The sequence below is a fragment of the Panicum virgatum genome, chromosome 6K, assembly GCF_016808335.1.
Source record: "Panicum virgatum strain AP13 chromosome 6K, P.virgatum_v5, whole genome shotgun sequence".
Classification (NCBI taxonomy): domain Eukaryota; kingdom Viridiplantae; phylum Streptophyta; class Magnoliopsida; order Poales; family Poaceae; genus Panicum; species Panicum virgatum.
Window position 1 is genome coordinate 44,920,808 of NC_053141.1, and position 137,431 is coordinate 45,058,238.

The 137,431-nt window shown below is 48.6% G+C and overlaps 13 protein-coding genes, 1 long non-coding RNA gene and 1 pseudogene across 42 annotated transcripts; 11 read left to right on the forward strand and 4 right to left on the reverse strand.

Annotated features, from left to right (window-relative positions):
- Window positions 1-5,155: 5,155 nt before the first annotated feature.
- Window positions 5,156-6,520, forward strand: LOC120639262 (F-box protein At5g07610-like). The gene has a single exon (XM_039915235.1). It carries the CDS (start codon window positions 5,219-5,221, stop codon window positions 6,356-6,358), a length of 1,140 nt encoding a protein of 379 aa, XP_039771169.1. The 5' UTR covers window positions 5,156-5,218; the 3' UTR covers window positions 6,359-6,520.
- A 13,773-nt stretch (window positions 6,521-20,293) lies between these two features.
- Window positions 20,294-23,022, reverse strand: LOC120712953 (triacylglycerol lipase 2-like). The gene is made up of 8 exons (XM_039998899.1): window positions 22,709-23,022; window positions 22,433-22,543; window positions 22,009-22,149; window positions 21,799-21,909; window positions 21,556-21,699; window positions 21,387-21,430; window positions 21,081-21,256; window positions 20,294-20,966 (listed from the first exon to the last, which is right to left on the reverse strand). The coding sequence occupies exons 1-8, from the start codon at window positions 22,892-22,894 to the stop codon at window positions 20,644-20,646; spliced, it is 1,236 nt and encodes a 411-aa protein (XP_039854833.1). The 5' UTR covers window positions 22,895-23,022; the 3' UTR covers window positions 20,294-20,643.
- Window positions 23,023-30,134: 7,112 nt separating this feature from the next.
- On the forward strand, window positions 30,135-35,946 carry LOC120712954 (dapper homolog 3-like). Of its 3 annotated transcripts, XR_005691096.1 has the most exons (4): window positions 30,135-31,013; window positions 31,145-31,356; window positions 35,595-35,691; window positions 35,776-35,946. XR_005691096.1 is itself a non-coding variant. In XM_039998902.1 (3 exons), exons 1-3 carry the CDS (start codon window positions 30,513-30,515, stop codon window positions 35,614-35,616), a joined length of 735 nt encoding a protein of 244 aa, XP_039854836.1. In that variant the 5' UTR covers window positions 30,135-30,512; the 3' UTR covers window positions 35,617-35,946. The 3 variants fall into 3 exon arrangements, 2 of the variants coding, with proteins under 2 accessions (XP_039854836.1, XP_039854834.1); XM_039998902.1 differs by having other exon boundaries at window positions 35,595-35,946; XM_039998900.1 differs by lacking the exons at window positions 35,595-35,691; window positions 35,776-35,946 and having other exon boundaries at window positions 30,138-31,013; window positions 31,145-31,699.
- Window positions 35,947-44,528: 8,582 nt separating this feature from the next.
- Window positions 44,529-51,113, forward strand: LOC120712955 (uridine kinase-like protein 2, chloroplastic). Of its 2 annotated transcripts, none has more exons than XM_039998904.1 (14): window positions 44,529-44,945; window positions 45,087-45,178; window positions 46,690-46,759; window positions 46,856-46,974; window positions 47,534-47,630; window positions 47,798-47,877; window positions 48,042-48,236; window positions 48,321-48,404; window positions 48,525-48,585; window positions 49,527-49,587; window positions 50,031-50,124; window positions 50,223-50,295; window positions 50,400-50,482; window positions 50,573-51,113. In XM_039998904.1, exons 1-14 carry the CDS (start codon window positions 44,774-44,776, stop codon window positions 50,714-50,716), a joined length of 1,425 nt encoding a protein of 474 aa, XP_039854838.1. In that variant the 5' UTR covers window positions 44,529-44,773; the 3' UTR covers window positions 50,717-51,113. The 2 variants fall into 2 exon arrangements, with proteins under 2 accessions (XP_039854838.1, XP_039854837.1); XM_039998903.1 differs by having other exon boundaries at window positions 44,823-44,945; window positions 45,059-45,178.
- Window positions 51,114-52,139: 1,026 nt separating this feature from the next.
- LOC120712956 (uncharacterized protein At1g28695-like) lies at window positions 52,140-54,892 on the forward strand. Its single transcript, XM_039998905.1, has 3 exons — window positions 52,140-52,768; window positions 53,658-54,035; window positions 54,131-54,892. Exons 1-3 carry the CDS (start codon window positions 52,541-52,543, stop codon window positions 54,617-54,619), a joined length of 1,095 nt encoding a protein of 364 aa, XP_039854839.1. The 5' UTR covers window positions 52,140-52,540; the 3' UTR covers window positions 54,620-54,892.
- Window positions 54,893-54,981: 89 nt separating this feature from the next.
- Window positions 54,982-57,633, reverse strand: LOC120712957 (60S ribosomal protein L17-like). Its single transcript, XM_039998906.1, has 7 exons — window positions 57,489-57,633; window positions 57,357-57,393; window positions 57,210-57,250; window positions 55,971-56,201; window positions 55,776-55,878; window positions 55,637-55,704; window positions 54,982-55,279 (listed from the first exon to the last, which is right to left on the reverse strand). The coding sequence occupies exons 1-7, from the start codon at window positions 57,489-57,491 to the stop codon at window positions 55,247-55,249; spliced, it is 516 nt and encodes a 171-aa protein (XP_039854840.1). The 5' UTR covers window positions 57,492-57,633; the 3' UTR covers window positions 54,982-55,246.
- Window positions 57,634-61,900: 4,267 nt separating this feature from the next.
- LOC120712958 (exocyst complex component EXO70B1-like) lies at window positions 61,901-64,097 on the forward strand. The gene has a single exon (XM_039998907.1). It carries the CDS (start codon window positions 62,026-62,028, stop codon window positions 63,847-63,849), a length of 1,824 nt encoding a protein of 607 aa, XP_039854841.1. The 5' UTR covers window positions 61,901-62,025; the 3' UTR covers window positions 63,850-64,097.
- Window positions 64,098-65,000: 903 nt separating this feature from the next.
- LOC120712959 lies at window positions 65,001-68,182 on the forward strand (annotated as a pseudogene). The gene is made up of 12 exons (XR_005691097.1): window positions 65,001-65,175; window positions 65,769-65,884; window positions 65,965-66,027; window positions 66,110-66,146; window positions 66,255-66,336; window positions 66,498-66,616; window positions 66,701-66,796; window positions 66,986-67,096; window positions 67,174-67,275; window positions 67,361-67,408; window positions 67,514-67,729; window positions 67,819-68,182. The product of XR_005691097.1 is annotated as a sulfite oxidase-like (transcript).
- A 180-nt stretch (window positions 68,183-68,362) lies between these two features.
- On the reverse strand, window positions 68,363-69,916 carry LOC120712960. 2 transcript variants are annotated; one of them, XM_039998909.1, is made up of 3 exons: window positions 69,249-69,887; window positions 68,936-69,106; window positions 68,363-68,836 (listed from the first exon to the last, which is right to left on the reverse strand). In XM_039998909.1, the coding sequence occupies exons 1-3, from the start codon at window positions 69,453-69,455 to the stop codon at window positions 68,684-68,686; spliced, it is 531 nt and encodes a 176-aa protein (XP_039854843.1). In that variant the 5' UTR covers window positions 69,456-69,887; the 3' UTR covers window positions 68,363-68,683. The 2 variants fall into 2 exon arrangements, with proteins under 2 accessions (XP_039854843.1, XP_039854844.1); XM_039998910.1 differs by having other exon boundaries at window positions 68,749-68,836; window positions 68,936-69,077; window positions 69,249-69,916.
- Window positions 69,892-75,265, forward strand: LOC120712961 (nucleotide pyrophosphatase/phosphodiesterase-like). The gene is made up of 10 exons (XM_039998911.1): window positions 69,892-70,164; window positions 71,975-72,066; window positions 72,197-72,257; window positions 72,434-72,553; window positions 72,772-73,091; window positions 73,251-73,383; window positions 73,457-73,553; window positions 73,823-73,940; window positions 74,040-74,475; window positions 74,655-75,265. Exons 1-10 carry the CDS (start codon window positions 69,970-69,972, stop codon window positions 74,958-74,960), a joined length of 1,878 nt encoding a protein of 625 aa, XP_039854845.1. The 5' UTR covers window positions 69,892-69,969; the 3' UTR covers window positions 74,961-75,265.
- A 1,209-nt stretch (window positions 75,266-76,474) lies between these two features.
- Window positions 76,475-80,248, forward strand: LOC120712962. Its single transcript, XR_005691098.1, has 5 exons — window positions 76,475-77,228; window positions 77,352-77,400; window positions 77,502-77,592; window positions 78,781-78,972; window positions 79,251-80,248. It is a non-coding gene; the product is annotated as an uncharacterized LOC120712962 (long non-coding RNA).
- An 8,600-nt stretch (window positions 80,249-88,848) lies between these two features.
- LOC120712964 (65-kDa microtubule-associated protein 8-like) lies at window positions 88,849-94,138 on the forward strand. Of its 2 annotated transcripts, none has more exons than XM_039998915.1 (11): window positions 88,849-89,133; window positions 89,221-89,424; window positions 89,511-89,756; window positions 89,838-90,056; window positions 90,369-90,524; window positions 90,630-90,789; window positions 90,868-91,019; window positions 91,103-91,190; window positions 91,268-91,341; window positions 93,163-93,237; window positions 93,449-93,923. In XM_039998915.1, exons 1-11 carry the CDS (start codon window positions 89,050-89,052, stop codon window positions 93,764-93,766), a joined length of 1,776 nt encoding a protein of 591 aa, XP_039854849.1. In that variant the 5' UTR covers window positions 88,849-89,049; the 3' UTR covers window positions 93,767-93,923. The 2 variants fall into 2 exon arrangements, with proteins under 2 accessions (XP_039854849.1, XP_039854850.1); XM_039998916.1 differs by lacking the exon at window positions 93,449-93,923 and adding an exon at window positions 93,925-94,138 and having other exon boundaries at window positions 88,930-89,133.
- On the reverse strand, window positions 89,253-104,059 carry LOC120712963. Of its 23 annotated transcripts, none has more exons than XR_005691115.1 (27): window positions 103,622-103,999; window positions 102,775-103,023; window positions 102,555-102,660; window positions 102,350-102,482; window positions 101,982-102,271; window positions 101,215-101,436; window positions 100,972-101,099; window positions 99,740-99,814; window positions 99,454-99,525; window positions 98,987-99,052; window positions 98,787-98,898; window positions 98,129-98,225; window positions 96,827-96,986; window positions 96,704-96,752; window positions 96,535-96,617; window positions 96,124-96,332; window positions 94,815-94,901; window positions 94,644-94,719; window positions 94,499-94,555; window positions 93,987-94,099; window positions 93,496-93,629; window positions 92,379-92,443; window positions 92,004-92,099; window positions 91,610-91,685; window positions 90,422-90,543; window positions 89,492-89,848; window positions 89,253-89,397 (listed from the first exon to the last, which is right to left on the reverse strand). XR_005691115.1 is itself a non-coding variant. In XM_039998913.1 (21 exons), the coding sequence occupies exons 1-20, from the start codon at window positions 103,997-103,999 to the stop codon at window positions 94,025-94,027; spliced, it is 2,724 nt and encodes a 907-aa protein (XP_039854847.1). In that variant the 3' UTR covers window positions 93,239-93,629; window positions 93,987-94,024. The 23 variants fall into 23 exon arrangements, 2 of the variants coding, with proteins under 2 accessions (XP_039854847.1, XP_039854848.1); XR_005691117.1 differs by lacking the exon at window positions 90,422-90,543 and adding an exon at window positions 90,613-90,689; XR_005691107.1 differs by having other exon boundaries at window positions 90,613-91,724.
- Window positions 104,060-107,313: 3,254 nt separating this feature from the next.
- Window positions 107,314-110,538, forward strand: LOC120712965 (uncharacterized protein YciO-like). Its single transcript, XM_039998918.1, has 9 exons — window positions 107,314-107,587; window positions 107,697-107,818; window positions 108,146-108,199; window positions 108,324-108,348; window positions 108,474-108,596; window positions 108,689-108,852; window positions 109,310-109,379; window positions 109,869-109,967; window positions 110,167-110,538. Exons 1-9 carry the CDS (start codon window positions 107,408-107,410, stop codon window positions 110,242-110,244), a joined length of 915 nt encoding a protein of 304 aa, XP_039854852.1. The 5' UTR covers window positions 107,314-107,407; the 3' UTR covers window positions 110,245-110,538.
- A 12,265-nt stretch (window positions 110,539-122,803) lies between these two features.
- LOC120712966 (uncharacterized protein YciO-like) lies at window positions 122,804-128,120 on the forward strand. The gene is made up of 9 exons (XM_039998919.1): window positions 122,804-123,046; window positions 123,156-123,277; window positions 123,622-123,675; window positions 123,804-123,828; window positions 123,954-124,076; window positions 124,161-124,324; window positions 126,886-126,955; window positions 127,466-127,564; window positions 127,764-128,120. The coding sequence occupies exons 1-9, from the start codon at window positions 122,861-122,863 to the stop codon at window positions 127,836-127,838; spliced, it is 918 nt and encodes a 305-aa protein (XP_039854853.1). The 5' UTR covers window positions 122,804-122,860; the 3' UTR covers window positions 127,839-128,120.
- The last annotated feature ends 9,311 nt before the right edge of the window (window positions 128,121-137,431 follow it).

A 137,431-nucleotide genomic window follows, 5' to 3' on the forward strand; every position in this document is an offset into this window, starting at 1 on the left:
TAAGCCCATTAATATATACTACCTGGTCTGCTGAGGTGCAACGTGTGGGTTACTGGTATGAGCTACCGTTGTGGCCCAAAACTGCATCTCAGTTTTTCTTTTTGTTTTCTTGAGGATTGACAAACATAAATTAAATAATTATGCCTATACACATGCATGCACCATATTGCTGTCATCACTGACACGTTGGCTTGTAAACAAGATAATTCCTTGTACTTGCTAGCCGATTGCATGCTGTACGGGGCTATACCTTCTTATTTTTGTTTTTTCTCTTTTCCTTTTTCTTTCTTATTTTATTCCTTGTTCATTTTTTGGTAATTCCAATATTAGATTTTTTTTACCATATGGCATCTTTAGTGTAATTCATCTCTTTTTTATAATTATTAGTACCATTCATTATTATCACTTTAATTTGGCTCTTAGCAAACGCGTGCTCTATTATATTGTGCTGATAGTGAAATTCTTTTTTTGTCGTAATGTGAATTTATTAGTTCATGATGTACAATTATCTATTCACTTGGCTAATTTAATTACTATGTAGACTCAATAGTTTGGATGTCAACAGATCTATACTTACCTATCAAATTGCTTATTCATATTTATAAGCAAGCCATGCTTAATGTATACTAATTTATATGTAAAGTAGATTCATTAGTTGGTCTGTGAAATAATTTATTTATTTAATATACTGTCAGTTTAGCACGTGTATATATGCTTATAAGAATATTTTTTCAACATAATTGTTTTTTCTTCATGTAAACTTATATGTCTAGGTGTACATAATTTGTTCTCAATGCTAGACTATTTGTTCTCTTTTTACACTAAGTTGTTCGATAATGCTGACCCATTTGTTTGTGATATTCATTTCTATTATTTAGTCTATATAATCAAATGTTCGTGATATTTAATATTTTGTTCGCTGTACATTATTATTTGTTCATTATGTTTAATTTTTTGTTCATAAAAATAAACATTTGTTCGTGTTGTTAAAATATTTGTTCCCAGTAGCCAAAACTAATTATTTAATATTAAAAAAATATTTTTTAAAAATATTATGTAAACATAGGCAATTGTGGTCTTGTTTTGAAGATCTTGTCATAAGAAAGATAATGGTGCAACTCAAATTTAATTTGGATGCTCGCCTCATTATTTATAACTTTTTTTAGTTTGAAATATGCACATTGGTGACATCATCATTATCTGTCATTTTCTGCATGCATTCTCAATATTTTTTCTATTTTGTCTCTTCAGCAGTCAACATGCACAACATTGTTTTATTAAATGGGCCGGCCCAAATTACAATCTTTCCCTTCGGGTGATGGTTTGCGTAACCATCACCTTAAGTGATGTATAGCTGCACCCCCTACAGGACCTGTTGATCCTTTTCTGGAAATAGCTGCAGCAACATTCAATTGCAAACCTAGTTCAGGGGAATCCATTTATGAGTTCTCCATCCTATGTCACTTTTACCAGAGTTTCATCCCTGAAACTCATTTGAAATTTGCATTTTGTTAATTAGCCGGTTAACTGTTCCCATAGTTGCTAATGGGTTCTGAAATGTTCCTTCATGTGTAGCTTTCTTTCTTGCATGCCATATTGCCCAACAAGTAATTAGAATTCTACTAATACCATCTTCTTCCGGTATATTGGTACACATATGAAAAACCCATTGTTTCGGGTCAGAGATGCTTAATGATGATAATAATTCTGTAACACCTTCATCCATCAAAACCCAAACACACCTCGACATGGTACATCGTAGCTAGTCCTGCTAATGGGTTGGAACCCGCACCATACCCAATCCCACCCAAAATTAGCATATTTAGATAACCAACCCCACCCAACCCAATTAGTTAATTTCTCAACTCTAACCAACCCGCCCCATTATAAACAGGTAACTCATAAAAACCCATGGGTTCTACTATGCAGGGGAATTTAGTGGTTCTACACTTAATGTGGGGACCACATATATGTCTAGCCACACTACTTTGCACAGAGTATCTGTCAGTCATATTGACTCATCTCTAAAAATTTCAGTCAATTTCGATAAAATTTTATAGTGTGAACGCGAGATTTTAATTCTAGGGTCCGGCTCTTGATGTGGAGCCCACGTGTAGTTCTAGCCACGCTGCTTTGCACAGAGTAGCTACCAGTCGTACTGAGTCATCTCCAACAAATTTCAGTCAATTTCGATAAAATTTTATAGTGTGAACGCGATGTTTTAATTCCCGGGTCCGACTCTTCATGTAGGGCCCACAGGTAGTTCTAGCCACACTGTTTTGCACAAAATAGCTGCCAGTCGTACTGAGTCATCTCCAACAAAATTCAGTCAATTTCGATAAAATTTTCTGATATAAACACGTGGTTTTAATTTTAGAGTCCAGCTCTCACGTGGGACCCACATTTATATATAGTTATACTATTTTGTAAAAAGTATCCATTTCAACCAACCCCAACCCGCCTCAACCCGCATTTATATAGAACCCGCCCCGACCCACCCCATTAACTAATACAACCCATTTTAATTCATCCAAACACACTCCATTTCAAAACCCACCCCATAAAACCCATTTCAATCCAACCCATTAGCAGGTCTAATCGTAGCAATGCATTCTCCCATGTATCTTCATCAACAACACAAATTTTACATTCAGATGAGTCTGACGTATTTCTTCCCTTGAGAACACTTGCAGTGGGCAAAACACCTTGATCTTTGATGGCACCTTTAAATCCCACAAACTTTTCCATTCCTTTTGTCTAAACAGCTCGTTTGAATGCGCAGCCCTCCCCTGGAAGTAAATCTTCTCTTTGTTTCTTTGGCAACAAAACTGACATCCTGTAACTGTAAGCTGAACGGACTGAAAATCCCCCACTTTTTTTAGCCTCTTGGATCGATCGAACGCTCATGGGCCAGCGTGGTATGGCCCGGCCCATCTGCCGTTTCTCTAGTTGCGTCAGGCCTATTACCCCCCGCGGCCTTCACGGATTCGCGCCGCCTCTGTCGCCGATCCGCACATCCCGAGCGGGGGAGGAGGTCGGAAATCGTATAGATCTTCCATAATATTTTTTTTCTTCTTTACCTTCCTATTTGAGATTCGTGCAAATTATCTCACCTGTTAGATATTCTCAATCCTATTCTTCTTCCTCCTTCCTTCTTCCTCACCGTCCGCCGCCGCCCCGCCTGCCGCACGCGGCCGCCGCCGGTCCACGTGCCGCATGCTGCCGAGGCGCGCTTGCTGCGCCTGCTGCTGCTGTGCGCATGGCTACTGTGATGCCGCTGCGCGCATGCTGTGCCTGCCGCTGCCCGCATGCTGCGGCGTGCCTCGACTGGGTGTGTGGCCGCTGCTCCGCCGCGCCTGCCCGCCTGCGCGGGAGCGCCACCACCGGCGCCGGAGAGGAAGGGGGCGACCGGCAATTTTTTCTCAAAAAATGTTGATGCAAGTTGATAAATGTTGAATCTACTATATTCAAATGTTGAAATAGTTTGTAAAAGATGTTGAATCTAGTACTTCAAAATGTTGAAGTATTCTTTAGAAAATGTTGAATCTAATTTGGACGTAATGGACTTTATAGATACATTGATTATTCATCTTCTGGAAGTTATATAGGGATCCCCGAGGAGATCGGTGCGCTTGCTGGTGCCTCACCAGTCACCACCGCTCGACCTCCTTGGCAAGCTCGACGCCGGCGAGGTCGTCCGTCCACTGATCATGCCCCGGCTGGTACTCCGCCTCGCCCCAATCATCGCTCAGTTCTTTCTGGCCCCGGTGATTGCACATGCTAGCTTTGCCTTTGCTATCGTTGCCTGCACGACGCAGCTTGGCCTCAGGAGAGCGAGTGCGGGCCGTTGCTGACAAAATTTGTCTGGAAAATGCCGGGGGTCTGAAACGCTGAATTTCTTATTCAAAAAAAAGAAACGCTGAATGTCTGAATAAAAACTCATGAAGATGCACCCCGAGTCAGCGCGCGATTCGTGGACCATAGCACATGGCCTCGCCTCTTTTAATCTGCAGAAACCTTCCCGCGTTCTGTGTTCATCAGTTGACGCTGGCGCCTAATTATACTCGATTCCGTTACGGGCTAATGCGTAAGCTTGTGGACTTCAGCTGAGCTAGACGTGCACGCATGGCACCGCCAGCCACTCCCCTGATTACTGTCAAAGCGTAATCCTATTTTCTGTATGTATCGTGGTGCCTACTCATCATTTCCATTTTTTTTAGTAAAAACGAGTAGGATATATGGATGGTGCATGGACGTATCTGGCTGTGCCATTTAATTTCACGAACTTTGTTTAGATTCTCCAGATTTTAAAACGCGTTTCGTTCTGCGCGCGAAATGGACATCCCCTCGTCTTGTTGCTTGAACCAGGAGAAAGCAGATCAGAACATGCGTCGTTTCGGGCGTTCGGCCGGCCACCACCCGCCGGCAGTTCAGCTTCAACTGGGCGCGGCGGTGCCGGCGCACAACCACCCGCAACGAACGATGCGTGCCGCCCCGTACGCCGCGTCGCCACGCACTCACCGGACGCGCCCGGGCGGCGCACCGCGCCACCACTGCCCCCCCTGGGCCCTGGGTGTTCTTTTTCCTTTTTTGGACTCGCGCGCGGTGGAAGAGCCGAATAGGTGAGACGGTGGAGGAGAAACCGGAACAAACTGGAACAGAGACACTCCAACATTTCGGCGCTAGCACGTGTCACGGCGACCCGGCCTCTGACGGCCATGGACTCGGCTCCAACAGACACGTGGCGTACACGCACCCTTCAAGTCCCGGACAGCACCCAAGCACGTGGCGGCTTTAAGGACGTGTTTAGATGTTTTGCAAAAAAAAATTGCGATGAAATCTTGCGATGGTTACTGTAGCACCACTGTTGCAAATCATGGATTAAATAGGCTCATTAGATTCATCTCGCGATTTACAGCTCATTTATATAAAAAGTTTTGTAAATAAACTTCATTTAGTACTCCATATATATGTCGAAACATTCAATGTGATGTTTTTTTTTGTGTTTACGGGGTTTATGGAGCGGGAACTAAACAGAGCCTGAGAGTAGAGATCTCTTAACAGTAACACTTGACACCCTTCCGTGTGCATGTAAACTCTGACCCGACGCTACCTATTAAAGCCCCAAGGCATCTAAGCTTGGATCATTGCGTCTGGGTCGCGCCAATCTTCCATGCAAATCGCCAACTCCTCTGTCCTCTAACCGTGAGCTGAAGCAATGGCGATCCTGAAGAGGCATCCTTCCATCGAGACGGCCAGGAGCCTGGGCGACGACATGCTGGCCGAGATCATTCTCCGGCTGCCCGTCAAGGCCGTGGCGCGGTCCAGGTGCGTGTCCAAGGGCTGGTGCGCCACCATCTCCGACGGCTACCTCCGCCGCAGGCTGCCGCTGCAGCTGTCCGTGGTCTACTTCCCCGGCGGCAGAGCGCCGCGCTTCGCGTGCGCGGACGCCGCCAGCGGTGGCGGCCTGCTCGAGGACCGGGACCTCGGTTTCTTCCCGTTCCTCGACGGCGCCGTCGTCGGCGACGCCTGCAACGGCCTGCTCCTGTTCCGCACCGCCGGCACGGCGCGGTTCTACGTCGTGGACCCGGTGACCAGGCGGTGGGCGGCGCTCCCGCCGCCGTCGAGGGACGCGCGGCTGTCCATGCTCGCCTTCGACCCGTCGCCGTCCGGTGATCCCTCTCCCTCCCCCGCGCGCCGCGGCTACCACGTCGTCAACTTCACCGGCCGGTGGCGCGAGCGCGGTGGCGAGGTGGAGGTGTTCTCGTCGGAGGCGTGGGCGTGGGCCGCGCGCGACGTGGAGTTCGGCGTGCCCCCCGGCGCGCTCTCCGGTTCGATGCACTTCCACGGCGGCGCCGTGTACGCCCTGGCCTCCGACCCGGACTGCGTCGTGCGCATGGACGTCGACGACCCGGAGCTCGCGTGCGCGGTCGCCGAGCTCCCCGCCGAGCCGGAGGACGGCGACGGCCGCCTCGCGCACTCCGGCGGGCGATTACACTACGTGGCCCGCGGCGGCGCGCAGCTCAAGGTCTGGGTGCTCGACGACGACGACTCGTCACCCGCTGCGCTCCGGTGGCGCCTGAAGCACGCCGTCAAGCTCGACGCCGTCGCGGAGGGAGGGCACGGTGGGGACGATGATGTCCGGTTCCTGGCGCTTCACCCGGAGAAGGACGCGGCGTACATTTGGTCGGCGTGGAGGCTCGTGGAGTACGACCTGACGAGGAAGGAGGTCACCGGAGCCTGGGAGTTCGGCGAGGGCGAGAAGAACCGCGTCGTCAAGTCATGGCTCGTCCCTTCGTCGCTGTACCTATCGGATTGCCCACTGGCTGATGCTCACACAGCTCACGTGCAGTGCTAACTCTGACGCTGACAGCCTGCAGAATTTGTTAAGAGTCGTTTTCTGTTGTGTTTCTTGTAAGAGATGGCTACTACTGTACTCTTTTACCTTAGCCGATGCTTACTCGGAATGCTGAGTTTCCGGATGACCGCATGCAAGAAAAATTACGGTCGACATGGCCTACCACGTGATCCCCCCTCCCCCACCTGCTCCCTTCCTCCTCTATCCTTTTTTTTCTCTTTTCTCATTCTGGATCTGGATCCAGGCGAGGTGCCCGGCGCCCACCTCCCGGCTCCCATCCAGGCGAGCGGCGCGGCCGGCGCCAGGGAGCTCCGCGCCCCCAGAGTCCATCGCGGGGGAGGCCGTCGCCGACGACGTCTCCGCCGTCATCAACCGCCGCGACGTGCCAAGGAGGGAGACCCCGCTCCACCTCGCCGCTCCACCTCGCCGTGCGCCTCCGCGACCCGTCGCCGCCGCCTAATCCGCGCGCCGCCGCCGCCGCGCGCTCCACCGACTTCGCCGCCGCCGGATCCGCCTCCCCTGGGTGCGGCGGCCTCAAGCCTCCCTGGCCGCGCGCTCCCCCGTCGGCGGGGAGGACGACGGGGCAGCGCGGATCCGCCACCGCCTCGTGCCTCTAGTTTTTTTTTGCAAAAATATTTCAACATTTTTTTCTTGAATTCCTTTTGATTTTTTTCGGATGAATATTTTTTTAATGACGCAAAAAAAATTCTTGAATTTTTTGTGCTCTCCAATTTTTTTTTCTTGAATTTTTTTTTGGTCTCCAATTTTTTTTCTTGAATTTTTTTCTGCTCTAATATTTTGCTTGAAATGTTTTTTGGTCTCCAAAATTTTTCTTGTATTTTTTTTAAATTTTTTTAATCAGAAAACGACAAAAAAATTTCTATAAATGGAAAAAAATAACGGTCGGAAAATCGACCGTACGGGAGCCTCCCGTACGGTTGACCGTAAACTATCAATACCTGTCGGTACCCTGTAACAGGGATACCCACTCTTACTGCAGCAAGGCAGGACCCGCGTAGTTATCCGTAGCTGCGCGGGAAAGACGGAGTAGCCAGGCCCCACAGGCCAGGTTTTTCCCTCACCAGGCCAACGGCCCCGGACCGTTCCCCGCCTGAGGATGGGTCCGGTGACGCCACGTGTCTCCACGAAAGGGAAGCTCCGAGCTGACCGCCGAGGCCTCGGACCCCCAGAGGGGTCCGGGACCTCCTGCGCCCGTCCGGACTCCCCTCGCCGTGTAGGGGTCCGGAGCCGCCACGTGTCCCGGAGACGTGGGATCGTGCGCGAGTCTTCCGCAGGAAGACTCGCCCACCTACCGCATTTAATGCGATGGACAAGGCGTGCTCTGCCGCCGCGGTACACAAGACAGCCTTTTGTCAGGCCCCGCTGCGCGCCGCGTATTACCAAGGAGCACAGTGCAGCCGCCTGAGCCGCGCCCGCGAAGAGCCCGTCTGCCGCGTTAAATGGATACGACGGCACGACACTTTTCCATCATGCCACCTACGCCGCTCCCTACACAGCCGCTCAGCTACGTGGCAGGCGATGCTACTAGCTACGTCAGGCTCCGACTCGACAAGACAGCGCCAAGACATGATGGACGGAGGGCTCCGGGAGCAGGCGAGGGAATCCAAGAGAGAGATCTCCTTTGCCTGCAACGCCATAATGTATGAACACTCTGTTATTTTATATTGCATCGTTGGACCCACCTGTCGGGGATCCAACAGCCGTGTACGCACCCCCTTGAGATATAAAAGGGAGGTGCCCGCTGTGCACAGGACAATCTCCACAATCCAGACAGACTCAAGCTCTCGCACCTTCTCACTCTCGTGGGAAGGCAATACAACACACAGTGGACGTAGGGTATTACGCTCCGGCGGCCCGAACCACTCTAAATCTTGCTGTGTTCATCGTGTTCTTGAGTGAGATCGATCTAAGACTAGCTAACCCCCGAGTACACACCCTCTGGGCTAGGGCGGGTGCCTTCCGCCACCCGGCTGTGGTTTGCAGCACCACGACATTTGGCGCGCCAGGTAGGGGGCTAGCTGGTCGCATTTCATCATCTTCTTCGTCCCCATGGTTCACGTGGACGACGTGGAGATGACGGAGGGGGTGGCGTCCTCCACGCCACATGCCTCTCGCGTTCCTGCTCCAGGGGCAACTGTGCCTGTGGAGCAGGCACCGTTGGCGGTGGCGCGCGCCACCCGCCGGCAAGAGTCAGGGCGCCCGTCAAGGGTCCCCTCACAGGCTGCGAGCGGCGGAGCGCTGGCAGCGGCTAGGGAGTTGCTTCGCAACCCCCCGGCTGAGGCAGCCTCGCCAGACGCCCTGAGGCAGTGGCGGGACGACGTCGATCGTCTCCTCCATCTGGCTCAGGCCTCCCCCAGTTCTGCAAAGACTGGGCAACGACCTCCGCCTGGCAACGCGGTGGTACCTTACCACCAGCGTCAGGGCGGTGCGTCGGCATCTGTGCGCTCCCCTACCGTGAGGGGTGCACGAACAGAAGACTTGCGGGCGGAGCTCAACCGCCGGCGCGCGGGGGAGGATGCCCGCATCGCTGTCGAGAGGGTGCGAGAGCGCCGTCTCAACTTTGAGGGACGCAACATCAATGTTGATCTGGACGCGGCGGCACCCAGGCCTCCGGTGAACGCCCGGATTCAGTCAGGCGCACCGGTGGCGGGGGTGGGCTGTGCTGCGCTTGCGGAGCACCTCCGCACCATGGCGTGGCCACCCAAGTTCCGCCCCCACCTGCCGGAAAAGTACGACGGTACTACTAACCCGTCGGAATTCCTGCAGGTGTACGTTACCGCCATCACAGCGGCTGGTGGCAACGGCGCCGTCATGGCAAGCTACTTTCATGTAGCCTTGTCTGGGCCAGCCCGGACCTGGCTCATGAATCTCACACCCGGGACGATCCAGTCCTGGGAAGAGCTCTGTGCGAGGTTCACAGCGAACTTCGCCAGCGCCTACCAGCAGCATGGTGTGGAGGCACATCTTCACGCCGTGAGGCAAAAACCCGGGGAAACGCTTCGGGCTTTCATCTCGCGCTTCACCAAGGTACGGGGTACCATTCCTCGTATCTCAGATGCATCTATTATTACTGCTTTCCGTCAGGGGGTGCGTGATGAGAAGATGCTCGAGAAGCTGGCGACGCACGAGGTGGAAAGCGTCACTACGCTTTTCTCCCTGGCAGACAAGTGTGCCAGGGCCGCTGAGGGCCGTGCATGGCACTCAGCCCCCCAAGATGGAGACACCAAAGCTGGTGGCTCCAGTGCTACCGCTCAGGGCAGTGGCAAGAAGAAGAAGAAGAACCGGGGTCGCGGGGAGCCGCAATCTGGCAGACCAGTCGTTGCAGCAGTAGCGCCAGCAGCGGCGCCGGCAGCGGCGACAGCGGCTGGGGGCCAGAATACACACGGCAAACGCCCTCGCCCGCAAGGTGGAAGCGGAGGTTCATGCCCAGTGCATCCCACCGCTCGCCACAGCGCCGCTGACTGCCGCGAGATCCAAAAGCTCGCGAAACGGGTCAGTGGGCGGCGTGAGCAGTCCTCTAAGGATGGCTCACCCCTCCTCGCCAGCGGGCCGGCAAGGAGAAGGCCTCTGACAGCGGGGCCGCAGCCGGGGAGAAGGAGCTGGGGTACCAATCCCCCGCCCGAGAGCTGAAGGGCGTCTATCACAATGACGACTCCGATTCCGACAACGGCGACCGCCGCAAGAAGCTGTACGTAATGTATGGCGGGAGCTGGGAGCTTGTCTCCCGGCGGGACGTGAAGACCCTTCGCCGGGAGGTCATTTCGGTGAAGCCGGGGGTCCCGAGGGCGGCGCCGCACCAGAGGTGGATGAACACCACCATCTCTTTCGGGCCATCCGACTGCCCGGAGAATATGGCCGGAGCTGGTGTGCTACCTTTAGTCACCGCTCCTGTCATATCCAACGTGAGGCTCTACCACGTGCTGATTGACGGTGGGGCTGGCCTCAACGTCATCAGTTATGCAGCATTTAAGCAGCTGCAGATCCCAGAGTCCAAGCTGACTCCCTCTCGCCCATTCTCCGGAGTGGGCCCACAACCGGTGTTCCCCCTGGGGAGCATCACATTGCCGGTCACGTTCGGGACCGAGGAGAACTTCCGCACAGAGAGCGTCATGTTCGATGTTGCGGAGGTGAACCTCCCATTCAACGCCATCATTGGCCGACCGGCACTCTACCGCTTCATGGCCATTGCCCACTATGGGTATTTGGTCCTGAAGATGCCTTCCCCTGCCGGAGTCCTCACCGTGCAGGGCGACCGCACCGCTGCCGTCGCTGCAGTTGAGAGACTGCATACTCTGGCGGCAGAGGCTGCACGCTTCGAGGAGGATCCGTCCACCTCGCAACCCAGGGCGCCTGCAAAGGCTCCCAAGGTCCAACCATCTGACCCGGACCAAGTTCCCGTGAAGTCGGTACAGATTGGAACAGACTCCACCAGGACCACCCGCATCGCGGGGAACCTGGAGGAGAAATAGGAAGACGCGCTCATCGCTTTCCTCCGGGCAAATGACGATGTGTTCGCCTGGGAACCGTCACAGATGCCCGGGATCCCCAGGAAAGTGATCGAGCACAATCTGAGGATCTACCCCGACGCCACGCCGGTGCGCCAGAAGCCTCGGAAGCAGTCCGTGGAGCGGCAGAACTTCATCCACGAAGAAGTCCATAAGCTCCTACACGCCGGCTTCATCGAGGAGGTCCACCATCCCGAGTGGTTGGCCAATCCGGTCGTCGTCCCAAAGGCCAACGGGAAGCTCCGGATGTGCATCGACTACACCAGCCTCAACAAGGCATGTCCAAGAGACCCCTATCCTCTTCCGCGTATCGATCAGATCGTGGACTCCACCTCCGGGTGTGAACTTTTGTCTTTCCTAGATGCATACTCTGGTTTCCACCAGATTCAGATGTCTAGAGAGGATAGGAAGCATAGCTCGAGAAGGACTTCGACGCCTTGGAACTGCAACACGTTCCCCGCGAGCACAACTCAGCAGCAGATGATCTCTCTGCGAGAGCATCTACCTGGGCATCTGTACCCGAGGGTGTCTTTGAAAGACGGCTGCTGAAACCTACGGCCCAGCCTGCCGAGCCGGGTGAGGGGGATCAAGCTGGCACCCCGAAGCTAGCGGTCCCGGCAACATTCCACCTATGGTGCCTAACTGGGGCTGTGTGTTCTGTTGAGGAACCTGGTGTCCTCACGGAGCCACCCCTACCTGCTTTGGGAGCTCCCGATGCATGGATCTCCGAGATCCGGGACTACCTGAAGGATAACATCCTCCCTGATGACGATGTGTCCGTTGAGCGCATAGTCCGATTGGCTAAACGCTACGCGGTGGTAGAAGGGGATCTCTACCGCCGTGGCGCCAACGGAATCCTCATGCGATGCATTTCCCAGGGAGAGGGCCGCGAACTGCTCGCGGAGATCCATGGAGGCGAGTGCGGAAGTCATTCCTCCTCTCGCACGCTTGTTGGCAAGGCCTTTCGGCATGGCTTCTACTGGCCAACAGCACTCCAGGATGCGGCTGAGCTGGTAAGGTCCTGCAAAGCGTGCCAGTTCCATGCAAAGCAAATACACACCCCAGCTCAAGCCCTGCAGATGATTCCACCCTCATGGCCATTCGCTGTGTGGGGTGTGGATATCCTGGGGCCTTTCCCCCGGGCTGTCGGCGGATACCGGTTCCTCTATGTCGCCATCGACAAGTTCACCAAGTGGCCGGAAGTTACTCCTGTGGTGAATATTACTAAGAAATCAGCAGTCGCTTTCCTCAGGTCCATTGTGTGCAGATTTGGCGTCCCAAACCGCATCATCGCGGACAACGGGACCCAATTCAAAAGCAGACTCTTCCAAGAGTACTGTGAGGACATTGGCATCCAGCTATGCTTTGCGTCCGTGGCACATCCCCGCAGCAATGGACAGGTTGAGAGAGCGAATGCAGAGATCCTCAGGGGACTCAAGACCCGCACATACAACTGCTTGAAAAAGCATGGTGCCAAATGGGTTGACGAGCTTCCGTGTGTACTATGGGGCAACCGGACCACACCCAGCCGAGCTACCGGGGAGACTCCGTTCTTCCTGGTCTACGGGGCCGAAGCATGCCTTCCCCCAGAAATTCACCTGGGCTCACCACGGGTCCAGGCCTTTGACGAATCCATGCAGGAGCAGCTGCGGTGCGATGACGTGGACTTCGTTGACGAGCGAAGGTGGCGAGCAGCAATCCGAAATGCACGTTACAACCAGGCGCTCCGGCGCTATCATCAACGGTTCGTGCACAGTAGGGAGCTCCGGGCTGGCGACCTCGTCCTCAGGCGGATCCTGAACCGAGCGAGGCTCCACAAACTCTCCCCCAGCTGGGAGGGGCCTTTCAAGGTTACAGAGGTATGCCGGCCCGGATGCGTTCGCCTCGCCACAGAAGACGGAGTGCCGCTGCCCAACCCGTGGAACATAGAGCATCTGCGTAAGTTTTACACCTAGGCAGAGCAGGGAAATAACTTTTCCTTTGTAATAAGATAGAGTCAGCGTGCGGCCCAGAGCGGTTGAGGGCCACCCTCGTAAACCCGACCTCTGGCATCCATCGCACCGTCGGCTAACGCGCGGCTCAGAGCGGTAGAGGTCCGACCTCATAAACCCGGCCTCTGACATCCATCGTGCAAGCCATGTACATCGAGATTGCAAAGGAAAGAATTTCTCCTAGTTCTATCTTTGTGTCAAAGTTAAATTACGCATTTCGATTCTCGGAATTTTCGCTTTTTTCTAACCCCCGCGGGACCTCCACTCTTGTTGCTGCAACTAAGATCTGCATTGAGCTGCTGGACTACCGTACAGGTCCGGACCCTCTTGCTGCTGGAGAGGGGTCCGGACCCCTAGAGACCTACTCTGGGGAGCGGGTACTTGTTTCCTGGGGTGGTTCGGAGCCCAGTGTAGCCGCTTAGCTGGTTCCGTACCCAAAAGCCTGCACTCTCCACCACCCTGTAACGAGTGCTCTAGTACCTGGAGCCGGGTAATTGGGGGCCCGGACCTCGCCCCAGCTCAAGAGCTGGCTTCCTAAGTCCAACACGGCATGTCCAGCACTATATCTCAAAGGATCGAGCACAGCAAAGTGACCTCACCCACTGCTGCGAAGGGTCTGGGACGGTGAAGCCAGGTCCGGAAAGATCGTGCTGTTTCCTGGAATGGTCCGGAGCCCTGCGTAGCGCCTTAGCCTGGTTCCGACCCTAAGCCTACGCACTCCACCACTCTGTAACAAGCACTGACCAACCTGGACCTGCGCATCTTGAGCCCCGGACCCTGTACCAGCCTGGCACTGGTCAGGGATGAGTCCCGCGGGCCTGCTACTAAGCTGTGAATTTGAAGTGGTATACAGGTTAAGCCTCCTCTAGGGTGGTAGCCAGCCTCAAACCATTGAGCCTACCTACCAGGGGGTCCTGGCATCCGCTTCAAAGCCTTCATGCAGACCAAGGTCCGGTTTCAATGGTAGACAGACTCAAAACAACTGAGTCTATCTCCCAGGGGGCCCGAGCATCCACCTTGTCCCAGACACCATGAATGGATTCTGCATGCGCCAAACAGCTAAGTTGCAGTATCATCGCTACCATATAAGCAAATTTGACTCTTCTCTCTGTAGTTCTGTATGCTACGCAGGGAACAAGACGCTTGCTCGTCTTACAAACTATGTGACACCAATGCCCAAGGAGGTCCGGAGTATCTTCTACGGCTCACGTGGCAGACAGGTCCAAACAACTGAACCTATCCGCCAGGGGGCCAGGGCGCCGGGGTGCCGCATACCGCAAATCAACAACCGACAAACAGCTAAGTTGAAGCTTCTTCTATTTCAAAAACTTTCAACTAATACAATGTTTGTTACATAATGCAAAAGGAAAAAAGATACAATCCCCAGCCTAAGGGTCCGCAGGCTCTCGCTTGAAGTAGGCGGCGACGAAGTCAACGACCTCCCGCACGCTATCCCGAGCGGCGGCCTCCGTCTCTGCTCCAGGGCCATCGACCACGGGCGCCAGCGAGATGGCCGGGTCATGGCTCCGGAGGCAGGTCAGGATGTGCTCCGCCACCATCCGGATCAGCTCGCGGCCCTCGGTTTCAAGCTGTCCAGTAAGGACCGGCCCCAGGCGCTGGAGCCTATCCGAAGCAGAGCTCAACACTGGGAGGGCGTCAGCTATCGAAGCTGGCGGCTCCGCCACCTGGATTGGGCTCATTCCAAATGGCACCAGTGCGAGGCTCGCTTCGGCCGCCCAGTCAGCGATCCGCTGGGCTCCAGCGCGCTGGTCTTCCTGGTGCCTCTGGACCGCCTCCTGGACCGCTTCTTGCACCCGGGTGTCCAGGGCCGCCTTGGCCACCTCCACCTCGCGGGACCTCCCCTCGAGTTCGCGGGACCTCTCCTCCAGCTTGGTCTCCCTCTGCTCAGCCCATGCCTTCAGCTTCTTGAGCGACTCTCGCTGGCGCTCGAGCTCCTTCTCTATGCCGGTGGCGTGGGCCTCCCGCTTGGCGAGGGACTTCCGGCCCTCCTCCAGATCCGCCTCGTCGGCAGCCAGCTGGCTGGCTCTCTCCTGCAGTTGCTCGCGCCATCCCTGCAGAGTCGCAGAGAAGACGTCGAGCTCCTGCCTCCGGAACTCGAGGTCCTCGCTGCGAGTCTCCAGCTCGGACTGTTGAACTGCGAGGTGAGCCTCGAGGTCGGACCGCTGAGCAGCGAAGCCAACAACCTCCAAGGTGAAGTCCTGCTCCCGCTGCGCCAAGGATTTCTCCCGGTTCGACACTGCGAGCTCTCGGTCAAACACCTTCTTAAGGCTGGCTCGGTAGGCCTCTTGGTCCGACTTGAGCTTTGACCGAGCTTCCGCAGCGCGGGAGGCTTCTGCCTTCGTGTGCGCTTCTAGGCGGGTGTGCCAGTCGGAGAGACGCTGGCGCTCGCTCTCCAGTGCAGACCACTCCCGCCGGAAGGCCGCCTCGGCGGAGGAGGTTGCCTCCTCGATCGACCGCCGAACTCGCAACAGCACCTGAGGAAGCGGAGTCGCCTCCTCCTCCGGGGATTGGAGCTGCAGGAGCCGTCTGCCAAACACCACCTCCAACTCTTCCTCCGCAACAGGACCGGAGCTGGAGGTAGGGGCTTCCGCTGCGGCACTTGTCTCCGGCGCCTCCGCCACCGCCGAGTCGGGCGCGGCCGGACCCAGTTCCGGCGCCCCCGCTGCTGCCGAGTCGGGCGCGGCCGGGCTCAGCTCCGGCGCCCCCGCTGCCGCCGAGTCGGGAGCGGCCGAGCTCAGCTCCGGCGCCCCCGCTGCTGCCGAGTCGGGCGCGGCCGGACCCAGCTCCGGCGCCCCCGCTGCCGCCGAGTCGGGCGCAGCCGGACCCAGCTCCGGCGCCCCCGCTGCCGCCGAGTCGGGCGCAGCCGGACCCAGCTCTGGCGCCCCCGCTGCCGCCGAGTCGGGCGCGGCTGGGCCCAGCTCCGGCACCCCCGCTGCCGCCGAGTCGGGCGCGGCCGAGCCTAACTCCGGCACTCCCGCTGCCGCCGTGGTGGACGCGGCTGCATCGGGTGCCCCCTCCACCGATGCGTCTGGAGCGGCTGCGCCCTGCACTGGCACCTCCACCACCGTGTCGGGTGCGGCTGCACCCAGCACCGGCGCCACCGCCGCCGCCGCTGCTGCACTGAGCACTGTAGAGTCTGGAAATGGCATGACAGTCAGCATCGCATCATGTGCCACGGAGTGAGCAGCAGGACGCCGTACCTGAGGGTCCCGCACCAGCTGCCACCGTCGCTGTCGATGCCGAGGTCGCCGCCGCCCGGGCACCTGCTGATGTGCCAACGGTGGTAGAAGAACCGCTGGGGCGGGAAGCCCTGGTAGCAAAGCAGAAAAGCCATCAACAAAAAACAAACAGAACACTGGCGCAAGCAAGGAGAGCAGGATGACACTAACCCAGCAGTACCGGGTACCCAGCGTCCCCAGAGCTCGGGCCTCTTCTCTTGTGGCTGCTGCTGTTGCTGCTGCTGTTGTTGCCCGTGCAGCTGCGATGCAGGCGCAACCCGGGCCTGCACCCGTTGCTGCTGTTCCTGTGGCTGCGGCATGGGCGCAACCCGGGGTCGCACCTGTTGTTGCTGCTGCCGTCCGCGTGCCTGCTGCTGCTGCTCTTGCGGCTGCTCCTGCTGCTGCTGTTCTTGCTGCCGGCGCGATGAATTCCTCGGCGGCGATGGTGGTGGTCCAGTTGCGCCAGAGGACCCGTGGGGGCCGGCAGCCCGGGAGCTACCTTGGCCTGCGCCCTCAGAAGACCTCTGGCGCTTCGCGGCGGGCTCCGAGACCAGGGTCCCGTCGCCCCGGAGTAGCCTCCGCCGGCCTGCGTCCCCCGACGACGCACCGGAGCTGCTCTGAGCCCGGCTGGAGCCGGCCGCGGCCGCGCTGCTAGCCGCGGCCTGTTTCCCCTTCGTAGTGGCGCCGGACCCCGCAGCGCTCAGCATAGCCTGATCCCCGGACGTGCCAGGGATCCGGAGCCCGCGGTTCGCGTCGCCTCCGGTCTGGCGTGGGGCCAGTCCCCCGTCGTCCAGAGTCGGCAGGGTTGCCAGCACCGCCACCCTCGCGGAGTCCTCGCAGAGGGGGACTATGCCCTGCGGGAGGATCAGGTTCTCCGGGATGAAGGTGTCTCCCGTCACGTTCCGCACCAGGACCTCCAAGGCCTCCTGGGTCAGGTCGCTTCCCTCCCCGCGGTGGGTCCTGCTGCAATCGTTGAGGCCGGTGAAGCTCCACGCCGGTCGTGGCCGCTGCTTCAGGGGGGCGATCCGCCGCTTCACGAAGTCGCCGAGCACGTGCCATGAGGAGAGGCCGCTCTCCGCCAGCGACCTGATCTTGTCCAGCACGGAGTCGAACTCCGGTTGCAGCGACGGCTTGGCCCTCCAGGATGCTTTGTCGGAGGCGGGCCCCGCGGTCGGCAGGGCAAGGCGCTCGTTGGCTTCGGTGGTGGCGATCACCCAATCCCTGCGCCACTCCTCCCACCTTCCGCCAGCAAGGCCGGGAATGTAAGGAGTCGGCAGGTCGCTCCTTATCTGGAAGTAGTACCCTCCCACTTCATCCCTGCTCCTTCCGGACCTCACCAGAATGAAGAAGTAGCGGAAGAGGATGACGCAGGGACGCACTCCCACGAACATCTCGCATAAATGCACGAAGATGGACGCCAGGAGGAGGGAGTGGGGCGTCAGATGCTGAAGCTGGAGGCCGAAGTCTTCCAGCAGCAGCAGCAAGAATGAAGAAATCGGCAGTCCCACGCCGGCGGAGACGTGCGAGGTGAATAGCACGAACTCCCCGGCGCGGAGGTTGCCAAGGGGAACCGAGCCTGCTCGCACCCCCCAGCCGGTCTCCTGAGCACTCCACCCAAGCAGGCGACGCACTGTGTTCAGCTCTCCCTCGGTCTGGAAGCGACGGGGATGAACAAGGGATGCCATCTCTTGGTGGGTGAAGAAGGAGCCTGTGTAAGGGGGAGAGAAGGGCGAGGAAAGCTCGGAGGCAAAGGGGCGCAAAGGCTGGAGGAAGAAGACGAATGCGGAAAAGCAACCGTGGAATGCGGTATGCCCCATTATAAAGCCTGACTCAACCGGCGCGCCCCGGAACCGTCGCCGGAACTCAAGCGACGCCCGCACCCGGAGTTAGCCGCCCAGTCCATGACGTGGGGGCCCAGGCCCACCTGTCAGGGAGGGTGGGTAATCAACGAGGGTGCGAGAAGGCGGGATCCGAACCGTCGCCCGCGCGCGTGATGCAAGGCGAAAGCCGAGCTGACGTGCGCGCATTAATCGCAGGCGTGGCCGAGCTTTTCGGGAGCTGCGCCGGTGGTAAATGATCCGTTTACTCCGGCCGCAACAATGCCGAACGTCGCGCGTGTGACTAGGTGAACCACTGATCGTGGGTCCCATAGTCAGTAATCCGTTGCGACGTGATGAAGCAGCAACCAACCCAATGGGTGGTCAAAGCCGGTCAAGACCCCTGCGGAAAGGAGCTTCAAGCTATATAGAGCCAAATCGCAGAAGTGGCCCCACCTGTGGGTTCGTACCTCCCCCAAGGTGGGCCCGGGGGCCACTGTCGGTACCCTGTAACAGGGATACCCACTCTTACTGCAGCAAGGCAGGACCCGCGTAGTTATCCGTAGCTGCGCGGGAAAGACGGAGTAGCCAGGCCCCACAGGCTAGGTTTTTCCCTCACCAGGCCAACGGCCCCGGACCGTTCCCCGCCTGAGGATGGGTCCGGTGACGCCACGTGTCTCCACGAAAGGGAAGCTCCGAGCTGACCGCCGAGGCCTCGGACCCCCAGAGGGGTCCGGGACCTCCTGCGCCCGTCCGGACTCCCCTCGCCGTGTAGGGGTCCGGAGCCGCCACGTGTCCCGGAGACGTGGGATCGTGCGCGAGTCTTCCGCAGGAAGACTCGCCCACCTACCGCATTTAATGCGATGGACAAGGCGTGCTCTGCCGCCGCGGTACACAAGACAGCCTTTTGTCAGGCCCCGCTGCGCGCCGCGTATTACCAAGGAGCACAGTGCAGCCGCCTGAGCCGCGCCCGCGAAGAGCCCGTCTGCCGCGTTAAATGGATACGACGGCACGACACTTTTCCATCATGCCACCTACGCCGCTCCCTACACAGCCGCTCAGCTACGTGGCAGGCGATGCTACTAGCTACGTCAGGCTCCGACTCGACAAGACAGCGCCAAGACATGATGGACGGAGGGCTCCGGGAGCAGGCGAGGGAATCCAAGAGAGAGATCTCCTTTGCCTGCAACGCCATAATGTATGAACACTCCGTTATTTTATATTGCATCGTTGGACCCACCTGTCGGGGATCCAACAGCCGTGTACGCACCCCCTTGAGATATAAAAGGGAGGTGCCCGCTGTGCACAGGACAATCTCCACAATCCAGACAGACTCAAGCTCTTGCACCTTCTCACTCTCGTGGGAAGGCAATACAACACACAGTGGACGTAGGGTATTACGCTCCGGCGGCCCGAACCACTCTAAATCTTGCTGTGTTCATCGTGTTCTTGAGTGAGATCGATCTAAGACTAGCTAACCCCCGAGTACACACCCTCTGGGCTAGGGCGGGTGCCTTCCGCCACCCGGCTGTGGTTTGCAGCACCACGACAATACCCATGCTTACTTTGTCAAATGTGTAGTTTGTATATACGTTGTCGCTGTATAGGAGGATCGATTTGCTAAAGAAGGAAATTTGAAACACAGGCAAGGAGGTAGTTGTATACTTGAGTAGAAGAGAAACTGTACTGAACGTAGCACACTGCATTCTCTTCTGGTGGCCATGAGCGATGTCATGCCAAGTTTGTCGAGATGGAAATGTTCAGAAACACAAGTAGGGGGGACCTGAAGGTTATTGATATTTCTGACATGCCGACACTAAAGGTTTTTGCTGACATATAGGAAGATACCTTATTCTTAGCTTAAGTGGTTGTAGGTCACTATATATGACTAATATTCCAGAAACAGCAGCTTCTTTTCTTTGTCACTGTCAAGAAAGTCAGCTGATTTATCTGCTAAACAAATCATAACACATGCAGCACCATAGCGACCTGTGTTTTCTTTTTAGTTTTTCAGGCCCATAGAACATATATAAGTATACATAAAAATGAACAATTTTCAAACTCATGTACGGTCGTTCTTTCTTTTATGAAGACGTATTGCGAGTTGTTAAGGTATATAATAAATCTCGCTGTCTATGCTGTCAGATGCTTGATCTGATCTTATCCTCTTCAAGTCTATCAGTCATCTCATCTCCAGCCGTTTCCAAACAAATAAAAGAAAAAGGCCCCAGTGCCTATACATTTGTGGCAGAGGTACAACTGAAATTTCCAGAATAAATTGTTGCAGATGTGGACTGGATAAAGAAAAACTTTCTAATTTTGAAAATTTCTTCCTGCACGTAGATGTAGACTGAATGTCATATAATAATAAAATGCTTTTCCTAAATTCATTTGTTGCAAACAGACAAGGAAAGGCATACATAAGCAAAGCATACGGCTATATGTGAGCTACTACGATCTTTCTTTATCTGCAAATTTGCAATACTGTGACCCGTCTGCTGACCACTGTTCCAGTGCTCAGCAACCTTCCCGTTTCACATCTACTCATTTAATTTCTCTCTCAACTAAATATCTAGTATTTAATTACTTGATACTATATTATAACCTCTGATACGTGAACGAACAATCTTTATATAGTTCTTTAGTGCAGTGGCCCTCCTTCCTTTCCTCTCGAGTGTCTCGAGACTGGATTGAATTCACTCACTGAGCTAGCTAGTTGAAGCGATCGAAGAAGGCGATCATGTCCTTGTAGACGTAGTCCCTGGCGCAGACGCCGATGACGAAGTCGAGGTGCGCGAACTGGTCGAGGTACTGCACGGTGAGCTTGTCGCGGTCGTGGCCCCGGAGGTCGTCGAGGAGGAGGCGCACGTCGGCGGGGTCGGCCAGCGAGTCCCGGCCGCCGTAGGTGAGGAAGAGCGGGAAGCTCGCCGGGATGCTGGACATCTCGTACACCGGCGGCTCCGCCTGCCCGTAGCTGGCGATGTTCCGCTCCGGCACCACGTAGTCGTACTTGGTCAGCACGCCGTCGCGCACGGCTGCCGCCGGTGGCCAAAAAAATAAAAAAAAAGCAACGGATTTACTTTATTACCACTCCGTTCAGTAATTAATTAGCGTTGACTGGCCGGACAGCGGTTAGAGAAGGCTCGTACTCTGCGCGAAGTGGACCATGGTCTTGGTGGACGTCGGCTGGGGCTCGTACTTGAGGAAGACGTCGGCGGCCGAGCTGTTGAGGCAGTAGTTCTTGCCGGTGATGGAGCCGACGAGGTCGTAGCAGTTCATCCCTGGCCTGCGGCAGAACGCCCTGATCAGGTTCGTCACCGGAGGCCTGCACTCATCGACATATAGCAGAAACGGCCATCATCATTCAGCGCCACAATGAATCGATCTGAACCCGTGTGTTTCCAACACGGAGAAATCTGAATCTGAATCTGCAGGCACGAGGACGCCGTACGTACGCTAGCGGGTTGAACTCGGCCACGCCCAGGAAGTCCGAGATGATCTGCGTTTCGAAGACGGCGAATCACTTGGTTGGTCAGAACTCAGAACAGGGTTTTGCCTCGGAGCAGAGAATGATGTGATGTCATGGCGGCTATTTTTGTTCAATGTCGTCGGTTAATTAGCTACCTCTCCGACGAACGCTTTGGCGAGCAGGATGCCGATGGGCGTGGTGATGTGGGCGAGGTAGGCGACCGGCGTCAGCAGCGCCGCCGACTTGAGCTGGTCCACCACCCGGCCCTCCGAGAAGGCCGCGAGCGCCACCAGCGTCCCCTGAAACCGGAAGGCAGCAGAGAGGAGAAGAATTCAGGCCTGAGCTTCGCCGTCGGCTCTGCACGGCTGCAGCTAGCGGATCGTTGGGGCCGTACGTACCATGGAGTGCCCAACGTAGTGGGGCTTCTGCCCGGTCTGCCCGTAGACGAAGTCGACCATGGCCGGCAGGTCGTTGACCACCAGGTCGTCCCAGGACCAGTTCCAGTAGAGCTGTGAGGAACACAAGGGATCGAAATCGATTAGCATTTTTATTAGCAAGCAGTAAGTACTCGGCCGGCGTACACGTCGCAGCTCGTCGTCGTTAATTACCCGGCTTGACGGGTCGAGCGAGACGTGGCGGCGGCTCCAGCGCGTGCCCCTGTTGTTGGCGATCCAGACGTCGAAGCCGCGGTCAGCGAGGATGAACGGCAGCGACTCCTCCGGCGACGCCAGCAGCCACGACATGCCGTCCTGCCAGCACAGCCACGCGACACGAGTGACAACCACCACGCACATAAGGAGCGCGGCAGGATCGTCACGTTCGTAAATGTTCACCCAACTGTGCGTGTGTGCTGATACACGCAAGGCCAGATGCATCCTATGAAAAGGCAAGTACTAGCACTCTAGCAGCAGCAGCAGCATCACCGGCCATCACGTATTCTATTCCTTGTTTCCATTTGATAGGGTGCTGGGCACATGAAACTGACAGGAAAGGGGGGGAAAAAGAATGCAGGAGCCAAGCACGCGAGCGTACCACAAGGACCCCATGCTGCAGGAGCACCGGCTGCCCCCCGCGCGCGCCGGCGCCGCCGTGGCCCCTCGGGATCCTTTGGAGGCTCAAGATGTACCCGTCCGCCGTCGTCACCTGCGTGTACATGTATCCAGGAAATTAGAGCCAATCAGGGCACGCGCAAAAAGCTTTCTTTCCTTTTTGTTCTTCCGATCCTGCCTCCGGATGGATGCCGGGATCCGCTGCACGAAACGGATCCACGATCGTGCCAAGGTCGAGTGGAAGGAGCAGATAGAGAACCTGGTGCTCCTCGCAGGGGTAGCCGAGCGGCGCCACGGCCAGCGCGCAGGGGCCGCCGCTGCCGGCAATGTCGCGGCCGCGGAAGGACGGCTGCTGGCCGGCGGCGACGGCGAGGTGCAAGGACGACACCACCACGAGCGCGACGGCGACCGCCGCGGAGGAGGAGAGGCCGGCAGGGACGATCATGCTGGCGGTGCCGGCGCGGCGGCCGTGCGCGCGGTAGCTGCTGCGCCCCCACTAGCGGTCGTGGTGTGCGCGTATCGTGGTGTGATCGAGACGAGCAGATCGACGCGCGCGCGCGCGGGTATTTAAAGTGCGCGGCTGCCGGGGATGGCAATGGATGGATGGATGGATCAGGAGCATTATTAACAGAATGGGGTGGTGCAAGCAGAGCGAGAGTGTCATGCGTGTGAACGCGAGAACCCTGGTGCATCGCTTTCGTCTAGGTGACACCTTTTCAGGCTCGGCATTGCAGCGCCAGTGATAGCACGAGGCATCCAATCCACTTTGGGGTGTTTTTGGTTCAAGGAGACGGGGTGGTCGTTCATCATGAGTTCGTCTCATAAACTTTGATGGGATGATTTACAGTAAAGATTAGCTCGTGAGAGAGATGATTCACACTAAAACAGAAAGAAGTGAGGAGATGATGGACTTACCTCATTTCTCAAACCAAACGCCTCACTTACTCTTTTTCATTGGCGAGTTCATTATTAGGCATAACGTACTATGCGTCTACACAAATTTGGTTCGTAAATTCTCGCTTTGTTTTGAATTCTTGAGTGATAAAGGTAGCAACTGCAGTGTTCTCCCGAAAGATGAAAGGAATAGCTGCAACTGAGAAACAGAATATTGATGTCCAGGGCCTTGTTTAGTTGCTCTCGTAAAAATTTTAAAATAGAATCTTTTTTATATTTGAAGTATTAAATATAGACTAATCACAAAACTAATTACAGAACTCGTCTGTAAACTACGAGATGAATCTAACAAGCCTAATTAATCTGTCATTTGTGCATGGTTACTGTAGCAATTTTAGCGCCTAATTATGACCTAATTAGACTCATTAATTTACAAGAAAACTATGTAATTAATTTTTTATTTCATTTAGATTTAATACTCCATGCATGTAAATTTCCATTCGATGTGATAGATTTGGAATTTTGAATTTTTGCAACTAAACAAGGCCCAGGTAAAACTCAGAACAGAAATAGATATTCAATGCTCTGTTCTCCTTGCATTGGGCAAAATTTTCTAGCATGCAGGCGTTCGCGCAGAGGATAGACGGTTAAGAATTTTCCTAGCAGTGCCCTGCCGCGACAATGACGCCAGCGGTTCCAGTCCATCCATGCCACAGTCAGGTCAACCACTGAATTCTGGTCTAACAGTGACGGCAGTAAATGTCAGTAGTATAAAATTAGAGTACCATATTCATCACTCAATTAAACCAAGCTGCTGCAGTAGTGCATTTCATTTTTGTGGCATAAATGACTTTTAGTAATTTACCATGGCTGCAAAAAATACTATTATTTTATTTTGTTAAAGAGCCAATCAACTTGTGCAAACTAGTGATTTTAATCGATACAAGTCTAAGAAATTCGTGGTTTTATTTTAGGCTTATAACTAATAACTTTCTTTTTATCTTCGTCCTCCCTCATTTCTTCACATTTCAGCAGAATGCTCAATATAAATACTTCGTAGTCGTTTATCAGGTTGTGAAACTTTAGCTACTACCAATTACTCTCTACATTTTCCATCCTTGGTCGTACTTCTCCCTAGTTCGTAATGGTAAGATATCTCAATATGATGAGAGGCAAAAGGGCATGTACCACTACTAGTCCACCATTTGGAGTTGGTGAGAGGCAAAAGGGCATGTACCACTACTAGTCCACAGGGGTTTTTTTACCGACCGGTGAGGTCAAACCGTCGCCGCCCGGTTCTGGTTTACCGGTCTGGTTTGACGGAAACTGGTAAAAACTGGTCAAATTCAAATTTCAAACTATAGACACTAGTTCTATCGGTTTCCACCGGTTAGCCGACCGGTTTGACCGATAAACCGGTCCGGTTTGAGTGGAAACCGGTCCGTTGAACAAAAAAATCGACTTTAGTTCAAAATTTAAATTTTTGTATAACATGTTTTTAGCCTAAATGAACCCTTCAATCCTCTTTTATACTACTTTTACATTAATACAATGTATAGCATGTTTTACATTGTATTTGTATACTTTTGTATGCACGTTTTTTTATTTAAATTCAAATGCCCGCAAAGTATACTAAATGAACGAATATTTGAAAAAATTTGACACCATTAAATTTGTCGCAACTTGAAGTATTTTTAGAAATTTTTTGAGATTTTTTCATTTTTTGAATTCAAATTTGAATTTTAAATTTGGACTGGTTTGAAACTGGCCGGAACCGGAACCGGTCCGAACCGGTTTGACCGGTAACCGCAGTTTCCGGACCGGTTCCGGTCGGTTTTTTTAACCCCGCTAGTCCACCATTTGGAGTTGGTGAGAGGCAAAAGGGCATGTACCCACTTGCATCCCTAGTCGGTACATCCAGAATGTTGGAGCAAAAAGACACAAAATGTTGGCCCAAAAGAACACATCCATTAACTAGTGGCGCATGCAATTGTGGAGCAATACGCTTATCTCTTCATGCAAAAACATAGCACACCTGCCTTCCTAGAAACTGAGCTAGAGCCTAGAGGTGCAAGAAAATCGCACCGTGCACTGTCGGCAACAAGAAACTACGGAGTTGCTTCAGAATTCAACAAGATAAGTAGACAACAGTATTCGCCTGCTGCAAACATTTTGCCGCTCCCAGCTGATGGGCAAAAAAAGAAAAAAAAATCAAGTTCAGTCAAGCAACATGTCGTCGCACGGGATGACATGATCAACTTCGTTTGGACTTCACACACCAGTGTGGGCTCTGCTCGTCAGCATCCAGTACTCCGTCTCGCGCACGTCTCCTCGAACATGCAGAGCCCGTTCTTACTGGGTTCAGACGCCCGCCGGTGATGGCGCGAAGGCCCCAGCTCGAAGACACAAGTGAGAAACGGACACGCCACATGCCCCCTCGCCGCCGTCGACCTGATAGCTTCATTTCATTGGGCTCCGAGAGGCAGAGGCTCATCCGCTCGCGTCTTTTCTTGCGGGAACAAGGCTTCGAGTAGCGTTCGTGCCTTCTCGGTAACCCAAGGCGCGGCATGGCGCGTGCGAGGCGGCGGCATGGGGGCCTGCAGGCAATCATCTGGCTGGCTCCTTAATAAGAACTGAACTTTCCAGTCCTCTGAACAAAAGGAGACTGTGGACGTGAGCTCGAGCGTTCACATCTCCAGCCTGCTTTGGTGCGTAGGATAGTGGTGGAGTCACTCAACAAGCGATTCAGTGCCCTGTTGTGCTGGCAACTGGTGCCGCTGGTGGTGGTGTTTTTTTTCTTTTTCTTTTTTGTTGCTGCTGCAGCACTAGTTCGGTGCCTCGGATTGTAGAGTAGAACGTGTGATCCATTTTGCCATTGGTGAGTGCACTCAAATCGTTAATAGATAGGCCACTACACATCCTGCCTCCAACAAAAAATGGTAGGGATCGGAACTTTAAAATTAGGGGTGCAAATAGGTGCCCCTAAGGGCTAAGGGTATCCACAGCCCCTCTTTAACTCAAAAGTTTATACTAATTTTTTAAAAAATAAAAGCTAATTTTGAAAAACTAGTATAATTTTTTAAACTAAAGAGGGCAATGGATACCCTAAGGCCAGTCTCAGTACACAATTTCATGACATAACTATCAAAACTGGAAACTAGATAACCATGCTAGATGAGTTTCATAGGGATGAAACTACTCTCTCGTCCTATAAAACTCCCTTCATAGGCATATCAGCAAAATTGAGACTGGCCTAACCATTTGCACCTCTATTGAAAATAGCCAAACCATCTTCTTGTAAATCGAACAGCCACCATATAACTGAAAGGACTACATTAATTATTCATGCCTGCCGCGGTGCCGCCTAAAGCTAAAACTTTAAAATAGCTAGCAAACTAGCAAGGTGGCCCGCACAAATAGCGCAGGTGGCTAATTTTTATTTTTATTCTTCCATCTGCAATTCCTTAAAATTTATGCATATATGCATTTATTTTATTTTATGGTCGCGGTATATTTTGTCTATTACGTGCCGTTTACAGGCTCTACAAATTTATTATTATAGCCGGCAAGGTACAATCTCATTCTTTATGTTCACCATCCTCTATGGTCGTCATCACTCTCTCAAAGTCTCACTCGTATTCACTTTTTCTACTCATAGTTTTTTTAAACAATGTTATTAAATTATACTTCTCCATGACCATGCCAATGGTTTTTTAGTTGCTAACATGCTTCCTAGATCGCACACTAACAATTTATTTGGTTGGACCTCATCTCCTCCTAAAACTTCTTTAGTTTTGACTTTAATGGTGAAACCACATTTTTTTCATGGTGGCCCGTGCTAATAGCACGGGTAGCTATTTTTTATTTATTTTCTTAAATTTTTTATCTTAACAGAATAGCCTATTTGGTATTTTATTTACTGTATCTCTCGTTTGCTCTTGTTGAATACTACTTGCAGCTTCCTATGGGTTTGTATTAAATCATCAGATTTTAAATTGCTTTATTATATATCACATTTCTATATTTATAATATTTTAACTTGCAAAATCTAAATATGATGATTCAATAATATTAGGTAACCTTGAATATGGACCCATATTGTAGCACATAATATTTAAGTTCGATGATTCGCAAGATGGGATCAACTTGGATACATGTTTATCTTTTTACAATGTTTTTATATGTAGGTACTAAATATATTTATATGTATGTGTTAGTGATGTTGAAGCCAACAACTTGTAACTTAGATGTTGAATTTTGATTTGTGCAATATTTTGAATAATATTAAGTGAAAGAAAGTCTAGCCTAGTTGTTAGAGCACCTAAGTAACATCTAGTCGATCTCGATCGGTCATATCCTATTTTTTTATTCTAAAATTAGATATTTATTAATTATATTTGATATAGACTTTTTGGATTAATTTTAACTGTTAGATATTCATTAAATCCAACGGTGTATAATCTTTTTTAGATTAATGTGTGAATTTATAGACCCTCTCGATGAATGTATTTAATATGGACTTTTTGGACTAGTTTTAAACATGGCCTCTTTAGGCTAGTTTAGACCGTTCGATCTTCATGACATACGTTGTCTCTGTTTAAAATTAACATGGGAATTTCTAGATGCTCTTGGCGAATGTAGTGGCTTCTTTTACCGCTCCCTTGCTTGTTCTTTCAACGGTAATAGGATGAGTGCCACACCCTTTTTGTCCCTCTTGATGGTTATGCTATTGGTGACATGCATCTCATTGCCTTGGATTTATGATGTATCGATCTAAATCTATCTAGTTCAACTTTGGCTCCTCGAACCAATCTCACCAAGAACGCTTTCACAATAAAGAATCAAGCAAATATATTGAAGACCGCGAGGCGAATAGGGATGATGATTCACTAAAAAATCCTCAAATATGTGATAATCAATATCCACATGTCTAGTTTGACTTTGGCTCCTTGAGCCATTCTCACCAAGGACGCTTTGTAATTAAAAATCAAGCAAACAGACCGAAGATCGACATGCGAGGCAAAGGGAGATGATGATGATCCAAAACAAATTTTAGAGCGCTGCATGGTTGGCTTGATTGACACATGTATATGTAATTGTCCTCATTTTTTTTCAAAACTAATATACTGCCCAGTAGAGTTTGTTGTCATTTATGTCATATTTGTGAGATCGATTGCACACTCCAAGAAACATGATTTTGTATTGATGTCCAAATTAAACCTAATGCATGAAATTAGATAGCCTTAACCTCTCTCCCTTCCCTTCTATTTTTTATGATTTGCACCCTCTATAAATTTGTTGTAGTTTTGATCTGGTCAATTCGGCCAATTGAATTAGTTAAAGGTGGGACATTTTCCTCTCTACTATTTCCTTATAAAAAGAAAAAAATGAAGCCCTGATTTTCTATTTTTATTAGTACGACTGGTTGTTGTTGTTTCTCTTTTTTTTGAAAAGAACAGATGAGAAATTAGTAAAGAGATATATTGATCATATTACGCTTATATTATTTTAATTTTCTATATTTAATATATGCATACTATTTTTTTTACAATAATTTAATATCTTTGATCGTCTTCAGCGTTGATTCTTTGAATTAATCTTAATTTATTTTCTTTTTCTATATTTAATATATGCATACTCTTTTTTACAATAACTAAATATCTTTGATCATATTTGGCATGGACTCTTTGTATTAATCTTACATTCTTTTCTTTTCTATATTTAATATATGCATACTCTTTTTTACAATAACTAAATATCTTTGATTGTATTTGGCATGGACTCTTTGATTAATCTAAGTCGTTAGATCTTCATAAAATCCAAATGTCCAAATTCTTCTCTTTTTTAGATTAATATGAGAATTTCTAGCCTCTCTCGACGAATGTGGTGGCTTCTTCTAACACTCAAATATTTATATAATAGATAGAAGATAGATTCTGCCGCAATGCATACACCTCTGGTCTTCCGTCAACAGGTGGTCCTTCACATGTCTGCCATCGCTTTAATCTGTTCGTCTTTCCCCATGGAGATCAAGATCATTGCCAGTTTTTTTCTGAAGCTGACTGAACTTCTGTTCAGAGTTCAGACTTCCATTGGAGGAAGCAAGCTATCGTCAGTATGGAATGGCAGCCATTAGCCCATTACCAACCGTAGGACATGGGAGCAGAGCTGAGAGGTCATACTCATATCGTGCAGCAGCGCCAAGCAGTTGAGTGCAAGCAACGTGGCTGATCCCTTGGAAGCCTGACACACTGAATCGTTCGAGGCCATCAATTCTAATTCCCAAGCCGGCAGGGGAATGAACGAATGAAAAGAATGATGCTCCATTTGACGGCTTATCCCGAACGATCACGTAGGAGCCTGCTGGTTGCTCTTCTGAAGCAAGCTGGAAAAGGCAAAGATTCTTGACATCTTGCAGATGACAAACGTCGATGTGCTCGATGGCCTCCTTTTGACATTGGAGTAGCAACTGTCAGCTGCTAGAGTGCTACTCTTTTAAAGAGCTCTGATCTTGGAAACGGTTCCTCTAACGTCCGTTCCCTCGCATTTGGTCACTAACTGGTGATTCGGCAGTCTGTTTTTTTTAGCTGAGATAGGCTTTGCTTCTGAGTTCTCTGACGTTGAAGCGGAGAGTGTTTTTTTTTTGAGAAGGTGTAGTAGTTTTTTTTTTTAAGGGAGCAGAAAGTGTAGTAGTATCTTAAACCTACATCGCTGAACCAAAAGGAGGTCTTCCGAGGCCTCTCAGCTGTTGCCCGCTCATACTGCACCGCGTGTGACTCATGTAAAAAAATTGTACCGCACGGAGGCACGGATGTGTCGCCATGAAACCGAGACAGTTCGCGTTCGCTTTACGCGCAGGACAGGTCAAGCGGCCGCCGCTTCCTCGCAATGAGTCCAAGGGTGACGTCCTTGCCTCTTCACCAAATCGAAGACACCAGGCGCTGGCACTCCCCGACCATCTCGAGCGCGTCGGTCGGCGCTGCGCCTCCCTCCCTCCATCACCGGCGCACCTCCTCCCTCCCCTCCCTCGCCGGCGACCACAGCGGCGACCGGATCCCTCATCGGCGACAGCTTGCGGCGCCCGCCCCTGCCCCCCCCCCCCCCCGCGGCTCGCCTCCTAGGTGTATCTCGCGGCTCGCTTTCCAGGTGGATCTCGCGGCGCCGCGCCCATGCCCCCCGGCGGCGGAGCTTCCTGCCTCGGTGGCGGCCTCGCCACCCGAGCGCTCCGCCTCCGGGCTTCGCCGCGCCACGCTCGGTGCTTCCTAGCGCTGCTCCGCGCGCCTCTCCATCGCGGCGGCCTGCGCGGCGGCGCGGCGCGGCCTGCGCGGCGGCGCGGCCTGCGTCGGCGAGACCGGCAGCGGAGATGGCATGCGAGCCCGCGGCGGGGCGGACCGGCGGCCGCGGCGGCTCCTCCTCGCCGTCTTCCTCGGCTCCCTCGACCCCGGCACCTCGCCGTCCTCCCCACTCCCTCCCTCCCTCCCGAGCTCCCTCCGGCGGTGGTTGGCCGGATCCGTGCCCTCCCGCACGGGGCCACGGCGGCGGCGGCCGTGGAGGCCCCCTCCCGCAGGGCGCGGCGATGGCGGGTGGCCTCCGGTCAGCCGTCACCTGGTGGCCCTCATCCCCATCGCGACCAGTGGCTGCAGTACAACCTAATCACCTTGCTGCATCAGGTTCTTGCTTGGGGTCCCATCCGATCTTTGATGTCTGGATCAATCGAGCTGGAGCTCCATCCCCATCCACATCTGCTGATGTGATTATTTTATCATTGCTGCATTAGATTTTGATTCTTCTCGATGCACAGGAAGCTGAAGAGCGTAAAAACGTCATGAAGGATCCAAATTCAGTTGTGCCAGCAGCATTTGTTTCATTTCGCTCCCGTTGGGGTGCATCAGTCTGTGCTCAGACCAAACATACTAGCAATCCAACAGTCTGGTTGACTGAATGGGCTCCAGAACCTCGTGATGTTTACTGGAATAATCTATCAATCCCATTTATTTCCCTCACCATCAGGAGGTTGATAATTGATGTGCATTCTTCTTCCTTAACTTCTTTTATGTCATTCCAATAGCATTCGTACAGTCTCTTGCAAACCTTGAAGGAATAGAGAAGGCCCTTCCATTTGCCTATTATTTCCATTCTGTCACTTTATGTCTACTTTTCTTCCTGCTATGACACTAAATGATATTTGCCCATTATTTGTGTGTACTTATGTTAGCGATGGTAGTTTATTCAAAAATAGATAAAGTTGTTAGTACAAATATGTAGCTCTTGAACATTTTATTCACCTTCCTGTATTTATTAAGTTGCATACCTGTACCTTATGTTTTATCAAATTGCATTGATGATTCTACTCTCTTTTTTCTATGTCACAAAGAGTAAATGTGATGTGCATACCTGAAGGAAGTGCATACAATTTTGTGAGATACCAAATATGACCAGTTTTGATCTAGATGTAACCGCTTTTGGCGCAAATAGCCTATCATAACATTGAGTTTAAGACCCACCATATCTTGCTTTAGTCACATGAGAGGTCTATGAAAGTTTCTGTTTTGGCAAATTATAATTTCTTGGAATATCATCTTGAACATAAATAAGCTTTTATTTCGTCTTATTTGTCTTAACCTAGGCTTTAATGCTTGCAAAGATGTGGTCACATCTTCAATGTCTTTTCACATGAGAGGAGCTATGTTTAATGATTATAATGGAATTTGTCGTGGGCTTTTGGGGTACCCACAGCCGGGTGGCGGAACGCACCCGCCTAATCCCCGAGGGAGAGTACTCGGAAAGTGCCAAGCTATTAGGTTGATCTAGCTCAGGGGCAAGAACGCAAGAACACACGGATTTAGAGTGGTTCGGGCCGCCGGAGAGTAATACCCTACATATATTGTGTGGTGTACTTAGTATGAATGAGTCTATCCTCTGCCCAGCCCGGCTTGAGTCATTCTCTAGCAGGCGTCCCCCTTTTATAGTGCAAGGAGGACACGTACACAGGTGTTGGACCCCGACAGATGGGCTCAACAAGGAGGTATATTTTACTATAAAAAAGACACTAATGGTGCTACAGTGGTCGAGAATCTCTTTCCGGATACGCTTCATTGCACTGTAGACTCTCTGACCGAAGGGAGTCTTCACTTGTCCCATCGGCGAGGCGCCCGTTGAGGCAGTGTAGGTTGCGACGTAGACTGTTGGGTCTACCGCGTAGGCGTTATGATACTCCGTTGCCGAGCTGTCGTGTCTAACTGGCGTAACAGACTAACGCGCGTGGCGTGGGCGGCGCCAGCGACTGCTCTGCGCGCCTTGGTAACACGCGACCAATAGTGCAACCTAGCAAAAGCCGCCTCGGGCTCTGCTGTGGCAGAGCGCACTTCCTCCTACTGCACTGAATGCGGTAGGTAGGCGAATCTTCCAGTGGAAGACACGCGGCCCGCGCGCGTGCCCGTACCTATGGACACGTGGCGGCTCCGGACCAGCCCCAGGCAGGGTGTCGGTTCCTCCCTGCTGAGGGGTCAGGATAGTATATGGGGGTACCGGACCCGGCGGGGGTCATCGGTACTCCCTGGGAGGTCCGGGGCCCCCAGCTGTTTTAGCTGAGGGCTACCTCCTCCGGGACACGTGGCGTCACCGGACCCTCCCCAAGCGGGGAGCGGGTCCGGGGCCGTTTGCCGAGAGAGTAGGGCTCCGGTCCACAGGGGTCTGGCTGCTCGGCCGTCAGGGCGTAGTTAAGGATAACTACGAGACTCTTGCCTAGACACAGCAAGAGGGGGTACCCCAGTCCTGGGGTACCGACAGTGGCCCCCGGGCCCACCTCGGGAGAGGTACAAACCCGCGGGTGGGGCCACTATCGTGATGTGTTTCCACGTAACTTGGCTGTGTCGGCGTGCTCATGTCGAGAGCAGGTGCTCCGGACCCCTTGGAGGCAGGAATACCTGTTGCCAGTTTCAGGTACTAGAGCACTTTCCTTAGGGCGGCGAAGATGTAGGCTTGGGGTATGGAACCAAGCCAAGCGGCTACACGGACCTCGGACCGCTCAGGGAGCGAGAATCACTTCCCTGGACCTGTCAGTGGCGATCGTGGCGGGCGGTCTCCGCCAGAGCGGGCTGCCGGAGTGGACTTGAGTCGACTGTGGCGAGCGGTCTCCGCCGGAGCGGGCCACCGGAGTGGACTTTTGTCGACCGTGGCGAGCGGTCTCTGCCGGAGCGGGCCACCGGAATGGACTTGAGTCGACAGTGGCGAGCGGTCTCCGCCGGAGTGGGCCACCGGAGTGGACTTTTGTCGACCGTGGCGAGCGGTCTCCGCCGGAGCGGGCCACCGGAGTGGACTTGAGTCGACCGTGGCGAGCGGTCTCCGCCGGAGTGGGCCACCGGAGTGGACTTTTGTCGACCGTGGCGAACGGTCTCCGCCAGAGCGGGCCACCGGAGTGAACTTTTGAGCGACCGTGGCGGGCGGTCTCCGCCGGAGCGGACCACCGGAGTGGACTTGAGTCGTTGCTGACAATCCCATGAATTACGCCACCGGACCTTGCAGCAAGGTGTAGGAAACCAGGACTTATACTAGAAAGGAACTCGGGACCTCTAGGGACAGCAGCCTCAGATACCAGGGGACTCGTAACAGGGCAGTGAAGTACGTAGGCATAGGGTACATTACCAGGCTAAGCTACGCGGAGCTTCTCTACCCCAGGATACAAGCACCACTTCTCCTGAGCAGGTCCCTAGGGGTTCGAACTGCCTTCTAGCTAGAAGGGGTGTCCCCATCTGACCATAAGCCAGCAGCTCAACTTGGATCGTTAGTAACTAAAGAAAAGACTCCATTTGGGAGTAAGACACAGTTAAACCAAAACGGATAAGTGTAATCAAGGTAAAGTTCAGATAAGACTGAGAAAGCAATTCTCCTTTATTGTGGTTATTGTGGTGTACATCAGAGCTCGGGATTACGAGGGCGGACCTCTACCGCTCTGGACCACTTGCTGGTGTCGCCTGTTTGTGCGATGAAGCCAGAGGTCGGGTTTACAAGGACGGACCTCTACCGCTCTGGACCACACATAGGCACCACATTATTACAAAGGAGAAACTCTCTCTACCCTATCTAGGAGTAACCTACAGCTGTCATTCGTAAGGCATGCACTTCCCGGCCGAAGTGGAACATCCACCTTGGGGGTTCTTCATGATCGTCGGAGGCGAAGGCGTCCTGGGTGTGCTTGTACACCATCATCCAGCATCACCTCGGGAGCTCGCAGGGCTCTTCCCAGCACAAGAATTGTCCCATTCTCAGATAACATGGGGACAAATTCTTTGGCTTTGAATTGGAGTGGCCCAGCCGTCTCCGTCTGTCGTCGGAAGCCAGCCCGATGACCGTTCGTCACGAGCTGGGTGCTCGTTTGGATGAGCACAGAGCGTGGAGAAGGGCGGTCGTTCGCTGGCTCGACCTTGGTGCTGGCGTTAGGCCCCCGCGCCTGGTGGCGGGGTCCTGTCTGCAGCAGCACCGAGAGAGACTCGGTCCTGGCGAGAGAGGAGACGACGGTCAACTTCCCCAGGGCCACAGCGGTCGGCTCCAGGCTTCATATTGAGAGAAAGCCTTGAGCCAATGCCATGCTGCCGCAGGGGAACCCTGGTGGTTGCTTGAGAGAAAACCTTGAGCCGACGCAGAGGTATTGTAGGGTAACGCACAATGTTTGTTTCCACTGCGCGCCGCCACGCCGGCTCTGAGGTGTCGCAGTGGCAACGCACAGCAGGCGCCGCTGCCGTGCGCCGCCGCACCGAGGGCATCGTCGTCTCGGTGCTGTGGCATGCGGCGTAGGTGCCGCCATGCCTCTCTTCATCTTCTCGTCGCCGTTGCAGAGGATGAGCTCAGCCTCAGAAGCCTGGAGATCTAGCCAACGCTTGCACCCTCCCCACGGACGGCGCCAAATGTCGTGTGCTTTTGGGGGTACCCACAGCCAGGTGGCGGAACGCACCCGCCTATTCCCCGAGGGGGAGTACTCGGGAAAGTGCCAAGCTATTAGGCTGATCTAGCTCAGGGGCAAGAACGCAAGAACACACGGATTTAGAGTGGTTCGGGCCGCCGGAGCGTAATACCCTACATCCACTGTGTGGTGTACTTAGTATGAATGAGTCTATCCTCTGCCCAGCCCGGCTTGAGTCATTCTCTAGCATACTACTGAAAAGTTCATCTAACAATAGTTTGATCCTTGCTTATTTATTTGACTCAGTTCCATTAGTTTTGTATATTACAAGTTTGCATGTGCATTGTTGCAGGTTCATCAAAGGTAATTCATGATTCGATGTATCACTTGGACAAAATTAAATGACTATCATTTTTTGGAGTGTGATATATTTCCAGAATATGTTTGTGGTTAGTTTAATTGATTTTGTTGTTATTACAAAGTGTTATAATTCCTACTTAGGATATCTCAGAAAAATCTCACATTTGCTGCAGGCTTTTTTCTTTATATGTTGTGTTTTGCTAATCGGAGGCATAGAGTTCTTGCTTCAAGATAATTTGCTGCATATACCTTTTTTCTTGCTTTAGATCAAGAATGTACGAAAACGATCATTTGCAGTATTTATTTATGTTAAATGTCACCATCTATTAAGTTTGACGAGGTCACCTGCTATAACGAACAAAGAACTACCACATTTATTTTCCATAGTACAAATTAGAGTTGTCCATCATGGCAGTCTACTTACTGTCAGTCTACTTACTGCTATGTCCGGCACATTCTATGTTATAGCAAATGAGCCCTCACATGCTACACAACCATATACACGCACTTTAACTGCAGGCGCGGCGTTAGGCGTTTTTTTTATATTTTTTAAAAATTAAAATTTCAAAAATATATGTCCGTTTTGAAATATTTCAAATATATACCCCGGTCGCCCCCCCATAGGGCGACAGGCCTTAAGTGTAATTTTTTTTTCAAATTCGCAATGAGGTCCCTGAAAAAAAAGGCCCTGTCGCCCGTTGGGGGGCGACAGGGGCCTGTCGCCCAGCCCACGGGCGACCGTCGCTGGGCCCGGCCCACAGGCGCGGCAGGGGGCCTGTCGCCCCCCCCCCCCCCCCCCGCGGGTGACCGGGGGTGTCCCCCCTATAAAAGGGCCAGCCCTCTCCTTCTCTCCTCATTTGAGCCCGAAAATTCCACCAAAAATCCAGAAAAAAAGAGAGAAGTGAGGAGAAGGAAAGCGGCGAAGCCCTGCCGGATTCAGCACTTGTGATCTGCATGTTAGTGTATTTAGTTTAAATATTGTTATATTTAAGTACTACGTATTTAAATATGAGTAATTTAAGTAGGGGTGAGTAATTTAATTTAATTAGTGCTATAGTAGAACTATTTAAGTAGGAGTTTAATGATATTTTAGTTTGTAGTTACGTAGTAGTAAATTAGTTTAGAAAATTTGTTCTATGCATTTATTATTAGAATTGCAGTACTATTAGAGACGTGTTTATAAATTAATTTTGATTTAGAATAGAATTTGGCATATGCAGTATAGAATTTGAGTGTCATCACGTAGTTATGAATACTTATACGTTGTAGTTGAATTTCATACTTAGTTTTTACGGATTATTGAATAAGGTAGTGAAGTAAAGAGTATAACTCGATAAGTATTATGTGATATACAGATATGTCGAGCAAGATGCAGTTTCAAATATTTTATGGTGAATACAATGTTATGTATGGGCCAAATGGAGTAGATCTTTCTATCTTTAAGCGCACATCTAGCGGCATAGATAAACCTCTGGAAAGGAGTTTTGGTTCCATATGTAAGTGGCTGCAGCGTGGGTTCCATGTTGATCCGTTGACACATGTGATCACTGTCCAGTCTCTTGTTAATTGGGAGGTAGAAAGTGAATTATGGAAATTAATGATGATACACAGCACTGATGACTGACAGAAGTACATGCAAGCAGCTCTAGAGCGTGGGTGGCCTCTGGCCATTCTTGTTCAAATCCGGGAGAAGACACAAAATGAAATCCAACATTGTGCAGATCAAGGAACTCCGAGTATTCGAAGAGAGACCAATTATGTTGAAATCCAACATTGTGCAGATCAAGGAACTTCGAGTATCCAACATGAGTCAGAAGAGACAGAGAACCAAAACATGGGACCACAGGGCCTTGCTGATGAGGGAGAGAGGATACATAACATTGTGGACGAGATGGAGGCAGAAGACCAAACCGCAATAGAGATGGAAGAATATGAGGACTCATCTGATGACGAGCAGTACTCATTACCAAAAGAGTGGAAAGAGCATGGTTTTGACAGTCATGTCGCAGAAGATGTACGAAATCAGGAGTGAGAGTACAGAGGGAATGAGGTAGTGCAAGGTGCAACATATCCAAACATTGAAGCCGTAAAAGATGCTGTGAGACTATGGGCAATCTCATTGAAACGAGAATTCAGAGTCGTAAAGTCTGGCAGTAAAGAATATGAGGTGAAGTGTGTGAATTCTGGATGTCCATGGCGAGTACATGCATTCAAGGGAAAATGGAAGTCAAACTGGAAATGTTCCATTGTCACAGAGCACGCTTGTTTGCTGTCAGAAGTTCTTCCCTCGCATCGCAATATATCATGCGACTTTGTTGCAAAGCAAATGTATGGGTTTATTATGGACAACCTAAATTATGAGCCAAAAATGATTGTTCGACACATTGAGCAGACTTACCAGTACACCATCAGTTATTTGAAGGCATGGCGGGCTAAACAAAGGGTGTTCGAGATGCGGTTCGGCACATACGAGGCATCATATGATAACCCACCTCGTATGTTATCCCAAGTTGCTGCTAGAAATTCTGGAAGCTTTTATGACACATACCTTATACCAGCCGTGACTAGGGGACAAAGAATTATGCAACGAGCCTTCTTTTGCATAGGTGCTTGTGTTAGAGCATTTCAGTTTTGTCTTCCGGTGATCTGCATTGATGGCACATTTTTGACTGGAAGGTATAAAGGTCAGATACTCACCGCAATCGGTGTAGATTGCAACAACCAAATTGTTCCGCTCGCATTTGCATTTGTTGAGAACGAGAACATAGATAGTTGGTATTGGTTCCTTGAACGAGTGAAGATTCATATTGTTGCTGCACGTCCAGATGTGTGCCTCATTAGTGATAGGCATGCAGGTATCCTGCAATCAATACTGAAATTGCAACGTGGAACTGTGACAACGCCTCCATTATGGCCTGATGTCCAAAACAGGTGGTGCATTAGGCATATGGGTGCAAACTTCTATGAACACTTCAAGAACAAGGATCTTAAGAACCTGTTTAAGAGGTTGTGCACCCAAAATCAACAGAGAAAATTCAATGCATTATGGCAGATGCTTGATCAGTTGACTGCAGAGCTAGTGAAGGTAAGGGCATCAGGAGCAGGCACGAGTCAGGCTGCAGAGGCTAGGAATTCAATTGAGAAGCCATTTTCACACTGGATTCGAGGTGCACCTAAGGAGAAATGGTCATTCCTTTATGATACCAACGGAATACGGTATGGTATTCAGACAACGAACCATGCAGAGTGTTTCAATATGGTTATGCGTTCTTGTCGTGTATTTCCACTTGTGGGAATTGTTGAGTTCATCATGTATGGGTGCATGAAGTATTTCAGAGAGCGTTACACGGCTGCAAGCATAAACATCAGCAACCCCCAAATTCAGTTTTGCAAAAGAGTGACACAATATATGCAAGAGAAGATTGAAAAGGCCAAACTGCACCGCGTCATATCCACAGGTACAATGGAGCATAGATTTGAGGTTATATGTAAGGATAGAAGTGGTCGTGGTATCCGTAGAGATAGAGTGGTACAGGAGAGTCTGATTACAGTTGATGGCAAAGCCTTCTGCTCCTGCATGAAGCCTAAGTTATTGCATATGCCATGCTCCCATCTCATTGCGGCATGTGCAGAGTCTGCGTTACAGCCAGGACTATTTGTTTCACCGTACTTCAGCAAGGAAGCAGCTGTATCCACATGGGGACATGAGGTATACGGGATTGGAATTGTGGGGCCTTTCACTCAGGATAATGAGAATAAGATGTTTATTCCTGATCCAGGCACTAAGAAAGGCAAAGGCCGCCGTCAGACACGTCGTATTCGGAATGGTATGGACGAGTCAGAAGCAAGCAAGGCACAAAAACGTTGCAGCCAATGTGGATCATTGAGTCACAACTACAAGAAGTGTCCTCATAATGCACTTCACGATGCTGCTGACGTCGGTCCTTCCGGAAATCACAGAGATGGAGCACCTCCTACGTTCAGACGAGCATCGGCGAGAATTGCTCGTGGAAGGCATTCGGTGTCATGATCCACAATTGTATTTCATTATTTGTAATATGTAGTAATCGTACGTTCAGTTTGTATGGAACATATCTGTAATGTATAAATATCGTGCGTGGAGTTTGTATCGAACCTATCTATAATATATAGTAATCGTGCGTGGAGTTTGTATCGAACATATCTGTAATGTATAAATATTACGCGTCCAGTTTGTATGAAATATATATTTACCTATGTGTTCTCATATATTTTTTAATGCAGGTATGGAGATGGACTCCTTGCTAGACCCAGTGATCGACTCGAGCCACAGGTCTTACTTTGCAGCTGTTGAGCACCGAGCCCTAGAGGTGCTACGTCCTCGTCCACCCGGCGAGGCGATCTCTATACACCACGATTGGTGTGACCGGTATGTAATGAAATATTATTGTTTATCACTTATGTATTCGCCACTATTTCTTTGTTTCGACATTTTTTGTTTTTTTGCAGGTTACGTGAGGCCGGCCTACTGACTCTGAGCCGTCTTGTCGAGGTTGGGCCTATTCAGCTCGACTGATCCCTCCTGACGGCGCTCGTTGACAGATGGAGGCCGGAGACACACACGTTCCACCTCCCGTGTGGGGAGATGACTCCTACGCTGCAGGACGTGGCCTACCTCCTCGGCCTCCCTATCATCGGGGAGGCTGTAGGTCCACGTGTGGTGGCGGCCTCATGGAAGGATGAGCTGGAGGCCCGTTTTGCCCTGGTTGACCGCGTGGAAGAAGCAGGTCCGATCAACCCGCACCCGCGAGCAGCAGGTCCTTCGAAGACCTGGTTCCTACAGTTTACAGTACGTATTCATTCCATATATAAATTTAATTGTTACAATTCACATGTTCCATTGATAGTTGAAACCATTAATCTTAATTGTTTATGCAGCCTGCCCTGTTGGCTGCGGATGCCGACGAGTACAGTGTGACCAGATCGCTGGAGGCGTACCTACTTTGGTTGTTTGGTTACATCATGTTCAACAACACTCATGGCAACTCGGTCGATAGGATTCTCCTTCCGTATGCACGGGAGATTGCGGATGGGGACGAGGACGTACCGCCCTACAGCTGGGGTGAGGCGGTACTTGCAGCCACTTACCGTGGACTCTGTGACGGCTGCATGAAGACACATGTGAACGCTATCCTGTCAGGGTGCCCACTACTGCTACAGCTTTGGTCGTACGAGAGGCTAGCCGTTGGTCGGCCCTTTGTCAGCCACGAGCCTTACCACGGAGGCATGTACGGTGACGAGGAGGACGAGAGGCCCACTATGGGAACTATCTGGATCTGGCGTTAGGTACGTTCGCAACAAATCTAATTTTGTTATTCATTGTTACATGATGTATTAGCGCAATTTTAATTTTACTTATTCGGAGCTCGACATGCTGACGCCCGAGGACGTTATCTGGGAGCCTTACAGCCCAGAGGCTGTGGCTACCCGTGCACCAGCAGGCCTGTCTTCGCACTGCTCCGCGAATGCGAGCCTGTGGCTTACTTCCGCCGTCCTGGTTTATGACATCGCGGTTGAGGCATATTGCCCCTGGAGAGTTAGGAGACAGTTTGGGCAGCGCCAGGAGTTTCCGGTGCCCACCGCGTTGGAGCGTGTCAGTCGCCAGGACCACAGGTAATTATGAATGAACTTGGCTCATACATTCGTGTCGAATCTAACGATTCTTCGTGGTCCACTTTGTAGGTTGTCAAGGAGTGGCTTGCCGTGCTCTGATGATTGGCTCACCAAGATCCAGCCGTGGGTGGACCAATGGGAACAGGCAGACGAGCTCTTGGTCCATCCAACAGGACCACACACAGACAGCTCCTTTAGGGCTTACCTCACCTGGTACTTACCCCGGACTCGGGCTCGTCTGGTTTTTGTTGACACTCACCCGCAGCCACACCAGGCGAGGCCTCAGGATGGCTATGGCCGGCACCACGTGGAGGCACTAGCTGGCGCGGTGAGTCTCTTGATCATATTTGCATATATATATAATCATATTTATAAGATAATTCATGTGTTTATAACTGTACCTTTAATGAATTGATGCAGCTTCGCCTTTGCAACATGATGGAGACGGACTGCTCGACTTACTTGACGAGGGTACGTGCCGGATCCCCAATGACCCAGTTTGAGCAGACAGAGGCATGGTCGAGGCAGCGTGATCAGTTGCGTCAGGTAGTGCACAACTTCGGAAGCCGTGTGCAGTACGAAGACAGCCACGGGTCGTCTCAGGCCTCGTCGTCGTTCCCGTGTCCGTCGACCATGCACGGGCCGACGTCGCAGTTCTTCCCAAGTGCATGTAACGTACATATCTCTTTAAAATTACATCAAGTGTTCCTACATATTTACTAATATCACATACAGGATACGATCCAGCAACTGCGTTCGGCCATACTGGAATGTTTAGAGGGACAGCACCAGTTGGCGGACCGTATCCAGGGATGGTACCGGGGCCACAGATACCGGCCTACACAGGTTAGTTTATATTTCGTATTTCGGTTTCTACATGGCATGACAAAAGATACGAGCGTACGCTAACATCCACATTTTTTGCTTAGGATTCTACCCCGATGCGGGCGCCGGACCTTCTTCTTCCTCCTTTCGACCAGATAACGAGACCTTCACCTTAGACGACTTCGACAGCTTGAGTCCAGAAGAGCCTGCCGCGCAAGGTGACCCCGATGTCTTGGGGTATTCACAGCTAGGAGGAGCACCACTTGGGATCTCTCAGCAGCAAACACCGCAGCCCCTTGCGCGTCCTGAGCGACAGGTGAGGTCTCCGGATGTTCTCACCTACTCCGAGGGCCATGTCCGTGCCCAGCAGAGGGCTAAGAGGGTCCGACGCCCTAGAGGTGGTTAGATGTATCTGATGTTTATTTGTAATGAGATAGCTGTGGACCGCTTATTTGTATCCGATGTTTATGATTGTGGTAGGTTACTTGTCATTTGTTTCTATATATATTATTGATGTGAACTTATTATGTTTGTGGGTTCCATAATGCTCGTGAAATAAGGGAAGTTTTTGCGATTTTTTCCCGTGATTTAATGAAGGACAAGTTACGTGCGGTAGGAGTTAGTGGCCGAGATCTTGCCGACGATGATGACGAATATTTGCTCGAATAGCTCAAAATAGGTCCCTGGAAAAAAAGTTCCTGGTCGCCCCCCCTTTTTTTTCTCCAGGGACTTCGTTGCAAATTTGAAGAAAAAAAATTACACTTTGAGCCTGTCGCCCTATGGGAGGGCGACCGGGGTATATTTTTGAAATATTTCAAAACGGACATATATTTTTGAAATTTTAATTTTTAAAAAATATAAAAAAGAAAAAACCGCCGGCGTTAGCGCCAATATTTCTACTAGTAGTAGTACGACCATTTCCCCACGGCCCACGCGCTCCACAGTTGGATGAGAGACACATGGCGCCGTATGGGCCGAAAAATGCAACCGAAGCGATCTGGTTTCGTTTTGCCCCAAGTTTAGGCCCACCTTCTGAAAAACAATTTTCGGCCCAAGTCAAGCTTGTTGGTCCACGAAGTCCCCCAACCCAAAAGTCAAGCTCGGCCCGCTGAGTTACTGGGTTTCACCTTTCTAAAATGGGTCGTCTCAGCCCAAATCACCTTCCTAATAAGTTTTCTTCCAACATGTGCTTTTTTAATGGCTTGATGATTGTTGGATGATGAAGAGTCTTGCTTAGTCGATTAAGTAATGGGACTTACGTGCCAGTCTCTTCAAGCACTATAAACTATTACGAACTTATGTGCCAGTCTCTTGCACCAGTCTAAACTATTCACTTGTCGTCCAGTCGTGCATTGGCCTGATCTGTGATCTGATTAGGTCACAGACTCCCGGTTGTTTCTCTTATATTTATTTGTAAAGCACATTGCGCGTACAATTGCACGATGTTTGATTGTTTTTTTATTTCCTTGATCTTATCCTCAGGATCTCAACGCCGAGGCTTGGAAATAGCATGTCATTGTTGTGCCAACTGCCAAGAGGCTCAAGTCATTATTTATTCATTGGGATCTGATCCCCTCCTCCCAAAGGAACTTCAATGTGCCATTAACATGCTATTAAAACCTAGTGTGTGACCCTCGAGGATTCAAAATACCACTCCAGCTGCCGTGTAATTTGATCTTCTAGGTTTGTGGTTGTTATATTAAGCGCTAATGCATACTCTTGTTGCAACATTTTTTTGGCACTCTCCTCTTAATGAAAAACACACTCAGGCGTGGTCACTAGAAAAAACATTTTTAGCACCCTATTATTTTCACCCTCCTTTCTCCAAAGGAGGCGATGGGGAAAGCTCGTCCAATCACTAACCCCGTTGGATTTCAGTTTTGCTACCATCTTCACATGCACCGCCCTATGCTCCACTTGTCAGTGAGAGATGGCTAAACGGAGAGCATGTGGGTATTGCTTGCAGGAGCCAGGAGCAGATGGAAGTATCTGAAACTGTCCCTAGCACATCAATGTCCATGTAATGTAGCCAGCGACAGCAAGACTGGATCAGCTGGTCCACAAATATGCATGGCCAAGACTCAAGAGAAAGGAATCTTGCAGTTTGCGGCATGCAAATTGACATGTTTAGTTCTCAAAAAAATTTCTACAGTATTCATCACATCGAATGTTCGGACACATGTATGAAGCATTAAATATAGTTGAAAAAAATAACTAATTACACAGTCTAACTGATTAGCACGAGATGAATCTTTTAAACGCAATTAGTTCATAATTAAACATTAATTATCAAATAATAATAAAAGTACTACAGTATCAAAACCCAAATATTTTCACGAACTAAACAGGACAACCAAATTGGACCAGCAGCTTCAAAGCCAGGAACCCAAGAATCTACCTTTCATATTCCTTACTCTACAGCGAAATGCTCCAAAAAAAATTCCAGAGAAAACTCCGCTGCCCCACTGGCCCTCCGCCCCTGCACCAATCCTTCCAGCACCACGTGGAAAAGGCACCCCGGTGGCCCGAGCCGGTCTACATAAACCGTCTCCACGCATCCGCCCCCCTCCCCCACCACCTTCCCCCACCCAAACCCCACCTCCTCCCCGTGTCAAAACCTCCGAGCCCCGAAGCGATCGCCAGCTCAGCGCGCCGGCGACGGCGGCGGCCGCCGGAGGGAAGACGGAGGACGTGATGGACTCCGCGGTGGGGCCCCACTTCAGCGGGCTCCGCCTCGACTCGCGCCGCCTCTCATCCTCCTCGCTCCCGTCCCCCACCTCCTTTCCCTCCGCCAACGGCACGGCCGACGCCGCCAGAGGGGTCGCGCCCCCCAAGGAGGACGGGACCAGGCAGCCCTTCGTGATAGGTACCGGAATCGTCTCGCGGCTGCCGCGGCCCGCCGATTTGGCTTATCTCTCTCGCGCTTGGAATTTTCCGCTTGCCGTGCTGTGGTTTTGATTTTTGAATTTTGGTTTGTGGGGGATGTTTTTGGCTGGTGGTCTTGAAGGTGTGTCAGGAGGGACGGCGTCGGGGAAGACGACGGTGTGCGACATGATCATCCAGCAGCTCCACGACCACCGCGTCGTGCTGGTCAACCAGGTGCGGTTTCTCCTGCTCCTCGGACTCGGAGTAGTATATGTTTTTTTTTGTGTGTGTTCTGAGCTTGTTCCTCTTTGGTTAATTGGTTCTATTTACTGTGGCTGCGCTATCAATGCGTTTGTGTTGCGAACTCCAGTCATTTAAGTGTGTTATGAATGCTTTACCAAATCGTAGGTTTGGTTGCAGATTTGGATATTGTTTACTTTGTCGATGCTGCAAATTGCTTCTTCCATATAGGATTGCAGTTGTTGGTGCGTTTGAATGCTATTCGTTTGGGGAATTAGATAGATTACGGATAGATTATTTGTTACTTTACACTTATCGACATATAGATTTTCATGTATAACTTGGGAGTGCTGGAGTAGGCTTGTCCGACTTCTAAAATGTCTCATATCATATCTTCATAGGTTCTAAAAAATAGATTTAACGGTAAAGCAAGAAGCATCTTACTAGGCCTTTTAACTTGTGGATAATGTTTATTTTGAAACGGTAGAGTGTTGATTTCTCACTCGCTAGGGAGGTAACTGTGCAGAGAACATTAGTTTGGATGCGACATTTTGAAATCATTTACTCTGTCAGTGGTCAGTGCTGTAAATTGCCTCTTCCATACAGAACTGCAGCGTGTTATGATGCTCACGGTTTGGGGATTTGAATAGACTATGGCTAGATTACCTGTTGAGTTAGTCTTACTCAACTTATAGATTTCCATATTAACTTGGACTAAGCTTGTATGACTGTTAAAGCATCTCATTGCATCTTCATAGTTGTTGAACAGAGTTCAGTAGTAAACCAGGGCACAGGGTACAAGGTGCTTTTAACTTCTGGATAATGTTGTTTTGGAATGGCCATAATTCTGTTATGCGAACGCAAGCATGAAATGGTGAGATGCTTTGTCACTACTCACTAGGAAGTGACTGCACAGAACATCAGCTGATGCTGGTCAAAAACTGGTGTGCCTGTAGAACTAACATGGCATTTCTGTTAAGTGTGGAAGTCTATTGGCTGTTTCCTAAATAGCATACAGTATCTCAGTTTCTTTAAGGTAAGTAGGCGACATGTTGCTTTATTAAAACTTGTAACACAAATTTCAATGTGAGCAGCTGCTTATTTTCGTAAGGTAGCATGAGTCCATTTAAACATTTATACATTAGTACATGATTCACAAGTATGCATTTGCTTGAATGGTTGTTTAGATTACATGTTGACAAAGCTTTAAAAATACCACTTCGAGAAACAGTGCACACTGTTTAATCTGCATTCAATCATCTTGTCCTATTTCTTGAATGTTGATCTGTGTGCTTCCAAGTTTCAAAGCATAATGAGGCAGGCTGACAGTTATCATTTGATGAAAACCTGGCATTAGTTTCATCAAGAGATAACAAACTACAAGTTGGTTAATGGTTACAGTAGGCACACTTATATATACTCTAAATAGTACCCAATCATAGAAGCATTGTTTCAGAGGATTCTGACATCCATTACAATTCACCCTGGGCTGTAATTTCTTGCAGGATTCATTCTACCGCGGTTTAACTGAGGAACAGTCTGAGCACGTGCAAGACTACAACTTTGATCACCCTGGTACTTGATATGCAACCATGTGAAAAATTATGCTTCTTTTAGTTTTTTAGAGATTTATAGTTGGCTTCAGCTGTGTTTTTTCTTTTTCTTTTGTAGATGCATTTGATACAGATCAACTTCTGGAGTGCATGGGAAACCTAAAAAGTGGGCAATCTGTGAATATTCCTATATATGATTTTAAGAATCACCGGCGATGCTCTGAAAGTTTTAGAAAGGTAGTGATTGCATAACTAACTACTGATGTGAACAGAATAATCCTTGTATCATTTATGATCTAATTTTGGATAACCTTGTTTAGAATGCTTTTCCCTAAAATATGAATTTGATATAAAAATTGGTGGCATGTTCATGCATGCTATTTATTGTGAGTGAACTTAATTTCTGTTACCGAAGCTTACTTTTTATTTTTGGCGGGAATGCTATTGTACTTTTCTGTTTTTGTCGTTTCATAGTCTAGCCATTGGCACCAACCCATTGAACTTATTAGTAGGTATTTACTACAGACTTGAAGTTTTTGCTTTCAAATAAGCTACATATGATACAGCAGTAGTGGATGCAGAAAATGATGAACCTTTTTGGGTCGGTCATATGTAACATACAACGGCACAATACATGTAATAAATGGTGTCATGCTTCCTTGATTTGCATAGCAGTGACTTCCTTGAGACCTCAGGCCTCAGCACTCAACCCCCACCCCTACCCACCGCGTAATTATGGTTCAACTTGCTTGCACTCCTCTTATGACTCAAATCACTGATCATTTATTTTTGTTAGGTCAATGCATCAGATGTCATCATTTTGGAGGGGATCTTAGTTTTTCATGACCAAAGGGTTCGTGATTTGATGGACATGAAAATTTTTGTTGACACAGGTTCGTACCTTAGTGGCCCTTCTCTTTGTTAGATATGTGCTTATCAATACCATGGTGGCTGTTTAAAGACAAATATATGCTTCAATAGTATTGCAACTTTAATTGGTTATCCATATTCATCTTTGATCATTTATCCATATCTGCTGTTCTTTTGTGCATGCATGTAGATGCTGATATTAGGCTTGCTCGACGCATAAGGCGTGATACAGTTGAAAGAGGTAGAGATGTTATCTCGGTGCTGGAACAGGTATTTGATCACTGTATCATTGCCTTACTTTCTTTTTAACGGATGCTACTTGCATATGTTACAAATACCTCCATGCTATTATGCCTGCGGCAAGTCCATGATATTATGCCTGCGGCAAGTGTAAAATATGGCACTCTAATATGAGTTTCCATTGAAATAATCAGTATGGGAGGTTTGTGAAGCCTGCCTTCGATGATTTTGTCCTGCCTTCCAAGAAATATGCTGATGTGATCATACCAAAAGGGGGAGATAACCATGTTGCAATTGATTTAATTGTGCAACACATCCGTACAAAACTTGGTCAGCATGACTTGTGCAAAATCTACCCAAATGTCTTTGTAGTTCACACAACTTTCCAGGTACACTTAACACTGTTCCTCTTAAGCTTTACAATGCTCTTAGCTTTGCAAAATCTTGATGCTTTGGATGATCCATCTGAACAGATACGAGGAATGCATACTCTGATTCGTGACAGGAACATTACAACACCTGACTTTGTTTTCTACTCAGATCGGCTGATCCGTCTGGTATTGCTCTTAGTTCTTATGATCTCTACTAATTTTTTTAATAGAGTGTCCAGTGTGAGAGCTATTCAATGTAAATTAACATATACTGACACATTTTGTTGTATGTAAAATGTCTTCTAGGTAGTTGAGCATGGTCTTGGGCATTTGCCATTTACAGAGAAGCAGGTCGTTACACCAACAGGTATATCATTGGTATCCTTTTCTCATAAACTTTTCTTCTTTTTTTGTTTATTGTAATATGGCCTACACGTTATTATTTGGCATAATATATATGTTCTTTCTTCAAATTGGCTCTATAACCTTACAACATGGGCAGGCTGTGTTTAGTTCGCGAAGAAGTTTGAGTTTTGGTACTGTAGCACATTTCGTTGTTATTTGACAATTAATGTCTAATCATGGACTAATTAGGTTTAAAAGATTCATCTCGTATGAATCAGTTATATTGTGTAATTAGTTATTTTTTTCAACTGCATTTAATGCTCCATGCATGTGTCCGAAGATTCGATGTGACGGATAAAGTAGAAACTTTTTTGCCAACTAAACAGGGCCTAATGGTATATTAGAATATTCAGCAAAGGGAAGGAACATGTTTTTAGCACAACTGGGTTTTCATTGAAGAACATGCCATTTGCTATTTTCTATTCATATTTGCGTTCTTTCCAGAACCATTAAGATCCTATGTCTGTTTTGTTGATGACTTTCTGATTGTTTTTGCAATAAACGATCAAGGAGAATTTATGTTGATTTAGATTTACTTCTTATGCTTTGCCCTATAAATATTAAGTGTGATTGTTGAATGCTGTACTTGCCCCTAAAAATTGTTAGAACTTATTTTCCTTGGCTTCAAGTACCAGAGTTTGTATCGAGATATAGTAGCTTATGGTTTCAAAGAAAAAAGGAGAGGTTGTATTCCTTAACCTGCTATGCATCATGAAATTTGTTTGGCTCTTCCCAGAATGCATGTGAATGAAACCTTCTGGAAGCTCAAGGATTCCTAAAAGATTTGCTTCCATCTACTGTCCATTTCTTCCATAACTGCTCTAATGTTCCATATTTTTAGGATATAATAAAAAATTGAACATCTACAATCTACTGTATAATGACTATTTGTCATGTGTCCAGGATCTGTTTACATGGGAGTTGACTTCTGCAAGAAGCTCTGTGGAGTGTCTATTGTTCGAAGGTAATGCCCAGAATAGTTTTTCCGAGAAATTTTGGTAGTTCAATATGCAATAAGTTATTATGTGTTATGGTGTCATCATCTGTATTTTTCCAGTATAATATATCTGGATCAGCACACACTCAATAAATTGCATTCATGAGCACTTCTTGGATTTTTCTACAGACACTATTTGAGATGTACCAAAGTTTCAAACTCCATATTTTCTATGCTTTTGCAAATTTGATTTCTCAAGTCATGTTTACACGACTATAACTTCTGCTATATTTTACCTAGTATGTTACTAGTGACTATTAACAGTTAAAAAACTGCAGATCAATATGATCGTATTTTCACCTTATTTCCATTTTGGTTTTTTCTAGCCGTATGTTTGAATGAAATCACTTGTAATATGTTAACACCCTTCTTTTCCTTTTCTTGTGCACATCAAATTGATATCTCTGCAGTGGTGAAAGCATGGAAAATGCTCTGCGTGCTTGTTGTAAGGGGATAAAAATAGGTAAAATTCTAATACATCGGGTTGGAGACAATGGACAACAAGTAAGATTTCTTAGCACATACTAGTTTCCTTGAAAAGTTAATGAAAATATTTCAGTTTGTGGTGTTGTGAACAAACCGAATTTATTTTCTTTACTCAGCTCATATACCATAAGCTTCCAATGGACATTGCTGAACGCCATGTTTTGCTTTTGGATCCTGTGCTTGGTACAGGTTAGCATTGTATATTAGTTCTTTTGCATGCTTGTTTGGATTACAAACTGATATGTGCTTTTTTGTTTAGCTACTGGCTGAAGTTTCTTGTCCTGTTTCTGCAGGTAACTCAGCTAATCAAGCTATTGAGCTTCTTATAAGGAAAGGAGTTCCTGAGGACCGGATCATTTTTCTTAATCTCATCTCGGTAAAAGTTCTCTTGCTGAATCGTAGATTGGTTACTCCTTCATCTTCCTGTTCTTTTTGGTCAGTTTATTCATATCTCTTTGACAAACAGGCCCCTGAAGGCGTCCATTGTGTCTGCAAGCGCTTCCCTCATTTAAAGATTGTAACCTCAGAGATTGATGGTGGCTTGAACGATGAATATCGGGTCATCCCTGGACTTGGAGAGTATGGGGACCGCTACTTCGGCACAGACTAATCCAGGATTGGAACTGCTGTAGTTGGCATTGTGAAAAGATACTCAAGCTAGAGCTAACATCACCGTGACGGATATACTGGTGTTTGGTTGGTTATGGTATACTGGAAGCAAACGTGGAAAGGTTTCCCCGGAGTTGCTGAAACCGTGTGGTCTTGTCCATTATCACATGACTCGGTAATACTGTTGATTCTCTTGGTGTGTCCGTGTGTGACAAACAGAATCTGGTTTGCATTTTGAAGCTCCTGGCTGAATGGACCTGTTCCTCAGTTACAGGCCCGCGAAATGTATGACTAAACCCTGTTTCCCGGCTTCCAACAGATGCCGTGCGATCTCAGCTGTGATTGAACTGAGTTTCCCAATGAAATTCGATAGTAGTGTGAATGGTAATTGCAGAGTATTCGTTGTGTTGGAGTGGTGATGCATTTCTTTACCTTTTTTTCCCCTCTCTGTTCCTGATTATATCATATACTGGTGAAGTGGTGATGCGTAGTTCGCATTACCAATTCCCTAAACCCTAGTGTTGCTGGTTAGACGAGCAACGCTAACCTTCATCTTTTTTAAAAAAATTAACTAATAATGTTGTCTGCAATCTGGTACTGTCATTTGCACGAAATGTTGCTCTCTTCAGGGACAGCTGATGCGAAATTGGGTATAGGATTGAGCGAATACGCGCTTGTTTGCAATGGCGCAAGTCTGGACCGATGTATTTTGAGTTTGTGGTGGAAGGAACGATTCCTTCTTTTGCGAGACGTTCTCTCTCGTGCAGCTTCGCAACTGCACAAACCACAGGCAACAGAATAAAGTGCGAGGCCGTGTCATCATATGGTTCATTCGGGCGGCTGATCGCACCGGGCCCGGGCCAGCAGCAGCTTTGTAAGTTGTAACGGCATCGCCAACCTGACGGCGCATGGGAAACGAGGTTACTGAGCCAGTGGGCACGCGGCGGCGGCGGTGATGCCGCCGGCCTGGAGCGAGCGGTGGCTCTTGGCCATCGCTGCCGGCATGGACGGCGAGGCCCTCGTGCCGGCAGCAAGACGGCTTGTGCGCGGAGAACCGGACATCTGACAGGATTTGATCGTGAGGGTTCATTTGTGACAGGACTTGGGAGCGAGATCATCGACCCAGTTCTTTCATGTACGGTTGCTGCGGCATACTACGGCCAACGATTGGTAAGCGACGACAAATACGGCCAGCACAGAATTGAGTGGAAAATGACACCATGGATTGGAAACCGCTCATCTCCAGGGGGGCTCTGGCCTGTTGGTGCGGCAGTTACAGATGTTATAAATGCCCTCTAGAGAAATATAGGCGAGTATATCTTTAGGATGCCCTTTGTTAACGGACAAGGATGGAATCATTTCGCTGCTAATAATAAATTCAAACATATCCTAACCATTGCAGGGTGCAGAGAGCATCTGACTGACCTCGCCAAGCTTGGTTCATCCATAGGCATTGCACAACTCCTATTGCTTGGGCGTCAGGCCAGCATATTCTTCCCCGTTCCATCACTCAGTCCCATCCCACTTTCTCCATTCCCTTCTGGATCACAAGTTCTCGAGCCCGGATTCTGATTTGGCAGCCTATCTAAGGCCTCCAGAAGAAATCTTCAGCATTTGATCAGTTCCAACTCAGAGCAAAAATTCCAAAGAAGAAAAAAGGGAGAAAGTTAATGCTCAGGATCCTGCTGCAACCAGGATTAATTTCCTCCTTGGATTGGACAGCACATGAGTAGATACTATCCATCCCATTTTTCCCAAGGGGAGTACAGGAAAAGAGTATAAGAAAGGAAGAAATAGATGCAGGCTGCCTGTTGCCATATAAACCATGCCGATCTTCTCTGACGACCCGTCGTCCTGCGTCTCCCCTTCTCCTCCCTCGAGGTCCAAGAACATGGACTGGAAGGTGAGGGGGGACATGAACAGGCCCCTCCCGGTCATCGCCTTCTTCCTGGGCGCGGCGCTGACGGTGGCGTTCGTATTCCTCGGCGCGACGCTGGACGTGAACTGGCGGTTCTCCGAGATGGCCGTGTGGGGGAACGCTGCCCGGGACGAGGTTAGCGATCTGGTCACTACGTCTTCTGACGCATGATTATTTATTCCTTTGTTCGTGTGCTTGCTGTCAAACGAAGATGCAAATACTGGATTTGCAATTGCAGCGTAGGGTGCATACGTCACTGCTCTTTCATTAGATTTCAGAGTGAAAGATGACAAACGGCACGGCTCGTACCGCCGTAGTTTCAAATTTCAGTTTCTACTTTCTAGTAATCCTAAAAGCTCAGTAAGGATACATCAGGGAAGAGTTTGATTTTTGGAAGAAGCACATGCGTGGTCTATGAATCGAGAAGCATCAAGAGGACCCAAGTGGAAATTGTTCGTGTACATTTTCCTGCAATTCTTTTGAGCTGAATCAGCAGTAAGGTGTGTGGTCCGAGGTTCTGAACCAAAGAATAATCTACAACTTTTCTGATACCTGAACTTGCTACTGGAAATGCAGTTTTTCCCGTCCCTTTCTTTTCCTTTTGACTAATGCTATTTTGCAATTACCAATAATAGAACAAGATCATACAATTTGGTCTATGGCAAATTGATAATATTTATAGGATCTATCGTAGGTTCATAGATATACTCATGTCCAATACCACATTGCATAAATATATCTTTGGCAACTAATGGAGCATACTGTACAATCCAAAAGCATAGCTAAATGCCAACTTGAGCTTTGTCATATTCAGAAACCAAAAGGCCTTTAAAGCTAAAGTTGGCAACTGAACAGGCGCCAAAGAATATGCTAACCCTGGTGTCCACGCAGCAAGGCTTATTGGTTTGTTTTTCAATTTCAAGTGCGACGAGGCATGCTGCACAGATTTTCGAACTCCACTGCCACTCAATCCGTTCATATTTCGAATCAAATCCGTGCGTCTAATCATGCGCGAAATGTGCAGGCGAAACCGTACGCAGAGCTGGCCCAGCTGCTGAAGAACGCATCAATGGAGGACAACACGGTGATCGTGACGTCCATCAACCAGGCGTACGCGGCGCCGGGCTCCCTCCTGGACCTCTTCCTCGAGAGCTTCCGGCTCGGCGAGGGCACGGCGCGGCTGCTGGACCACCTCCTCATCGTGGCCGTCGACCCCGGCGCGCTGCAGACCTGCCGGTCCGTGCACCGCCACTGCTACCTCCTCCGGCCGGACGGCGGCGCCGCCGCCGCCGACCTCGGCGCCGAGAAGCACTTCATGTCCCCGGAGTACCTCGACATGATGTGGACCCGCAACCGGTTCCAGCTGACCATCCTCGAGCTCGGCTTCAACTTCCTCTTCACGGTATATACACACACGCAGGCATCGACCTTGCATGCAAGTCGATCGATCAGTTAGGGACCTGCAAAATTTTCATGCATGGTATTCTGATCATTCAGGACATTGACATCCTGTGGTTCCGGAACCCGATGCGGCACATCGCGATCACGTCGGACATCGCCATCGCCAGCGACTACTTCAACGGCGACCCGGACAGCCTGCGCAACCTGCCCAACGGCGGCTTCCTGTACGTCAGGTCCAAGAACCGGACGGTGGAGTTCTACCGGCGGTGGCGGGCGGCGCGGCGCCAGTTCCCGCCGGGGACCAACGAGCAGCACATCCTGGGGAAGGTGCAGGCGGCGCTGGCCGGGCAGGTCGGCGTGCGGATGCAGTTCCTCGACACGGCCAACTGCGGCGGCTTCTGCCAGCTGAGCGGCGACCTGCGCCGGGTGTCCACCATGCACGCCAACTGCTGCACCGGCCTCCCCAACAAGGTGCACGACCTCCGGAGCGTGCTCCGGGACTGGGGGAACTACACGGCGGCGCCGCCGGAGCTCCGGCGACGGGGAGGGTTCGGCTGGACCAAGCCCGGCAGGTGCATCCGCTGACAGACGGACGAAGTGAGGATGTGAAGCTCACAGCAGCTGCAGCGATTGATGCTCATGTGCTTCTTTGGTTTCTTTGTGAGCAATTGCTGTCTTGGATTGCCTTGTGATAACGCTGCAATTTCATTTTTCTAATCTAATAGGTAAAAGAATCACATGGCTGTACCAAAGTTTTTCTTCTTTTTGTTGGAAATTTAACCACCAGAAGTTGTGCACTGGTGCTGTAGGGAACGAACGATAATATTGATCGGTGGTATTAACAATGCATTTTGTTCTCAACGAAATCAGGTAAAAAAAACTCACGTGAACCACATTCAATTTAAACGAAATTTGGTTGGAAAAAATCTCACACGAATCATGTCTGCTTGAACAAGTGTCCATATATCTTAGAACACTGCAAATTTTGTAATTAACTTTCAATGCATAATCTGGACGAATAAATCTCGCTATAACCAAATTCAAATATATTACGAATTGCTCGTACAATCTGAAGCACAACATCAAGCTCAGCAAATCCTGATTCAAGCGTTGTATCCAGGAACATCTCAAGAGGCAAGGCTGCCAGAAAAACAACATAAGAGCTACAGCTATAATTCATCGACAAAATAGCCTTGCTCAAGCTAACATACTTCACTGCTTCCTTGATGCGACAATATTGTCAGCCTACAAAATAAGTATCACATTGATCAAGAAAACAGCTGAATATAAACCACTTCTAACAGAAGGTTGTATAGAAACACCAGAAACATATAATATTTCTACCATATTAACTTCCTCGAAGGAAAAGGGAAACCACAGAGTAAGAGGGTGGATGCAATTTCCTTAATCATGATAATTTGCTTTGCTGTAAGGTGAATTATACCAGTATGGCATGCAACGATATTTCTTCCAGTTCAGTAGTTTACCGAATTAAAATGATAGGATGCTTCAAAATATGCACCATAAGAATTTGAAGTCAAACAGCTCTGAAATATCAAGATCATGTTTGATAAACCCAATCCACAGGGATTAAAGAAATACCTCTTTCTTAACAGGCTCTTCCTTCTCTGACAGGATCAACTCAATGTGGCAAGGTGAGGACATGTAAGCTGCAGCAAAGCAAATTAAATATGACATTCATAAACGCCACAAGAACAAAACATCATCCCTTAACACGTACGATTGATGCGCCCATGAGCACGGTACGTGCGACGCCTCTGCTTCTGAGCTTGGTTCACTTGGATGTGTGAAACATAGAGGTTATCGACATCCAAGCCTTTCACCTGGAAGTAACAGAAAATTAAGCTAACCCAAACAGTAGGAATGCCATGCACATTTTTTAAAAAGAAGAAAAAAGAGGGCAGCAGCATTATACATCAGCGTTACTCTCAGCATTCTTCAGCAAATCCAATATGAACTTGGCTGATTTCACAGGCCAGCGACCCTGCCCATTTGAGTGGTGAGACTTAGCCTGAGCAGTGCGACCAACACCCCCGCAGTATCTCCGGAAGGGAATTGCCTGCTTGTGAGCCATAACATCCTCAAGGTACCGCTTAGCCTTGGCCAAAGGCAGCTTGCGAAGTGCAAAAGCTGTCTCCCTTGTGTTCTGCAAAGATTAATACCAGGTTAGGAAGAGAAACTGGAAACATATTGTGAACATCAGAGGCGTCATATGATATCTACTAATCAGTAAAGTCAGTATTACAGTATGCCTAAGACAAATGTGAAAAAGCACCATAAAATAATTTCAAGCCTGCAGATCCTTTCCATGCCAGGTTCATAGGATAGCCTAAACACCTAACTTCTAACAGTAGGTACAGCTATTCACCTAAATATTCTGTCTTTGATTGATTAGTGATATTTATAATGACTGACTTTGATTGATTAGTGATAAGACCAAATATAGAATAGCAACACACTAGTTTTTGTGGGAGAACTATACACTGTTTCAAATACAAGCCAGAAGTATAGAGAGTAGCAAGACTGTTAGAGAACACATCAGCTTAAAAAGGAGATGCATGACAGTGCTTTAGAAGGGGATAAAGCTGCTAGCAACACCCCAGCCACATGAGTTACTTATGATGATCCATGATGCTCACAATAAAATCAGCAATCAAAAGATCCTCAAAAAAACTCAATACAAGGTGAAAAAATTGCAAAATCAATCAGAGTTTGTTTAAGATGTGATTAGCATGATGCAAGCCATGTTACCACAATATTTGAGGCTCCTATTATCTTACAAAATACCGTTTAGAAGCTTCAGGTGCTGATACTCCACTTAGGTAAATCTCCGGCAAAATAAAACATGTCAAATATGTCACATTGTCTATGAACCATTTGCGATGGAAACAACACAACAGTTCACCAATAACAATCAACAATGTGTTCATGTCTGCTCATTTGAAGAACATAGCAGAACCTTTACTCTTTAGGTTTCCCACATTGTAACACATCCATGCATGATGCCACACTTGTCCAGAATGCCAATACATGATTAATTATCACTAAGCGGTCACAAAGCTCCAGTAATGCCATAAGCCGACTTAGTTCACCATAATTACATCAACTCCACAGCAAAATAATGAGGAAACAGTCAATTCGCAAGGAAACGAACCTTGAAGTGGACCCTGAGATCCCTGCCCATGGCCTTAGCCGCTGCACAGATAACACAAACAATCCATCAGAACCACCACAAGAAGAGGAGCGAGCCTCCAACACAAGACCAAAAGCATTGCAGAAGCGAAGCAGGGCGAGATCTTACACTTGGTCGGGTTGCCCGGCTCCTGCGAGTACTTCACCTGAGACGCAACAGCAAAGATGTCAGTCGGATCGACCGCACAAAGCATGGTAACCATGGTTGAAGAGAAGCCACTGGAGAGAGGGAGAGTCTGACCATGGCGTCGGCTGTCGGAGTGCGCCGGCGGAGGAGGGAGGGGTCGCCTTCGCACGAAGGCTGAGAAAGCAACGAGGCGCAGGCGGCGGCGGTCGGGGAAACCCTAGTCGATTTAGAGATGGGTTTAGTTTTAGAGATGGGAGAAGTGTGGACGGGCCAAGTATCTGGGAAGCCCATGTAGGGCCCAGATCTGGCCCAAAGCACCTGGTCCATGGGGGCCCTCCAACGTTGTGGTCTCTCGCGCGGAAAAAAGAAATGAGAGAAAAAGAATCTCGCGACTCCGAAAGAGGGTTCAATGAAACGATATTTTCTTTGAAAATATAAATGTTTGACCGCCTAGTGGAGATCTCTTGAGAACGGGGGTTACGATATGCAGATCAAATTCCTTGTGATGCATAACGATCCGACGAAGGAGACGTCATTCTGAATTTTTAACGTTCGTTCTGTTCGACTGGCTGTGGCTGGTGCTTATTTACTGTGAGAGAAAAATATTGCTGGCTGGTTGGTGGTTAGTGCTGATTTGATGTGAAAAAAAACGCTGCTGCTGGTTGCCAGAAGAACAGTGTGATTTTGAAAACAAGTTCAGAGATCCAAGTTTAGTGGGAAAATCGTCATGATTGATTTTGACGAGTAATTAAATTTTAAAGGAAATGTCAATCCACCCACTCAGCGAGATCGTACGTGTTTGTCCGATGTGTTTCACCACAATGTCAAAATAGTATTTTTATTCTATCATCTAAAAAAAATGCGTTTCACCAGATCATTTTCAGCATAGAGCCATAGACAAAGTAACAGGTGTGGGCTGATTGGTGCAAAATAGACAGAAGTCTAGGTTAAAATGAACGTGTGTACTGAGCTATGATAGGAAGGAGACATGTTTGATCTTTTCTCACTACCTGTCAGAATCAAAAGCTTTTATGCGAATCCGGACTTGACGATCAAGGCGTATTAATGAAAAGGATAATGACTCCTAATCTGGTAGCATTCAGCCGTTGATGGAGAATAATGAATCATATCCGAATATTTGGGTGATGCTAACATGAATGCTCAATTTTTCTACCAAGAGAAAGATATGTAGCGACGACACTTATTTAATCTTTTTTTTTCTTGCGAAACATTTGTAATAATTTTATACCTTGTAAACATGTATTTTTGAAGAATTTTCCTTGCAAAATATTACGAGACTTGTGACCACGAAAAATTTACTACGAGACTTGTGACCACGAAAGCGCCACGAATAAATGTGTCCACGAAATAAAGTGCACATTAAATATAAATTTGTCACGAACGCTACTGGAGGAGGCACGGCGCTGCAGATTCTTCCACTCCCAAAGACTAAGGGCATGTTTGGCAGGACTCCGGCTCCTTCAAAAACAGCTCCGGTTCTGGCTTTACTCGTGGAGCGGCTTTTTCGGTGGAGCTGGAGCCGTTTTCGAAAACGTTTGACAAAACAGCTCCTTCTAGTTATTAATATACACAGAAAATATAAAATGACCATACTACCCGAGTCTATCTATTTTTTTCTCAATTCATCTTCTCCTTATCCTTTCTTGCTGCCCAACAGGCCATGGCAGCTCCGCCCCCTCCTTCCGCAAGGCCACGGCGCCGCCGGCAGCACTGCCCCCCTCGTCTGGCTTGGCCACGGCGGCGCCGGTAGCTCCGCCCCCTCCTCCCGCTCGGCTGCGGCCGCGCCGGCAGCGCCGCCTCCTTCCTTCGGCTCGGCCGCGGCGGCATCGACAGCTCCGCCCCCTAATCCCGCTCGGACGCGGCGGCGCTAGCTCTGTCCCCCTCCTCCTGCTCGGCCACGGCGGCGCCGACAGCTCGGCCCCCTAGTCCCGCTCGGCCGTGGCAGCGCCAGCTCCGTCCACCTCCTCCCGCTCGGCCACGGTGGCGCCGGCAGCTCGGCCCCCTCCTCCCGCTCGGCCACGGCGGCGCCGGCAGCTCCGCCTCCTTCCTTCGGCTCGGCCGCGGCGGAATCGACAGCTCTGCCCCCTACTCCCGCTCGGCTGTGGTGGTGCCAGCTCCGTCCCCCTCCTCTCGCTCGGCCGTGGTGGTGCCAGCTCCGTCCCCCTCCTCCCGCTTGGCCACGGCGGCGCCGGTAGCTCGGCCCCCTCCTCCCATAGTCCCGCTCGGCCATGGCGGCGCCGGCTGCTCCGTCCTCCTCCTCTTGCTCGAGCCGCAACGCCACCGTTCTTCGCCCCGTCGTGGCTCGCCGCACCTCGGCTACCGAGGAGCGCGCGAAGAGGCCACGAGGAGATGCAACGCGCGCGGGAAGGGGGAGGGCAAAGGTGGGAGGCGAGATGGAGGAGCCGCCGGAGCCTCTTGGAGCTACCATTTCGTGGCTCCTCCCCCTCCGTCCCGCTCCAGTCACCGGGATTCCCGGGGTTTCAGCGCCCGAGCTGGAGCTGGAGTCGGGTTTCAGCACCGTTTGGCAGGGCTCCAGCCGGAGCTGGTTATGGAGCCGGAGCCGGAGCCCTGCCAAACAGGACCTAATGTATTTTTCTTCTGTTGCTAGTTCGTGATTAGGGTGAATAAAATTTTTGTTTGTGTTGATCATTTGATGTATAATGAAATAGTATAAATCGGCGACTACAATAATTAGAAGTTTTTTCTCATAGAGTTGGTGATTGTGGATTGGAGGGTGAATATGCGATTAAAAAATTAAACCAAGTGTTAGATAGACGCAAAAACAATATGCACATACGCATCCATATGGACCATATCCATATGCTCCTTACACGTTCGGGATTAGCTGTGTATCTTCCATAAATGGACATTATTTTAGAGGAGGAAGGGTTATGGCGTCACACACCATTAAAATTGTTTTCCAGGGGCGGCGGATGCTTTCTTTAAGATTGCACAATACAACTCAGTCACTCGCAACGCACGCCCCTATGAATATACGTACACAAATCTACCCCTATGAGTATCTTTGAAGACTGAGTCGACAAATTCTCGAAATTGACGAAGTCACAGTAGGCGTCTCGCTGTCAAATAGAACGCTGTCTACCACTGAAAACACAATGCTGTTAAATTCTAGAAATTTCGCTTTCACGAAAAGTCGAATCCAGGACCTGAAATGCTATCAAGGCTCTTGTAACCACTAGGCCACATCCTCTTTCGCGGGCAGGGCGGATGCTATATTAACTTGCTACTGAAAAAAAACGTTCCTATAAATCAGAACCAATATTTTTTATAGCAGTGTAAGAAAGTGAACCACTGGACTAGTATGAACTTAAGCCATGTGCTACACTGCGAGGATTTTCTATCACCTTTTCTTTTTCCTTTTGTTTTGGACCAATGATCTTTCTCCTTGATCTCCATCATAGGCCAATAGGCCGGCCCTTGGCACTTGATGGGCCCCGTGCATAATTTGTCTTTGGTCCATTGGACCCACGACGCAAACCGCTCGTCACAAAGACTGAACAGGAGCTTTGGACTTTTTTATAATTTTTTTCCTGTTTCTGAAAGAACCTGTGTAATGCGCTAAGATCAATACATTTTCCTTCTAAAAAAAAGACTGAGTAAACCCTGACCTTATCTTATTTTCAAAAAATAAAAGAGAGAGTAAACCCTGACCAGACCAATTGACAAAGCGGTCAGCAACCAGTGGCGATGATCCACATTGGACGTCTTGAGCCGTCTGATCAGAAACTGGCGGCGCAGAATGGAACAAGAAAACCAAAAGAAAATTGCTTGAAGGACGTTGCTTCCGTCTCAACTCAACTCTTGCCTGTTCGGTGGCAGTTTTTTTTTACTTAAAAAAAGGCCAAAAATGATTGCGCCGACTAGAGCAAATTGTTCCTAAAATATGGTCAAGTTAACAAACATCATTATAAAATAGAAAGCTTTCATTGACCTCTTGATCTCGGTATTTTTTTCTTCCTCTGGTCGTCGCATACTAGCCAACGCACAAAAAAAGTAACCTTTTGTATAGAGAGGAAACTGTCAAATGTTTGCTGGGACGTGTCACATACGTCCAGGTGCTCCAAAAAAACCGAGCATTCTTGGCCTGATGAAGTGATGAGCAGGAGTTCCTGTTTGCATGAGCTAAAATCCAAACTCTGTGAAATTGCCATGAAACTTTCACATCCTACGGAACTTGTTCAGCAGCTGCAGCCATCTCCATCTCCTCGTGGAGCTAGTGGTGTTGCAAACGAAGCTACTGTAAGACTAGTAGACTACTCCTACTTGTAGAATTGACCCTGCTCGTTCTGCTGCAGTCGACATCTACACGTCAACGAACCAATGTCCTCCAATAGCACACACCGGACGATCCATTTCATTGTACACGACTTCTCAAACAAAAAGGACACATGCATTCCCTTGACATGGTCTAAAATGGATATTTTTTTATATCTGCTCCATGTTAAAAAGAAAGAAATTATTCTGTCTGGGTTATCAAAGGCAAGTATAAATTGCCATCGAGATCTTTCTCTTTGCCCACCAGAATTGCACCTTTAGAATCGTTCGAGTGATCCAGTCGCGGCGACGACCAACAAAGGTTGCTTCGCGTGTTCCCACGGCGGCTGCGTCCATGGAGAGGCAGAGCGCGTCGTCGCCGGACGCCGGGCAGGAGAGGGTCATGGCGGCCGCGAAGCACATCGTGAAGAGCCTGGCCGTGTCCAAGAACGCCGCCGACGACATGATGCACTTCTTGTCCACCTTCGACCCTCGCCTGCACCCCCTCTCTTCTCCGGAGACGGGCGACGAGGCGTCCGACAGCGGCCCCGACGACGCGCCCGGCCGTGGCGGCGACGGCGAGGAGGAGGAAGAGATCGCCGCCGCGGAGGAGGTCATCCGCCGTTGCAACTCCTCGCCTTCTTCCTCCGAGACGATCGGTATGATGGACTACCTGTACGCCGTGGACGACGCCATCGCCGCGGCGGGCCACTCGGCCCGCGCCGCCGCCGCCGTGCACGCCGCCATGCCGCGCCTGGAGGAGGAGGTGCGCTCCCTGCTTTCCTCCTCTCCGCGGCGCCTCTCGCTCTCCTCGGACGACGTCGACGAGGCCGCGACGCCCAGCGCGTCGCCGCGCCACGGCACGCTCTCCCCGGACGCCGCGGCCTCCGTCCGCGGCGTCGCGGACCGCATGCTCCGCGCCGGGTACGGCCCGGAGCTCGCGCAGGTCTACGTCTCCGCCCGCCGCGACGCGCTCGCGGAGTCCGCGGCGCTACTCGGCGTCGAGGCCGTCGCCATCGAGGAGGTGATCAGGATGGAGTGGGGCGTGCTCGACCAGAAGATGCGGCGGTGGAGCCACGCCGTCAGGGCCGTGGTCAGGACCTTGCTCGCCGGCGAGCGCCTGCTGTGCGACGAGGTCTTCGAGTCCGATGAGGAGCTGGGCCACGAGTGCTTCGCCGACGTCGCCCGGGGCTGCGTCCTGCAGCTGCTGGGATTCGCGGACGCCGTCGCCGTGTCGGCGCGCGCCACCGAGAAGCTCTACCGCACGGTCGGCATGTACGAGGCGCTCACCGACGTCCAGCCCGACCTCGAAGCCCTCTTCTCCGGCGACGGCGCGCGCGGATTCTTCGCGGGCGAGGTGTCGAGCACCGTCGAGCAGCTGGGCTCCACCTTACGCCACACGATCGAGGAGTTCGGCCACGCCATCCACGGCGAGGCGTCGCGGAAGGCCGTCCACGGCGGCGAGATCCACCCCATGACCCGCTACGTCCTCAACTACTGCGGCCTCCTCGCCGAGAGCCACGGCACCCTGGACGTGGTCCTCGGCGACGCCGGCGTCAACGACGCCGACGAGGCCTCCACCGACGGCTGCGCCGCCGCCTCGACGCCGTCCGCGCGCTGCATCCGCGAGCTGCTCACGCTCCTCCTCTACAAGATGAACGACAAGTCCCGGCTTTACGACGACGCCGGGCTGCAGAACATCTTCCTGATGAACAACCTCTACTACGTGGTGCAGAAGGTGAGGGAGTCGCCGCCGCTGCGGGAGCTCCTCGGCGACGACTGGCTCCGCCGGCACCGCGGCCAGATCCGGCAGTACGAGACCGCGTACCTCCGAGCGTCATGGACGGCCGTGCTGTCCACCCACCTGAGGAGGGACGACGGCGCGGCGTCGAGGCCGCCGGCGGGGCACAAGGCGGCGGCGCCGCAGGGCGCGTCGGCCAAGGGCTTCAACGCGGCGTTCCAGGAGCTGTACCGGGCCCAGACGGCGTGGAAGGTGACGGACCCCCAGCTCCGGGAGGAGCTGCGCATCGCCGTGTCGGAGCGGCTGATCCCGGCGTACCGGGCGTTCCTAGGGCAGGGGAGCCGGCACCCGGCGAGGCACGTCAAGTGCAGCCTCGAGGACCTCGAGAACTACATGCTCGACTTCTTCGAAGGCGTGCCCAAGTTTGTCAGGTGGTGATCGATCGCCGGAGCAGAGGACCATGAGCGCCGCGCATGCAGTTGATCCCGCTTCTCCTGATAGTTTGATCCCGTAGCTGTTGATTCCTCCTCCCTTTCTAGGTTCCTTGGGTTCCAAATTGATCTTCATTTCAGTCAAGCTACAGCTTTTCAGATGTACATATACATCAAAATTCATGGGTGTATATATCATGCTTTATTCCGGAGATTCATGTATTAAACATTTCAGGCCCATCGAGTCCATTGTCAGATTTGCCAATCAAAGCGCGCCAATTTCACTGACCTTTGCCAATGATGCTGGGCGTCAGTCTGAGCACACACTTTGGTTTCAGACAAAAGGGTAATGGTTGAACAACAAATTCTCGGATTTCGGAGATGAAGACATAAGATGGCAAGGCAAGCAATCATGCAGAATCATATGGCAAGCTAGAAGTTGATGAACCAAGCTAGAACCTGCGATTCTGTATCTAATACTTTTTTTTGAAGGAAACAATACCTAAAATTTGCAACGGGACATGACATTGGCCCGGTTTGGTTGTTCTAGGCTTCCTTAGTGCACACAAGCCGAGAGAAGAATCTCGCATGCATGAAGTACTAAAAGAAGTCTGTTTGCAAAATTTTTTAGGGATAAGTGTAACTTTTCACGACGAATCTAATAACGATAATTGGCTACAGTGATGCTACAGTAGCTATCCTATAATTACGCGGTCAAATGCCTCATTAGATTCTTCAAAGTTCCGTTGAGTTGTGGAGTTGGTTTTATAAACTGCCTTCATTTAATACTTCTAATTAGCAGTCAAAGTTTCCTAGCACAACTTGAACAAGTTGATAGTTCTACTCTTTTTTTTTTTGAGATTAACAGTTCTACTCATTTTATCTGCTGTTTCAGGTCAGAAATCAAGGCCCACTAGTAATGCACGGCCCACTATTAAGTTACTAGGCTTAAGCCCGTGTTGATGAAGCAAGGCCTCCTCCTTTTCCTTGCCCACAGAAACCTCCAGAAAAAAAAACCTATCAAATTCAAGTGGCGGCGCGGTCCCACATGTCATTCCACTGAAATGTTAGGTCGGGAAAGTGGCCGCCGCGCCGGCCTCGCGCTCGCCGACAGGGAGCCCACTTCGAGCCCGCGGCGTTGTCTTGTCTCGGTGTCATCGTCTCGCCTCGTCTCGTGTACCCGTCATTTTGCGGAGCAGCGAACCCCCAGACGAACAGGGAGCGAGCGAGCTCAGAGTCGGAGGCCACGCGCGACGAGATGCCGGGCCTCACGGCGCCGTCTGACTACGCGGAGGAGCCGCCGCGCCACCCGGCCCTCAAGATCAACTCCAAGGTCAGCGCCGCTCCCCTTCCCCCCGCGCCCGGCGCCCGTGTTTCCTCACCCCCCCCCCCCCCAATGGAGATTCGAGTGATTGGGCGCCTTGTGGTGTCGCAAAGCGCGCGGATTCGTTCTCCGGTCGGCCGGATGCCCGCGAGGGTTTCGACGGTGCCGGCGCATCGGCCGATCGGGGCCGCCGTTGATGCTGTGTGCAGGAGCGCTCCCACTCCCCCGTATGCGGCATGCGTGTGCACGTGCTGTTAGTGTGTGGTTGCGATTGGTGAAGTGTGGCGAGCAGGAACTTTTGTAGCCTGTGTCAGTGTGCAAATAGATCCCCGTTCACTTTGAGAAACAAGGCGAACGGATCATGTATTCCACGGCAATTGGATGTAGTTCTCTGTCCGCTGCCATCCTGATGCAGGGTGTCCATTGGCAAGGGCTGCTCCTGAATAATTGTGTAGATTATCGAGGGCTATAAGTTTATGTTAGCAGGAAGTATTCCTCAGTAATTCAGTGAGATACAGCGTTCAGCCCGTTTACACACCATCGTTTAGCCCGTTCACTGAAATGCCAATGGACTAATGTGGTAGCATTATGTTGCTGTGCAGGAGCCGTTTAATGCTGAGCCTCACCGGTCGGCACTAGTCACATCTTACATTACCCCGGTGGATTTCTTCTACAAGAGGAATCATGGACCCATTCCAAAAGTCGAGGACCTCTCAAGGTTTCTTAATAGGAACTTTGAATTTCCATTTGTTATAATCAGTTGCAGACCCTGACGTTACAGTATGAATGGATGAACAGATACAGTGTTTGCATTTCTGGTCTTGTCAACAAGCCTATTCAGCTATCCATGGCTGACATTTGGTAATTTCTTTTAGTATATTATCATGTGAATGTGATGTTATTTGTATTGTGCTTAAAAAATTGACATAAACTTCTCATTCAGGGCTCTTCCAAAGTACAATGTCACTGCAACTTTACAGGTTATCTATTGATACCTTACATGCCTTGCTCTCCTTGATCTTTCTGTGATGTCAAATATATTAGTGTCACGAATTTTTGACAATGAGATTCTGATATGATATTTACAGTGTGCGGGAAACAGGAGAACAGCAATGAGTAAGGTACGGAAAGTGAGAGGTGTTGGCTGGGACATATCTGCTCTTGGAAATGGTAAGAGCTGTGCTATTTTTAGAATATTCAGAACTTAGAACTTAAGGGATGTGCTCTGTTTCAAATATATAGAAATGCATTCTGTGCGCTCATCTCTGTGCATACTGGCATCCAAAGTAAAGTGCTTTACTACTGTGTTCTGATCTTTTATATTGTTCCAGCAACTTGGGGAGGAGCAAAACTATCTGATGTCCTTGAGTTAGTTGGAATACCTAAACTCAGTTCGGTTACATCTTTAGGAGGGAAGCATGTTGAGTTTGTTAGTGTTGACAAGTGTAAAGTGAGTAACTGAGTATATTGGTCTTTATTGACTGGCAGCAGCTTTTAGTGTCACCTCACTGATCTCATGTTGTTTGTTTTTCAGGAGGAAAAAGGTGGTCCTTATACTGCATCTATTCCATTAAAGCAGGCAACAGATCCTGATGCTGATGTATTACTTGCATATGAAATGAATGGAGAGGTGTCAAATGTTGTCCTTTCTTTTCATAACTGAAATTTTATTCTGTATAGTCTTCGGTCTGATGTTGAAGTTTGTTTCGAAAAGTGGATTTTTCATAATGCTGTTGTCGCACTTCTACTTCTTGTTTGCTTTGTCATTTAATCTAGATATGTTCCGGACTTCACACTTGTTATAATTTACCATGTATAGGTCCTCAATCGTGACCATGGATACCCACTCCGTGTTGTTGTTCCTGGTGTTATTGGTGCACGATCTGTAAAATGGCTGGACAGTATCAAAATAACCGAGGAAGAATGTCAGGTCTTCTGAAAATACGAGTGCAATGCCTTTTCAGTTTTATTTTTCTATGTTTGAAACTGACTGCTATTCTCAACCAGGGCTTTTTTACGCAAAAAGATTACAAAATGTTTCCACCAACCGTAGACTGGGACAATATTAACTGGTCAACTAGAAGGCCACAGATGGATTTTCCTGTACAGGTATGCTACATTATCATTTCTTCTATGCTAATCTGTTCTGCTTGGCTTCTGGATAACTTATCTTCACTTACTTTTGATCAAGTAGTCTGCTATCTGTACACTGGAAGATGTAGATGTTATTAAGGAAGGAAAGGTTAGTGTTATTTCATAATAATGTACTCTTGAGACTTCATCATGTGTGCATACCATGGGCTAGAATAAAATCATATTCACACGCGGCTATGATTGCTCGCTGCAGGCGAGGATTGCTGGATATGCACTTTCAGGTGGTGGCCGTGGTATTGAGAGAGTGGATATATCTGTTGATGGGGGTAAAACCTGGGTCGAGGCTCACAGATATCAGAAAGACGGCGTGCCATATGTATCTGATGGACCTCAGAGTGATAAGTGGGCTTGGGTTCTTTTCGAGGCTACATTAGACATACCAGCAAATGCTGAGATAGTAGCAAAGGCAGTAAGTGAAACCCATTGCAACCCACTGTTTCAGCAACTTTTGTTGCTCTGAATAAAACAGGTGGTGAAAACGCATCTTCTGGATTGCAGGTGGACGCGGCTGCAAATGTCCAACCCGAAAACGTGGAAGACATGGAACCTGAGAGGAATCCTCAACACATCCTGGCATCGGATCAAGATACAGAATTTGTCATGCGCTGGAAGATCTAAGCTGTGAAATAAACATGTCTGGAATCTTGGAGCAATCATGGTGGTGGTCCTTACGAAGTGTTAATAACAATAGTGTCATTTCAGCTTTCAGTGTTTCTTGCATCGGACTGTAACATACGTGATGGAGCTGTGTCGGGTAATTGCAGATGTTGGCTATCTGATTTCAAGAAAATGTCATTGTATTATGCATTGGAGGATACTCCCTCTGAACTGAAATATAAGTCCATTAAATCCATTATTAGGACGTCAGCACGGCACAACACTTCAATTAAGAATAGCTATGCGAGCGTACTGTTTCAAATACAAAGGGATATGTTTGGAATAGGAGGCAGAATATCATTTCTGTAGGTAAAATGGCAACCGAGGGGAGAAAGAGGCACACTTTATCGCAGCTTGAACATTAAAACGATCCAAAGAGTGCTGCTGCATGAAACATTACATTAGTATATAGGAGTTAGGTACCTAGGAACACATTATAAGCTGTCCAGTGTCCACACGTGAAGACATACCTTCCCTTCCCAGCAATGTAAATGGAAGAATCAGTTTAAGTATGCCACGGCACCGATACCAGCAATGGACTTAAAAACATGTAGTAGTATCAATTTACAAGTCGTCAAGACTCAGGAACATCCTTTCAATTTACAACAATAGTTTAGCCTGATCAGATCTTTCATCCTAGAGCACTAGATATCAGTTCACTGATTCAGGTAAACACTTGAGAGGATAGTGATCATCCGGCTTCAAGTTAAGAAATATTTCTTAAGTGTAGAACATCCATGAAAAAATCATCACACCACATTGCTCCATCTACCTCTGCATCAGAAGCAGCTGGCTGCTCTGATGTGTCTCCATTCTGGTTCAACTGACATTCTGCAGTGCCTGTATGTGGGGTAGATGCCTACAGAAGAAACCCCACGCGTTAGAATGAGCAGAACGTGATCGAGATAACGGTAAGCAGATACCATCTAAACATCAGATCACCGTGTCAGCTCCTCACCTGATCCTTTGAAGCATCCTCCTGCCACTCTGGCTGGAACTTCTGCAGCAGCAACGTGAGCAGCTTCTGCAACTCGGGCGGCACCTCGTCGGGGAAGAGCTTGGGGATGTCGTCCTTGGAGACGTCCTCGCTGGCGCACCGCCTGATCAGTATCCTCAGGCACACGAGCAGCTGCAGCGGAGGTCGAAGAAGAACAGAGTTGAGTAAGTTGGGGACACTGAACATTCTGAACTCGCAACAACCGCGACGGCATGACAGCGACAGCGCGGAAAGGAGGCGCGGGGGAGGAGAAAAGGTAGGTGGGGGTGCTTACGGGGTCGATCTCGGCGTAGGAGGCGAGCTGGAGGGCGTCGCGGACCACGGCGCGGTCGGCGGCGTCGAGGCCGGTGCGGCGGGTGCGCCAGAGCGCCTGCAGGATGTACTCCAGCGACTCCTTGGACCCCGCGCGCGCCAGCAGGTGGAGGTGCTTGTGCCCCCACAGCGCCGCCGCCGCCGCTGGCGCGCGGCGCTCGCGCTCCATCACCGCACCGGCCGGGGTTCGGTTCCGCCGCCGCCGCGGGGCGGGACCCAGCGGTGGTGGAAGAGGAAGAGAGGTTTCGGTTCGGTAGTGGTGGGCCGGAAAAGCAGCCCATGAGGTATGAGGAAACCAGCCCAATTACAGGTGCCGGATAACGCGGGCGTGGATTTGATATTTGAAGGATCGGTTTCATCCGAAACGAAGAATTCGCCAAGAATTCGCATGTCTCGTTGTTAAATTTTGAAAGATTTGTGATTTGGAAGTCAAATATTAAAAGACGTGCAAATTTAAATTCAGAAACTGGAATTTCTCCACGATCGCGTGGCAATTCCTCCGTCGAGCCGTCTCTGTCTTTCTTTCTCTCCCCTCCCCCGCGCCGGGCGCTGCAATTGGCTGATTGGCAATCGCCACTTGTACATAAGAAGGCCAGCAGGCCACTGCGCCCTTCACTTCAGCAGCGACGAGCCGACGGCCAGCAAAACAGAGACACAAGTGGCGAGCTACCTTGCTGCTTCCCATGGGGAGGAGAGACGCCGCGGCAGCTCTGGCGGTGGTGCTGGCTGCCGCGGCGGCGGCGGCGGTGATTAGAGCGTCGTCGTCGTCGCCGGCGGAAGGGTTCCAGCCGCTGTCCAAGATCGCTGTCCACAGGTCCACCGTCGAGATGCAGCCGTCGGCGTACGTGCGGGCGACGCCGTTGCTGCTCGGCGAGCAGGTACGCGCACGCTCAGCTCGATCGCCACCGTCGGCGCTCGCTAGTGGGCCGGGCTCCCTGTGCTTCTTCTTCATTCACCTACCTGTCGCTAGCTTCATTTGTTGTGCACAAACGTTTCCGTCATCCAGCTAGCAGAGGTCGAAATAAACAGTGTCAGCTTTGGCCTAGCGCCACGTAATTCCTATCTCAGTCTCGTGCCTTGTTTCTTGCGAGTTTGAGCGTTGTTTTTTTTTCATGTAATTTCTTCATAGTGAATTGTAAAACTCGGCTTCCCCCTCTGATATGGTTTGACAGCGCTCCTGCCGTTTTCTTTAACAAATACTTTGCCACTGAAATTAATTAGTAGTATACGTGTTACAACAGACAGTACTAGCGGTAAACATATACTAACAATAGATTAGGTTTAATAAATTCATCTCGTAAATTAGCATCCATTTAAGTAATAGTTTTTTTTAATTAGTCTATATTTAATAATTTTAATTATTATCCAAACCTTTGATATGACGTGACTAAAGTTTTAGTACTTAGAAATCCAAACAATTTACAGGAACGATCAATATTGTTTTCCCCTTTAAAAGTCTGTCTCTTTTCCACAGTTCGTCAGTTCATGTGCTACGACAAGGACAGCGAGCGCGAGATCTGGTCCTAGCTGGTAGATATTTGTTTGCTTCGTCTTGAGGTTAGAGTACGTATCCAACTTCTCGTCCACGTTCATGGCGTATCGGCGTCTACCTCTGCCGATCGTGCCATCATGTCGACATGTTCATCCCATCGTTCGTCGTCTGCAGTAGGTTTCGGTCGACAAACCAATAACCATCCCTGTTTTAATGCACGACGAACCTTCACGATCAGTGGGGCCACAAAGACTGTGATGAGCAAAGTTTTTGTTTCTTTGGAAAAAAAATCAGAGCAACCCATTGCAGTAATTTGTTGCTTGTTAGCTACGGTAACATTCGCTTTGAACAGTGTGTCTAATAAAAACAGACCACTTGTGTTTAGAATATTTTAATTAAACTAGCATAGTGCCAGTGCGTTGCTACCGGTTATATAACTTTTACCCAGACCTACATGAGACCACTAATTTTGTGTTGACCACCAATTGTGTGCTCTTTCACTCGTGTACAAGTCGTGACGTGACCGTCCGAGGTATCGATTGTTCGGGTTCCGATGGGATTCGGATTGATTTGTTCTAGTCCCATTGATTTATTCCGGTTCCTATTAGAATTCTGATTGACGGACCATGGAATCATTGCTCGCTTTAGAAATAACTAGGCAATTATGTTCGTGCGCTGCTATGGACAAAGTTGGTATAAGTATCGGGTACATATTAGTGCCCGTGTGTTATATTAATTTATAGGGAGCTACGTGATCGAGTCGTGGACGGAGAGGGTTGGTCCGACTCGCATACGAGATGGACTAAGGCCCACCTGTCAATAACACAAACAGACCAAACCAACATACCAAACCAAAAAATTGAGTGAAAACTTTACTCGCTTTAATAATAGATATAGATATAGAAATAGAGAAGAGATAAAAATATTTAACACCTGTACCGAGTCGAGGACTCAAAATCGGATAGCTAGTCAAGATACACTAAAAGAAACATTAGCATATTTTGATTTTTTTTACTGAACTGTTCTGCTTTGTACAAACATTGTAAAAGAGATATGTTGATGTATCGACGCAAACTTGGCAAATCAATGAGCTAAAAACGTGGATCATCCCTCATATATGACATACAATGCGATAACTACACAATCATTTGACAGTGTACATGACATGCTGCTTCTCAAACTTGAGTATCTGACAGGGAGAAGACACTGAATGGGTGACGGTGAAGTACGGCTGGACAAGCCCGTCCGTCGACGACTGGATCGCCGTTTTCTCTCCAGCAGATTTCGTGTAAGCTTGATCGATCAAAATTGTTCTTCGTCCCATAGGCATTTCAAACGACGTAGCACGAGTTCAGTTGGCAGCTAGTCGAGATCAATGACTGACACCTCATGATCGTCGTGGATTCATGGTGTGGCAGCTCGGGCACGTGCCCTAATCCAGCGAGAGACCCACCGCTCCTCTGCACGGCTCCTATCAAGGTCACGTTGCTTCCTTTTTTTTTTTTGAGGATATCAAGGTTACTTTGCACTCATCAAACTCTAATCTTCGTGTTTTTGCTCGCTTATTAAGTAACCATAGGGAAATAAATTTACAGCATCTGAATTTAATCTGTACTTTTTTTTTCTTACTGAAACTTATTGCTGCATGGTTGCAGTATCAGTATGCCAATTACTCGGCGAACTACATCTATTGGGGCAAGGGCAGCGTCCGATTCCAGCTCATCAACCAGCGCTACAACTTTTCCTTCGCCCTCTTCACCGGCGGTCTCGAGAACGTATGTGACCTCTCATCCGATCTCTACATCTTTGGCCATCATGTTAATTGTAAAATTATCAAATTTTTCATGCGACTTGGATGTTTATCTAGTGGTTCAGATTAAAGTTTACACGGCTTGGACGAAAAAGTTAGTTGACACCTAATATGTTAAACTGGTCGGTGCATGCAGTTCAATTCTAACTTATACGCCGTCTCATTGCATCGAGATCCCTGCAGCCGAAGCTGATCGCGGTGTTGGAGCCGATCTCGTTCAAGAACCCCAAGGCGCCCGTGTTCCCGCGCCTTGCGCAGGGCAAGACCCACGACGTGATGGCGGTGACATGGACCATCGGCTACGACATCAGTGAGGCGTACCCGTTCGTGGAGTGGGGCGCGGTCGGCGGCGGCGCCGCCGCCCAGCCCGCCGCGCGGTCGCCCGCCGGGACTCTCACCTTCAGCCGCGGCAGCATGTGCGGCGAGCCGGCGCGCACCGTCGGGTGGAGGGAGCCCGGCTTCATCCACACCGCGTTCATGAGGAATCTCTGGCCCAACAAGGAGTGAGTACACTACTTGGCACGAGACATGTCCTCTGCAGTGCTTGTAGGATGAGCAGTTAGTTGTTGTCAGATATGATTTGCGGTTCAGACTTCTCGAGACAAGTTGCCAACGTGTCACAATTTGTCCTCCGTCTGTTGGGCATTTGCGTGTGATTTCAGGTACTACTACAAGATTGGGCACGAGCTGCAGGACGGGTCCGTCGTGTGGGGCAAGCCCTACACGTTCCGTGCTCCGCCGTCGCCGGGGCAGAACTCCCTGCAGCGCGTCATCGTCTTCGGCGACATGGGAAAGGTGACCAAATCTCTGACGATGATGGTTTCTTCAGCTCTGATCCACTTGCATTGTAACACCATCGTAATGGCAGGCGGAGAGGGACGGGTCGAACGAGTTCGCGAACTACCAGCCGGGGTCGCTGAACACGACTGACACGCTGGTCAAGGATCTGGACAACTATGACGGGTGTGTTTAGTTCCCACAAAATTTCTAAACTTTTCAAACTTTCCATCACATCGAAACATTAAATATAGCAAATAATCCATGCATGGAGTACTAAATGTAGTTAAATAAAAAAATTAATTATATAGTTTTGATGTACGTTGCAAGACGAATTTTTTGAGCCTAGTTAGGTCATGATAGGACAATATTTACCAAAAACAAACGAAAAGTGCTACAATATACTACAGTAACCAATGCGACTTTTTCTCCCACCTTTTTCCCCATCTAAACACAGCCGACATCGTCTTCCACATCGGCGACCTGCCCTACGCCAACGGCTACGTCTCCCAGTGGGACCAGTTCACCGCACAGGTCGCGCCCATCACCGCCGAGAAGCCCTACATGATCGCAAGGTACAGTCAGATTGTCAGGTCTCAGTCTCACACATTTTTCTTTTCTGAAAATTAAAATTCTGCATCTCAAATCTGTGCGTGCGTGCGTGTCTCGTGCAGCGGCAACCATGAGAGGGACTGGCCCAACACCGGCGGCTTCTTCGACGTCAAGGACTCCGGCGGCGAGTGCGGCGTGCCGGCGGAGACCTACTACTACTACCCGGCGGAGAACCGGGCCAACTTCTGGTACAAGGTGGACTACGGGATGTTCCGGTTCTGCGTCGGCGACTCGGAGCACGATTGGCGGGAGGGCACGCCGCAGCACGCGTTCATCGAGCGCTGCCTCTCGACGGTGGACCGGAAGCACCAGCCGTGGCTCGTCTTCGCGGCGCACCGCGTGCTGGGCTACTCCTCCAACGACTGGTACGCCATGGAGGGCGCCTTCGAGGAGCCCGAGGGCCGCGAGAGCCTGCAGAGGCTCTGGCAGAAGTACCGCGTTGACATCGCCTTCTTCGGCCACGTCCACAACTACGAGAGGACCTGCCCCGTCTACCAGGTAACCAAGGGTCGGATTCTAAAAGAACTGGACTATAATTTTATGCTAAAAATATATAAATAATTCAAGTTGGACCGTAAAGAGATCACTGGAGCCTATAAGTTACCACCCTACATGAAACGAATAATTCTTCCGATTCTTGAAAGCCTAAAGTCTTACACTTACACTGAAACGAGCAGAGCCGGTGCATGACCAGCGAGAAGAGCCGCTACTCGGGGACGATGAACGGGACCATCTTCGTGGTGGCCGGCGGCGGCGGGAGCCACCTGTCGGACTACACGACGGCGATCCCCAGGTGGAGCATCTTCCGCGACCGGGACTTCGGGTTCGTGAAGCTCACGGCGTTCAACCACTCGTCGCTGCTGTTCGAGTACAAGAGGAGCAGCGACGGCAAGGTCTACGACTCCTTCACCGTGGACAGGGACTACCGGGACGTGCTCAGCTGCGTGCACGACAGCTGCTTCCCCACGACGCTGGCCACCTGACAACCGTCGCCGTGCTGGGTGCTGCGACTGCGAGAAGTAGGGTGGCGCTGGCGATGTCTCTCTCGGTAACATGGAACTTTGGTTTCTGTATAGCTTCTGTCATCGTCATTGGCAAATGGCAATAAACTTGCCCAGCGATTGGTCAGTGATCTTTATTTTTTACTGTCAGAGATGTGGCCTAATGTTTTCATTAGGAAGTGAAAATTAAAAATAAAAACATTCACACCAAGGCTCAACAGAGCAGGAGACTAGACCTTTTTTTTTTGGAAGAACACTGATGATCTAAGTTTACCCCATCGGATTAAGGATCTGTGGCCTTGATTTAAAGTTTGCATAGTTGCACAGGACCCATGGTTTGCACAGGATCCGTCGCCTTCTTTTTTTTGTTCTACATGTGATCGATGCAAGGTGCTTCCTAGGTGACACCTTTGGCATTGACAAATTACGTCCTCTACTGCGTTTGTTCTATAAATACGAGCCCATCCGCATCCATTGCTCTGCACAAGGTAGAAGAGAAGAGGGCTCAAGTAGAACTGTAGAAGTAGTAGTTGCAACAGAGGTTCACCTGCGGCCGCAGAGGGGAGGAGGAGGACGACGAGAAGCGAGCGAGCGAGAATGTACAACGCGCCACCGCCGCAGGACATGTCCTACTACGACCACTGCCAGAAGCGCCACGAGGAGAAGGGCTGCCTCTACGCCTGGTGAGCTAGACGACACCCTTCTCCTTTCGCTGCTGTTAGTTCAGTCGTGCAGTCAGTTTGGCTACCGGGTTTCAGAGCTAGGGAGCTGCAGGGGTTCTGATCGAGAGCCAGTAGTTCAGCACATGTTCATCAGAATTCTGAATCCAGCAAAGCGTCCGCGGCCTGAAGAAACGGTGACGCGAACGACTTGTTGAATCCGACAACAATAAGCTTGCCAGTCAATCGCGCGGCCGCGGCTTGCACGAAGTGCGATCGATAGCAGGCAGGTTAGGCACCGCGCCGCGGAGACGCTCTGGCTGCGCCGCCGCCGTCTGCGGCCTGGACGGCTGGACCTCCTCCGTGGGCGGAGAGGAAGCACCGATCTTGGTTCCTCGACAGACAGCGACGCTGTGTTCTCCGTGGCGGTGTGGCTCTTCCTGCCGTGCCGCGCTCTCAAGATCCACCGCACGCCGCCAAGCCGCGCACGCTTGGCACGGCCGTCCAGCCGCCACGCCCTCAGCAAACCTAGTCCGCCACCCACCCAGCGGCCCAAGGCGTCCACCAGTACACGCCCAGAGCTGCCGTCCGTCGGCGCGCGCCGCCGCGGCGGCGTCCACGCCGTTGATACGATGACGGCATCATGTCCGTGGCAAGCTGGATTGCTGGAACACGTCGCGAACAATTCTGGGCCCGGGAAACAGGGCGGCGGAGACCTGGACGCCGGGGCGGCGCGGCCGTGTCGCCAATGGCGCCTGCTGGGTCAGACCGCAGGGTGGACGGTATTTCGTCTACCGTCCCCTCCAGACCGTTGGATCGGAAGTGTGCGGTTGAGATCGCCGCAGATAGGGAGCGAGGCCCGCACGCACGCCGTCCGCGCGACGTGCTGCCTGCCGTCGTCCCCTTCGACGAAGCGCTGCCACTGCCAGGCCAGCGGCATCTGCGAGCATCACGCCGGCTCCGGCACCTGCGCGGCGGCACCGGTGACTCCGTTCGCTTCCACGCCGTGGGCAGGCCGGTGGCGCCGGGCGCGGCCATCCCCTCGCGAGCGCGCCGCCGGACAGTAGCTTCCTCCCGTGCCTCGTCTTGAACGCGCGCCTCCACACGGCGCTCGAATGACGTCGAGGAAGCACGCCGTGGTGATGCGGCGGCGGCGCACCATGCACGGACCATGTGCAGAGGGGGGGGGGGGCATGAGGAGAAGGGATGCATCTACGCATTGGTAGAATCCGATTCAGTTTCAGAGTTCAGCATCCGTTACGTACATGGCCTGAAACTTCAGCTGGCTGATCGTTCACTCTTTACCTTTCCACCTTGTTTCCCCATCTAACATTCACTACCATTATTCACTCACGGTATCATTTGACTTTAATTATTTGGACTTGAAATCGTTGATCAATCGTTAAGCATCTTGCTCTGAAAGTTTTCTTTGTGCTGAACTAACTCTCCTCCCTCTCTTGTGTCTGCTCAACTGCCTATCACTCGTAGCAACTCCATACAGTTCTGGATATAGCCATCGAAACAAATGAAGACAATCAGTGACTCCATAGGGAATCAAACAATACTGACAATGTCATGCAGCAATTTTCAGGTACCATTGTCTTAACCAAACTTTTGGATACTCTATTATATGATATAAATAGTCTACCTTTTGTTACCTACAACTTGGGATATCATTTTTATTGCTAATTTCTTTCATGACTTCATTTTACAGTCACTGCTTTGTTCAATACAAGACAGCCTACTATTCATTTTATCTCCCTGTAAGAGTCATAATAATTCCATATGTTCCTTTCAATTGTCTGGATGGTACTCTTTGCATTTAATAAGATGTCTCTGCTAACAATACTATACTCCATTCAAGGTTCCATGTGCACTTCTGCTGGCTGGTGAGAACTTGGAATGGTGATGTACAGAACATTCTTGTTGAAATGGGAACATAATTTCGAGTCCAGGTAATGCTCTTGTTTTTTCTAGGTGGAATAATATGAACTGTGTGTTGGGTTCTTTTCTTAGTAGACGCCCAAACAGGGAGCATAAATTAAAGAAAAATAGAATAGCAAGTGAGCAGTAAATTCTCTAGTAATTAACCAGAAAATTCAAACCGTACAAAAGTGGAGGAGAGGGGCTATTTATTGTCAGGGCCTCCACCCTGTTATTCCTAAAATGCCCCTCCCCAACTCACTTCCAGCTCACTTTTTACTGGGTCCATCGTAATTACAGAGGGTAAGAGTGTACAAATCGGACCTTCTCACGTGTTCACGTTTATCACGCACACATGCACGCTACACGAAGGTTCCTGCGTCCTTCGTCAGAGCTTCTGGCCCCATGGTTCTTCTTCTTCGGGCGGCTCAAACCTTCGGAGGCCTGAGCCCACAAGTCGCGGGCTTCACCATGCCGTTCGCTTCCTTCGGGCGATGAAAGGTCTGCTGGCACCGTTCGGTTTCTTAACCGCTCGGAGGTGATGCTTGAGCTGATTCGTGAGAAGGTCCGATTTGTACACTCTTACCCTCTATAATTACGTTGTACCCAGTAAAAAGTGAGCTGGAAATGAGTTGGGGAGGGGCATTCTAGGAATAACAGGGTGGAGGCCCTAAATAGCCCCTCTCCACTTTTGTACAGTTTGGATTTTCTGGTTAATTACTACAGAATTTACTGCTCACTTGCTATTCTATTTCCCTTTCGTTTATGCTCCTTGTTTGGGAGTCTACTAAGAAGAACCCAACAGCGGCATCGGACCTTCTCACGTGTTCAACGCACGCTACATGAAGGTTCCTGCGTCCTTCGTCAGAGCTTCTGGCCCCATGGTTCTTCTTCTTTGGGCGGCTTGAACCTTCGGAGGCCTGAGCCCACAAGTCGCGGGCTTCACCATGCCGTTCGCTTCCTTCGGGCGATGACAGGTCTGCTGGCACCGTTCAGTTTCTTAACCGCTCGGAGGTGATGCTTGGGCTGATTAGCGACGTGGCGCATCGATCATATCCTTCGGCTTGCGATTCTGGTGAGGCCACCGCCCTGCCTGCAATCTTGTAGCCAAAATGGGAGATAGTTTTTTACATCGAGGGCAACCTTCAGGAGCTGTCCCGAAGGTGGCAATCCCCAACACTGTCTATATTGAACTACATCTGATTGGTATTCATCTACAGGATGATTATCTAGATTGTTTTGGTGATCATGAATTCATTGGCAAGATTGAAAGGAACATATAGATAGTCATTAGTCAATAACATAAATCCTTCACCAGGGTTATCTCGGAGGTCTGCTTCGAGCTCTGGTGGTTCTGGACACGGGTTTATACCATTGGATCCAGAAGTGCAATTGCCATTAGGAAGTGGAAGGTGACTGTTCACTTGTAGTAATAGCAACATGTCACATATATTGGTACTCTGAACTATGGCTATGTGATCTTTTGGCACTGAAAGAACTTGGCCATCTAAAGAATGTTTTCATTTTCACAAAAAAATACCCTCCTTTAGTATATGCTTGAAAGGGCAGAAACTGAAGTGTAAAGTCTCCTTGATGAAGTGTCAGGCAAACAGAAAAATGTTTAGCTCCATAAGGTCCTTCAGTATCTCGGTTAGGTTCTTATAGTGCCCGTGCCATGGTTATTGAGCAGGTCCAAGAGGCAACATTCATCTGGAAGAAGCTTGGGGAATCTTGATCCAGTTGATGAAGGACTTTCCACTGGAGCAAGAAGTGAGGGACTTCAAGATGAGAAGACTTATTAATTACTCGTGGTCTTGGTAGCGATAACAGAAGCACCATTCTTTTGTTCTCTGTTACGTGGTAGACTTGGCAATTTGCTTACTTAAATATGTATATGTAGAATATTTTAGAACATACTTGTAGATTTAATGTCAGAAATTAAATGACTGAAGATGATCTGAAAGTTAGAATTTGTTATCTTCCACATCTGCAGTATATGCTATGCTGCTTACTGTCCATAAATAGCATGGCTGCCAGTTACCAAATTCTTTGAGTGATTTGACACACATGATTTTTCTTCCATGCATATGTGTGCAGTGCATACAAATTCTTGAGATAATTAAATCAGACTTGCCTGCCTTGTGTTCTTCTTTTGTCTTACAGAGATGAAAGATGTCATGGAATTATCCAAGAAAGCACGGCTTGATCTTTCCTCTACTGCTCAGCCTGTAAAACCGTTCAACAAACCTGCAGCCAGAGCTCCTGAGGATAAGCCTGCTGGAAATATTCCATCTGCAGAGAAGAGTCAAATTCCTCCAACATGGCTGAAAATTTCATGCACAGTATAGGTGGGGATGTATTGATCAAGCCTGATAACTCAGACACTGCAGCACATATGTCTGCGGTGTATATCAAAGTACACATTAGCTTGCATTGCAGTGCCCAAGGCGTCTGTGGTTGACACGCCAACAAATATGCGTACATATTTTGCACCGTACTTGATAGATAGAATGATACTTGGGATACTAAGTTGACGGATTTTGTGGCTTGGAGTTCTGGTTGTCAGGTAGCATCTTCTATATATTGTTCATTGATGACGAGCAATTTCTAATGTTTCTGTTGGTTGTGATAATAAGCATTTAGGGGTTGGGGATCCCTGTTGATAAATTGGTTGTCCAATTCAAATTATTTATTGGATTTTTTACAGATATGTCCTTGCCTCGTGTTTACCTTTATTATATTACTGCTTATTATTTTTATAGATATAATTTTTTATTTGTTATAATATAATTTTGTAGTCTAGCTTTCTAAATTATGCCTATTGGATGTTGACTTGATGGGTAATGTTTTTTTAAATAAAAAACACTTTTCTTTTAAACACGTGTCTGGGCACGTCCGCCGTAATGAATAAATTTGAGAAGTTAAAGTAATTGTATATATTTTTTATCTACCCATTTGATGCTCACTAAAAGATGATGTGGACACAAGGGGGTCGCCATATTGCAATACACAGACGACACCATCATCTGCCTAAAAGATGATGTGGACATGTCAGGAAATATGAAACTTCTTCTTTACCTATATGAGCTAATGTCTGGCTTAAAAATAAACTTTGGCAAAAGTGAAATCATCATGATCCATGGAGATGATATAAAACACAACATGTATGCTAACATTTTTAATTGCCAACTTGGTACTTTCCCAATAAAATATCTGGGTGTTTCTGTCAGCCCAAGTAGGCTCCATGTCAAGGATTGGGCCATATTAGAGAACAAGAATGCAAAAAAACTCTCCTCATGGAAGGGAAATTCCCTCTCCATTGCTGGTAGGATTGTTTTAATCAACTCAAGCTTATCAAGCGCATTCATTACCATATGTCGATGTACCTCTTACCAAAAACAACATCACAGACTCTTGACAAACAAAGGAGAAAATTCCTTTGGCAAGGTAACAGCTCCAGAAAGAAATATTGTCTAATAAGATGGGAGATTGTCTGTAAGAGTAAGAAAAAAGGTGGCCTGGGGATCAAAAATATCAAAAAAAAATGAATGTCTGCCTGCTGTGTAAGTGGTGGTGGAGACTGAAAAATGAGGAAGGCTTATGGCAGAACATTATAAGAGCCAAATATGTGAAAGGGTCCCCTATTGGTGCCATCAAACACAAACCTAATGATTCCCCTGTCTGGACTGATCTACTCAAGATCAGGCATCTCTACCTGAGAAATAGGACTGTAAAAGTAAACAATGGACAATCTGTCCTATTTTGGGAGGAAGCATGGTTGAAGGATCAATTCCTTTGCATCTTACACCCTGTTCTCTATGATATTTGTTATGACAAATATGTATCTGTTCATACTGTGCTGTTGAGAGGGGCTCAGCTAAATTTTTCCAGATGGCTCCCCACAATCATGTTTGACTCTTGGCTTACTATAATAAATGAAGTTTTCTCATATTCCTAAAACAACTCGCATGATCTGATACTCTGGAAGAATGGCATAAAAGGCACGTTCTCTACTAAATCTGCCTATGACTCTATCACCTCCACTGATTCTGGGCAAACTTTCTCATATATTTGGTCGTCCAAAATCCCTCTTAGAATAAAGTTCTTTATGTGGCTTGTGGAGAATGGTGCTATCTTAACTAAAGATAACATGATCAAAATAAATTGGTCGGGAAGCCCTTCCTATTTCTTCTGTTCAGCCGATGAAAATATAGAACACTTATTCTTCACTTGTCCTATCGCCAAGGTGATCTGGGGGATGGTCGGTACTAGTATTGGAGCAAATAATATACCTAGTACTCTAATACAATATAAAAAATGGATACGTCGCTGGCTGCCTGATGGTAGCTCGATTTACACTTTTGGGCTCTCCGCTATATGCTGGGCAATATGGAAACGACGAAATGAGGCGTGCTTTGACAATAAGCTCCTTAGAAGTCCAACTGAAATCATTACATATGCTTGTGCTCTTATGTCTTATTGGTCAGGTTTGTATAGCCCGGAGATGCAAGGCAAGATCCTAGAGGGCGTGAAGACTCTTCTCTCCTGTGTCCACTGGGCGTCGGCGCAACCAAGGCGTCCCCCTCCACTGTTGTTGCTCAACTCAACACCGTCCCAGGCGTCGCAAGAAGAGACATCGGAAGATGAGGAGTGATATCCACCCTTCAGTTTTTGGGACTTCTGTTGCTCTCGTTCTATCTCTGTCTGATAAAGTACCGTGACTTGTGGTCTGTAATAAGAGAGCATAGCCTAGGAATCCTAGGTTAAGGGATGGCAAACCTGGGCCCTGCAAGGTCTGAATTTCAGTCCTGCTCGGACCCTTCCGTTTTATTGTCTTCCCCCTTATCTCTTTCCTCCCCTATCTCCCGCTCCCTTCAGTTTGAACGACTGTTATTTCCATTGTATAATGGAAATGGAGTTATCCTCGATTCAAAAAAAATTGATGCTCACTAACACGAGATATATATTATTGATTTGTCCACTTAGCTATATTCTTGATGAAATTCTTATAACATGGAGTACATTAGGTTTCTATAGAGGTGATGTACAATTAGTTTCAAACACTTGCCTGGGCACGTGCATCCCAACTAGTATGATTAAAATATGTCGCATATACGGACAATTTTGACACAAATAACACAGTGGTGTAATGTACACAAGTTCATCTCTTTCCAATATTTTATCCTAACACAAAAATCATCGGCAATTTGTTTGTTTCTAATGACTAGCAACTTAGATCATAGCTTAGACTTGAGAAAGCGAAAAATACAACAGCCTGACTTGAGAAAGTGCAATTTACTTTTTTTTTGCGAACGTGCCTGTATTATTTCATTAAGAGGAAAGACAAAAGTGCAATTTACAGGATGTACGGACTTGACTAAAACGCAATTTCTACATCAATAAGTAGGCCAAATACTCACACATCAGCAAATTGGCCTGAGGAATGTTAATCAGTGAGCAATTCGCCATTGACAAAACTTGGAGGAGCATCTTCGAGAGTACTGGAAGAAGACATGGGATGGACGACAGCACCTGACTAATTCAGCATTTCGTCGAGCCTCCTGCATTCAGCATTCATCCAATGATCTGATGGATGTTCGTATGCGCAACAATCATTTCTCATTTCACAGATCCCTACTTGTCGATGCTGCTCACTCTCTCGGCCTGAAGAGGAAAAGAGCACGGACGCAGCACTGAGCTAGCTTGCTTGTTCCTTCCTCGAACGCTGCCGTGTGCCATGCCGCCGCCCTCTCTTTGAGGCCCCACGCCGCCACTTCTGCAGCGCACCCCCGCCGCCCGGCCGTCGAATGCGCGCCCACCAGCACACACGCCCAGCGGCCACCAGAGGAGCCGCCCGTAGATCAAGCGGCGTGCGCCGCCGGCGACCACCGCGGCGATGCGATGGAGGTAATCGGCGACGGAACCTTCTACCTGGAAAACTAGAGCACGTCGCCGACTAGGAAACCGGGCGGTGGAGACCTGGACGGCGCCGCGGGGTGGGCAGGGCGGGACCCCGGGGTGGACGGTACTCAGTCTAGCGTCCGGGGGTGGACGGTAAATAAAATACCGTCCACTCCTCGGCCGCTCCCGGTCGTTGGATCGGGTTTGTACGATCGTGATCGGCACAGATGCTAGCGCCGCCCCGTCCACTTTCCTCTCGCGACGCCCTGCCCGCCGTTCCGGCCGTTTGACCAAACGCCGAGCTCTGACATATACTATATCGATCCATGGACAGTTGCAGACTCCAAATCGATCTCCTGCTCTTGCATCGCCAGTGCCCGTCCAGTCCATCTGGGCCCAGCAGCTCCAGCGCTGCACGGAGCTCGCCGACGGCGTCCACCCATGGCAATTGATGGCCGCACCATCTCCCTGGAAAACTGGAACACCTCGCCATCTATTCTGATCACGGGAGTCGAGCGGTGGAGCCCTGGACGGCGCGGCGCGGCGACCGTGCTGCCCATGGCGCCGGCCGGGTCGGACACCAAGCGAGGACGGCACTTCGTCTACCGTCCGGGGGTGGACGGTAAATGAAATACCGTCCACCCCTGGACCTATCCCGAGCGTTGGATCGGGCATGTGCGGCCGAGATCGGCCGGGGCGGATGGGGAGCCAAACAGGCCCTCGCCGGTTTCCTCGCGCTCGCACGCACGCAGCACGCAGTAGCGGGACGTGCTGCCTGCCGTCGTCCCCTTCGACGAAACCCTGCGCGTAGCTCGCCACAGCCGGCGCCCGTGTGGGCGTTGAATCGCTGCACGAGCTTCAGCGATGAGGGAAGGCGCGGCGTGGCAGCGGAGGCGGCTGCCAGCGGCAGCCGCGAGCAGCACGCCGGCGCCGGCACCTGCGATCAGGCGGCGGCGCACGATCATCCACGTGTTTCGTGCCACCGCTGAAGAACACGCCGATCCGGGCGATTAGCTCCATCAGCACGCGCTGCCGCACCTCGCCATCGTGCGCCCACGCGCCGGCTTCAAAGTTCAAACAGCGCCGCTGCCGCGACGGTGTGCGGCCACCGGGCATTATTTTTAGTCGAATGCCCTTTGAACTCAATGGAAGTCGCAACATGGTAATAACCTTGGACTTTTGCCATCAGCTTCTGGCAAGCAAGCTACCAACCTAACACAGCGGTGCAAGGCGTCCACCAGTGCACGCCCAGAGCAGCCGTCGTCCGTCCAACTGCACGCGCCGCCGCGACGGCGTCCACGCCGTCGATACGACGAAGACAGACGACGACGGCACCATGTCCCCGGAAACCTGGAACACGTCGAGAACAATTATAGGCCCGGGAAACGGGGCGGCGGAGACCTGGACGGCGGGGCGGGGCGGCCGTGCTGCCATGGCGCCGGCCGGGTCGGCTCCCAGAGGGGACGGTACTTTGACTACCGTCCAGGGGTGGACGGTAAATGAAATACCGTCCACCCCTGGGCCCGTTCTCGACTGTTGGATCAAGTATGTGCGGCTGAGATCGGCGCGGATAGGGAGCGAGGCCCTCTCCGCTCTGACCGACGCCGTCCGTTTGGACTTTCCTCGCTGCAGCCGGCGTCGATCGATTCGCTGCTCCCGGCTGCCGCGACGAGGGACACCGACGCGGCGTGGCGGCGGAGGCTGCTGCTGCCAGCATCCGCGAGCAGCGCGCCGGCAATGGCACCTGCTGCACGATCGACGCCGGAGACGTCGGTTCGCTTCCACGCCGCGTGCAGGCCGGCGGCGCCAGGCGCGGCCGTCACCTCGCGCGCGCCGCTGAGCAGAAGCTTCTTCCTCCCATGCCTCGTTTTGAACCTAGCGCCTCTCCACTCGCCGCACCAATGGCGTCGTGGAAGCGCACCGGGGCGATCCGGCATTCCGGCGGCGGCGCTCACGGCTCATCCATGTTTTCGGTGAACACGCCGGCCCGGGCGATTGGCTCCATCATCAGCCCGCGCTCCATGCACCTCCCTGTCCGCGCGCCGGCGCAATGGCTTCCACCGGGCACTCTTTCTGGAATGCTCTTCGATCCATTCGATCAATGGAAGACACACTGGGAGTAACCTTGGCATTTTGCCATCAGTTTCGAGCAAGCCAGCTGCCAACTGCCAACCTAACACATTACACATACACATTGGCAGGTTCCATTCCATGACACAAATTAAAATCTTGCAGTTTTTTTTAGAGAAAAATCTTGCAGTTTTTTTAGGGCAATTAAAATCTTGCAGTTGCTGCAGGGGCGTTTGTGTGCATCCTTTGTCACGACAGGATACTTGGAATCTGATATAGAGGGCATGGCCTGCCCAGGGCAGTATCCGGTAAATCCTTTCGCTCCCACCTACCGCAGGCATATCGTCGCCAGCTAGCCCACTCAATGACCCAAACCTCATCCTGCCATCCCCTGATATAGAATCCACACTCAATCTCCACAGAGTCTCCCATAATCTTGACAAGGACATAGCAGTGATATCATGACTTGATGAGCGTACAAGGTTAGGTGTAAACAGAATGCGAACTGAAAGCTGGAGACTGCATACGACCTGATCAGGAAGATTTTCAGCCCAAAGAAATACCACACTGAGGATTCAATGACACTGAACCCACCTCACCTTCACAAAAGGGCCCCATGCATGGTCTTTTGACAGAAACAGAGTAAATTAATGACATCATAAGATGATAATACAGGGTCAGATGGCCAATGGGCCGGCCCTGCCTGGCACGGCCCTGTGGTGCTCGGGCCGTCACGGGCCGCCGTGCCGCACGGGCCTTGCTGCTGCAGGCTTCGTGCCTGGCCTTCGGACCAGGCACGACCCGTTGGGCCATTTTCGTGCCGGGCCGGCCCGTGAGCACCGCCCATCCCGTCCAGGCACGGTGGCATGGCGCACCCTTGCGCGGCCACCTCCCCGCGGTCTACCAGAATACCACCACCTGGAGCCGCTCCATCGCCGCGCGCGCCACCGGCGGCCCCGCCTGCCACCGCGTCCGCGAGGTCGTCATCATCCAGCCGCATCGGGAGCAGCTCCCACACGACGCCGCTTTGGAAGATGCCGTCGAGCTCGGCATCGCCGTCGCCGAAGTCGAACGGCAGCGGGAGAAGATCGAGTGGTCGTCCCTGCTGTCGATCCTCTCCATCGCGCCCAGCAACTCCCGCTCGTCGAGGAATCTGAACATGGCGGCGTCGACATCGGCTCCGGCTCCTAGTCACCGCCTCCGGCCCTCTACCAGCAGTAGCAGCATCTCCAGTTCTCCATCCTTGTCGCCGACGCCCCACTAGGCGATCTCCCTGTCGAGGAAGAGCTCGGCGCCGAAGTCCGCCATGGGAGGCGGCGGCGGGGTAGGGTGGGCGCGCAGGGGAGGTGGGGTGGGGATAGGAGGGGAGGGGAGGGGAATTGGGGAATTGATTGGGATGGTGGACTGGCTGTGCAGCCCTAGCCTTTGGAGCGGGACGTGCTCATGCTGGCCCACGTGCCTGGGGTGTGGCCCAGGCACGGCCTGCTCTCCAAGGCCATGCCAGCCCGGGCCCGTAGGTCACCAGGGCGGGCCATGCTTGGACCGGGCCAAAAAAATGGGCCTCGGGCCGGGCTAACGGACTTGGGCTGCATGGCCATATATAGGTCACATTAGGTGAAGATGTGAGCTGGAAAACCTGGACTATATGTAAATGCAGTGCATCTCTTTCTTTGCTGACTTGCTGATTTACTTTGGGTGTTGTTTCGGACTTTTTTGCTAGACTAGTATGATATATATTTGACCATAGAATCCCATAACCCATAGCTCCAAAGGATTTCCTATTAATTAATTGACTAAAATGGCTTTGGAGGTACAAACCTTGGATGGGAAGGAAACTAAGTCATGGATGCATGCTGCTCAAAAAAAAAGTCATGGATGCATGCAGATGCAGATATAGAAATTAAACCACCTCCACCATTTTTTTTTGTGACGGATCCTGTGCCAACCATGGGCCCTATGCAACTATGCAAACTTTAAATCAAGGCCACAGATCCTTAATCCGATGGCTCCGCACATAGACATGCACGTTTTGCAAAAAAGCACCTGCCGGTCCTCCACCCAAATCAACTAGGACGTCCGTTCGTCTCCCCCATCTGAACCTCGCGCACGATAGCCGCCCAGGGCGATTCGCTCGCCACCGCCCAGGACGCGCTGCCGGCCGGCCGCACGTCCTCTCCGCCGGCACCCTCTGCTCCTGCCCAGCCGCGGCCTCCAGGGGCATCGCCGGCGCCTTCTGCTCCTGCGCCGCCGCCTCCAGGATTTTCGGCGGCCTGCAGCACGCCGCCGCTTCCAGGTGGAGCAGAGCCCTTCGACTACAGCGCGACGCCGTCTCTTCAACTGCAGCGTGACGCCGTTCCTTCACAGCTTAATGGTAGGGGCCCCGCGGTGGTGGCGGTATGGCCTACAATTAATGGCAGACGATTTTTTTTCTCCCACTACATCTAAGGCAGCTTATGCCTCGAAATAAAAACCCAGAAGATGCCCTGCACTGCACTGGAGCTCAATCTGGTTGGTGAAAGTTCCTTGTCCTGGAGACCTGGCCCCAATGCTTGATACGTCACCGGCAACTTCTTCCTACTAATTTGACGTTCCGGATGGTTAGTCTCAGCTCTCTTGCAACTTGCGATCCCTGATGAACAGGGACACGGTATCGCCGTAAGATGGGAGGTAGCTATACCTCTCGCTGACCACAAGCTCCGCGACGTAACATGTCAACAAAATCCGAATTACCATCTGGATTTCACTTAAAAACAACTTTGAAGCCCGAAAAAGTACAACCAGATGAAAATACCCTGCCTTGAGTTCACCAGAATTGCAGGTCGCTGATAGCCAGAAAAGATTTATCGTGGTTAGGAACAAACAAGGACAGCAAAATTTTAAGTTCACGTTACTGAAGTCTGCAGCTAACCGTCAACAAGCAAGCAAGCGATTGTTCTGTTGCATTCAGATCTACCAGCTAGTGGCCACAAAGTGACATTTCGCTCTCCAGAGGGCGCACATGTCCCACAAAGTAAAAGCAGCACCCACTAATGTGGGGCTTCAGCTGTAAGCTCAGCCTCAGGCCTCAGCTCACATCTGAAGCCTCCAGAATTCAATCCACTGAAAGATGCAGCGCAGCCATCACCATGATATAACCCACTCATCTTTTTGTTTCATTAGAAGCTCATGAAAAGGAGAAACGTCCGAATAGACGAGGCAGCCTCAACTTTTTGAAAATTTCAGAAGGCTAATATCAAAATTTTAAGAGGCCACCGGATCAGCTAGGACGACACTTCTTCCCAAAGCTTCAGGGTCGTTTGCAGCTCTCATGGAGACACCAACCACACCACAAATATGCTACGTGTCTTGCAAGCAAAACCAGCATCTAAAGCCACTCACAGCAGCCAACACTGTGTTTCACAGCTTTTCTGTCATACATTTTGCTAAATCTGTGCCCTCCAGGGCCAGCTCTAAGCATGTACCACGCACAACTGAATTCATCCCAGCAATACCTGCTCTGAGTTTGTCAGGTCTTTGAGATGGGATCACTCAAGATGACTGAAAAAGCTTCCGGTGCTGCGCTGCCAGAGTCTTCATGTGCCTACTTGCTTCAAGAACTGAAGGTACCCATATTTCTTTCTTTCAAAAATGCATCTACATTAGTTCCATTCTAGGCGAAATGCTTACTAAACTCTGCATATGGTGCTTAGATGATATGGGATGAAGTTGGGCAAGACCAAAGTGAGAGGGAACGAATACTGGAAGAGCTCGAGCAGCAGTGCCAAGAAGTTTACAGAAGAAAAGTTAATAGTGCGAATATGTCCAGGATTCAGCTGCACCAAGCATTAGCTGAATCTGAAGCTGAATTTACCAACCTGCTCCTATCCCTTGGAGAAAGATCATTCCCAGGCCGAGTAAACATCAGCTTCTTACACGTCTCATCATTTAACCATATCAAACAAGAAACCGTTGGAGGCTAACCTGTATTCCTTTTATGCAGCCTGAAAAAATGGCAGGCACTCTAAAGGAGCAGCTGAATTCCATTACACCCGCCCTACAAGAAATGCAGATGAGAAAAGAAGCCAGAGTAAAACAGTTCATGGAGGTTCAAACTGAAATACAAAGAATTGCTTCTGAAATTGCTGGACGATTGGGGACCGAAGCTGTCACTGTAAATGACGAAGATCTGTCACTGAAGAAACTCGAGGAATTCCAAAGCGAATTGCAAATAATGAAAAGAGAGAAGGTACACGTCTCCTTTGATGAGAAACATGCAATATAATAAATAACAGGCCTGGATCTGATTTTGGAATTTCGTTTTCTCCAGAGTGATCGCCTCTGCAAAGTTGAAGAATACAAAGTTTTAATTCACAATTTTGCAAAAGTCATGGGAATGGATCCTTCAAAGCTACTTGCTAATGTTCACCCAAGATTGTTAGATGGACCAAATGAGCAACAGACAAAGAATATCAGTGATGAAATCCTCAAAAAGCTCAACATGACTGTTCAGCAGCTTAAAGAAGAGAAGAACAAAAGAAGGGAGAAGGTGGTTTATCATATGTCTGGTACCAACCACTGTGGTTACATTCAGGCTCTCAGGGAGTGATACGTATTGAAAAGAATTAGCGTAATTAGATCAAGAATAGCAGAAAGCAAACTGGCTTAATGCATCTACCAGACACTTCATTAGTCCTCTTACAAAATATCACCTTTGAACTTATTAATAATTTTAGGAGTAACAAGTTATTGCTGCTGCTAGTTCTAATAGGAAATATACAGCGAAAATTAAAGAAAGAATAATAAAGAAACTTGGGAACTACATACATTATTGCCTACTAATGCAGGTATTATTTTGTAGCTCCAAAACCTCGTAAAAGCATTAACAAACTTATGGGATACTCTCGATACTACCATGGAGGAGCGCCAACCATATGGGCAAATGAAGATACTTGCAATGACTTCAGTAAATGGTATGTTAGGTCCTGGAAGCCTCACACTTGAGACAATTCAACAGGTAAAGCCCAGAGATGAAACTTCAAAAGAAAAAAAAACACGACGTATGTCAGTATATCTTCTTGAAGCTGATAGGTTATTAAATTTACCATATTGAATGAAATAGGTTGAATCTGAAGTCCAGCGGCTGAATCAGTTGAAGGCAAGCAAAATGAAAGAGCTGTTCCTAAAAAAGAGAACAGTGGTTGATGAAATTTGCAAAAAAACACACATGGACATGCCTTACCAAACAGAAATGGACAAAATAATGGATCTGATAATGTCAGGTGGGTTTCAGTGCTGGGGTATACTTTCCAGTTTCCAGTGCATTGACTAATATGGCTATTTGGGGAATAAATGAACAGGAGATGTTGTACACGATGATCTATTGAAGACTATGGATGAATATATATACAAAGCGAAAGAGGAGGCCACAAGCCGGAAAGACATAGTGGACAAGGTCGAGAAATGGATGGCTTCATGTGATGAGGAACGATGGCTAGAAGAATACAGCAGGGTGCAATGGCTGCCTGATGACCACATGTGCCTTCTATTCAGGTTAAATTTTTATTAAGTTGATTATAATTTATTTTTGTACAGGATGAGAGAAGATATTCAATAAGCAGAGGAGCCCACAAGCACCTGAAACGGGCAGAGCGTGCTAGAATCATAGTAAACAAAATCCCAGGTACATTTGCTCATAATGCTACAGAGTAACATGGAAACTGAAATGCAACATATATATATTTACTAGAAATGGTGCAGGCTTGGTAGAACAGTTAATGGCCAAGACACAATTCTGGGAACAGGAGAGAAACAAGATCTTCTACTATGATGAGGTGCAAGCTCATATACTCCAAACAGAACTGTCTGATTTAAACTCATTCATTCAAAATATGGACTTTAGAACAAAAGCCCTCATAGTTCTCATAGTTCATAAAGCATTTGGATTTAAGAAGATACTTATCCTACACTGAACTAGATGGCCCAAATGTATAGTTCAGGGTGTTACTTTTACAGTACTAGTAACTTCTTTAATGGCTTTAGCACATCTTTGAACTATCATGAACATGATTTATATTGCTCTACAGAGTCAAACTTTTATACCTGAAAGAAGCCAAAATACTGAACAAATGTGGCATTCACACATCGCTCTATACAATTTTGTTATTGTAGTGGCCAGCTGCACAACATACGGAGTAGATGCATTTTGAATTGGCACCTTTAGAATTTATGTAAACAGAGTCACTGAATAAGGTAGCAGCAATGTTAACGTAATCAACTAATAGCCCTCACCTATTTAAGAAACCTTGTGAATATGCTTATTTGCAACAGCAAGCTAAATAATAGTTATGCATCCGGCATTGAATAGATGTAACCAAGTACAAATAAAAACTCACAACGCATCACACCGCCCAAAAAAAAACAAGAGTGTTAATTAGTATGCAAAACACTAGTGCTTTTTCCCCAAAAGGAAAAAAAAACATAGGCAGCGATGTACCTGAAGAAGGGGGACTTTATGCTCGACTTTTATAGTTTGGATCATGTTACAGCATCTGTGAAGGGAGCGTCCTTCCAAGACCACCATTTGTGGGAACTCAGTGCAATAAAGAACAAGCCAATTAGTCTTGACAGCAAAAATGATTGAAGCAAGCACGTGTAGGCTGGTGCTAAGTATATTGTGCAGACAGCAAGGCATGAAAGGAAATCTATCATATCCAAACAGGCAAGGCTACATATGCCATGCCTGTACATAGAAGACAAGCAAAAGGCAGTTAACTTGGGGAAACCTATTCCTTAGCATTAAAACCTACAACGATGTAAAAGAAAATTAGAAATTATCGGAGGATAATGCATGAGGGATATAGGTGCCCACCGCGAGTGAAGATGGATAAGACTGTGCACTCAACTATGGAAAACCAACCAATACCAGAGCAAGGCCTACAGAGATGTTTAGAAATAATAATAAATTCAATATAAACAAAATAGTGGTGATTCTCATAGGAAAGGCGCAAAATCTCCACCCATAAAATCGAGGACATATTTGTATTAAAAGTTTTTGCAAATTTTGACCAAAGGTTGCATCACTAGATTCGTATTCAAATTAATTTTCCGAATGATATTGATTTTCTTTACGATGACAATATACAGTTTAAAAGAAATCAATGGTCGGCATCTACATTTCAAGACTTTCTTCTTTTAAAATATGTCATGCATTGATAGATAGAGGGGTACTGCATAACAAAAAAGACCTTATGTTACCTTAGACCAAGAAGTTATTCAGCACATGATCGTTCTATTGGTAAATTAATATATACTCCCTCCATTCCAAATTATTGTTTGATTTAGCTTTTCTAAATACATAGCATTTGCTATGCACCTAGATATACACTATGTCTAGATACATAGGAAAACTAGTATCTAGAAAAGCCAAAACAGACTATAATTAGGAATAGAGGGTGTACAGTTTATGTTCAGAAGATGTTATAGAAACAACCTGTAAAAATAGCAATAACAGCAAATTCCTTGTATTAAACTATTAAGTGAAATATATTATTAAAAAACCAAACACCATGCATGTTCAGCTAGATTGATTGTCATGTAATGATAGAAAGTCTTAACAGTTTCTTGAACAGAACAGCTAACATAAGCTTTTGCAGCTTCCGCTTCTGGCAATGCTGAAAGACTACATGTTGACACTCAAAGAAAAAGAAGAAGAGAAATACAGACAACGGGTAAGTTCTCAAATGGTTGACGGTACGGGAATCACTTAACCTGGCTCATACAGGAATGATTGGATAAGGAGGTTACTCTATGAATTCAGTTTAAATTTGAACTAGACCCTAAGGGTTTGGATTCCAACACCACCTCTTATCCAAACAAGATCTACGAATTTCACCTATTACCAGTCAGGATGATGTTGGTTTCATAAACATTTCTTTACAGGAGAATAAAAAGATACAGGCTCTACTTGTAAAGAGGCATGAGAATACATTAATGTTAAGGCCCAACACAAGCTTCAGTCGTCCATCAAGCAGAGGCTTCAATAGTCCTGGCTCCACATCCATCTGGAGCAGCCAAGTTCCTGCCAAAGTACAACTACTACCTGACTCAGAGAACTCTCCAGCTGAAAAAGATATGCATGCAAAAAGAGTTAGGAACAGAGCTATGCAGAACGCATTGGGAAATAACAGAAGCTGTTCAATCTCTCATGAAGATAAAACATCAGTCTCCACAGTGAAACAAGGCCTTTCACCAATTTGATTTTTCTGTGTTTTTTTTCCTTCAAATTTTCTACAGTAAGTTGCCGGTCAATATGTGAAGTTACAACTACTGCCTAAAGCTATTAGAAAAAAAATGAATATCAGTAGGTTTGTAAGCACCTTATACCATATTAATATATTTATTGATGTATCATTCAGGAAAGGGTATTTTAGCCTTTTGAGAACGTATTGCATGGAAGCGCACAAGAAAGGTGACTTACCACATTGATGGATCAATTCTACGATTTCTGGAAGCATATCAATCATTCGCTTGCAGAGGATGTGAGAGACGCCAATTAAGATGTGTACGCCCACTTCTATTATGGTATAAAACCTGTCCAAATAATAAAGAAGAGGACTAGCTAAACATAAAGACAAGGCAATGAACCATGGTGCTGCCCAAAGCCATAAAGGAAATAATTTAACATACATCAGTCACAATCATTCCCTCTTCAGGGAGCACACAATCAGTTACATGCATCAAGGCGAAAACTCATACACATGTTATGATGAATAGAAATATAGTGATAGAATGTTCAAACCATGCTTAGTTCATGTAAATACTACCTAAAGTTATTTTACTTTTATAATTGTTCCTATTCAGTAGACCATATCAAGAATATGATTGTATTGCCTTTCTATTGATTTCTATTGTTGTAAAATGACAAAAAAAATCCAATAAGTACTCTTCGTATGCAACATAAGAAACTAAAAGGCCAAATAAGCAACTCACAACTTTCTGATCACTTCCTCCTGTGGAGATGTATTCGTCATTAGGGGCAACAGCAACCTGGAATGTATTTCATGAAAAAAAATAATGCATCAAAAGAGGTAAGGTTAAAGGACCCACCGAGTAGAATATTACAACATAGACTCACCGCATTAGCACATCGAGTATGAGTGACAATATGTCTGACGCAAGGTTGACCTAGAGTAACGTCCCACATTCCAACACTACAGGCAGAGTAGACTACTAGTTACACATTTTTGCAACTTAAAGACAGATTGATGAATGACAGCATATGTATCCCATTGTGTTAATTACTCACCTGCCATCTCCACTTACAGTAACAAGTACAGGTTCACCGTGCAGCCACTGTGTGGCATTTACCCCCTGATCACCCTCGTCAACATGACTGGAACAGAGAATCTACTCAAAGTCTATACAAAGTTGGGAAACAAAACAAACAATAATACTATTTGATACCAAGGAAGATAACAAACATAGAGTACTATTTGATATTTACAGCCTTAATCCTATGCTATTCAAGGATTCAAGTTAGGCAGGATATGTCTATCACTGTATGAACAGGGGTTATCTAGTGGCTAAGCAACAACAAAGTCTTTTAGTCACGAGCAGGGTGTTAGCAAGGGTTGTCTCGTGGCAAAATAACATAGTTACTCCCGAGCAGGGCGGGGTAGGATAGAGATGAAACCCAAAAAAAGCCACCAAGAAAGAGGGTAGAAAAGGAAAAGTTACTCCCTCTGTTTTAATTTAAATGTCGTATTAGGTTTGTCCTAAGTCAAATTTAACCAACTTTGACCAAATTTATAGAAAATAATAATAATAGCATTTACAAAACCAAATTTGTTTCATTGAATCCACAAATATATGTTGATAGTGCATATGTTGGGTAGTATAGTTGTTGCTATATTTTTTCTATAGACTTGGTCAAAATTAGCTAAGTTTGACTTAGGGCAAACCTAATATGACATGTAAATAAAAATAGAGGGAGTATTAGTAATAGTAAAAGTAGCAATAGTGATCATAGTAAAAGGAGACATGTGCATCTGACCTTTCTAAACTTTGTCTACTGATATTTTTTTGAATATTTAGATTTGACATGTAAAAACAATATGAAAATATTTGTATTGAGAAGTACTTCCATAATATTACAAGTATATTAGTTTTTATAAAAACATGACATAATTAAAGCACAACTTGAGCACAGGAATGAGGAACAACTAACATAATGGAACATCTTCAGCCTACATCATAATGCTGTAGTAAATATTTCTTCTATTTTTATAATTTTGCAACTTCAGCAAAGACTAGCATAGCATGAAGTTCTTCCTAAAAGGAGAAGTTTGAATGCACAAGTAGAAAACTCTGCCTTATGTTTTCTACTTTTGAAGATTATACTTCAGTAGATTAATAAAACAAATGACAACCATCTATGTCAGATAACTAGAAACAGCACATCATGAATCCAATGGAAAACTAAATTTCAATTCATAAGTTCATAACATAAATGATTTCCACTAGGTTGACCACTAAAGTTCATAAAGTGACACCAACGTTTCAGGCATAGAACTAATTGATAGATGCAATATTGATTAGTGACACATTTACATTACCCTGGCAGTTGACTTGTATATTCTGCAGTAGGCATCTGATTTCCATGGCTCAGGCAATGTAAAGGCCGAAAAAATCGCATGTCTCTGCTTTGCGAAACATCCTTGCTTTGATTAATTGGGACTAGTCTTGTATCCCAAACCAAAGTATTATTTGTTGTGCTAGAAGCTGAAAAATAGGTGCCGCAGTTGCTAAATGAAACAGATGTAACCTGTCGAGAAACAACATATCTACTATCAGTTCTCAAAGAATGGATATGTTAGTAACTAAGAGATAAGAGGTAATACAAAAAGTTTCACTATCAGAAAGTGGATGCACGCCTCATTCTTAGATGAGAATCAACACAAGGAATCACATAACAATATCAATTCAAACTACAGCCCTTAATCCCAACATCTATGGAAAAACAATACCTCACAACCAGTTCCCACTGACAAATGGTTAATTGCAGAACAAGTACGGACGTCAAATAAGCCAATAGTCCCATCACCAGAACCTGCATATTGGAGGGAGCAATAACTATAAAGTCTTTACTGCAGCTGCAATTGCAAGGGATTCCATGCAACAGGAAGGGTAAATAACCTGTAATGATAGTGTTCCCAGCAGGGTTGGCTTTAAGGGAAGTAATATACTGTGAAAGAGATATGTTAGTGCTCTGTTAACCTCTAAAAGTCTCACATAGAAACAAATGGAAAAGGTACATACAGAATCACTTGCAGAGAAAGATAAGTATGACTCTGGAGAATCAATATCCCATAATTGTACCACAGCTGAGCCACCATAATCACAGTCACTTCCACATGCCAGATGATTTTCACTATAGAACTCCATTGTGTCAACTGAAGGATAGACCATGTCCTGGGACCTACATTAAGACGGATTCACAGGGTTTGAGGATGGTTTAAGAATATTGGGATTTTGCAGGCTTACGTGGCAATATAAAATAGATGTCAAACAGGCACTGATAAGCTTACACCGTATATCATACAAATCAACAGATTGCATAGTTGACAGAGTTTTAAACATAGACTGATAAAACAAATGGATCACAATAGGATGATAGGTGACACTTTCACAATAGTAAATAACTGTAGAAGTAATATGACAAAATATATCTTAAGCATGATAAGCCATCATTGAATTCATTTCTATTAGTTTTTACCAGCTTCATCACTTCAACAAGAGGAAAAAATATCACAAAAATGGCATTTCCATTTCCATTTATCCTCTCTAGAAGCTCAGGCCACATAAAGCATTCATCTTTAGTCCTTACTTTAGAAGCTTTTCACTTTCTAATTATCTGTCTCGAAGGGAAAAGGTTGCAAAACGGACCCTTAAGTTTCCACTTTCTACATAACCATATCAACATAACAAGTGAATGAGCAGTTTTTTTTCAGCATTTCTTAGAAAATCATAACAAAGCAGGTTGTAATTTGAAAATAAGCAATGAGTGAATCACCAAAGGGCTGATAGCCAACAATAGACACATCAGCTTGATAGTGCTGTCAATAACAGCTCTGAAACTTTGCTCATGTTATTGATTTTAACTCCAATAACAAATATAATAAGTCCTAGATAAACTTTTTTAGCTTTGAAAAAACTCATACACTCATCAGGAGATACACCTACATAATATATATTTTTTCTAATAATTTTATAGATATTTACAGTCAAAGTGACACTGGAGACCATGTCAATGTACTAAGGAACTTATATTTGTGACCGCAGAAAGTACACAATTATATGAAGATGCACATAGCATACCAAAATATTAGACATGTAAGGTTCTAGATTGCATGATGCAGTCCATTTTATGATAAAATATATTGCTTAATATTTTTTAATGTACAATGTTAAATCTACTGCTAGTACTTTTCATAAGAAAAAACTAAACACCATTGTAACAATAGGATTTCAGTTAAAAAATGAGGGGGAGGTCCACTATTTCACTATAATGCATTAGCTTAAAACAAAAGCGGGATAGAAAAGGAAATATTTATGTGTTACCTCAAGTTCGAATTCAGATCAGAAGCAAGTTCACCTCTTAAAGCATTCCATAGTAGAAGCTTCCCATCACCTTTTGCCCCACTAGTGACAACAAGACCTGTAAATGAACACTATGTTGCGATCAAAATAATAAAGAAAAATGAAGTGAAAAAATAGATGTAATATATTATTGATTTAAGAGAAGCTGAAGACTACATAAATGTGCAAACCAATAGAGTCAACACAGTTACAGTATACAGACTGCAATAAATGGATGAATAAACAAATTATTCACTGGCTATCCACTGTAATGATGTTTCAAAACACAGAAAGTGATCCCCATTATCAGCAATTAGTATATCCTAAACTTCGATAGAGGTTCCGCACATCACCCAACAAAATCACTATTCTAACGAGAAATAAGCACAAAATCTTGAACGGAACCAGATACGGTACATGCGGAATCACTTATTCAGCACAGAAACAGAAACGATCATGAGGTTGTTGGCTATTCTTTCCACTGGAAAAATCTGCCTTATTCAGCATCAATTGTCTAAGAAAACTACTAGCATAACAAGAAAAAAGGAAAGCTTGCAGCTCAAAAAAAGCATCTAGAAATGCAACAGATGTAGGAATTTGTTGGGCATAAAGAGATAAGGTCAATGGAGAGCACACGTACAGGATTGCCATTTATTCACTGCCATAGCATTAATTTTTTGAGTATGCCCCACTGAATTTCGGTCATCACCACCCAGCGTATAGAGGCAAGACCCTGTAATGCAGTCCCATACCTATTCTCCATTTACAGGAACAGAAGCAACAAAAAGTGTTATTTCTCACAATAATTGCAATAATCAGCATGGAACAAAATCTAACTACCTTCAACAAATTAGAAGCACAAGATACGATACTTGCTCCTTTGACTGCAAATGCAACAGACTGAACCTGAGAACAAGTAGAACCAAGTAACAATACCGATCAGCATTGTAAAAGCATAAGCATGCCAAATAATAGAAAACAAAGAATAATATCCAAAAATCACAGAATTCTAATATAATGTGAAATTCAGATTGATTAGTATTTGCGCAACAAAGACTCTTAGATGGCAGTAACATAATTCAAAATATTACCAAATATGCTTATGGAAGCAGTCAGTTTCTCATTGTATGGGGCAAGCAATGTGACAAAGATTCGAGCGTGAAGCATGAAACATAAATATTGCGATAGAAAGGATCAAGCATGTCACATCACACATGATTACTGCCACATGATCGTGAGGATTTTATCCAGCTAGGAAGGGAAGGGACAATGGGGGTAGATGCAACATGAAAACTTATTCAGCATACCTTGGTATTGTGGCCTCTAAGCTGAATTGCCCTTCCAGAAAGAAGATTGAAAAGCAATAACTCGTTGGGTGCCTGAATTAATGAAATATTATGTAATATTAAAATAAACCAAAAGAAAAAAATGTACCCAGTACTCAAAGCGCCCAGCAAGGTATAATATATCAATAAGATTAAAATAAGTAGATCAAAGCTCCCACCAAAGATAAGGAGCTTTAAGACATTGCAGTGATAATTTTTACAGTAACAGGAAAAGACAAGGTATTAATGAAAAGAAAACAGCACTAACCTCATTAGAGCTGGAAACAAGCTGAGGCAACCCTTCTGGATGAAATTTTACATCAAGAACTTTGCGGACACCTTGCTGGGGTAACGCAACAGTAAAGCCATCAGATAGGAATGCTTAGATATACAACAAAAAAGAAGACGATAAAACCTTTTTGTTCCAAGCAAATTGCGTATACACTAAGCCACCAACAAGAAGGGGGAAATTTATATAAAAATATAAAAGGCATCAATAATAGTAACATTTCTGGAAACATTAGTTTTGTCCTATAAGACCTCTATTAACAATTTGCCCATCCAGTCGCCCCTCTTGTTGATTGACATGCTCCATGTCCAGAAGAATTTTTGGATAAAAAGTCAGAGAACAGTTATGGTTGCCTGTTGGACCATCTGGTGTCACTGCAGGTCCAACATTTTTGAATCTGGAGTTCTTTCTTTAGCCACATGGAAAGGTATTTCAGAGAGGATTTGGCTCTAATCTTGCATAGAGAAAAACCTACCCTAAGGGTGTTGTTACAAAAGTGGTTGTTAATTTTTAATAGTGGAACTGGGTAGGGTTTTCTTTTGGCTTACAGCTAATGTAACAAATTGTAGATAATCCCTCTGTTTCACTATGTTTTGTCCATGGCACACCATGCGCACTAACCAAGGAAGTATGATTCCAAGAAAAAGTTATAGTGATTGATCATTCATACCCCAGTTAAATAACATTAAAACAACCAATTCTCTTTTACAAAGCATTTTATTTTGGGGTGTGGGTGTGTGTCAGGGAGGGGGCGAGGCAATAACTACGCTCTTAATGTCCTCAATGGACAAAAATTGTAAAATGTACTCTCCCGAGGTCATGGACAAACATAGTTAGATGGGGGGAGTATTTGTTCTGTTGAAAAAAGAAAACTCAGTAGGTGCCTCCCAGCTGTTCCATTAGAAAAAAGGTCCTCTTCCTATGTGAGACTTATGGCCATACCACATCATTGTATGTGAACACTAAATAGTAAGCTAGATTATATCCTTCTAACCTTTCTTGATTGAAGCTACACAAGATAATTTGCTTAACACGGGAACCAAATATATATTTTTTAGTGACAAGCAGAAACAAGTATGCATTTAATAAAAAATATACACCAGAAGAGTGCTTAACATTGCATAAACAGAAGATAGTCAAAGCAAACCATCAGATATCAAAATTTTGAACTTGCACAAGATTCCAATGCCAAATGCGTGAGAGATCCATACCCTATCATGAGGCTGAGCAGAAGGAGCACTTGACATATAAGCACACGAAGTTGGACACCAGGACAGGTAACTTTTTCTCACAAGAGGTACTGCAGGACCTTCAAACTGGACTGCAGGTGAATTCCATCCTATTGAAAATCAAAGAATAATTCATTATAATTTCAGAAGAAAATGAAAAGGTATACAGAGCTGTTTGAAAGGGAAAACAGCAACTGAGCACTAATCTTTAGAGAACAAACATGCCTTCAAGAAATGGAGTCCATCTTTCAGAATTTCGTCCAGCATAACCTCCATAAGAAGAAGCTTGAGACCAACTGGCACCAGTTTCACGTCCCTCAAGACAGAACGATATATTTTTCTTAATATCTCTAGGTCGGAACAGTGGATTAGCATGTCCTTTCCAAATATTGAAATTTCTTGTAGCATCACTACTTGAATTAGAATTTTGTTCATTCCGTGCAGTTCCTGCATGGTGTCACCACTATTGGTCAGTCTGTACCTGTCGAAACATATTGGCAATAATATAATAGCTTAAAGTTAATATTTCATTAAAAATCAGGTAACTATAGATTTACATTATTATTCAAGATAAAAAAAGGTTGTAACACACTTGCACACCAACATTCCTGGGTGATCTCAGCATGCTAAGGACATTGTAGCCTAATCTTCATAGTAAATTTAAAATATCCAAGGTTGACAGGAATTATAACTATGTTACAAAATCGATGTCATTTTGTAATGTGAGCAGTCAAACTTGCAAAAAGTTGAGACTAACATAAACAAAGATTTCATTTATGGGATCAATGATGTTAGTAGCTTTGTCACCGAAAGTAGTTCCAAAAAATAGTAGGAAGCTGAAAAGGTACTGCTGAAAGGCTTGCGTATAAAAAAACAACTATTTTGGAACAGATATAGCATACATGAGGCAAACCAAAAAGGATGTATCTAAGATCAACTAGTACCGGTTATACCAACAGATGATTAATCCTACATCAGGCAAAATGACAAACCTGTCGATGCTTCACTATAACACCATGCAGGTGTAACAATGATAGGGTTTCTTTTCCTCTTTTGCCCAAGTTCACTTTCTGTGGCTCCAGCTGGGATTGACTTTTCACTGACCAAAACCCTAGTTGCCTCTGAAGGGGCTGATGCGCTTGCAGCAGTGTTACCTTCTTGTATATTCATGTTAGTCTCTGGATTTTGAGGTTCCACATACGAAGAATCTGCTTCTTTAGTGGCAACGGTGTGACATTGATTTAACAGCACAGCAGTCAATTGGTTCTGCAAATCTGTCAAACTTGGAATACATCAAAGAATAGGTTAGAGACAACTAGTTACAAATTAACAGACAAATAATTCAGAGTTAGCTGCCTACAGTTCATATTTGAGCAAAGCTTCTTTCTTTTTGGACAATGACGTCTTCTTGTCCCTAGGAGTTGCATTTCCTCCATGAAATCTGCCTGCTGCACCACTCTGTTGTCTGCTTGCACTGCCACTGGGGAATCTACCTGCAATTTGCCAGAATGCTAACCTCTTATGGAAACGCTTCAAGAAAATATGCAAAAATATCAAAAGTAAACCTGTTACTGGAGGTATAGTTTTCCGCAATGGCGCTATGCTTTCTTCTGGAGCCACTGGAGCAGCACTCGGTTGAACTGTGGCTCTAGCCGCAGAAAGCTGTAGAGTCTGCAAATCAAGAATCAAACTTTTGTACTCCTTTGCCAGTTTAGCACTTATAAAGAATAGGGAGAAAAACATTTCTTGCATCAACGATCAAAAGGTTAAGAAATCCGAATGTACCTTTGGCAACTTCCCCTTCTTTTTTAGCATCTTCAAGTGCATCCTCTGGGTATAGTGAATCAAATGATATTTTGAATGTTTCTCAACCAGCCTGTCCATTATCTTAGGGTTCGATGTAAGCCAGTCTGATATCTGCTGTGTGGCAACTAGTGAGTCCATATCAAGAGATTCCAACCACTGGTACACAGGCTTCCATAGATCAGTTCGCTGGAACCTGTAGGGGAATGCGCTCTGGTCCGCATCTAAAACCTGACGTAAAGGATAAAACAAAAGTGAACTGTGACTCAGTTGTGCTGAACAATTATGGGGAATCTAGAAGGCAGGTATGTATCTAACAGATATGGAGAAGGACAGTTCCATCAGAGCTATAACGCAGAAGCAGCAGGCTACATGAAGTACAGAGAGATGATAACACATTTCAGTTAGGGACCAATGTGCTCAAAGAGCTCCCAACTGAACTAATTGCCACTGTAGTTAAACCATTCATATAAACTCTGCATAATCAGAAAAACAAACTAACCATATTAACACGGAGTAACTCTAAATTCCGAGGGCTGGAACCTGCTAACATTTCTATTACAAACCCATATTTATTAACTAAACGAGCTCAACCTCTACGACAGAGCAAAAGAGTAAACCAAAATCAGTGGTCTTTGGATTGATTCAGAAATAAACCCAGATCAGATTTGACGGCCGCCGCCGCCCTCACCCCCCCCCCCCCCCCCAACCCAACCCAACCGAAAAAAAGGCACAGCCGAAGCGCGCGAGCCGATCGATCCCATCAACTGGACAACAGGGGAGTCGCGTAATGATTCGCAAACAGGTCGGTGTGATGGGGTTGAGTTACCTGGTCGCCGCGGAGGGCGAGGAGGCGCTGGTGTAGCTGGGAGCGGGGGAGAGATGGGAGCTCTGGACGGTGGGCATCGATGTAGGCGTCGACCTCGGGCTCGGTAGGCGGGCGGCCGTCGGGGAAGGACTCGAGCCAGGCGCGCGCGGCGATCTCCCATGGGTGCGGCGGCCGCGTCGAGGAGGAGAAAGGCGGCGCGGCGGGGGTTTGGGGCTGGGGAGGGGTCGGGTTCGGGGGCGTGGGCGGGGCCGGGGCCGGGGCCGGGGCGGCCGACGCGGGGGCAGGGGTTTGGGGGTGGAACGGCGCGGGGACGGGGAGGGGCAGCGGCGCGTCCGGCGGGAGCGCGCGGAGCGGGAGGATGGCCTGCGGCTCCGGCATCCGAGGCGGCGCCGGCGACCGGGGACGGACAGAGGGGGACGCGCGACGGTTCTTCCTGGTGTGGTGGGTTTTGGGGGGTTTGCTTCTGGTGGGCTCCGCTCGATGGCCCGGTGAAATAGTAGGAAACTAGGAAATGACGCGGGGAGAGGCACGGCCCGCGATTGGGTGGGTGGGGGGGGGGGGGGGGGGCGGGCGGGCGGGCGGGAAGGGAAACGTGTAGCCGTGTGTTTGGTTGCGGAGTCAATGGATTGGGTTGGATCCAACCCGGATTTTGGGGACGGAGCCAACCCCTCCATTGTTTGGTTGCACTTTTGATTTTAGGGACAGAGTGAACCCATTTTATGTTTGGTTGAAAGAATTGGGAATACGGGTTGGATGGCATGATAACACCGTTAATGAGGGTCCCACTTGCCACCAATGGACCCCACCTGTCAATCTCACTTTTTTAATTTTTTTTCACTTTTTTTTCTTCTTCCTCAGCCCGACGGGGGGGCCCAGCTCGTCGGCCCCCCGCCGCGCCCGGCCCCCTGCCCCCGGCCGGCCCCCCTCCGCGCCCCGTGCCACCTCCTCCTCCGGCTGCCGCGCCCGCACGCCCCCACTGCCGCGCCATACATGCCGCGCCGACGCCGCCGCCCGCCGCCGCCCTAGCCGGCCGGATCCGAGCGCACCGGCGCCCTAGCCGGCCGGATCCGCGCGCGCCGCTGCCGCCGCCGGCGGATCCGCGCGGGGTGAGGCCGCCGCCGCCTCTGCGGGCGCCGCCGTCGCGCTCGGCCGCTGCGGGAGGCGAGGCGGGCGGCGCGGGACACCGTGGCGGGCGGCGCGGGACACCGTGGCGGGCGGCGTGGGGCGGCGCGATGGTAGGCGAGGTCGGCGGCGTGCGGCGCGACTGGAGGCGGCGGTCGACGCGGCAGGAGGCGGGGGGCGGCGCGGCAGGAGGCGATGGGCGCGGACGGAGCGAGCCACGGACGGGAGCGGGTTCGCTCCATCCGCCAGTTTTTGAGGGATGGGGAGAACCCACATCTAGAGAGTATATTCCTTTTTGGAGCCAACCCAACCCAACCCTCTTCCATCCAAACAACTGTGGGGACGAGTCCGCTCCGACCCGGCTCGTCCCACTCTCCAACCAAACAGACGGTAGGAGTCGGGGAGCGGGGGAGTTTGCCAAACAATTGTTATTAAAGAAAAATATATGAAATTTGGCAGAAATGAGTGTGCACGTCATTTTTTGGGGGGGAGTGTGCACGTCATTTTGCACGTACTTGAATCTTGGATCCAATTATTCTTTTAGAGCATCTCCAAAAGTTCATCGTCCTAGATTGCCATTCTTATTTTTTGGCAAACAACAACATAGCCTTCCATTCTTATTTTTTGGCAAAAACAAAAAAAATCCTTCTTCAACAGTTTCTCATCCCAAGTTGCCATTTATGCTAAGTTCGGAAAAAGAGCATCCGCACGCGTATATATGCGCGCTCATATCCGCGGCATATCCGTCCGTATCAGAAGAGGTGGAAGGGCATAAAAATAATTTTGTTTCTGTCTCAGGGTTCCTGATGTAAGTTTTCATGAGATGGAAGGGCATAAATATAATTTTATTTCTCTCTCAGGTTCCTGATGTAAGTTATATCTGGATTTTGGCAAGTGAATTATGCCAAACTATTGGAGATGAGCTATTTTTTTACTTGGCATATTTTTTAAAAAATTGACAAAACACAAGATTTGCCAAGTAAAATTTGGTAAACTCTTGGAGATGCTCTTATACAGAAGAAACAAAGGCGGTCAGAAACTGATAGCACGGTACTCAAATTTTGGATCTATAATTCTTTTAGTGGGTGGTCGGTTGGAACTTGGAAGTGTTCAAACTTAAAGGTGGTGTATAGGTGTGTGTTCCGGGATCCAGTAATTCTGAAAATCTAAATCTAAAGACTCAAAAAGATTCATATATATGCTATTCAAGTCTTGGTTATGATGTTTTCATACGGAATGCTCCTACCTCCACTTTAGAATCGGTCAGAAATTTTAGAACATTTGAAACGAACGGGCAAGTTGCACAGGCCAAAGAATCCAGTGACACAAAGCAGAAAACCACATTCGCGGTCCGTCAAACTTGGACAACTGGCAGTTTCATTTGTGATAGAGGTAGAGCTTCAAATCGAGGCTCAAGGGCATTACTCCCACACACCAGTAGTTTTTTGAGTAATGCATTAGAAACGATCGAGAAAAGTTTGCAACAATGTGAAAACTTATGGCATCACTCCCTCAGGCTATCTGACAGTTAGATTCAACATGAACATACTGATTACACACAGATTCACTACCGCTTGCACTTTGCTTTCGCCATTTTCCTCCTCTTTTTCTCAGTCTTAGGTTTTTCTTGGTCTTGCGAGCTTCCCTCTTCTCTTCCTTCACTTTCTTCTTGTGTTCCTAGCAGCTTTTCTTTCCTCGGGTCCCAGCTTGGGGTCCCCTCGTGCCATGAACCATCTTCTTCACCTTCCGTGTTGTCCTCCAATGAGAACTTGTATTGCAGATTCAAGGTTGCTTCCGCAGTATTTTGTATTTTTGTGGTAATTGATTTTGCTGCTTTTCAGTGTACGCGTTTTTAGTTCGCACAAACCCTAATAGTGGCTGATCATAAAGCTTATCTGCTGGTGGCTCGTAGCCAGAAGATGAACGCTGCATCATTGACATGTTGACAATATCTGCCTCACATTGCTTTCATTGACATGTTGACAATATCTGCCCCACATTGCTTCACGTAATCCAACGCCTATGAAAAAAATCAAGTGCATTAGTTGTACAATAGTGGAAAATTATATGAAAGAAATAAGACAGCGGCAAACTATTGTGCGACATCTAAGAGAGATCACGTTATATGCCACTCCTCCTCAGCGTTGGACTTCACGTGGGCCATCGGCGTAGAGCTGGAGGGCCAGGAAGCGGTGAGCTGCGTGGCCTATCGGCAACTTCGTCGGTGGTGAAGGCTGGTTCAGGAGTGGTTAACGGCCGTAAAATTTGACCTAGATAGTTTAAGGGTCGAGTAGGGTTGTGAAGTGATCACTAGAATCGTGCCCGGTTACCACCTTTAGCCTGGCTCATGGCGGCGGCGAGAGAGAGTGAGAGAAAGAGAGGCAGGGAAACTCTCGAATCTCGCGAGTACTTATTTCTTTTGGGCCGCAATCTCCTGTCGGGCCCAATTTCTTAAAAGTATCTAAGGCCCGTTCAGACTAAATGTTGGGTCCGCCGCCCGGACTGGTTTGTTATTGGGCCGGGCCTATTTTTAGTCAGGTCTACGTCTACCTGGGGATCATCTTTTTTTTTTCTTTTTTTGCGGAGGAAGGAATCATCCATCTTCCTTCCGGCACATTCCACTTCACCGAGCTCCGAGCTCGGACCAGGCCCGCAACGGCTTCCATGGCCGCTGCCGACCCCGCCGCCGCGGCCTCCTTCCGCCGCGCGGTCGGCCCCTACCCGCTCCGGCTCCCCTTGCCACGGGCCCCTCCGCCCGGTCGCCTCCGCGTCTCCTCCACCGTCGTCGCTCTCCACAAGCGCAACCCCAAGCGGCTCAAGTACGCCGCCGAGCGCCAGTTCAAGGTACTTTCTGCCTCCAGCGCCTCCTCTTCTTTTTTATTTCCACGCAATCACGGTCGCCTTTCGCGGGCTTTCTGCCTTTCTGGTGCTGACTTCTACGCGCGGCACGAAGAGAGGGGACGCCGGGATGCTGCGGGTGAAGGTGGAGCCCTCCGGCGAGGACTTCTGGAAGCTGGACCCGGTAATCGACCTCATCAATCGCGGCGCCGTCGGGGTGATCCCTACTGACACCGTGTACGCTGTTCTGCTTCACTTGGCCTTTTTTTTAGTTTCGTATGAAGAATCACACATACCTACCGAATTTCTGTAATATTAGTACTGTAGCAACGACAACAATGTCACCATTTGCAAATAATTGCTGCATGTTCTTTGTTTTGGGGTAGCTTTAGTTTCACTGAATTTGAGTCTAGGAAAAATAGCACGGTGAGATTGATGACATACATCATAAGCATTTATTCTATTTGATTGTGTGGGTTTTGTTGACCTTGTTCTATTTTTTTCATTTTCTATTTGATCTATGCTCTGTTGGACACAAATGACTTGGAGTGATACTTTTGACAGCTACTCCATCGTCTGTGATCTGAGTAACAATGAATCTATTGAGCGCCTTCGCAGGTAAATTCATTTTTTTTATCAGTTTGGTAGTATGAGTGATCAAATCCAATCTTTGCTCACTCTCTTATACATGATGCAAGGCATTTCATCTCTAAATGGTATTATATGCTTGTTCTCAATGCAGAGTGAAAGGCATTGGAGACTCAAAGGCATGAATATGACAGCTATAAAGTCAATTTGAGTCAAGATGTTTCTGCAACGAAATATTACTTGCAGGGCGTAGTTTCCTGTCTGCATATGCACCGCGTTCTTATACTGATTCTGACTTATGCAGCCACTCAGCATCCTATGTCGCTCATTACGTGATATCGATACCTACACAACAGGATTTCCTCGAGGTACCAACCAAGGGCAACCTAACATTTTCCGTGCTGTCAAGCGTGTAATACCTGGGCCTGTAAGGATACCTTCTTATTCACCTTGTAGGCTTGTACTGCAGTTTGTACTTGATTACTACACAAGTAACTTGGTTATTTTAATCATCTGCAGTACACCTTTATTTTACCTGCAACCAAGCAATTTCCCAAACAATGCATTAGGCATGGTTCTTCGACAAGGTATGCAAAAAGGAGACAGGTTGGCGTCCGAATTCCAGATGATCCCATCTGCCAGGCAATATTGCAAAATTTGGATGAACCTTTGATCTGCACAAGGTTTGTAGTATAACTCAAGTCTTGTCTTACTTTGCCTTCCTGTTCCCACCTGTGGTCAACTGGGATTATGGTGTATAAGATCACAGGATCTGGGACTCAAAACTGAAAATGCAACAAAGTAGTATGTCTGCATATTGCTGGATGTCCCATTAGAAGGAAGTAATTTATGCTTTGCTTGCTTGTATGAGCATTCTCAATACTTCACTATGTATGCCACATGGCTCTCTCTCTCTCCCCGTATTTTGGTTAACTACATTAAGAAAAGAAGGAAGTATTTTACTTGAAATTATAGAAGAATTTCGAGTGGTGTTCATCATTGATTTTTTTAGTATTTGTAATAATCATATGCTCCCTTAGCATTTGTGAGGAAGTGGTTATTATAAATAAAATAATAAGTCATGTTGTTAGTTTGTCATTCTCAAGTTATATAATTATTCTTCGTTTCCTTCATTTACAGTGTCAAATATCTATCAGAGGATGAATGGATACTTGATCCAGTAATCATTGCCGATCTTTATGAGCCACTGGTATCTTCTTCAGTTTTAACGTTGTACATGAAACTCTGTATTCTAATTGTCAGAACCACCATCATAGTTTCGCTTCTCTTAGAGCAAGTTAGCTTGTATCTGTATCGTTGTTATCTACAATTCTCTTATATGAAGTACAAGAATCAGTGATTGTTTAAGATTATTGCTGAAAAAAGTTTCCATCTGACTCCTCTTTCCATCAGTTGTCATACCATGCATTATATTTATATAAACAATTGGTTGCCTGGAGATACCAGCCACTCAGTCTTATGGATGTATTGTAGAAAAAGATGTATTTCCAGTAGCTGTTGTTACAAACAAACGCATATTGAAGTACTTTTCTTTAAAACATGCATAAAATGGTAAAAGATCTCTGCAAGCGGCTAGAATGTTTTGATGTCCAGCTGTATCCCGAATCGTGTCTGGACAAAAGCAGGTCTGAAAGATGCCTTTGCAAGCATTATATGCTTCAATGTTTCAAATTTTCAGGGCCTTGATTTCATTGTTGATGGTGGTCCTAGAATTGCTGATCCTTCTACTGTGGTAGATATGACAGGAACAGACCCTACTATAATTCGTCAGGGAAAGGTAAACATTTTATGCCTTCTCCTTTTGAGTGTGCATTGTTTAGCCCCTCTACTTATCTAGCACATTGAATCATATGATCCATAATGTGTGCCATTTTGTTCTGTATTTGATTCTACCGCAGAGATCATGCCAATCAGTATGATCCTGTGAACTCATTTCTGTGCATACATTTGTTTGACGCATTTCCCTCATGCTTTAGGGTCCGAAGCTGGATTGGATGGTAGCAGAAGATGAAGAAGAGGAGGCACAATCAAAGTTCGCTTTTAAAGCTGCTTGAAATTTGCTTCGCCTCACCTAGTGTATGGGTTTGCAATGCCCCAACCAGAGGCACCATCTTTTGACTTCATAGGATGTGAGTAGTAGTATGAAGTATGTACACGGAACGTACAGTAGACTGTATGCTGTAAATATGAAGGCGATGTAACTGCGAGTTGGCAGAATTTACCCAGCAGCGACCTTTGCTGGAGAATTGGGTGCTGATTCTCTTCGCTGCTAGTTGGCAGAATGCACCTAGTGATGTTTCCATCCTAGAAGGTTTGGTCTTTGCTTAAACATGCTAATCCATCCTGTATTCCTGTGTCTTTGCTAAAACATGCTAAGTCGGGAGGCATAGCTTCACTCGTGAAGGAACGATGAAAATGGGCAAACGATTGAAAACCAGTGAAACGAGTTCCGAAAAGATTTAAAACTTGGCATATCTATATCCATGGATGTACTTTTGCTGCAGGAATGCACCCTAAATTTATCGTTGTTCGTATGAGTTAATCTAGAACAAGTTTAAACCTCTACTGAAAGGATCCCGTCGCAGGTGTCGTTGTGTCAACACACGCATCCCTCCTACTATCCCTGACAGCCTTGACCGACCACGATCCCGCCATGGGCTTAGAGTGCCTCTCATCCAAGCTCTCATCAGTCACCACTAACGCCGGCTACGGATTGTATATCCATGGGAGCCGCCGCGCAGACGCCGGAGGAACAGAATAGAGAATTGGTCCGATCATCTGAACTCGGAAGAGATTCTTGCGGCCGCCGCCTTGGCGACTTGTCGTGTTCGATGCCACGGCTCTCCGGCCGGAGTCTGGACTCCGGAGCACACCGCGCGGCGAACTGTGGAGGGGAACGGCAAGCGATCGAGCAACGGTCCCGGCGAGGGTGGGAAGGGTCTCCGATCCTCGCCGTCGACCACCCCTGGGGTCCGGCGGCAGCTCCCGTTACTGCCAATCTGGACGCGCTCGGGGAACACTGGGACGCGCTCGCTCCTCGGCGCGTGGCCTGTCCTGTCCTGTCCTGTCCCTCGCCGCGGATGACGCCGGGGGCCGCGCCGCCGGCAAACCGACGATCCTACGCGCAGAGATCTGCGATACTGTCTAGCTGGGTGCCTTCCTGAGCCATCCAAACCGTGCGCTCACGTCGGCGAGCCGGCGAGGCCGTTCCCGGCCTGCGTCGTGCTCCTTTACGTACTGTCCACCACCCGGCACCGGCGAGCGAGACCATGATTGCCGCCGCAGCCGTCTCGACCCCACCTCGATACGCGTGAATGGCGGCAGCGAGAGTTCGTGTGCGACGATCGGAGGAGCTGCCTTCCTGGGCATGGGCGCTGTAGGGGACGGGGACGGGGAGGAAGACGGAGAGTATCTGGCAAATCAACTGGGAATATACGAGTCCATCTCAGCCGCACAAGCTCCATCCAACGGCTGTAGGAGACTGAGGGGGTGGACGGTATTCCATTTACTGTCCACCGGACGGTATTCCAAATACCGTCCTCCCCCCGGGTCCGCGCGCACCGCCCGACAGCCCGGCATCCTCGACGACAAGCGCCGTCCCGGCGTCCGCTAGGAGGTCCAGCAGCTGAGGCCGGACAGCACTAAGGTTCTCGCTTCGCGTCAGCATGGAGGAGCCCCCCGGCCGCCCACACGTCGTGCACTTGTGCTCGTCCCCGCCGGCACGGCAAGGGCCATGCTCGTCGAGCCGTCGTATTCCCCGTCAGACCTCGCCCAGCCGCGCGCGTCCTTCCGGCGGCTCGTTCTGGAGCAGCATGTATCGTCGTGACCGTCGAGGCTGCCCACTGCCGCGTGTCCGAGGACGCCGGTTGCTCTAGTTCGACCCAGGCGGCGCCATCTCTCGTCTCTGCTCCAGAATCGATGATGCGCGCTTTGCGCCTTTGCCTATCCATGCGGTTGCGGAGGAGTTGAGCTTGGACGGCGGCGCTGTTGGTCTTGGCTCTTGATGAGGAGCCGCGTTCCTAGGCAGCGGCGTGACTCGCCGTCGAGGAGAGCGGCGGGTGGAGGAAGACGAAAGGATCTCGCTGTCTGCCAAATCGAGGGGGAATATCGAATACCTGCGTCAATCTCAACCGCACATGTGAGATCCAGCGGCTACAGGAGACCCAGGGGTGGACGGTGTTTCGAATACCGTCCACCCGGACGGTATTCGAAACACCGTCCACCCCCGGCTCCGCGCGCACCGTCCGCGAGTCCGCAGGCCGCCGGCGTCCTCGACGACAAGCAGCGCCGCCCTGCGTCTGAAGTCAGCCGGGAGGTCCTGCTGCTGCGGACGGAGGACACCCCCCAAATTCTGCACCTCGCCTCAGCGTGGAGGAGCCGCCGCGGCCCCTCCTCGGTGTGGGCATGCTCCCCGCGCCGTCTGTCTTGTGCGTCGAGGCTGCTCGCCGCCGAGTTTTAGAGGACGCCGGTTGCTGCTGTTCAATCGAGCGGGAGTCCATGCCAAGGTCGCTTACCATGTCGTCGTCGCTGCGGCCCCGTGTGCAGAGGGGGGTCGAGCACCCCGTCGCGCACGCGCGGTGGGCGGTGGCCGATGGCCGGCATCTCCCGCTGCAACGACCGGGCAAGCATTTGCCGCGGCTCTCGAGTCTCGACCGATCCCGGTCTGCCTTCCTCTGCGGAGCAACGGTCCCGGCGAGGGTGCGAAGGGTCTCCGATCCTCGCCGTCGACCACCCCTGGGGTCCGGCGGCAGCTCCCGTTACTGCCAATCTGGCCGCGCTCGGGGAACACTGGGACACGCTCCCTCCTCGGCCTGGCACGCGTCTGTCCTGTCCTGTCTTTTGCCGCGGATGACGCCGGGGGCCGCGCCGCCGGCAAACTGACGATCCTACGCGCGGAGAAGATCAGAAACGCGAGATCTGCAATACTGTCTAGCTGGGTGCCTTCCCGAGCCATCCAAACTGTGCGCTCACGTCGGCGAGCCGGCGAGGCCGTTCCCGGCCTGCGTCATGCTCCTTTACGTACTGTCCACCAACCGGGACCGGCGAGCAAGACCATGATCGCCGCCATGGCCGAGAGTTTGTGTGCAATCACTGATCAGGCATGGGCACTCTTGACGATCGAGGAGCTGCCTTCTTGGGCATGGCCGCTGTAGCCTGTAGGGGACGGGGACGGGGAGCTGGGGAGGAAGACGGAGAGTATCTGGCAAATCAACTGGGAATATGCGAGTTCATCTCAGCCGCACAAAGCGCCATCCAACGACTGCAGGAGACCGGGGTGGACGGTATTTCATTTACCGTCCACCCGGCCGGTATTCGAAATACCGTCCTCTCCACGGGTCCGCGCGCACCGTCCGTCAGGCCGGCCGGCATCCTCGACGGCAAGCTAAGGCCGGACAATCCCAAGGTTCTCGCTTCGCGTCGGCATGGAGGAGCGCCCCCGGCCGCCCCACGTCGTGCACTTGTGCTCCTCCCGCCGGCAAAGGCCATGCTCACCGCACCCGTCGTCTTCCCCATCAGAACTCGCCCAACCGCGTCCATTCGGCGGCTCGATCCGGAGCAGTGTGTGTCGTCGTGTCCGTCGAGGCTGCCCACTGCCGCGTGTCCGAGGTCTCCGTTTGCTTTCCTATGCACCTGCGCCAGCAAGGAAGCGACCGTCTTCCAGTCTTCCCCGACGAGGTGGACACGGCCGGTCACGACGGACGGCGTGGTTGTATGCTAGGAGCGGCCCCAGCGACGAGGTGCCTCGCGCGACGAGAATACGAAGAAGCCGAGAAGCGCGTATACTGCTGTGTCCGCACACCGCAGTAAACACATTTGGGTCGCCGTTTCAGCGTATCTGCGCTAGTGCTCTATGGTCTGGTCACTGCTGAGAGTTCACTCCAGCGTGCTCCTCTGAAGAAAACTGAACCGGCCGCATTGGGTGTTTCTTCAGAACGAACAGCTGACAGGGATCGGCGATCAATGACCATGCAGTATCACGGAACTAGCAAAGTGGGCCGCGCAAATAGCACGGGTAGCTAGTTTTGTATACTCACATTTAAATTTTTAATAAAAAATTTATTAATATAGATTTATTTTGTTGATTTATTAGTATTGTTTTGCCTAATTGACCTAAATTGAGGTATTGTATTTTCTTACCATCGTATTATGTATTGTGGAATAAGTGTTCATGGACAGAGAATATTCAAAAGCATGGCTGCTTGTGTTGGTTGAAAGTAATGTTATTTTTATCATCATATTACCTTCTTTCATGCAGCTGTGCTTAGATTTTAATAAGAGGATAGTTTGTAGTTTTTACGTATTTCGTTTCTAAGGGGACCTGGAAAATGCAACCTAACACCACACATGCCAATTAATATGCTCAAGTGATATAGTTTCAACCTTGCCATTTAGCTTGTCTCTTTAATCTTGCATTTGCATTGGCGGATACAATTGCTAGCAATTGACCAAGTTGCTCCACAACCATGGTGAGTTGACTTCACTTTTTGCATAAATTGTGAGGTTGACCTTATTGAATTTATCCATTTTCCTGCCTTGCCAACCCTCTCCGTACCCTTTTCAGATGTTGTTTTCAGCCTCATCATTATCGTAGACTCCATCAATATCCATGATCATTTCGCTCTATCCTAGTTTCTTTGTTCTGGACTCCACGAATTGCTTTTCATCTAGGGTGAATATATCTCTTTAGCGTGTGGTATGTTCATGATTTTTCTTTTCCTTAATTTGGTAAATTAATGGCAAGCTATAAACTTAAAGGACCATAACCAACCAAGAACACTCAAGCTGCTCTTTTATTTTTTATGGAGCAAAATTTATTTTAAAATATATAAAATTAAAATAAAGTAGTATATCTATATTCCAATGTAATGTACAATGTTGTTATGTAGTAATATAATTTCTTTAGTAAGAATATATCTTCAATGGATCTACTTTCAAACCGAAGTCTAAGTTAGATTATCCATATATTACTCCAAACCTATTTTTTTTCTCATCTTACATTCTTTATCTGTTCTTTTGCTACATTTAATGGTTATAGCTGAAATCTATATGTGTCAATGGTGTAGGTTTCAATGTGGCATCTACTTTGTGCCTTGTTATTTTATTTTAAAATTTATCTACTAACTTGATAAATATATGGGCACCAAAATGTAATTTTTGTTATTTTCATTTTAAAATCTATCTACTAACTATTATACTCTATATGGGCTCTTAACTTAAGTATTTTTCTTCCCATTAACAAAGAAAATTGAAGGACCGACTGTTAAATTTTTTGTTGGCATTCTAGGAGGAGGTCCATTTTTACTTCCATGGGACCAATTGTTCCTACTATAATTACTAAGTTTACATTATTTTATTCCAAACTTAGATTTTTATTAATATAAGTATCAAAATTCTATTTTTTTATTTTTTACAATTCTAAAATTAGTTGTGAACTGAGAGTTAGCTCATGTGGTGGAACCGATGCACTCGGGTTCAAGTTCTCAACTCAGCGTGGGTGCTCCCATTTAATGGTAGTAGATGTCCTAGTCGATAGGGAGACACTTGTAGTGAATTTGAGATCTATTGGCTTAGTCCACTGGAGGTGCTCGGAGAGGTAGAGTTGCGTGCATGAATTGATAGGGGTGAGTATGTGTGCATGTTTGTGAGCATATATGTGCTTGTATTGTATTTCTTAAATAAAAGTTTAAAAATATTTATTTAGTATTTGCATTTGTCATAGACTTCTATTATTGCTATGTTGCATCCTAAATGGTATGCAAATCAATCACTAATCTTCCTTATCCTTTAATTCTAAATTTAATTATTTATTAAACTAATTTGACATAGAATCATTATAAAGTGCTAATTTCTTTATGATATTTTCTTATTTTTAAAATTTTGAATCTATGTAGTATTCTTATTTGATGTGGATTTTTCAGTTAGTCTAGACAGTTAGATCTTCATAGAATCCGATAGTGGATATGTTATTCTTTTTATGATTAATATTGTCATTTCTAGGTTCTCTCAGTTATTATGGTGTCTTTTTTCAACATTGCTATAATTGCTCCTATCCCAAAAAAAATACAATTCTAGTTTTGTCCTAAATCAAATTATTATAAGTTTGACCAAATTTATAGATAAGAGTATCAACATTTATGATATCAAATAAGCATCATTAAATGCATTATGATATATATTTTCCTTGTATTCCTATTAGATTTTAGAAATACTGATCATATTCCCTATAATTTTGGTCAAACTTATGAAAGTTTGAGTGATGACAAAGCTGGAATTACAATCTATTTGGGACAACAGTAGTAAATATATTGTACCTATATTCAGTATTGGCATTTTGAGATAATTTAGACGGCTCTAGCAGAATTGGATCAACATTTTCTGCAGGTGGGGGGATCTCCGGCTGGTCCTCGGCCGGCTTGTCTGAAAAATGAAAAGATATTAGCAAAAGGCTAGACAGAAAAGTCGACGCCATCAAGACTCACCAGCGCTGACAGCAGGAGATCTATCCGCCTCCCCGACGGACTGATTCTTTCCCGCGCCATCCACATAGTCACCCAACTGATCGCCCTCCTTCGGCGAGCTAGGTGGCAGCTGAGCGATATTCCGAACGGAACCAAAGATCCCTTTCTCTGACTCATCATATCCAAGAGCATCGGGATTGCTACAAAAGGAAGAAGTACTCCACACTTCAATAACCAAATCAAAAGATCAAATACAAACAGTCGATCAACACACTTACTGAGAGGAGTGCTTCAGAACGAATCTCTTCGCCCTGACAAACTTCGGGACAACGCTCTGTCCCGAATCACTCTGCCCCTTAGCGGAGCCGCTCCCACCGAACTCGGCCGGCGCAGCAGGAGTCGAGTCGGCAGGACTCACGACAGAGCCAATCGCCTGCCTCTTGGAAGGAAAAGGAGCCATAAGAAGAGGAAAAGCCATCAAGAAAAAGCAATAACTCAGAAGGCAGCCAAGACGTACTCACCCGTCACTACTCGTAGAGGCAGCGCTCCGCTTCCGAGTCTTCACAGACTTGACGGACGGCTCATCCGCCGCCCGCTCCTGGACGTCCGATGCTGCCCGACTCGCCGAAGGACATGCGAACAAGAATCGACCACGAATAATCAAGGATCCAAAGGCAATTACAAATCAGAATACAAGGCAAAAGAAATCAGATGCACACTTGAGTCTGTACGCGGCAGGGGCACATCTTCAAGCAGTGGAGACCTACTCTGATAATTTTCGGGATTAATCTGCACGAAACATACTGAATCAACTCGACTACTCGACAAAAAGTACTCGAACTACAATCTAGTCGACTACTCGAAAGAGTACCTCCCGAGGACGCTTGACAGCACTGAAAGTTCCGTCAATATTGGCCATCCCCGGCACGTTCTTCAACAGCTCCAGCACCCGATCCTTCAGATCATCCCCAGTAATCATGGTTCGAGTATAACGGGAAGGATCCGCATCTCCCGTATACTGAAAACCTAAATTGACCCGCCTCTGCAGCGGCTGGATCCTACGCATCGACCAATGTGCAATCACAGACGCACCGCAAATCTGGTGCTCTGCCTTCAACCTCTCAATCTCCCCCAAAAGAAAGTTAACCTGGTCCCCCCCACTTCCCTTAGAGTTCCAATTCGACTTCTTCACGGGGGGGACCAGGAGCGTGAAGAGGAAGGGAAGAAGAAAGATTCCTAATATAGAACCACATCGACTTCCAGTCGATGACGACTTCCAGTCGATGACCTTGTCACTCAATTCGTAGGGGATATATTTAGTTTTCTTCCCCTGACGAAACTGCAACCCAGCACCCCCAACCACATCTATCTTCGATTCGCTAGGTTGGGGTTTCAAATGAAAGAAATACTAGAAAAGATCAAAGTGGGGCTCAATCCTCAGAAAAGCCTCGCAAAGATGGACGAAAATCGAAATATGGAGAATGGAGTTAGGGGTCAATTGATGCACCTGAACCCCCCAATGGAAAAGAAGACCCCAGAAGAAATCAGAAACAGAAAAACCGAGGCCCCAAAGAACATGAGGAAGACAAACAACAGATTCGTTCCCTTCCTCATGGGCAAAAGATTCCCCCGCAGATCCACGCCAACGGATCATGTTGCGGGGTTGAAGAAGATGCTTTTCCACCAGATTCAAAAGGTGGGAGTTGGAGCACTTACTCGACTTCCACCCGTGGACCTCCGCCTCACCTACGGCAGCGTCATCCACCTTCCCCTTCGAAGCAGACTTCTTCGACGCCATGGGAACAGAGAAAAATAGATTCTCTCTTGCTTCACGCTCGGGAGCTAGCGGTGGCTAGTTTCTCATGGCACTCGAGGGCGAGAGCAGATGAGTTTTTGCGGCGGCGGAAGAAGGCCAAGAAAGCGTGCTAAACCTAGATTCACTCGAGCAGTTAAATAAGCAGAGCCAGTGGCAGTACGGTAAAATAACAAGGAACCCGAACGACGCGCACCAGTTTTAGAGTTATTTCAGCCAACAAATCCCGGTCTTCTCCACAGAAAAGGCTTCAGACACGGCTTCCACCAGCTCTCTATCAAGACAACCAGGATGGTTGCGATGTGAGGAGCAAGGGCGGTGGCTTGAGAGATAACAAGTGTTTGTGCTGCTCGCAAATACTCTTCTAGCACCTACAAGAACGAATCGAATACCCTCATCAGGAAGTCGGGTACTCTCCATTGAAGAACTCCACTTGGAACCCATGGCTACAACTGCAAGAATGAAAATTCAAGCGCAGCAGACACCACTTAAATAGAGGAAGCAGCAGAGCCGCAACTCAGCCCGGGACAACCAAAGGCAGGAAGACTCATGGGCAAAACAGAAAAGATTCTACAGCAGTACTCGCCACATGAACCCACGGACAAACAGTACACCACACTGCCGCCTTTTCAGAAGATTCGCTGCAGCACTGATGAGCTCAGAAAGATTGTAGAGGACACGATATTATCTCCTGGACCCTTAACCCCAAATCAAAGATTCGAATTCAAGGCTCGGGGGCTGCGGAATACGTGTCATAAAAGGTAACTTTTTTCGAAAAAAGTTCCAGACTTCAAACGAAAGGTCGAAGAACCCAGAAGACAGCTGATCCTTAGCCTGATTCATCGAATCAAACCAAGGCTCGGGGGCTACTCCATATTGAGCGCGAGTACATCGCGCACCATATACCAAGACCGACTCGGGACTTGAGCACCTCACAGCCTCGACGCAACCGAAGAAGCACTCAGAAGACTACACGAAGCACTCGATGGACTCCGATGATGGATAACCTGCTCCAGAGGTACTCGAAACTTTCGGCTACATGAACAGAAGTCCAGAAGTTCCCGAGGTTCTCGAAGAACGTCTCCAGAAGAGCACGACGCCTACAGGACTCGACTACGAAGAGCTCGGGGGCTTGTCAGAACTGGGGCAACAGGACTGCCCGCCAGGACGGAATATTCTTGAGTAGGAAGTAGTACATGGTTGCACCCTACCTCTTTTGTATCTACCCGAATAGGAGTAGAACTAGTCGACGGCCTCGAGAACTAGCCGAACCTCTCGGACTAGAATCCTAACAGAACTCGACTAGGACTTCCATGTAACCCTGCTCCCCTAGACCTTATAAGGGCGAGCAGGGACCCCTCCAAAAATATCGAACAATACCAGAGGGAATACAAATCAACACACAGGACGTAGGGTATTAGGCTCCGAAGGCCTGAACCTGTCTAAATCCTTGTGTTCCTTGCACCATCGCGTTCTGATCTCGGCGAGTCCCTACTCATAACCACTCTCCTCGGGATACCCCTCGGAGAACCCGACGATAAAACACCGACAGGTACTTCGAAGGGGATCATGGACAGGCGGCGCCAGGGGACCATGGATGGGCGACGCCGGCGCTCTGGCAGCAGTCGGCATTCCTGCGGCAGCCGCTTTGGTGGCGAGCGGTCGGGCCTGGCTGCGGGCGGTGGCGCCGGCCGGCCGACTGCCTTGATGCGTGGGTGGGGGTATGAACACGGGATGAACAGAGGACAAGCGGGATGAGCACGAGCGAACAGTGATCCAATCTTCCTTTCTTTTGGATAAGGTGAGGGGTACAATGGGAAGTTTAGGTGCCCAGAAAAGGAAAAAGATTAGTGAAATTCGCGAAACCTTGAAAAAAAAGCTGAAATCCCTCGTTTCTAAAGAATTCGCACGCTCGATGTCATATTTTGAAAATCCCGCAAATTTAATGTCAAAACGCATGAGGCGTGCATATTCGATGTCAAATATCGAAATTTCTCGTCCGCTTTACAATCGGTCAGAAATTTCAGAACATTTGGAACAAACGGGCAAGTTGCACACGCCAAAGAATCCAGTGGCACAAAGCAGAAAACCACATTCGCAGTCAGTCAAACTTGGATGACAGGCAGTTTCATTCGTGATAGAGGTAGAGCTTCAAATCGAGGACATTACTCTTACACACTTGATCTTTTCAAAAAAAAACTCTTACGCACATGTAGTTTTCTGACTAATGCATTAGAAACGATCGGGAAAAGTTTGCAACAATGTGAAAACTTGTGGCATCACTCCCTCGGACTATGTGGCAGTAAGATTCAACGTGATCTGATGCTTTTTATTAAAGAAAAATGATCTATTACTGATTATGCAGAGATTCACTGCCGCTTGCACTTTGCTTTCGGCATTTTCGTCCTCTTTTTTCTCAGCCTTAGGTTTTTCTTGGTCTTGCGAGCTTCCCTCCTCTCTTCCTTCACTTTCTTCTCGTGTTCCTTCCTAGCAGCTTTTCTTTCCTCAGATCCCGCTTGGGATCCGCCTCGTGCCATGAACCATCTTCTTCACCTTCCGTGTTGTCCTCCAATGAGCACTTGTTTTGCAGATTCAGGGTTGCTTCCACTGTATTTTGTGGTAATTGATTTTGCTGCTTTTCAGTGTGCGTGTTTTTAGTTCGCACAAACCCTAATAGTGGCTGATCATAAAGCTTATCTGCTGGTGGCTCGTAGCCAGAGGATGAACGCTGCATCAATTGACATGTTAGACAATATTTGCCTCACATTGCTTCACGTAATCCAACGTCTATGAAAAGAAATTAAGTACATTAGTTGTACAATAGTGGAAAATTATATGGAAGAAATAAGACAACTGCAAACTACTGTGCCACTCTCCTCAGCGTAGGGGCGAAGCCAGACGGTTGTGCCACTGGGGTCGGCTCCATTAGGACGCTGGGGTCGAATGCAGAGATCTACAGTAGTTTACGTGGAGTTTCACAGATTTTGTCGAGGTCGCGGGACCCCGATGAGCTCACGTAGCTCTGCCACTGTCAGCGTAGGACTTCACGTGGGCCATCGGCGTAGAGCTAGAGGGCCGGGAAGGCGGGAAGTTGTGAGCTGCGTGGCCTATCGGCGACATCGTCAGTGGTCAAGGCTGGCTCAGAAATGGTAAAGACCATCAAATTTGACCTAAATAGTCTAAGAGCCGAGTCTTAAAGGCGTCGGACTTTAATCCTATACCGTTGCGAGCCATGTAGGGTTGTGAAGTGACCGATTACCACCGCGTGACTCGTGGCAGCTGCGAGAGAGAGACCGAAAGAAAGAGAGGCAGAGAAACCCTCGAATCTCGCGAGTACTTATTTCTTTTGGGCCGCAATCTCCAGTCGGGCCCATTTCTTGAAGGGAACATATTGGGTGCAAACCAATTTCTCTGTGCAAACTATTAAAACTTCAATCTGGGCCATCGGATCAACATTCAAAGGGAGGGGCACAGGAGGGTGGGAGGGAGGATTTGCAAAAGTGTGATTCCCCAATCTAAGGGCAGATCCAGATTGAAAAATTACACAATCTCTCATACTCCTTGAATGTTGATCCGATTACTCAGATTGAAGTTTATAGTTTGCACGGAGATATTGGTTTACACCTACTACGTTGCCTTTCTTGAAAGTATCTGAGGCCCGTTCAGAATAAATGTTGGGTCCGCCGCCTGGCCTGGATTGTCATTGGGCCGGGCCTATTTTTCAGTCAGGTCCTATGTCTACCTGGGGATCATCCTCTTCTTTTTTGCGGAGGAAGGAATCATCCATCTTCCTTCCGGCACATTCCACTTAGGGATGGCAACGGGTATATACCCGCCGGGTAGTTCTATCCCATACCCATATCCGCAAAAAAAAATTATACCCGCTACAATACCCATACCCGTGTGCGGATACGAAATCGTTCTCATACCCGTACCCGTCGGGTAAAATAAACCCGATGGGTAACCCGTACCCGATTAGATACCCGCTATGCACATATTAAATAACACAAAACTAATAAATATATGATATAAATACAATCACAAATCATCAAATATAAATAAATAAGAGGAAGACAATAATTAATAACATAGCAACAAACAAATTGATCAATTTTTTGAATATATATACCTATATGGATCTATTTTATTATGTTCTATGCATGATTGTTGTGGGTATAAATTACTCATGGGTACGCGGGTATGGGTAGTTCACACCCGTACCCGCACTCGCCTACCCGACGGGTAGAGGATTGTTCCCATTAACATATCCATGGGTGAAGAATTCATTCCATACCCGCCTTTATATCGGGTAAAACCCATCGGGTATCGGGAACGCATTGCCATCCCTAATTCCACTTCACCGAGCTCCGAGCTCGGACCAGGCCCGCAACGGCTTTCATGGCCGCTGCCGACCCCGCCGCCGCGGCCTCCTTCCGCCGCGCGGCCGGCCCCTCCCCGCTCCGGCTCCCTTTACCACGGGCCCCTCCGCCCGCACCCGGTCGCCTCCGCGTCTCCTCCACCGTCGTCGCTCTCCACAAGCGCAACCCCAAGCGGCTCAAGTACGCCGCCGAGCGCCAGTTCAAGGTACTTTCTGCCTCCAGCGCCTCCTCTTCATTTTTATTTCCACGCAGTCACGCTCGCCTTTCGCGGGCTTTCTGCCTTTCTGGTGCGAACTTCTACGCGCGGCATGAAGAGAGGGGACGCCGGGATGCTGCGGGTGAAGGTGGAGCCCTCCGGCGAGGACTTCTGGAAGCTGGACCCGGTTATCGAACTCATCAATCGCGGCGCCGTCGGGGTGATCCCTACTGACACCATGTACGCTGTTCTGCTTCACTTTGCCTTTTTTTTTAGTTTCGTAAATTACACATACCTACCGATTTTCTGTTACAGTAGCACTGTAGCAGCTGCAGCAATGTCAGCATTTGCAGATAATTTCTATGCGCATGCTTTGCTGCATGTTCTTTGTTTTGGGGTAGCTTTAGTTTCACTGAATTTGAGTCTAGGAAAAAATAGCACGGTGAGATTGATGACTTGCATATGTGCATAAGTGCATTTGTCCTATTTGATTGTGTGGGTTTTGTTGACCATATTCGAGTTTCTCAATTTTCTATTTAATCTATGCATTGTTGGACACAAATAACATGTCCTACTTTTGACAGCTACTCCATCGTCTGTGATCTGAGTAACAATGAATCTATTGAGCGCCTTCGCAGGTAAATGCATTTCTTTGACCAGCTTGGTAGTATGAGTGATCAAATCCAATCTTTGCTCACTCTCTTAGACATGAAGCAAGGCATTTCATCTCTAACTGACTGGTATTATATGCTTGTTCTCGATGCAGAGTGAAAGGCATTGGAGACTCAAAGGCATGAATATGACAGCTATAAAGTCAATTTGAGTCAAGATTTTTCTGCAACGAAATATTACTTGCAGAGCATAGTTTCCTGTCTGCATATGCACCGCGTTCTTATACTAATTCTGAATTATGCAGCCTCTCAGCATCCTGTGTCGCTCATTACGTGATATCGATACCTACACAACAGGATTTCCTCGAGGTACCAACCAAGGGCAACCTAACATTTTCCGTGCTGTCAAGCGTTTAATACCTGGGCCTGTAAGGATACCTTCTTATTCACCTTGTACTGCAGTTTGTACTTGATTACTTCACAAGTAACTTGGTTATTTTAATCATCTGCAGTACACCTTTATTTTACCTGCAACCAAGCAATTTCCCAAACAATGCATTAGGCATGGTTCTTCCACTAGGTATGCAAAAAGGAGACAGGTTGGCGTCCGAATTCCAGATGATCCCATCTGCCAGGCAATATTGCAAAATTTGGATGAACCTTTGATCTGCACAAGGTTTGTACTATAACTCAAGTCTTCTCTTTTGCTTCCTGTTCCCACCTGTGGTCAACTGGGATTTTGGTGTATTAGATCATAGAATCTGGAACTGAAAATGCAACAAAGTAGTATGTCTGCCATATTGCTGGATGTCCCGTTAGAAGGAAGTAATTTATGCTTTCCTTGCTTGCATGAGCATTCTCAATACTTCACTATGTATGCCACTGATGTGGACTGATTATTGATATTAGAACAGCAGAATAGATCGGCTAACTCGCCCTCCCTCTGGAGGCTCTGAGCTGCTTCTTTGATCTATTTTCTGCTTGTCTAACCCTAGGACTCATAGCAGCCTTTTATAAACAAGGCACCTAACAAACTTGACCCTTAAGTATTCTAATCTCTAGACTCATCCTAAACCCTAACCTATGGCGGTGCTACAGTATCCGCGGTACTGTTCACGCGCAGTACTTGTGGGCCTAGGCCTGTGGCCGGCCCACTTGCCATAACACTTCTCCACCCCTCGAAGACAGCTCGTCCTCGAGCTGGAAATCCACGGAAATGTGAGGTCGTCGGTGGAGACAATGACGGTGCTGGTGGTGGTAGCTGCAGCAGAGAAGCAGAGGAGATGCCACGGCGAAGATGATGTCGAGGTTGCTGTTGAGGCCACCTGTGGCCCATGTTCTCCTTCAGGATGTTCACCAGCATGTGCTTGAGCGCTTCATCGGCGCCAGACAACACCAAGGTGTCCAGGAAGCAGAGGACGCCTTTGCAAACACTGATGGCAAAGTCGTCATCGGCCTTGCCATAGATGCGGTAGGAGGTCGCCGATGCCGATGCTGATGCCGAAGCCGACCCAGAAGCGGAAGAAGCCGAGGGAGACCATGACGCCAGTGGGCATGCTCCTGAACGTGAGCCCGTCGCAAGGTAGCAGATGGCCATGAGCAGCAGCGTCCTGTCGTAGACGCTTTTGCGGCCAAGCCTGTCACCGAGCCAGCCACAGAAGAACTGCCCGGCGAGCGCGCCGCCGAGCATGACGCCGTTCACAGCGTCGACGGCGTTGGGCGGCAGCGTGCCGTGCTCGGGTTTGGCGAGGTTGGTGTAGTAGATGCAGTCGAGCATGGCCAGCACATGTAGCTGCTTGCTCGCCTGCGGGGTCTCGATGTGCCGCGCTTGGTGTAGGGGCAGCCATGGCCGTTGACGGCCGACGGAAGACGGGGCACCTGGTGGGGACGGCGAAGTTTCTGTGGCCCAGGCGTGCTGAATGCCTGAGAAGGATGCCGACGCGGGCGACGAAGGGAGCAGATGAGGCGCCACAGCCAACAATGAGGAGGCGCGCCTGCCGAAGCTGAAGACAGGGCCACGCTTGCCGCAGTGGGCACGGCCGTAGGCGCTGGCGCGGACTGGGTCGCCGGGGCCATAGCAGGCGATGGAGACGCCAAAGCCGAGGCCGCTCGTGGCGCTGGAGAACCTCCGATGGGCGGTAGCAGGTGGACGAACGGCCGCGGACGGGTGCAGGCGCCCACGGACGCGCGGGCGGCCGCAGATGGGCGGAGGTGCGCGCGGACGGCGTGCTGGCGGCCGCGGACGGAGGTGCGCGAACGACGTACGGGCAGCCACGGATGGAGGTGCGCGGACGGGCGCCGCACGACGAGCGCGGATAGGCGCGTACAGCCACGGACGGGGGCGCGACGGGCGGGGACGGATCCACCGTGATGGGGGATGGACGCCGCGGCGGACGGGGCAGACATATCCGCGACAGCCGGGGACGCCGCCGACGAGGATCTGGGCCGCCGAGGAAGGCGGCAACAGGCGGCGACAAACTGGCGGCGACGGATCCATGACGGAAAGGGGCTGCTGGTTCCCTCCCACAAGCGGATCGACGGCAGCGGCCGACGTTACTGGTGTCGCCGGTGGCTTCGGCGTCGGAGACGTCGGTAGAGCTCCTGGCATCACCGGTGGAGCAGCGGGGGACGGCAGTAACGACGTCCGTGGTGCAGGGGTCGACGAAGACGAATCCACGCATGGCGCGGCGTAACCTGGAGGCGAGGCCGAGCGTGGCGCATCGAGACCCCGCAGGCGAGCAAGCAGCTACATGTGCTGGCCATGCTCGACTGCATCTACTACACCAACCTCGCCAGACCCGAGCACGGCACGCTGCCGCCCAACGCCGTCGACGCTGTGAACGGCGTCATGCTCGGCGGCGCGCTCGCCGGGCAGTTCTTCTGTGGCTGGCTCGGTGACAGGCTTGGCCGCAAAAGCGTCTACGACAGGACACTGCTGCTCATGGCCATCTGCTGGGCCTAGGCCTGTGGCCGGGCCACTTGCCATAACAGCCACATGGCTCTCTGTCTCTCCGTATTGTGGTTAAGATCATTAAGAAAAGAAGAAAATATTTTACTTGAAATTATAGAAGAATTTTGAGTGCTGTTCGTCATTGATTTTGTTAGTATTTGAATAATAATCGTATGTTCCCATAGCATTTGTGAGGAATTGGTTATTACAAATAAAATAATAGGTATCATGGTGTCAGCTTGTTGTTCTCAAGTTCTATAATCATTCTTTGTTTCCTTCATTTACAGTGTCAAATATCTATCAGAGGATGAATGGATACTTGACCCAGTAATCATTGCCGATCTTTATGAGCCACTGGTATCTTCTTCAGTTTTAATGCTGTACATGAAACTCTGTATTCTAATTATTGGTACCTCCAACACATGAAACTTCTGTTAGAGCAAGTTAGCTTGTATCTGTATAGTTGTTATCTACAATTCTCTTATATGAAGTACGAGAAGTGGTGATTGCTTTGAGATTATTGCTGAAAAATGTTCCCATCTGACACCTCTTTCCTGTGAGTTGCCGTACAGTGCATTATATTTACAAACAATTGCTTGCCTGGAGATACCAGCCACTCAGTCTTGTGGATGTATTGTAGAAAAAAAAAAGTATTTCCAGTAGCTGTAGTTACAAACAAATGCGTATTGAAGTACTTTTCTTTAAAACATGCATAAATGGTAAAAGATCACTGCAGGAGGCTAGTTAAACCATTGTTGAATATTTTGATGTCCAGCTGTATCCCGATTCCCGAATCGTGTCTGGACAAAAGCAGGTCTGAAAGATGCCTTTGCAAGCATTATATGCTTCAATGTTTCAAATTTTCAGGGCCTTGATTTCATTGTTGATGGTGGTCCTAGAATTGCTGATCCTTCTACTGTGGTAGATATGACAGGAACAGACCCTACTATAATTCGTCAGGGAAAGGTAAACATTTTATGCCTTCTTCTTTTGAGTGTGCATTGTTTAGCCCCTCTACTTATCTAGCACATTGAATCATATGATCCATAATGTGTGCCATTTTGTTCTGTATTTGATTCTACCGCAGAGATCATGCCAATCAGTATGATCCTGTGAACTCATTTCTGTGCATACATTTGTTTGACGCATTTCCCTTGTGCTTTAGGGTCCAAAGCTGGATTGGATGGTCGCAGAAGATGAAGAGGAGGCACAATCAAAGTTCGCTTTTAAAGCGGCTTGAAATTTGCTTCTCCTCACCTAGTGTATGGGTTTGCAATGCCCCAACCGAGGCACCATCTTTTGACTTCATAGGATGTGAGTAGTAGTATGAAGTATGTACACGGAACGTACAGTAGACTGCATGCTGTAAATATGAAGGCGATGTAACTGCGAGTTGGCAGAATTTACCCAGCAGCGACCTTTGCTGGAGAATTGGGTGCTGATTCCCTTCGCTGCTAGTTGGCAGAATGCACCTAGTGATGTTTCCATCCTAGAAGGTTTGGTCTTTGCTTAAACATGCTAATCCATCCTGTATTCCTGTGTCTTTGCTAAAACATGCTAAGTCGGGAGGCATAGCTTCACTCGTGAAGGAACGATGAAAATGGGCAAACGATTGAAAACCAGTGAAACGAGTTCCGAAAAGATTTAAAACTTGGCATATCTATATCCATGGATGTACTTTTGCTGCAGGAATGCACCCTAAATTTATCGTTGTTCGTATGAGTTAATCTAGAACAAGTTTAAACCTCTACTGAAAGGATCCCGTCGCAGGTGTCGTTGTGTCAACACACGCATCCCTCCTACTATCCCTGACAGCCTTGACCGACCACGATCCCGCCATGGGCTTAGAGTGCCTCTCATCCAAGCTCTCATCAGTCACCACTAACGCCGGCTACGGATTGTATATCCATGGGAGCCGCCGCGCAGACGCCGGAGGAACAGAATAGAGAATTGGTCCGATCATCTGAACTCGGAAGAGATTCTTGCGGCCGCCGCCTTGGCGACTTGTCGTGTTCGATGCCACGGCTCTCCGGCCGGAGTCTGGACTCCGGAGCACACCGCGCGGCGAACTGTGGAGGGGAACGGCAAGCGATCGAGCAACGGTCCCGGCGAGGGTGGGAAGGGTCTCCGATCCTCGCCGTCGACCACCCCTGGGGTCCGGCGGCAGCTCCCGTTACTGCCAATCTGGACGCGCTCGGGGAACACTGGGACGCGCTCGCTCCTCGGCGCGTGGCCTGTCCTGTCCTGTCCTGTCCCTCGCCGCGGATGACGCCGGGGGCCGCGCCGCCGGCAAACCGACGATCCTACGCGCAGAGATCTGCGATACTGTCTAGCTGGGTGCCTTCCTGAGCCATCCAAACCGTGCGCTCACGTCGGCGAGCCGGCGAGGCCGTTCCCGGCCTGCGTCGTGCTCCTTTACGTACTGTCCACCACCCGGCACCGGCGAGCGAGACCATGATTGCCGCCGCAGCCGTCTCGACCCCACCTCGATACGCGTGAATGGCGGCAGCGAGAGTTCGTGTGCGACGATCGGAGGAGCTGCCTTCCTGGGCATGGGCGCTGTAGGGGACGGGGACGGGGAGGAAGACGGAGAGTATCTGGCAAATCAACTGGGAATATACGAGTCCATCTCAGCCGCACAAGCTCCATCCAACGGCTGTAGGAGACTGAGGGGGTGGACGGTATTCCATTTACTGTCCACCGGACGGTATTCCAAATACCGTCCTCCCCCCGGGTCCGCGCGCACCGCCCGACAGCCCGGCATCCTCGACGACAAGCGCCGTCCCGGCGTCCGCTAGGAGGTCCAGCAGCTGAGGCCGGACAGCACTAAGGTTCTCGCTTCGCGTCAGCATGGAGGAGCCCCCCGGCCGCCCACACGTCGTGCACTTGTGCTCGTCCCCGCCGGCACGGCAAGGGCCATGCTCGTCGAGCCGTCGTATTCCCCGTCAGACCTCGCCCAGCCGCGCGCGTCCTTCCGGCGGCTCGTTCTGGAGCAGCATGTATCGTCGTGACCGTCGAGGCTGCCCACTGCCGCGTGTCCGAGGACGCCGGTTGCTCTAGTTCGACCCAGGCGGCGCCATCTCTCGTCTCTGCTCCAGAATCGATGATGCGCGCTTTGCGCCTTTGCCTATCCATGCGGTTGCGGAGGAGTTGAGCTTGGACGGCGGCGCTGTTGGTCTTGGCTCTTGATGAGGAGCCGCGTTCCTAGGCAGCGGCGTGACTCGCCGTCGAGGAGAGCGGCGGGTGGAGGAAGACGAAAGGATCTCGCTGTCTGCCAAATCGAGGGGGAATATCGAATACCTGCGTCAATCTCAACCGCACATGTGAGATCCAGCGGCTACAGGAGACCCAGGGGTGGACGGTGTTTCGAATACCGTCCACCCGGACGGTATTCGAAACACCGTCCACCCCCGGCTCCGCGCGCACCGTCCGCGAGTCCGCAGGCCGCCGGCGTCCTCGACGACAAGCAGCGCCGCCCTGCGTCTGAAGTCAGCCGGGAGGTCCTGCTGCTGCGGACGGAGGACACCCCCCAAATTCTGCACCTCGCCTCAGCGTGGAGGAGCCGCCGCGGCCCCTCCTCGGTGTGGGCATGCTCCCCGCGCCGTCTGTCTTGTGCGTCGAGGCTGCTCGCCGCCGAGTTTTAGAGGACGCCGGTTGCTGCTGTTCAATCGAGCGGGAGTCCATGCCAAGGTCGCTTACCATGTCGTCGTCGCTGCGGCCCCGTGTGCAGAGGGGGGTCGAGCACCCCGTCGCGCACGCGCGGTGGGCGGTGGCCGATGGCCGGCATCTCCCGCTGCAACGACCGGGCAAGCATTTGCCGCGGCTCTCGAGTCTCGACCGATCCCGGTCTGCCTTCCTCTGCGGAGCAACGGTCCCGGCGAGGGTGCGAAGGGTCTCCGATCCTCGCCGTCGACCACCCCTGGGGTCCGGCGGCAGCTCCCGTTACTGCCAATCTGGCCGCGCTCGGGGAACACTGGGACACGCTCCCTCCTCGGCCTGGCACGCGTCTGTCCTGTCCTGTCTTTTGCCGCGGATGACGCCGGGGGCCGCGCCGCCGGCAAACTGACGATCCTACGCGCGGAGAAGATCAGAAACGCGAGATCTGCAATACTGTCTAGCTGGGTGCCTTCCCGAGCCATCCAAACTGTGCGCTCACGTCGGCGAGCCGGCGAGGCCGTTCCCGGCCTGCGTCATGCTCCTTTACGTACTGTCCACCAACCGGGACCGGCGAGCAAGACCATGATCGCCGCCATGGCCGAGAGTTTGTGTGCAATCACTGATCAGGCATGGGCACTCTTGACGATCGAGGAGCTGCCTTCTTGGGCATGGCCGCTGTAGCCTGTAGGGGACGGGGACGGGGAGCTGGGGAGGAAGACGGAGAGTATCTGGCAAATCAACTGGGAATATGCGAGTTCATCTCAGCCGCACAAAGCGCCATCCAACGACTGCAGGAGACCGGGGTGGACGGTATTTCATTTACCGTCCACCCGGCCGGTATTCGAAATACCGTCCTCTCCACGGGTCCGCGCGCACCGTCCGTCAGGCCGGCCGGCATCCTCGACGGCAAGCTAAGGCCGGACAATCCCAAGGTTCTCGCTTCGCGTCGGCATGGAGGAGCGCCCCCGGCCGCCCCACGTCGTGCACTTGTGCTCCTCCCGCCGGCAAAGGCCATGCTCACCGCACCCGTCGTCTTCCCCATCAGAACTCGCCCAACCGCGTCCATTCGGCGGCTCGATCCGGAGCAGTGTGTGTCGTCGTGTCCGTCGAGGCTGCCCACTGCCGCGTGTCCGAGGTCTCCGTTTGCTTTCCTATGCACCTGCGCCAGCAAGGAAGCGACCGTCTTCCAGTCTTCCCCGACGAGGTGGACACGGCCGGTCACGACGGACGGCGTGGTTGTATGCTAGGAGCGGCCCCAGCGACGAGGTGCCTCGCGCGACGAGAATACGAAGAAGCCGAGAAGCGCGTATACTGCTGTGTCCGCACACCGCAGTAAACACATTTGGGTCGCCGTTTCAGCGTATCTGCGCTAGTGCTCTATGGTCTGGTCACTGCTGAGAGTTCACTCCAGCGTGCTCCTCTGAAGAAAACTGAACCGGCCGCATTGGGTGTTTCTTCAGAACGAACAGCTGACAGGGATCGGCGATCAATGACCATGCAGTATCACGGAACTAGCAAAGTGGGCCGCGCAAATAGCACGGGTAGCTAGTTTTGTATACTCACATTTAAATTTTTAATAAAAAATTTATTAATATAGATTTATTTTGTTGATTTATTAGTATTGTTTTGCCTAATTGACCTAAATTGAGGTATTGTATTTTCTTACCATCGTATTATGTATTGTGGAATAAGTGTTCATGGACAGAGAATATTCAAAAGCATGGCTGCTTGTGTTGGTTGAAAGTAATGTTATTTTTATCATCATATTACCTTCTTTCATGCAGCTGTGCTTAGATTTTAATAAGAGGATAGTTTGTAGTTTTTACGTATTTCGTTTCTAAGGGGACCTGGAAAATGCAACCTAACACCACACATGCCAATTAATATGCTCAAGTGATATAGTTTCAACCTTGCCATTTAGCTTGTCTCTTTAATCTTGCATTTGCATTGGCGGATACAATTGCTAGCAATTGACCAAGTTGCTCCACAACCATGGTGAGTTGACTTCACTTTTTGCATAAATTGTGAGGTTGACCTTATTGAATTTATCCATTTTCCTGCCTTGCCAACCCTCTCCGTACCCTTTTCAGATGTTGTTTTCAGCCTCATCATTATCGTAGACTCCATCAATATCCATGATCATTTCGCTCTATCCTAGTTTCTTTGTTCTGGACTCCACGAATTGCTTTTCATCTAGGGTGAATATATCTCTTTAGCGTGTGGTATGTTCATGATTTTTCTTTTCCTTAATTTGGTAAATTAATGGCAAGCTATAAACTTAAAGGACCATAACCAACCAAGAACACTCAAGCTGCTCTTTTATTTTTTATGGAGCAAAATTTATTTTAAAATATATAAAATTAAAATAAAGTAGTATATCTATATTCCAATGTAATGTACAATGTTGTTATGTAGTAATATAATTTCTTTAGTAAGAATATATCTTCAATGGATCTACTTTCAAACCGAAGTCTAAGTTAGATTATCCATATATTACTCCAAACCTATTTTTTTTCTCATCTTACATTCTTTATCTGTTCTTTTGCTACATTTAATGGTTATAGCTGAAATCTATATGTGTCAATGGTGTAGGTTTCAATGTGGCATCTACTTTGTGCCTTGTTATTTTATTTTAAAATTTATCTACTAACTTGATAAATATATGGGCACCAAAATGTAATTTTTGTTATTTTCATTTTAAAATCTATCTACTAACTATTATACTCTATATGGGCTCTTAACTTAAGTATTTTTCTTCCCATTAACAAAGAAAATTGAAGGACCGACTGTTAAATTTTTTGTTGGCATTCTAGGAGGAGGTCCATTTTTACTTCCATGGGACCAATTGTTCCTACTATAATTACTAAGTTTACATTATTTTATTCCAAACTTAGATTTTTATTAATATAAGTATCAAAATTCTATTTTTTTATTTTTTACAATTCTAAAATTAGTTGTGAACTGAGAGTTAGCTCATGTGGTGGAACCGATGCACTCGGGTTCAAGTTCTCAACTCAGCGTGGGTGCTCCCATTTAATGGTAGTAGATGTCCTAGTCGATAGGGAGACACTTGTAGTGAATTTGAGATCTATTGGCTTAGTCCACTGGAGGTGCTCGGAGAGGTAGAGTTGCGTGCATGAATTGATAGGGGTGAGTATGTGTGCATGTTTGTGAGCATATATGTGCTTGTATTGTATTTCTTAAATAAAAGTTTAAAAATATTTATTTAGTATTTGCATTTGTCATAGACTTCTATTATTGCTATGTTGCATCCTAAATGGTATGCAAATCAATCACTAATCTTCCTTATCCTTTAATTCTAAATTTAATTATTTATTAAACTAATTTGACATAGAATCATTATAAAGTGCTAATTTCTTTATGATATTTTCTTATTTTTAAAATTTTGAATCTATGTAGTATTCTTATTTGATGTGGATTTTTCAGTTAGTCTAGACAGTTAGATCTTCATAGAATCCGATAGTGGATATGTTATTCTTTTTATGATTAATATTGTCATTTCTAGGTTCTCTCAGTTATTATGGTGTCTTTTTTCAACATTGCTATAATTGCTCCTATCCCAAAAAAAATACAATTCTAGTTTTGTCCTAAATCAAATTATTATAAGTTTGACCAAATTTATAGATAAGAGTATCAACATTTATGATATCAAATAAGCATCATTAAATGCATTATGATATATATTTTCCTTGTATTCCTATTAGATTTTAGAAATACTGATCATATTCCCTATAATTTTGGTCAAACTTATGAAAGTTTGAGTGATGACAAAGCTGGAATTACAATCTATTTGGGACAACAGTAGTAAATATATTGTACCTATATTCAGTATTGGCATTTTGAGATAATTTAGACGGCTCTAGCAGAATTGGATCAACATTTTCTGCAGGTGGGGGGATCTCCGGCTGGTCCTCGGCCGGCTTGTCTGAAAAATGAAAAGATATTAGCAAAAGGCTAGACAGAAAAGTCGACGCCATCAAGACTCACCAGCGCTGACAGCAGGAGATCTATCCGCCTCCCCGACGGACTGATTCTTTCCCGCGCCATCCACATAGTCACCCAACTGATCGCCCTCCTTCGGCGAGCTAGGTGGCAGCTGAGCGATATTCCGAACGGAACCAAAGATCCCTTTCTCTAACTCATCATATCCAAGAGCATCGGGATTGCTACAAAAGGAAGAAGTACTCCACACTTCAATAACCAAATCAAAAGATCAAATACAAACAGTCGATCAACACACTTACTGAGAGGAGTGCTTCAGAACGAATCTCTTCGCCCTGACAAACTTCGGGACAACGCTCTGTCCCGAATCACTCTGCCCCTTAGCGGAGCCGCTCCCACCGAACTCGGCCGGCGCAGCAGGAGTCGAGTCGGCAGGACTCACGACAGAGCCAATCGCCTGCCTCTTGGAAGGAAAAGGAGCCATAAGAAGAGGAAAAGCCATCAAGAAAAAGCAATAACTCAGAAGGCAGCCAAGACGTACTCACCCATCACTACTCGTAGAGGCAGCGCTCCGCTTCCGAGTCTTCACAGACTTGACGGACGGCTCATCCGCCGCCCGCTCCTGGACGTCCGATGCTGCCCGACTCGCCGAAGGACATGCGAACAAGAATCGACCACGAATAATCAAGGATCCAAAGGCAATTACAAATCAGAATACAAGGCAAAAGAAATCAGATGCACACTTGAGTCTGTACGCGGCAGGGGCACATCTTCAAGCAGTGGAGACCTACTCTGATAATTTTCGGGATTAATCTGCACGAAACATACTGAATCAACTCGACTACTCGACAAAAAGTACTCGAACTACAATCTAGTCGACTACTCGAAAGAGTACCTCCCGAGGACGCTTGACAGCACTGAAAGTTCCGTCAATATTGGCCATCCCCGGCACGTTCTTCAACAGCTCCAGCACCCGATCCTTCAGATCATCCCCAGTAATCATGGTTCGAGTATAACGGGAAGGATCCGCATCTCCCGTATACTGAAAACCTAAATTGACCCGCCTCTGCAGCGGCTGGATCCTACGCATCGACCAATGTGCAATCACAGACGCACCGCAAATCTGGTGCTCTGCCTTCAACCTCTCAATCTCCCCCAAAAGAAAGTTAACCTGGTCCCCCCCACTTCCCTTAGAGTTCCAATTCGACTTCTTCACGGGGGGGACCAGGAGCGTGAAGAGGAAGGGAAGAAGAAAGATTCCTAATATAGAACCACATCGACTTCCAGTCGATGACGACTTCCAGTCGATGACCTTGTCACTCAATTCGTAGGGGATATATTTAGTTTTCTTCCCCTGACGAAACTGCAACCCAGCACCCCCAACCACATCTATCTTCGATTCGCTAGGTTGGGGTTTCAAATGAAAGAAATACTAGAAAAGATCAAAGTGGGGCTCAATCCTCAGAAAAGCCTCGCAAAGATGGACGAAAATCGAAATATGGAGAATGGAGTTAGGGGTCAATTGATGCACCTGAACCCCCCAATGGAAAAGAAGACCCCAGAAGAAATCAGAAACAGAAAAACCGAGGCCCCAAAGAACATGAGGAAGACAAACAACAGATTCGTTCCCTTCCTCATGGGCAAAAGATTCCCCCGCAGATCCACGCCAACGGATCATGTTGCGGGGTTGAAGAAGATGCTTTTCCACCAGATTCAAAAGGTGGGAGTTGGAGCACTTACTCGACTTCCACCCGTGGACCTCCGCCTCACCTACGGCAGCGTCATCCACCTTCCCCTTCGAAGCAGACTTCTTCGACGCCATGGGAACAGAGAAAAATAGATTCTCTCTTGCTTCACGCTCGGGAGCTAGCGGTGGCTAGTTTCTCATGGCACTCGAGGGCGAGAGCAGATGAGTTTTTGCGGCGGCGGAAGAAGGCCAAGAAAGCGTGCTAAACCTAGATTCACTCGAGCAGTTAAATAAGCAGAGCCAGTGGCAGTACGGTAAAATAACAAGGAACCCGAACGACGCGCACCAGTTTTAGAGTTATTTCAGCCAACAAATCCCGGTCTTCTCCACAGAAAAGGCTTCAGACACGGCTTCCACCAGCTCTCTATCAAGACAACCAGGATGGTTGCGATGTGAGGAGCAAGGGCGGTGGCTTGAGAGATAACAAGTGTTTGTGCTGCTCGCAAATACTCTTCTAGCACCTACAAGAACGAATCGAATACCCTCATCAGGAAGTCGGGTACTCTCCATTGAAGAACTCCACTTGGAACCCATGGCTACAACTGCAAGAATGAAAATTCAAGCGCAGCAGACACCACTTAAATAGAGGAAGCAGCAGAGCCGCAACTCAGCCCGGGACAACCAAAGGCAGGAAGACTCATGGGCAAAACAGAAAAGATTCTACAGCAGTACTCGCCACATGAACCCACGGACAAACAGTACACCACACTGCCGCCTTTTCAGAAGATTCGCTGCAGCACTGATGAGCTCAGAAAGATTGTAGAGGACACGATATTATCTCCTGGACCCTTAACCCCAAATCAAAGATTCGAATTCAAGGCTCGGGGGCTGCGGAATACGTGTCATAAAAGGTAACTTTTTTCGAAAAAAGTTCCAGACTTCAAACGAAAGGTCGAAGAACCCAGAAGACAGCTGATCCTTAGCCTGATTCATCGAATCAAACCAAGGCTCGGGGGCTACTCCATATTGAGCGCGAGTACATCGCGCACCATATACCAAGACCGACTCGGGACTTGAGCACCTCACAGCCTCGACGCAACCGAAGAAGCACTCAGAAGACTACACGAAGCACTCGATGGACTCCGATGATGGATAACCTGCTCCAGAGGTACTCGAAACTTTCGGCTACATGAACAGAAGTCCAGAAGTTCCCGAGGTTCTCGAAGAACGTCTCCAGAAGAGCACGACGCCTACAGGACTCGACTACGAAGAGCTCGGGGGCTTGTCAGAACTGGGGCAACAGGACTGCCCGCCAGGACGGAATATTCTTGAGTAGGAAGTAGTACATGGTTGCACCCTACCTCTTTTGTATCTACCCGAATAGGAGTAGAACTAGTCGACGGCCTCGAGAACTAGCCGAACCTCTCGGACTAGAATCCTAACAGAACTCGACTAGGACTTCCATGTAACCCTGCTCCCCTAGACCTTATAAGGGCGAGCAGGGACCCCTCCAAAAATATCGAACA

Coding starts and splice junctions, on each gene's coding strand:
- LOC120712965 (XM_039998918.1), top strand. CDS start 107,408: ATGGCCGCTGCCGACCCCGCCGCCGCGGCCTCCTTCCGCCGCGCGGTC. Junction 107,819..108,145: donor GTGATCCCTACTGACACCGT/GTACGCTGTTCT, acceptor TACTTTTGACAG/CTACTCCATCGTCTGTGATC. Junction 109,968..110,166: donor CTATAATTCGTCAGGGAAAG/GTAAACATTTTA, acceptor CTCATGCTTTAG/GGTCCGAAGCTGGATTGGAT.
- LOC120712960 (XM_039998909.1), bottom strand. CDS start 69,455: ATGGAGCGCGAGCGCCGCGCGCCAGCGGCGGCGGCGGCGCTGTGGGGG. Junction 69,107..69,248: donor CCTACGCCGAGATCGACCCC/GTAAGCACCCCC, acceptor CCTCCGCTGCAG/CTGCTCGTGTGCCTGAGGAT. Junction 68,837..68,935: donor AGGATGCTTCAAAGGATCAG/GTGAGGAGCTGA, acceptor TTTCTTCTGTAG/GCATCTACCCCACATACAGG.
- LOC120712966 (XM_039998919.1), top strand. CDS start 122,861: ATGGCCGCTGCCGACCCCGCCGCCGCGGCCTCCTTCCGCCGCGCGGCC. Junction 123,829..123,953: donor AAGGCATTGGAGACTCAAAG/GCATGAATATGA, acceptor TGAATTATGCAG/CCTCTCAGCATCCTGTGTCG. Junction 127,565..127,763: donor CTATAATTCGTCAGGGAAAG/GTAAACATTTTA, acceptor CTTGTGCTTTAG/GGTCCAAAGCTGGATTGGAT.
- LOC120639262 (XM_039915235.1), top strand. CDS start 5,219: ATGGCGATCCTGAAGAGGCATCCTTCCATCGAGACGGCCAGGAGCCTG.
- LOC120712953 (XM_039998899.1), bottom strand. CDS start 22,894: ATGATCGTCCCTGCCGGCCTCTCCTCCTCCGCGGCGGTCGCCGTCGCG. Junction 22,150..22,432: donor TGCAGCATGGGGTCCTTGTG/GTACGCTCGCGT, acceptor CTGTGCTGGCAG/GACGGCATGTCGTGGCTGCT. Junction 21,431..21,555: donor CCAAAGCGTTCGTCGGAGAG/GTAGCTAATTAA, acceptor TTCGAAACGCAG/ATCATCTCGGACTTCCTGGG.
- LOC120712957 (XM_039998906.1), bottom strand. Junction 57,251..57,356: donor GCCGGGCAACCCGACCAAGT/GTAAGATCTCGC, acceptor TTATCTGTGCAG/CGGCTAAGGCCATGGGCAGG. Junction 55,280..55,636: donor AAGAGCCTGTTAAGAAAGAG/GTATTTCTTTAA, acceptor CTTATTTTGTAG/GCTGACAATATTGTCGCATC.
- LOC120712954 (XM_039998900.1), top strand. CDS start 30,513: ATGCCCCCCGGCGGCGGAGCTTCCTGCCTCGGTGGCGGCCTCGCCACC. Junction 31,014..31,144: donor TAATCACCTTGCTGCATCAG/GTTCTTGCTTGG, acceptor CTCGATGCACAG/GAAGCTGAAGAGCGTAAAAA.
- LOC120712958 (XM_039998907.1), top strand. CDS start 62,026: ATGGAGAGGCAGAGCGCGTCGTCGCCGGACGCCGGGCAGGAGAGGGTC.
- LOC120712964 (XM_039998915.1), top strand. CDS start 89,050: ATGGGATCACTCAAGATGACTGAAAAAGCTTCCGGTGCTGCGCTGCCA. Junction 89,425..89,510: donor AAAGATCATTCCCAGGCCGA/GTAAACATCAGC, acceptor CCTTTTATGCAG/CCTGAAAAAATGGCAGGCAC. Junction 90,057..90,368: donor AGAACAAAAGAAGGGAGAAG/GTGGTTTATCAT, acceptor ATTATTTTGTAG/CTCCAAAACCTCGTAAAAGC.
- LOC120712961 (XM_039998911.1), top strand. CDS start 69,970: ATGGGGAGGAGAGACGCCGCGGCAGCTCTGGCGGTGGTGCTGGCTGCC. Junction 72,258..72,433: donor TCTGCACGGCTCCTATCAAG/GTCACGTTGCTT, acceptor GCATGGTTGCAG/TATCAGTATGCCAATTACTC. Junction 73,384..73,456: donor TCTTCGGCGACATGGGAAAG/GTGACCAAATCT, acceptor TCGTAATGGCAG/GCGGAGAGGGACGGGTCGAA.
- LOC120712955 (XM_039998904.1), top strand. CDS start 44,774: ATGGACTCCGCGGTGGGGCCCCACTTCAGCGGGCTCCGCCTCGACTCG. Junction 48,586..49,526: donor GCAGGTCGTTACACCAACAG/GTATATCATTGG, acceptor TCATGTGTCCAG/GATCTGTTTACATGGGAGTT. Junction 50,125..50,222: donor TTGGAGACAATGGACAACAA/GTAAGATTTCTT, acceptor TTCTTTACTCAG/CTCATATACCATAAGCTTCC.
- LOC120712956 (XM_039998905.1), top strand. CDS start 52,541: ATGCCGATCTTCTCTGACGACCCGTCGTCCTGCGTCTCCCCTTCTCCT. Junction 52,769..53,657: donor GGAACGCTGCCCGGGACGAG/GTTAGCGATCTG, acceptor CGAAATGTGCAG/GCGAAACCGTACGCAGAGCT. Junction 54,036..54,130: donor GCTTCAACTTCCTCTTCACG/GTATATACACAC, acceptor CTGATCATTCAG/GACATTGACATCCTGTGGTT.
- LOC120712963 (XM_039998913.1), bottom strand. CDS start 103,999: ATGCCGGAGCCGCAGGCCATCCTCCCGCTCCGCGCGCTCCCGCCGGAC. Junction 96,618..96,703: donor TGGGAACACTATCATTACAG/GTTATTTACCCT, acceptor TCCAATATGCAG/GTTCTGGTGATGGGACTATT. Junction 94,720..94,814: donor ACTGTAAGTGGAGATGGCAG/GTGAGTAATTAA, acceptor CTCTGCCTGTAG/TGTTGGAATGTGGGACGTTA.